The sequence below is a fragment of the Scyliorhinus canicula genome, chromosome 3, assembly GCF_902713615.1.
Source record: "Scyliorhinus canicula chromosome 3, sScyCan1.1, whole genome shotgun sequence".
In the NCBI taxonomy this organism is placed as follows: Eukaryota; Metazoa; Chordata; class Chondrichthyes; order Carcharhiniformes; family Scyliorhinidae; genus Scyliorhinus; species Scyliorhinus canicula.
In genome coordinates, this window is record NC_052148.1 from 270513290 (window position 1) to 270628490 (window position 115201).

At 47.6% G+C, this 115201-nt stretch overlaps 2 protein-coding genes across 7 annotated transcripts; one reads left to right on the forward strand and one right to left on the reverse strand.

Moving 5' to 3' along the window:
* Positions 1-4686: 4686 nt before the first annotated feature.
* Positions 4687-90927, forward strand: LOC119963527 (protein TBATA-like). Of its 5 annotated transcripts, none has more exons than XM_038792796.1 (10): positions 4687-4737; positions 36698-36767; positions 48278-48369; positions 58654-58863; positions 65181-65263; positions 75190-75342; positions 78448-78529; positions 83623-83788; positions 86238-86281; positions 89282-90920. In XM_038792796.1, exons 2-10 carry the CDS (start codon positions 36727-36729, stop codon positions 89464-89466), a joined length of 1056 nt encoding a protein of 351 aa, XP_038648724.1. In that variant the 5' UTR covers positions 4687-4737; positions 36698-36726; the 3' UTR covers positions 89467-90920. The 5 variants fall into 5 exon arrangements, with proteins under 5 accessions (XP_038648724.1, XP_038648725.1, XP_038648722.1 ...); XM_038792797.1 differs by lacking the exon at positions 4687-4737 and adding an exon at positions 30339-30562; XM_038792794.1 differs by lacking the exon at positions 4687-4737 and adding an exon at positions 30711-30837 and having other exon boundaries at positions 89282-90919.
* A 1603-nt stretch (positions 90928-92530) lies between these two features.
* LOC119963528 (tRNA methyltransferase 10 homolog A-like) lies at positions 92531-113585 on the reverse strand. Of its 2 annotated transcripts, XM_038792800.1 has the most exons (8): positions 113472-113585; positions 112201-112427; positions 109194-109356; positions 106721-106792; positions 99267-99341; positions 96369-96518; positions 96041-96146; positions 92531-93876 (listed from the first exon to the last, which is right to left on the reverse strand). In XM_038792800.1, exons 2-8 carry the CDS (start codon positions 112419-112421, stop codon positions 93608-93610), a joined length of 1056 nt encoding a protein of 351 aa, XP_038648728.1. In that variant the 5' UTR covers positions 112422-112427; positions 113472-113585; the 3' UTR covers positions 92531-93607. The 2 variants fall into 2 exon arrangements, with proteins under 2 accessions (XP_038648728.1, XP_038648729.1); XM_038792801.1 differs by lacking the exon at positions 96369-96518.
* Positions 113586-115201: the final 1616 nt, after the last annotated feature.

Here is a 115201-nt window from a genome sequence, read left to right on the forward strand (position 1 = left end):
TCCACTGGCGTTTTTGCCACAATTCCTGAATAACAATGCCAGACTTTTTTGATGGGAGTTTATTGCAACGGCCATTTCATTAAAAAATAATACATGTGGCAGGGCGTGAAAACGTGATAGCCGATGCTTTGTCAAGAATGTGATGATGAGTTCCAGGAAGAAGAACTGATATGGACTATGTTATTTTGCCTGTGTTGTATTCTTTGGGGGGGGGGGGGGGGGGGGGAGTATTTGAATTGATGGTTGCGAAGATGTTCACTGTATGTTTTAAAAAGGTTAACTTAGTTCATAGAATAAACATTGTTTTGCTTTAAAAATTACTTTTAAATTTCTGCTGCACCACACCTGTAGAGTGGGCCGTGTGCTTCCCATACCACAATCTCCCCAATTCCCATACCAGCCTCCCCGGACAGGCGTCAAAAAGTGGCGACTAGGGGCTTTTCACAGTAACTTCATTGAAGCCTACTCGTGACAATAAGCGATTTTCATTTTTTCATCTCGTAAAAGTCGTGGGTCAGATGAACTCCATGATACACTTTGGGGTTCTCTAAACCGTGGCCCATAACAAATTAATGTTGCAGGACGGGGTTGCCTCGGTAGAATGCTCGTTCAGAGGGTCAGTGCAGACTCCATGGTGTTATAAGACTTCTTACTGTACCCACCCCAGACCAACACCGACATTTCCACATCAGTGTAGGAGGAGACAGCTCCCTGTGGTTCACTCTTGTCCCAGCTCCGATGATCCTTGTCAATAATGGCGCCACGTTACACGCAGTGGTCGCCATCTTTGTGAGGGGCAAAGAGCAAAAGGAAATTTCAAAACTGGGACAACAATCAATCACCGTCCGTTCAGAAACAAATAAATATAATTCGTAGCAGTAGGACATGAATCATGTTTTACGCGGTTGTATGGTTTCCCGGGCTTGACATTTTTCCGTCGACAATTGCCGGCCCTATGATGCTAAATATGGTTGCGCGCTGTGCGCATGCGGACCCGCTCCCGCACTGACGCCTGCGCATCGCTCTCCCCGAATCCACACACTGAGCTTCCCCTCCCCCACCCCGGCAACAGGGATTCCCGCTCTACGCATGCGGACCCGCTCCCGCACTGGCGCCTGCGCATCGCTCTCCCCGAATCCACACACTGAGCTTCCCCTCCCCCACCCCGGCAACAGGGATTCCCGCTCTGCGCATGCGGACCCGCTCCCGCACTGACGCCTGCGCATCGCTCTCCCCGAATCCACACACTGAGCTTCCCCTCCCCCACCCCGGCAACAGGGATTCCCGCTCTGCGCATGCGGACCCGCTCCCGCACTGACGCCTGCGCATCGCTCTCCCCGAATCTACACACTGAACTTCCCCTCCCCAACCCCGGCAACAGGGATTCTCGCTCTGCGCATGTGGACCCGCATCAAACTCTGCGCATGCGGACCCGCTCCCGTTCTGCGCATGCGGACCGTTCCCGCAGTCACAATTGCGCATCGCTCCCCCCCAGATCCTCACGCTTGTCTCCCCTACCACCAACCCTGGCCACAGGGATTCCCGCTCTGCGCATGCGGACCCGCTCCCGCTCTGCGCATGCGGCACTTTCTGCCCAGCGCAGCGGTTCCGAATGTGAGGAGCGAGGAATGTGGAGGGTTAATGGTGGAGGGGGAAAGTGGAAGGAGCATTGGGAGATGGAATGGGGAGGGGGAATGGGGAAGGATCATTGGAAGGGGGTAATTGGGATTAGGTAAATGGAAGTTTGAATGGGGAGGTGTAATGGGGAGGGGTATTGGAAAGAGGTAATGAGGTATAATTGGGGAGGGGGTAATGAGGAGGGATAGTTGGGAAGAGGAATGGGGTGAGATAATTGGGAAGGGGAATGGGAGAATGAATTGGGAGAGCGAATGGGGCGGGAATTGAGGAGAGGAATAGGGAATGGTAATTGAGGAATGCAGAGGGGAGATTGGGAAAGGGAATGGGGAAGGTGCAATGGTGGAAAGTAATTGGAAAGAAGAATGGGGAGAGGGAATTGGGCGAAGGAGTGGGGAAAGGGAGAGCTGAAGGGTAACTGGGAGGGGTTATGGGTTATCCCTCATTTTCACAGCGACATGTGTGTCTTGCACTCTAATCAGACTCTCTTTAAAAGCCTCCCACATATCAAATATGGATTTACCTTCAAACGGCTGCTCCCAATCCACATTCCCCAGCTCCTGCCGAATTTTGGGATAGTTGGCCTTCCCCCAATTTAGCACTCTTCCTTTAGGGCCACTCTTGTCTTTGTCCATAAGTATTCTAAAACTTACGGAATTGTGATCACTATTCCCTAAGTAATCCCCGACTGAAACTTCAACCACCTGGCTGGCCTCATTCCCCAACACCAGGTCCAGTATGGCCCCTTCCCGAGTTGGACTGTTTACATACTGCTCTAGAAAACCCTCCTGGATGCGCCCACATTCTCCATCTAGACCTCTGACACTATGTGTATCCCAGTCAATGTTGGGAAAATTAAAATCTCCTTTCGCCACCACCCTGTTGCTCCGACATCTTTCCATAATCTCTTTACATATTTGGACGTCTATCTCACACTCGCTGTTGGGAGGTCTGTAGTACAGCCCCAACATTGTTACCGCACCCTTCCTATTTCTGAGCTCTGCCCATAATGCCTCACTGCCCGAGTCTTCCATAGTGCCCTTCTTCAGCATAGCTGTGATATCCTCTCTGAACAGTAATACAACTCCTCCACCCCTTTTACCTCCCTCTCTATCCCGCCTGAAGCATCGATATTTAGTTGTCAATCATGCCCTTCCCTCAACCAAGTCTCAGTAATAGCAATAAAATCATACTCCCAGGTACTAATGCAAGCCCTAAGTTCATCTGCCTTACCTACTACACTTCTTGCATTAAAACAAATGAACCTCAGACCACCAGTCCCTTTGCGTTCATCATCTGCTCCCTGCCTACTCTTCCCCTTAGTCACACTGACTTCATGATCTAGTTCCATCCAGGCTTTAGTTACTACCTCCTTACTGTCCACTAACGTCCTCATTTGGTTTCCATTCCCCTGCCACGTTAGTTTAAACCCTCCCCAATAGCGTAAGCAAAAGCACCCCCAAGGACATTGGTTCCAGTCCAGCCCATGTGCAGACCATCCAATTTGTAGTAGTCCCACCTCCCCAGTGTTGATGAACATGGAAATGAGGGCCAACCTCTTTTGTCTGCCCAATTTGCACGGCTACACGTTAAACTGGAAGTTGTCGAATAGCCGAGACTGCAGATACACTACAGTGGGAAGGAGATTGAGTCACTGGGTGTATGTGAGCTCGAACAATGGGTGCACGACACAACTCACATGATACCATTTTCTATTATGGACATGAAAAGCGAGTCCATCAGAGTAGCGAATGCATGTGAGGCCCTGGACTTATTTGAGCCGCTGTATGTTCCAGGCAGCGAGTGGCCAGACGATTACTGCAACTCTCAGCAAGATATGCTGCCACAGTTATTCGATGAAAGTTCACTGAGAAATGTCACACTGAATACCATCAAAACGAAGCCTGAGCATAAGGGTCAGAGTACTCGTAAAATAGTCATGAAAACTATAGCAAAACCAAATGACTCATTCTTCAGTCCTCCTGAAGTTGCACAGCACAGAGTGTTGAATAAATGTTCTGCAGCAAGACTCACTGCTGACTTTGAAATTGGTCGTCTCCTGCGTGAACACATAATTCCATGTGCAATGTCATACTTTACAGGTCATCTTTGCAGATGATACTGACTCTGATGATGAATATTGTGATAATAATTATGAAGACCATGAATACGGTGAAGAAAATAAAAGCTCGGAAGGTGAGCCAGATGAGGAGGACTATGAAACGCTAGTCAGGTTGTTTCGTGGGACTGGGAGTGATGGTGAACTAGATGAGGAAGCCTGTGAAGCACTACTCCGGTGGATTGGCAGGAATGACGAGGTGATCACAAGGGACGCCCAGTCTGCATAGGACACCAAAAAATATAATAGCTCGAAGATGGCGTATGCAGAGACTGAAAGCGAGTTAGCAGTAGCAGACACTTCAGATGAAAACGACTCAGCTGTGAACAAATTAATAAGGGAAGATATAATACCCATTCTCAGTGAGTGAGTGACTGAGAGTACCTGTGAGTTGGCGAGTGACTGACTACGAGTGACTTGAGGACATGCATTGATGCGTGGGGCTGCATGTTTGTGGGTGGGTGCATGTTTATTTGTGGGGGAGTGCATGTATTTGTGGGTGAGTGCCTGTCACAGAGTACATGTGTGTGTGTGTATGTGAGAGTTTCTGTGTGACTGAGTGTGTGTGTCAGAGTGCATGCATGCTTGTGTGAGTGAATCTCTGTCTGCGTGATTCCCCTCGTAGCCGATGAGCTGTGCGTGTTGCCACCATGGCGATTAGAGTTTGTCCTGTGTCTGTCTCCGCAAAGCCCATGGCATGATGCCCCCCATGGCTGATGAGTTGGGACTGAGTGATGCCCCCCCGCCTTTCTCTGCGGGGGGGGGGGGGGGGCATCGCGTCCCTCCCACTGAGCTCGAAACAAGCACCCCGGGATTGACCCCGCATCTGTTAACTCAGGCCCCGCCCCTGTTCACACAGGCCCCGCCCCATTGGCGGGCGACCCGCCACCCTCTCAACGGGAGGGACTCACAGCCTGATGACGTCACAAAGTGAGAGTCCCGCACAGACGGAGGCGGGGTTTAGGCGTGCTGCACGTGTTCCTGTAAGTGTGTCAATGTTTACAGGTGTGTTCAGGGAGTGTGCCAATGTTTACAGGTGTGTTCAGGGAGTGTGTCAATGTTTACAGGTGTGTTTAGGGAGTGTGTCAATGTTTACAGGTGTGTTCAGGGAGTGTGTCAATGTTTACAGGTGTGTTCAGGGAGTGTGTCAATGTTTACAGGTGTGTTCAGGGAGTGTGTCAATGTTTACAGGTGTGTTCAGGGAGTGTGCCAATGTTTACAGGTGTGTTCAGGGAGTGTGTCAATGTTTACAGGTGTGTTCAGGGAGTGTGTCAATGTTTACAGGTGTGTTCAGGGAGTGTGTCAATGTTTTCAGTGTGTGTTCAAGGAGTGTGTCAATGTTTACAGCTGTGTTCAGGGAGTGTGTCAATGTTTACAGGTGTGTTCAGGGAGGCTACTAGGCTAGAAGGGCTTGAGGTTCATAAGGAGGAGGTGTTAGCGATTCTGGAAAGTGTGAAAATAGATAAATCCCCTGGGCCGGATGGGATTTATCCTAGGATTCTCTGGGAAGCTAGGGAGGAGATTGCTGAGCCTTTGGCTTTAACCTTTAAGTCATCTTTGTCTACAGGAATAGTGCCAGAGGACTGGAGGATAGCAAATGTTGTCCCCTTGTACAAGGAGGGGAGTAAAGATAACCCCGGTAACTATAGGCCAGTGAGCCTTACTTCTGTTGTGGGAAAAGTCTTGGAAAGGTTTATAAGAGATAGGATGTATAATCGTCTGGAAAGGATTAGAGATAGTCAGCATGATTTTGTGAAGGGTAGGTCGTGCCTCACAAACCTCATTGAGTTCTTCGAGAAGGTGACCAAACAGGTGGATGAGGGTAAAGCAGTTGATGTGGTGTATATGGATTTCAGTAAAGCGTTTGATAAGGTTCCCCATGGTAGGCTATTTCAGAAAATACAGAGGCATGGGATTCAGGGTGATTTAGCAGTTTGGATCAGAAATTGGCTAGCTAATAGAAGACAAAGAGTGGTGGTTGATGGGAAATGCTCTGACTGGTGTCCAGTTACTAGTGGTGTGCCACAAGGATCTGTTTTGGGGCCGTTGCTGTTTGTCATTTTTATAAATGACCTGGAGGAGGACGTAGAAGGATGGGTGAGGAAATTTGCAGATGACACTAAAGTCGGTGGAGTTGTGGACAGTGCAGAAGGATGTTACAAGTTACAGAGGGACATAGATAAGCTGCAGAGCTGGGCTGACAGGTGGCAAATGGAGTTTAATGCAGAAAAGTGTGAGGTGATTCATTTTGGAAGGAATAACAGAAAGGCAGAGTACTGGGCTAATGGTAAGATTTTTGGTAGTGTGGACGAGCAGAGAGATCTCAGTGTCCATGTCCATAGATCCCTGAAAGTTGCCACCCAGGTTGAGAGGGTTGTTAAGAAGGCGTACGGTGTGTTAGCTTTTATTGGTAGAGGAATTGAGTTTCGGAGCCATGAGGTCATGTTGCAGTTGTACAAAACTCTGGTGCGGCCGCATTTGGAGTATTGTGTGCAGTTCTGGTCGCCGCATTATAGGAAGGATGTGGAAGCATTGGAAAGGGTACAGAGGAGATTTACAAGAATGTTGCCTGGTATGGAGGGAAGATCATATGAGGAAAGGCTGAAGGACTTGAGGCTGTTTTCGTTAGAGAGAAGGTTAAGAGGGGACTTAATTGAGGCATACAAGATGATCAGAGGATTAGATAGGGTGGACATCGAGAGCCTTTTTCCTCAGATGGTGATGTCCAGCACGAGGGGACATAGCTTTAAATTGAGGGGAGATAGATACAGGACAGATGTCAGAGGTAGGTTCTTTACTCAGAGAGTAGTAAGGGCGTGGAATGCCCTGCCTGCAACAGTAGTGGACTCGCCAACACTAAACGCATTCAAATGGTCATTGGATAGGCATATGGACGATAAGGGAATAGTGGAGGGACTTTAGAGGGGTTTCACAGGACGGCGCAACATCGAGGGCCAAAGGGCCTGTACTGCGCTGTAATGTTCTATGTTCTATGTGTGTCAATGTTTTCAGTGTGTGTTCAGGGAGTGTGTCAATGTTTACAGCTGTGTTCAGGGAGTGTGTCAATGTTTACAAGTGTGTTCAGGGAGTGTGTCAATGTTTACATTGGAGTTCAGGGAGTCAGTTTTCAGGGCTTTCAGGGAGTGTGCCAGTGTTTACCTGGAGGCTCAGGAGTCTGCCAGTGTTTCCCTGGGGGCTCAGGGAGTGTGTCAATGTTTACCTGGGACTTCAGGGAGTGCAGCAGTGTTTACCTGGGGGCTCAGGGAGTGTGTCAGTGTTTACCTGGGACTTCAGGGAGTGTGTCAGTATTTACCTGGGACTTCAGGGAGTGTTGCAGTGTTTACCTGGGGGCGCAGGGAATGTGCCACTGTTTACCTGGGGGTTCAGGGACTGTACCAATGTTTACAGGGGGTTCAGGGAGTGTGTCAGTGTTTACCCAAGGGGTTCAGGGAGTGTGTCAGTGTTTATGCAGAGGTTCAGGAAGTCAGTGTTTGCAGTTGGGGGCGGTTCAGGGAGTTTCAGTATTTACAGGGGGCTCAAGGAGTGTGTCAGTGTTTACAGGGGCAGTTCAGGGAGTGTGTCATTGTAATTTGGAAGTTTGTCCATGAACAAACATAACTGAATGGTCACGTTTATCCAGCTTTGATGAACCTGCACTCAATTTTAGTTAGGTCGCTGCCAAGTTATGAAACATGGCAAAGTGTGAGAAAACATCCAGTATTTTTGCTAAGACAGCGCACGCAAACACTAAGTTAATTTTGAGTCACCAATTAATCTCAAGTAATATCCACTGTTTGATTAACAAGTTATCCACAAAGTAACAGGCAACAATTTGAACAAACCGGGAGGTCCCAGCTAAGAATTAGAAGCCAATGATGCAAGTGAGGGGTTAAACCAGAGATGAGAACTCCCTTAAAAATAGAACCTCGTGGTCAAGGTTCTTTTTTCCTCAATTCTTGAATCTTCTTATTTTGTGCTTTGTGATATCGTTTGTGCTTATGCTTTGGTCATGTGCTGGACTTTTTTCTAAGTTTTCTTCAGTCCTGCAGTGTGGAGTGTGTCAGTGTTTACAGGAGGGTTCAGGTCATGTGTCAGAGTTTACAGCGGGTTCAGGGAGTATATAAGTGTTTACGGGGGCATTCAATGAGTCCAAGTGTTTACGGGGTATTCAAGGAGTGTGCCAATGTTTACGGGGGCTCAGCGAATGTGTCAGTGTTTATAATTTAGAAGTTTAATGCACAAACCTAATTTAATAGTCAAGTTTATCCAACTTTGAAATACCTGTGTTCATTACTGAAGGTGGTTTTATTTAAAAGTTTAATAGTTCTGTTTTTATGCTAAAAGAACCTTATTTAGCATTTACCCAAGTTTAATCAATATTAAATAGCCTAAAACTATCACAGGATTGCCATTAAATGAAAGACGTGGCACAGTAATAATAATAATAATAATCTTTATTAGTATTACAAGTCGGCTTGAAGTCACTGAAAATCCCATAGTCGCCATCCAATTTGTCTTTCGAGACTTGCGGGAGGAAACAGTGACCCAAGCCAGGAATCGAACCTGGGTTCTTGGCGTTGTGGAGCAACAGTGCTGACAACTTGGTCCGATTCAGCCCTGACAGTATGTCATCCCAGTCTGGTTAGATGTCATGAAGGTCACCGGATCAATCGACCCATACCCTCCCAGTAAGCAGTGACACACTCCCGGAACTCCCAGTAACCACTGACACACTCCATGAACCCCCCTGCAAACACTGATGTACACCCTGAACCCACCCTGTAAACCTGACGCACTTGCTGAACCCACCCTGTAAACACTGACACTCGGGGGTTCAGGCAAACACTGACAACACGGACAGCAAGCTACGCAAACATTGACAAGCGAAGCAAACATTAACAACCGAAGCAAACATTAACAAGCGAAGCAAAATTTGACAGACATTAACATAAGAACTAGGAGCAGGAGTAGGCCATCTGGCCCCTCGAGCCTGCTCTGCCATTCAATTAGATCATGGCTGATCTTTTGTGGACTCAGCTCCACTTTCCGGCCCGAACACCATAACCCTTAATCCCTTTATTCTTCAAAAAACTATCTATCTTTACCTTAAAAACATGTAATGAAGGAGCCTCAACTGCTTCACTGGGCAAGGAATTCCATAGATTCACAACCCTTTGGGTGAAGAAGTTCCTCCTAAACTCAGTCCTAAATCTACTTCCCCTTATTTTGAGGCTATGTCCCCTAGTTCTGCTGTCACCCGCCAGTGGAAACAACCTGCCCGCATCTATCCTATCTATTCATAACTTTAAATGTTTCAATAAGATCCCCCCTCATCCTTCTAAATTCCAACGAGTACAGTCCCAGTCTACTCAACCTCTCCTCATAATCCAACCCCTTCAGCTCTGGGATTAACCTAGTGAATCTCCTCTGCACACCCTCCAGCGCCAGTACGTCCTTTCTCAAGTAAGGAGACCAAAAGTGAACACAATACTCCAGGTGTGGCCGCACTAACACCTTATATAATTGCAACATAACCTCCCTAGTCTTAAACTCCATCCCTCTAGCAATGAAGGACAAAATTCCATTTGCCTTCTTAATCACCTGTTGCACTTGTAAACCAACCTTCTGTGACTCATGCACTACCACACCCAAGTCTCTCTGAACAGCGACATGCTTTAATATTTTATCGTTTAAATAATAATCCCGTTTGCTGTTATTCCTACCAAAATGGATAACCTCACATTTGTCAACATTGTATTCCATCTGCCAGACCCTAGCCCATTCACTTAACCTATCCAAATCCCTCTGCAGACTTCCAGTATCCTCTGCACTTTTCGCTTTACCACTCATCTTAGTGTCATCTGCAAACTTGGACACATTGCCCACCCCATACAAACACTCACACCCCATACAAACACTCACACCCCATACAAACACACACTCCATGCAAACACTGACAACATGCCTTGAACCACCTGTCAATGTTTACAGGGTGTGTTCAGGGATGTATCCAGTGTTTACACGGTGGGTTAAGGGAGTACACCAGTATTTACAGGGGGGTTCAGGGAGGGTGTCAGTGGTTACTGGGAGGGTTGATGGTTCACCTGTGGGCCGATTGGCATGGCGACCTCCATGCGCTGCTTTAGCTTCAACTTGGAAGTGGGATTCCGTCAAGTCAGGGCTGAAAGAACTTGGACCAATTCCTCCCCAGCCCCGGCGTAGTCCCCCATAGCGATCAGCTGGGTCTGATGCCCCCAGGGTCGATCATCTGGGTCTAGGTTATCCCAGGCATCTGGTCTAGGTTATCCCAGGCATCTGGGTCTACGTCCCAGGGTCGATCAGCTGTCTCTCCATCCTCTTAGCCGGCCTCCACACTTTGACGTTTGCGGAGGGGGCATTAGGCGGGTCCATCGCACTTTGACCCGAGGCAGGCTCCGCCCGTTGACCTTTCACCCGGCATTGACAAGCCGGCTGGTCTCCCAGGCCTGCCCCGAGGACGCCAAAGCCCCATTGGCTGATGCCGGATTGGCCCCGCCTTCTGCAGAAGCGATGACCTGCCGCTGCCTATAACCTGTCGGAGCTGATGACGACACAAACGCACAGCCTGATGACGGCACAAGTCCTGTGACGACACAATCCAGCCCAGCACCACACAGACCACACCCCTTATTAGGGCACAGGGCCCACCCCCTATGACGACACTATCAGCCTCCCAGGGGCCCCGCCCACCCCCTGTGACAACAGCCCCCCAGCTGAAAGAATCCGTCCCAAACTGCACAGAATTTACACACAACAAATAATTTACAGTGCAGAAGGAGGCCATTCGGCCCATCATGTCTGCACCAGCCCTTGGGAGAGCACCCGATTTCAGCCCACGCCTCCACCCTAACCCCGTAACCCCGCCTGACCTTTTGGACACTAAGGGCAATTTAGCATGGCCAATCCACCGAACCTGCACGTCTTTGGACTGTGGGAGGAAACCGGAGCACCCGGAGGAAACCCACGCAGACACGGGGAGAACGTGCAGACTCCGCACAGACAGTGACCCAGCCGGGAATGGAACCTGGGATCCTGGAGCTGTGAAACAACTGTGCTAACCACTGTGCTACCATGCTGCCCTAATTGCATAGATTAATGGTAGCTCCGAATATTGGTAAATCGGTTCACACAAGCTGAGATTTTAGGAAAATATGCCCCTGCACATTTCAAAAATAATTAAAAATATCTGGCATGTGAGGAAATCAATGCAATTTACCTGTCTTCTGTGTGTTACCATAAGACATAGGAGCCGAATTAGGATACTCGGCCCATCAAGTCTTTTCTGCCATTCAATCATGGCTTATATTTTTCACATCCCTGTTCTCTTGGGGCTGGTTTAGCTCACAAGGCTAAATCGCTGGCTTTTAAAGCAGACCAACCAGGCCAGCAGCACGGTTCGATTCCCGTACCAGCCTCCCCGGACAGGTGCCGGAATGTGGCGACTAGGGGCTTTTCACAGTAACTTCATTGAAGCCTACTCGTGACAATAAGCAATTTTCATTTTCATTTCTTGCCTTCTCCCATAACCCCTGATCCTCCTATTAATCAAGAACCTATCTATCTCTATCTTGCAAGGTAGCATAATAGTTAGCATTGTGGCTTCACAGTTCCAGGGTCCCAAGTTCTATTCCTGGCTGGGTCACTCTTTGCGGAATCGAATGTTCTTCCCGTGTCCGCGTGATTTCCTCCCGGTGCTCCGGTTCCCACTCACTAGTCCCAAAAGAAGTGCTGTTACGTAATTTGGACATTCTGAATTCTCCCTCGGTGTATCCGAACAGGCGCTGGAATCAGCCCCTAGTTTTTTCACAGTAACTTCATTGCTATGTAATAATAATCTTTATTGTCACAAGTAGGCTTACATTAACACTGCAATGTAAGCCTACTTTTGACAAAGATGATTATTAAAGACGCTCAGTAATTTGGCCTCCACAGCCTTCTGCGGCAAAGGGTTCCACAGATTCACCACCCTCTGGCTGAAGAAATTCCTCCTCATCTCTTTTAAAGGATCGTCCCTTTAGTTTGGGATTGTGTCCTCTGGTTCTAGTTGTTCCTACAGCCACTGTATCCAGGCCTCGCAGTATCCTGTAATTTTCAATAAGATCCCCCCTCATCCTTCAACGACTGCAGACCCAGAGTCCTCAACCGTTCCTCATACGACAAGGCATCATTCTTGTAAACCTCCTCTGGACCCTTTCCGAGGCCAGTTCATCCTTCCTTAGACGTGGGGCCCAAAACTGCTCACAATACTCCAAATGGGGTCTGACCAGAGCCTCATACAGCCTGAGAAGGACATCCCTGGTCTTCAGGTTTGTCAAGTAATTCCAAATAAAAAGAAACATGCAAATTTTGGCTGATGCACCAAAATTAATTATTTTGTTTCCACAGCAACTAAAATGGATAAATATGACTTATGTTTCAAATAGACATGTTTGATTCTAAAAAGCTGTTCAGAATTGTGATGTTAATTTTTGTTTGATTTCACATCAAATTCACAAGTTTTTAAAAAAAAAATAATTTTTATTGAAAATTTTTACAAAATATAAACAGCTCAACTCTATTAACAAAACAACAGCGGTAACACCCCAAGAGCAATTCCCACCCAACTTCAAAAGCAACTACAAACAAGAGAAAAAAAACCCAAAAGAACACCCAACGACAAAAGAGAAAGCGATAACACCCGCCACATCCCACAAACCCTCCCCCCGATCCAAACCTTCCCCCCCCCCGGTTGCTGCTGCTGCCGGCCTATTTCCCTACCGTTCTGCCAGGAAGTCCAGGAAAGGCTGCCACCGCCTAAAGAACCCTTGTACTGATCCCCTCAGGGCAAATTTCACCTTCTCCAATTTAATGAACCCCGCCATATCATTGATCCAGGCCTCCACGCTTGGGGGCCTCGCATCCTTCCACTGAAGAAGAATCCTCCGCCGGGCTACTAGGGACGCAAACTAGGAACACCGGCCTCTTTCGCCTCCTGCACTCCCGGCTCCACTGCAACCCCAAAATTTGCGAGTCCCCAGCCTGGCTTGACCCTGGATCCCACCACCCTCGACACCGTCCTTGCTACCCCCTTCCAAAACTCCCCCAGCGCTGGGCACGCACAAAACGTATGGGCGTGGTTCACTGGGCTCCCCGAGCATCTAGCACACCTGTCCTCGCCCCCGAAAAACCTACTCATCCTCGTCCCAGTCATGTGGGCCCTATGCAGCACCCTGAACTGTATGAGGCTAAGCCTCGCACAGGAAGAGGAGGAATTCACTCTCTCCAGGGCATCTGCCCACGTCCTCTCCTCAATCTCCTCGCCCAGCTCCTCTTCCCATTTACCCTTCAGTTCCTCCACCGAGGCCTCGTCTACCTCCTGCATCACCCGGTATATGTCCGATCCCGCACCCCTCGTGGGGGCAGCAAGGGGAACCCCTCCACCTGCTGCCTGGCAAACGCCCTCACCTGCATGTACCTAAACATGTTCCCCGGGGGAGCCCAAACTTCCCCTCTAACTCCCCCAAGCTCGCGAACCTCCCCTCCACAAACAGGTCCCTCAGCCTTCTAACCCCTGCCCTGTGCCAGCCCAGGAATCTGCTATCAATGCTCCCTCCATCGAGCCCCCCACTTCTCCCCTATGCCGTCTCCATTGCCCCCAAATTTTGAGGGTAGCCGCCACCACCGGGCTCGTGGTATACCTCGTTGGAGGGAGCGGCAACGGCGCCGTTACCAGCGCCTCCAGGCTCGTGCCCACACATGACGCCGCCTCCATCCTCTTCCATGCTGCCCCTTCCTCGTCCATTACCCACTTATGCACCATTGCTGCGTTGGCAGACCAATAGTACCCACAGAGGTTGGGCAACGCGAGCACCCCGCATCCCTGCCTCATTCCAGGAACACTCTTCTCACCCTCGGAGTCCCATGCGCCCACACAAATCCCGTGATACTCCTGTTGACCCTCCTAAAAAAGGCCTTCGGGATAAGGATGGGGAGGCACTGGAACAGGAACAAAAACCTCGGGCGCACCGTCATCTTGACGGACTGCACCCTCCCCGCCAGTGACAACGGTAACATATCCCACCTCTTAAACTCCTCCTCCATCTGCTCCACCAACCTTGTGAGGTTGAGCTTGTGCAGGGCCCCCCAGCTCCCAGCCACCTGGACCCCTAGGTATCTAAAGCTCTTCCCTGCCTGCTTCAATGGGAGCCTACCAATCCCCTCCTCTTGATCCCCCGGATGCACCACAAACAACTCACTCTTGCCCAGGTTCAACTTATACCCCGAGAAACCCCCGAATTCACTAAGAATCCTCATCACCTCCGGCATCCCCCCCACTGGGTCCGCCACATACAGCAACAGGTCGTCCGCATACAGCGACACTCGATGCTCCTCCCCACCCCGCACCAGGCCCCTCCAGTTCCCTGACTCCCTCAATGCCATGGCCAGGGGCTCAATCGCCAACGTGAAGAGCAAGGGGGACAGGGGGCACCCCTGCATCGTCCCCCGGTACAGCCAAAAGTACTCCGACCTCCTCCTATTTGTGGCTACACTCGCCATCGGGGCCTCGTAGAGCAGCCTCACCCACCGGATAAACCCCTCCCCAAACCCAAACCTCTCCAACACCTCCCACAAATACTCCCAATCAACCCTATCAAAGGCCTTCTCCGCATCCATTGCCACCACTATCTCCTCTTCCATGGCCGGCATCATAATGACATTGAGGAGCCTTCGCACGTTCGTATTCAACTGCCTTCCCTTCACAAACCCCGTCTGGTCCTCGTGAATGACTCCGGGAACGCAATCCTCTATTCTAGTGGCCAGGACCTTTGCCAGGAGCTTAGCGTCGGCGTTCAGCAGCGAAATCGGCCGATATGCCCCGCACTGCAGAGGGTCCTTGTCCCGCTTCAGGATCAAGGAAATCAGCGCCTGTGACATTGTTGGGGGCAAAGCCCCCCCCCCATTGCCTCGTTAAAGGTCCGGACCAACAGGGGGCCCAACAGGTCCAAATACCTTTTATAAAATTCCGCCGGAAACCCATCCGGCCTCGGCGCCTCCCCCGACTGCATGCTCCCTATCTCTTTGACCACCTCCTCCAGCTCAATCGGCGCCCCCAGTCCCTCCACCTGCTCCTCCTCCACCCTCGGGAATCGCAGCTTGTCCAAGAAGCGCCCCATTCCACCCCCTCCACCGGGGGCTCCGACCGGTACAGTTCCCCATAGAAGTCTCTGAAGACCCCATTAACATCTACTCCCCTCTGCACCACCTTTCCAGCCTTATCTGTCACTCCCCCAATCTCCCTGGCCGCGTCCCGCTTTCAGAGCTGGTGTGCCAGCATCCTGCTCACCTTCTCCCCGTATTCATACACCGCCCCCTGTGCTTTTCTCCACTGAGCTTCCGCCTTTCTGGTAGTCAATAGGTCGAACCTGGCCTGAAGGCTACGCCTCTCCCCCAGTAATCCCTCCTCTGGAGCCTCCGCATATCTCCTATCCACCCTCACCATCTCCCCTATCAGTCTCTCCCTCTCCCTCTGCTCCCCCCTCTCCCTATGGGTACGAATGGAGATCAATTCCCCCCTCATCACCGCCTTCAATGCCTCCCAGACCGTCCCCACTCGGACCTCCCCGTTGTCATTGGCCTCAAGGTACCTCTCGATACACCCCCGAACCCTCTCGGCCACCTCCTCGTCTGCCAGCAGCCCCACCAAATTCACAAGTTTTAAGGAGTGCAGTATAATGACTCCCACAAGTCCAGAAAGACATGCTTGTTAGGTGCATTGGACATTCTGAATTCTCCCTCAGTTTACCTCAACAGGCGCCGGAGTGTGGCAACTAGAGGATATTCACAGGAGCTTTATTGCTGTGTTAATGTAAGCCTTCTTATGACACGAACAAAGATCATTATTTCTACTTGGGACATGATAACAGACATTATGTTGATGTTGGTACACATTCCAAAATTAATTCTCCGGGAAGATGCAAAAATTGGAGGAATCAATATTTGTATGGACTGGAGAAAGTTATAGTGATGGGGAGCTTTGTAAAAGCTGGAGGCGGTTACAGTTATCGTGGGGCGATTGTGGCTGGAGAAGGTAACAGAAATGGGGAGGGCAGCAGGGGCTGCAGGAAGTTAGAGAGATAGAGGGCTGTTGTGGCTGGAGAAGGTTACAAATATGGGAAGGGTGTATGGGCTGGAGCAGATTACAGAGGTAAGTCGGGTTGTAGGGACCGGGGACAGTTGCTGGGATCGGGAAGGTGGTAGTAGCTGATCTGTGTTGTGGGGACACTGAGGGACAAGGATATAGAGCCATTTGATAATGAATTTTAAAATTGAGATATAGACTGGGATCTAATGTTCGTCAGTGAACACATGGGAGATGAGGCAATGGGATCAGCTGCAAGGTAGGATATGAGGCAGCCGAGTTTTGGATGAGTTGGAGTTTTTGAAGTGTTGAAAATAAGAGGGCAGTCAGGCAATTGGGAGAATAATCAAGTTTGAAGATAAAGGCAGGGCCAAGAGTGTCAGCGGCAGATGTGCCAGATATTGTTCACCCAGCCGCCAACATTAACATGCTCAGAGACTACATTCTCAATACATGACGCAGGATAATCTCCTCAATCCCCAGAGTGCGTCCCTGGTAACTATTCACAATATAGTTTGTCATGGGAATGCCACTTTAAGAACTGTTTGGCTTCAATGATGTCAGAGTGTGGGTGGAGCTGAGCTCTGGCTCTGCTTTTTAGTTTCGCTTTGAGGTAAAGCTTGGGTGTGTCTGTGTTTCTTGGTTTCATTTTAGAATTGGAGCTGAAGCCTGTCAAAGAAGGTGTGATTTTGATCTCTGCCATCTAAAGTCTATCAAAAAGAAAGAGAAAGGGAGATACAGATCAGGGAAAAAGATAAAGAGAGAAAGTTTGAACTTCAGAAAATGGCCATGAAATATGACAGTCAGTTAAAATTGGCGGACGTTAATTGAAAGGTACAGTTGGAGGATAGTGATGAAGATAGTGAGAAGGAGCATCTTAGTCGAAGGCTTTGTGGGGATCTATTTAAATATGTCCATGCAGTGCCAAGGTTTGATGTGAAGGAGGTAGAAGCCTTTTTCATTTTATTTGAGAAGGTAGCTAAAAAAAATGAAATGGCCACAGGACATGTGGTATTGTTGATTAAAACAAAGCTGGTGGGTTGGGCTAGTGAAGTGTTTGAATCACTATTGGAGGAGGTATCTGGGACATATGAGGAGGTGAAAAAATCCATCTTCGGTGCATATGAACTTGTGCCTGAAGCCTACAGACAAAGGTTTAGAAATTTCAGGAAAGAATTTGGTCAAACATACATGGCACATGCACAGTGGCGCTGGCACTCAACGCATGGCCCCGACGCAACATGGTGCAGCGCTACAGGGGCCAGCGCAGCAGAAACGAGGCCCCCAGGCAGAGAGGCCGGCCCACCGATTGGTGGGCCCCGATCGCGGACCAGGATACATCGGAGGCCCCTCCCCAGGGTTGGACATCCCCCCCCCCTCCACAGGCCGCCCCTGTCCCTTCCATCCCTAGGTCCCGCCGGCTGAGAGCAGGTGTGGATGGCGCCGGTGGGACTCTGTGTTTTTACAACGGCCACTTGGCCCATCCCGGGCCGGCAAACGGCTGGCCGGTCACGTAGAGCGGCCCCCGACCAGTGCTGCGCCACCACGGCCCAGCCCTGGGCTGATAGATTCCCGCCCATGGAGTTTGAAAGGATCAAACAGAGTAATTTTGGTGGATAAGGGCTTTGAAAATAGACCAAACGTATGAAGCTCTCAGAGAAAATATACATTTGGAGGAGCTCAAAAATTCAATTCCTGATGTAGTGAGAACTCATGTGGAAGAGCAGAGGGTTTAAACTGCGAGGTTAGCAGCAGAAATGGGGGCAGCACGGTAGCATTGTGGATAGCACAATCGCTTCACAGCTCCAGGGTCCCAGGTTCGATTCCCCGCTGGGTCACTGTCTGTGTGGAGTCTGCACATCCTCCCCGTGTCTGCGTGGGTTTCCTCCGGGTGCTCCGATTTCCTCCCACAGTCGAAAGATGTGCAGGTTAGGTGGATTGGCCATGATAAATTGCCCTTAGTGTCCAAAATTGCCCTTAGTGTTGGGTGGGGTTACTGGGTTATGGGGATAGGGTGGAGGTGTTAACCTTGGGTAGGGTGCTCTTTCCAGGAGCCGGTGCAGACTCGATGGGCCGAATGGCCTCCTTCTGCACTGTAAATTCTATGTAAATCGATGTAAAATGGCAGATGATTATGAATTAGTTCATAAATCAAAGCTTGGTTTCCGACATCAGTTTCAGCCTGTGAGGGATAGAAACTGGGGACATGAGAAATACTCAAGTGGTAGAGGCAAAGGTGATCTAATGGGAGATAATATGGAGAGTGTACCTCAGATTAAAGAAGGTATCTAGGAGGGTGAAAGAGACATGAAACGTTTAAAATGTTTTCACTGTAATAAACTAGGCCATGTAAAGTCACAGTGTTGGTGGTGGTAGAAAAGCACTGGGAAGGCTGATATGGTAAAGCAGGATAAGATAGTCGGGTTTGTTAAAGTGGTAAATGAAAGCCCAAGTGAAGCAAAGGAGGTGCAAAAGGTTGCACAGCCTGATCAAGAGTTGATAAGAAGGTGCCAGATCTCTTTAAAGAATTTACTTGTGTGGGTAAAGTTTACTCATGCACATCAGGAGGAGCAGGTAAAGCAGTCACAATTTTAAGAGATACAGGAGCTAGTCAATCTTTAGTGGTAAGAGATGAGGAGTTATGCAGTTTGGGAAAAATATTGGCAGATAAGGTGATAATATGTGGAATTCAGGGTGAGAGGAGCAGTGTTCCATTATATAAGGTAAGGTTGGAAAGTCCAGTGAGGAGTGGTGAAGTGGTAGTAGGAGTAATAGAGAAACTATCTTGTCCAGGAATACAGTTTATCTTGGGTAATGATACAGCTGGATTGCAGTTGGGAGTGATGCCAACTGTGGTTGATAAGCCAGTGGAAAATCAGGCAACTGAAGTGTTGAAGGACAGGTATCCTGAGATTTTTCCAGATTGTGTAGTAACCCGGTCGCAAAGTCACAGGTTAAGACAAGAGGAGAAATCAAAGAGTGAAGATGAAGTTGAAGTGCAATTATCAGAACCGATTTTTGATCAGATATTTGAAAATGAACAAGAACAGGTGGAGGATGAGGCGGATAGTTTTAGTTCAGGAAAATTGGCGGAGTTACAACAGAAAGATGTCGAAATAAACTGGATGTATCAGAAAACATACATGGACGAGGAATCTGAGTGTATACCAGAGTGTTATTACCGTCAAATTATGAGAAAATGGAGACCTTTACATATGCAGAAGGATGAAAAGTGGGCAGAAGTTCATCAAGTAGTATTGCCAGTCGGGTATAGAAAGGAGGTGTTGCGGGTTGCACATGAGGTACCAGTGGGAGGTCATTTGGGAGTAAGGAAAACTCAAGCTAAAATACAAAAACATTTTTTTTTTTTTTTTTTAAATAAATTTAGAGTATCCAATTATTTTTATTTTCCAATTAAGGGGCAATTTAGTATGGCCAATCCGCCTAACCTGCACATCTTTGGGTTGTGGGGGCGAAACCCACGCAGGCACGGGGAGAATGTGCAAACTCCACACGGACAGTGACCCAGAGCCGGGATTCGAACCCGGGTCCTCAGCGCCGTAGGCAGCAATGCTAACCACTGTGCCACCGTGCTGCCCAAAAAACATTTTTATTGGCTTGGACTACACAAAGATGTAGTTAAATTTTGTTGATCATGTCATACATGTCAAGCGATAGGGAACCTCAAGCAGTGATAAACCAGCGCCCTTAATACCCAGTCCAGCATTTGGGGAACCTTTTACAAGGGTCTTAATTGATGGCATATGACTGCTCCTTAAACAAAAAGTGGGAATCAGTATCTTTTGACTATAATGGATGTGTCTACTACGTTTCCAGAGGCCATTCCAGTACGCAATATTACAGCTAAAAAGATTGTGGTGGAGTTACTTAAATTCTTTACTAGATAGGACTACCCACAGAAATATAATCGGATCAGGGATCAAATTTTACCTCAAGGTTAATCAAAGAACATAGAACATAGAACATAGAACGATACAGCGCAGTACAGGCCCTTCGGCCCTCGATGTTGCACCGACATGGAAAAAAAAAAAAAAACTAAAGGCCATCTAACCTACACTATGCCCTTATCATCCATATGCTTATCCAATAAATTTTAAATGCCCTCAATGTTGGCGAGTTCACTACTGTTGCAGGTAGGGCATTCCACGGCCTCACCACTCTTTGCGTAAAAAACCCACCTCTGACCTCTGTCCTATATCTATTACCCCTCAATTTAAGGCTATGTCCTCTCGTGCTAGCCACCTCCATCCGCGGGAGAAGGCTCTCGCTGTCCACCCTATCTAACCCTCTGATCATTTTGTATGCCTCTATTAAGTCACCTCTTAACCTTCTTCTCTCTAACGAAAACAACCTCAAGTCCATCAGCCTTTCCTCATAAGATTTTCCCTCCATACCAGGCAACATCCTGGTAAATCTCCTCTGCACCCGTTCCAAAGCTTCCACGTCCTTCCTATAATGAGGCGACCAGAACTGTACGCAATACTCCAAATGCGGCCGTACCAGAGTTTGGTACAGCTGCATCATGACCTCATGGCTCCGGAACTCAATCCCTCTACCAATAAAGGCCAACACACCATAGGCCTTCTTCACAACCCTATCAACCTGGGTGGCAACTTTCAGGGATCTATGTACATGGACACCGAGATCCCTCTGCTCATCCACACTACCAAGAATTTTACCATTAGCCAAATATTCCGCATTCCTGTTATTCTTTCCAAAGTGAATCACCTCACACTTCTCCACATTAAACTCCATTTGCCACCTCTCAGCCCAGCTCTGCAGCTTATCTATGTCCCTCTGTAACCTGCAACATCCTTCCGCACTGTCTACAACTCCACCGACTTTAGTGTCGTCTGCAAATTTACTCACCCATCCTTCTGCGCCCTCCTCTAGGTCATTTATAAAAATGACAAACAGCAACGGCCCCAGAACAGATCCTTGTGGTACGCCACTCGTAACTGAACTCCATTCTGAACATTTCCCATCAACTACCACTCTCTGTCTTCTTTCAACTAGCCAATTTCTGATCCACATCTCTAAATCACCCTCAATCCCCAGCCTCCGTATTTTCTGCAATAGCCGACCGTGGGGAACCTTATCAAACGCTTTACTGAAATCCATATACACCACATCAACTGCTCTAACCCTCGTCTACCTGTTCAGTCACCTTCTCAAAGAACTCGATAAGGTTTGTGAGGCATGACCTACCCTTCACAAAACCATGCTGACTATCCCTAATCATATTATTCCTATCTAGATGATTATAAATCGTATCTTTTATAATCCTCTCCAAGACTTTACCCACCACAGACGTTAGGCTCACCGGCCTATAGTTACCGGGGTTATCTCTACTCCCCTTCTTGAACAAAGGGACCACATTTGCTATCCTCCAGTCCTCTGGCACTATTCCTGTAGCCAATGATGAGCTAAAAATCAAAGCCAAAGGCTCAGCAATCTCTTCCCTGGCTTCCCAGAGAATCCTAGGATAAATCCCATCCGGCCCCGGGGACTTATCTATTTTCACCTTGTCCAGAATTGCCAACACTTCTTCCCTACGCACCTCAATGCCATCTATTCTAATAGCCTGGGTCTCAGCATTCTCCTCCACAATATTATCTTTTTCTTGAGTGAATACTGACGAAAAGTATTCATTTAGTATCTCGCTTATCTCCTCAGCCTCCACGCACAACTTCCCACCACTGTCCTTGACTGGCCCTACTCTTACCCTAGTCATTCTTTTATTCCTGACATACCTATAGAAAGCTTTTGGGTTTTCCTTGATCCTACCTGCCAAAGACTTCTCATGTCCCCTCCTTGCTCGTCTCAGCTCTCTCTTTAGATCCTTCCTCGCTTCCTTGTAACTATCAAGCGCCCCAACTGAAACTTCACGCCTCATCTTCACATAGGCCTCCTTCTTCCTCTTAACAAGAGATTCCACTTCTTTGGTAAACCACGGTTCCCTCGCTCGACCCCTTCCTCCCTGCCTGACTGGTACGTACTTATCAAGAACATGCAATAGCTGTTCCTTGAACAAGCTCCACATATCCAGTGTGCCCAACCCTTGCAGCCTACTTCTCCAACCAACACATCCTAAGTCATGTCTAATGGCATCATAATTGCCCTTCCCCCAGCTATAACTCTTGCTCTGCGGGGTATACTTATCCCTTTCCATCACTAACGTAAAGGTCACCGAATTGTGGTCACTGTCTCCAAAGTGTTCACCTACCTCCAGATCTAACACCTGGCCTGGTTCATTACCCAAAACCAAATCCAAAGTGGCCTCACCTCTTGTTGGCCTGTCAACATATTGTGTCAGAAAACCCTCCTGCACACATTGTACAAAGAACGACCCATCCAATGTACTCGAACTATATATTTTCCAGTCAATATTAGGAAAGTTAAAGTCTCCCATAACAACTACCCTGTTACTTTCGCTCTTTTCCAGAATCATCTTCGCCATCCTTTCCTCTACATCTCTAGAACTATTAGGTGGCCTATAGAAAACTCCCAACAGGGTGACCTCTCCTTTCCTGTTTCTAACCTCAGCCCATACTACCTCGGAAGAAGAGTCCCCATCTTGCATCCTTTCTACCACCGTAATACTGTCCTTGACTAGCAGCGCCACACCTCCCCCTCTTTTGCCCCCTTCTCTGACCTTACTAAAGCACCTAAACCCCGGAACCTGCAACAACCATTCCTGTCCCTGCTCTATCCATGTCTCTGAAATGGCCACAACGTCGAAGTCCCAGGTACCAACCCATGCTGCCAGTTCCCCTACCTTATTTCGTATACTCCTGGCATTGAAATAGACACACTTCAAACCACAGACCTGAACACTGCCGCCCTCCTGCGAAGTCAAAACTGTGCTCCTGACCTCTCTACTCTCAATCTCTCGCACCCCAAAACTACAATCCAGGTTCCCATGCCCCTGCTGAATTAGTTTAAACCCCCCCAAAGAGTACTAACTAATCTCCCCCCCAGGATATTGGTGCCCCTCAGGTTCAGATGTAGACCATCCTGTCTATAGAGGTCCCACCTTCCCCAGAAAGAGCCCCAGTTATCCAGAAATCTGAATCCCTCCCGCCTGCACCATCCCTGTAGCCACGTGTTTAATTGCTCTCTCTCCCTATTCCTCATCTCACTATCACGTGGCACGGGCAACAACCCAGAGATAACAACTCTGTTTGTTCTCGCTCTGAGCTTCCATCCTAGCTCCCTAAAGGCCTGCCTGACATCCTTGTCCCCTTTCCTACCTATGTCGTTAGTGCCAATGTGGACTACGACTTGGGGCTGCTCCCCCTCCCCCTTAAGGACCCGGAAAACACGATCCGAGACATCACGTACCCTTGCACCTGGGAGGCAACATACCAAACGTGAGTCTCTCTCGCTCCCACAAAATCTCCTATCTGTGCCCCTGACTATTGAGTCCCCAATTACTAATGTTCTACTCCTTTCCCCCCTTCCCTTCTGAGCAACAGGGACAGACTCCGTGCCAGAGGCCCGTACCCCATGGCTTACCCCTGGTAAGTCGTCCCCCCCACAAGTATCCAAAACGGTATACTTGTTACTCAGGGGAACGACCGCAGGGGGTCCCTGCACTGACTGCTTCTTCCCAGTCCCTCTTACAGTTACCCATCTATCTCCAGTCTTTGGTGTAACTACTTCCCTGAAGCTCCTATCTATGACCCCCTCTGCCTCCCGAATGATCCGAAGTTCATCCAGCTCAAGCTCCAGGTCCCTAACACGGTTTTTGAGGAGCTGGAGTTGGGTGCACTTCCCACAGATGAAATCAGCAGGGACACTGACGGCGTCCCTCACCTCAAACATTCTGCAGGAGGAGCATTGTACTGCCTTCCCTGACATCCCCTCTAGATTAAAAAAAAAACAAGAAAAAGAAAAAGAAAGGAAGAGCTTACCTGATATTACCTCAAACCCTGATCCCGCTGAAAGGTAAGCAAATTTAAAGGCACTCACTCACCTTCACGACAGGCCCCTGCTCCAGCTTCCCAACCACCGTTGGGTGGGGGGGTTGGTTAGAGGAGGAGGTAGGGTGGGAAACACTCACAAAGTGTTTCGGGTTTAACTGTCACTTGCCAACAGCCCCTCCACAAACCACCTTCAACTTAGGCTGACCGCACTGCACGTATGCAAATTTCCCCAGAACAGCTGATCAGTAGCTCTGCTCTGCTGCCCTCTGCTGGTTGCTTGCCTTTACTCAAACTCCTTGGGTCTTCTTCGCAGGTTCACCTTCAACTTAGGCTGACCGCACTGCACGTATGCAAATTTCCCCAGAACAGCTGATCAGTAGCTCTGCTCTGCTGCCCTCTGCTGGTTATGGATAGCTGAGGAATAAATCAATTTAAATCAACTGCTTACCATCCAGAATCGCAGGGAGCATTAGAAAGGTGGCATCAGATATTCAATACAATGTTGAGGGCTTATTGTCAAGATTATCCAGAGGATTGGGATAAAGGAATTCCATTTGTACAGTTTGCAATGGGGGAAAATGTTGGGGCAAATACATTTGGAGGGGGTGGGGGGGATGGGGGGGGGGGGGCAGCATGGTAGCACAGTGGCCAGCACTGTTGCTTCACAGCACCAAGGTCCCAGGTTTGATTCCTGGCTCTTCTGATCTAAGATCCTCACCCTGTGGCGTATTGATCCCATCCTTTATTAACAGTCACCCTAGGCAGGAATTGAACCCAGGTCCCTGGATTGGATTTGAGCGTTGATACAGAAGTTTGAGAACACGCACGAACAGACTTAAAAACAGCTTCTTCCCCACCGTCACCAGACTCCTAAATGACCCTCTTATGGACTACCCTCATTAACACTACACCCTGTATGCTTCATCCGATGCCGGTGCTTATGTAATTACATTGTATATCTTGTGAAAAATGAAAATTGCTTATTGTCACGAGTAGGCTTCAAATGAAGTTACTGTGAAAAGCCCCTAGTCGCCACATTCCGGTGCCTGTTCGGGGAGGGTGTTACGGGAATCGAACCATGCTGCTGGCCTGTTTGGTCTGCTTTCAAAGCCAGCGATTTAGCCCAGTGAGCTATTATGCATTTTCTTTTATTCCCTTTTCTTCCCATGTACTGAATGATCTGTTGAGTTGCTCGCAGAAAAATACTTTTCACTGTACCTCGGTACACGTGACAATAAACAGATCCAATCCAATCCAATAATCTGTTAAGACTGAAAGTCAATTGAAAATGCTGAAACTGAGATTGGTTGACTTTTGATAGCTATGGGGATTAGAGATTAGAACATGGAACAGTACAGCACAGTACAGGCCCTTCAGCCCACGATGTTGTGCCGACCATTTATCCTACTCTAAGATCAACCTAACCTACACCCCTTCAATTTACTGCTGTCCATGTGCCTGTCTAAGAGTCGCTTAAATGTCCCTAATGACTTTGACTCCACCACCTCTGCTGGCAGTGCATTCCACACACCCACCACTCTCTGTAAAGAACTCACCTCTGAATTCGCCCCTACACCTACCTCCAATCATGTCCCCTCGTGACAGCCATTTCTGCACTGGGGAAAAGTCGCTGGCTATCCACTCTATCCATGCCTCTCATCATCTTGTACACCTCTATCTTCAAATGAACTTACTGCAAAAAGCCCCTAGTCGCCACATTCCAGCGCCTGTTCGGGGAGGCTGGTACGGGAATTGAACCGTGTTGCTGGCCTGCTTTGGTCTGCTTTAAAAGCCAGCTATTTAGCCCTGTGCTAGACTAGCCCTGATGGGACTGTTGCTAAATTTGCAGATGATGCAAAGATCTGTAGAGGGACAGGTAGTATTGAGGAAGCAAGGGGGCTGCGGAAGGACTTGGACAAGCTAGGAGAATGGGCAATGAAGTGGCCAATGAAATACAATGTGGAAAAGTGTGAGTTTATGCACTTTGGAAGGAGGAATCTAGGCATAGACTATTTTCTAAATGGGGAAATGCTTCGGAAAGCAGAAGCACAAAGGGACTTGGGAGTCCTTGTTCACGATTCTCCTAAAGTCCTTGTTCACGATTCTCTTAAGGTTAATGTGCAGGGTCAGTCGGCAGTTAAGAAGGCAAACGCAATGTTAGCATTCATGTCAAGAGGGCTAGAATACAAGACCAGGGATGTACTTCTGAGGCTGTATAAGGCTCTGGTCAGACTGGTCAGAGTATTCTGAGCAATTTTGGGCCCTGTATCTAAGGAAGGATGTGCAGGCCTTGGAAAGGGTCCAGAGGAGGTTCACAAGAATGATCCCTGGAATGAAGAACTTGTCGTGTGAGGAACTTTTGAGGATTCTGGGTCTGTACTCGTTGGAGTTTAGAAGGATGAGAGGAGATCGTATTGCGAGGCCTGGATAGAGTGGACGTGGAGAGGATGTTTCCACTTGTAGGAAAAACTAGAACCAGAGGACACCATTTCAGACTAAAGGTACAATCCGTTAAAACAGATTTGAGGAGGAATTTCTTCAGCCAGAGGGTGGTGAATCTGTGGACCTCTTTGCCACAGAAGGCTGTGGAGGCCAATTCACTGAGTGTCTTTAAGACAGAGATAGATAGGTACTGGAGTGTGGCGTCCAGGGGCTTTTCACAGTAACTTTATTGCAGTGTTAATGTAAGCCTACTTGTGACACCAATAAAGATTATTATAAATATTTCACTTGTCTGTGAGTGATGGTAGCATAGTGGTTAGCATGGTTGCTTCACAGCACTAGGGTCCCAGGTTCAATTCCCGGCTTGGGTCATTCTCTGTGCCGAGTCTGCACATTCTCCCCGTGTTTGCGTGGGTTTCCGGTTTCCTCCCAAAGATGTGCAGGTTAGGTGGATTGACGAAGCTAAATTGACCCTAGTGTCCCAAAAAAAGGTTAGGTGGGGTTACGGGGATAGGGTGGAGGTGTGGGCTTAGGTAGGGTGGTCTTTCCAAGGGCCGGTACAGACTCGATGGGCCAAATGGACTCCTTCTGCACTGTAAATTCTATGGTTATTTAAAATGAAACTAGGACATCCTGGATCATGCATAAGCAACGCCAGCCTGCCTGTATCATTCACCATTAATGCCATTGCAATTACTGGACAAATTCATACTCACCATGGTCGTGACGTTACCAATACACTCAAAAGAGTAATCCACTCCACCGTCAGTTAGTCCAACTAAAACCTCCTGAATGGGCTTGTCATAATCCTTGGGGTTGACACATTCGGTTGCGCCAAACTCTTTGGCCCGTGCGAATATATCGTTATTGATGTCGACCCCAATGATCCGGGTGGCACCAGCAACATGACATCCCATAATGGCCGCCAGACCCACTCCGCCCAGTCCAAACACGGCACAGGTAGAACCTGGTGTAACCTAGAGTCAAACAAAGAAAGCCAGCTGGTTAAACAGACTCGGGAATTCAGCCCCATTTCGTCCCCCTGCCCAAAAAGACCTCTCTGAAACGGAGGTTGTGTTCTCCCCCCCCCCCCCCCCCCCCCCCCCCCCCCCAACCATCACTCCGAACAGGGCAAGGACAATAATCAACAAGAGTTGAAATCCCAAAGCAGGTGACATCGAGGCGCTGAACTTCCCAACACGACCCAGCGAGCTGTGAGCTTTGCTATAGGTGCAATGCTTGATGAACACTCATTCTTCACCCGGATCCTTCCTCTTGTGAGCTGTGCGACTTTGGAACTCGAAGGTGGCGAGGCGGAGTCATTACATATTTTTAAGGTGGAGGTAGACACTATTTTCAGGCAAGGTTATCAAAGGGAGTAGACGGGAATGTAGAACTTGAAACACAAACAGACCAGGGGCTGATTTAGCACAGTGGGCTAAACAGCTGGCTTGTAATGCAGGACAAGGCCAGCAGCACGGGTTCAATTCCCGTAACAGCCTCCCCGAACAGGTGCCGGAATGTGGCGACTAGGGGCTTTTCACAGTAACTTCATTTGAAGCCTACTTGTGACAATAAGAGATTTTCATCTCATTTTTCATCAGTCATGATTTTATCAAATGTCGGAGCAGGCTCGAGGGGCCGAATGGCCTACCTCTGCTCCTATTCCATACGTTCGTATGGATTTAACCAATCGGGACTTTACTCCACTTTTACTCAATACCAGATCCCCAATTACATAGTCCCCATCACTTAAATCATCCAAGTTTATAATTCAGGCACACAGCGCTAACCTAAATTCCATCAGTCAGTCAATTGTTGAGTTAGTTATTGTCATTGCAAAGTCACAGTTTTCAGTGTCTCAAGTCCACTGGTAATTTTGGGCAGAGGCAGCTATGTGGTTCACACCTGGTTAAGGCATGCCTCTAAGTAAATGACGTGACAATGCCCCAAGCAATGAAAGAAAGACTTGCACTTTTATAGCGCCTTTTTAGGATGTCTCAAAGTGCTTTCAGCCAATACCTGTAACACAGGAAAGACAGCAGCCAATTCACACACAGAAGTCCCCACAAATAGCAATAGAACATAGAACATAGAACAGTACAGCACAGAACAGGCCCTTCGGCCCTCAATGTTGTGCCGAGCCATGGTCACCCTACTCAAACCCACGTATCCACCCTATACCCGTAACCAACAACCCCCCCCATTAACCTTACTTTTTTAGGACACTACGGGCAATTTAGCATGGCCAATCCACCTAACCCGCACATCTTTGGAATGTGATTGAGAAAGGCCAGACGGGCAGCACGGTGGTGCAGTGGTTAGCACTCCTGTCTCACGGTGCCGAGGTCCCAGGTTCGATCTCGGCTCTGGGTCACTGTCCATGTGGAGTTTGCACATTCACCCCGTGTTTGTGTGGGTTTTGCCTCTACAACACAAAGATGTGCAGGATAGCCACGCTAAATAGCCTCTTAAGTGGGAAAAATTAATTGGGTACACTAAATTTATTAAAAAGAAAAAAATAATAATTGCCAGATAATCTGTTCATGTTTTAGGTGAAGTAATGTTGGAACAAAGAACAAAGAGAACAAAGAAAATTACAGCACAGGAACAGGCCCTTCGGCCCTCCCAGCCTGTGCCGATCCAGATCCTTTATCTAAACCTGTCTCCTATTTTCCAAGGTCTACTTCCCTCTGTTCCCGCCCATTCATATACCTGTCTAGATGCTTCTTAAATGATGCTATCGTGCCCGCCTCTACCACCTCTGCTGGTAAAGCGTTCCAGGCACCCACCACCCTCTGCGTAAAAAACTTTCCACGCACATCTCCCTTAAACTTTCCCCCTCTCACTTTGAAATCGTGACCCCTTGTAACTGAAACCCCCACTCTTGGGAAAAGCTTGTTGCTATCCACCCTGTCCATACCTCTCATAATTTTGTAGACGGGAAGGAGGGTTAATAATGGCAATGACACTGGGGGACACTCTCCCACTCTTCAAAACTAGTGCCGCCCAAGAGTGGAAATAAGGCCTCAGTTTAATGTCTCGTCTGAAGAAAGGGCATTTTAAACAGTGCAGCATTCTCTCGGTATCTGCGCTGGGGAATGTCTGCCTTGTCTTTACGTCTCTGGAGCGGGACTTGAATAGCGGGCCTGCTGACTCCAGAGGTGAAAGCACTGCCCACTTCAGCAAAAACAAAAATCTAATCTTGGACTGTTATGCAAAGCCTCGTGGTAAATAGGCAATGAATGAAATGAAATGAAATGAAAATCGCTTATTGTCACAAGTAGGTGACAGCAAAGTTGCGTTCGGCTGGAGAATACCCGTTTCCGACCAAATCGGGGCTGGCGCCGCTTTTGCGATGCGCCGCCCCCTCCAAATCGGTGGAATCTGGGAGTCCACCACGCGTCGTATCAACGGCCTCAGGACGTTAGCTGAGGCCCAACCCCGATGCTCCGCCCCCGAGTCCCCGAAGGCGTGAGCCTCTCATGGTCACATCCGTCAGGAACTCGCCATGGCAGCTGCCGACTCAGTGCAGCGCCGTCACAGAGAGGGGAGGGCCGTTCCGCGGGCAGGGGGGACTTTGTCAGGGGCTGGGGGCACAGTTGGGGGGGGGGTGGTCCGGGGCTCGCAAGCCGGCGAAAGGGGGGGGGGGGGGGCACTATTTCACAGGCCGGGTCTGCAGGCGGCGGCCGCCGTATGCATGTGCGGCCAAGGACCCGGCAATTCACCGGGTCGTATAGGCAGCTAGGAGCGGGTGTTGCCGCCATGCTTGCCCCCAGCTAGACGGATCATCAATGGTCGTTTTGTGCCGAATTTTCGGCTGTACGCCACCGTTCCCATGTCGGCGTGGGGACACAGCCTGACAATCGGAGAATCCAGCCCTATACATTTTAGTGAGATACATTCCCTCTCATTTTTCTAAATTCCAGTGAGAACAGAGGCCACCCAATCTCCCCCCCCCCCATGGGAGAATCCTGTCACCCCAGGAACCCCCCTCGCAGGAAACGCTTGCCCCTTCTGAAATGTACCTGTTTAAATGAACAATATTTTTTTCCCAAGCTGAAAGAGGAGTGTTTATTGCAGCCAAGTGTTACTTTAGCCTGCTGCCCGTGTCATTGTGAGGTTGGTAACACGTCGAGAACAACAGTGATTTTCATTAATGCCCCCTCCCCCACGCGGTGGATGATTTAACCCTCTGGATTCTGAATTAAGTTCACCTTGAACCCTTGCGTTTTGTGTTGTGTCCTCCATGTGTGTTTGGTAGGGATTTGCCCTGTTCTTGTCAGTCTGTTCGTGTCTGTCTCGTGTTCTGACCAGGTTTCGGAGCGGGTGGGGAGAGGGAGGAAGGGGGGCAAGAGAAAGGGGGGAGGGGGGCAAGAGAGAGGGGGGGGGGGGGGGGGGAGGAATACAAAAAAAAAAGTTTGTGTGTTTCCAAGAAGTTCAACATCAGAGTTTAAACTCCGCTCGCACAGCCCTGAAATTGCAAGTGAGGAGGAGGGACAAGGTCAGACAGCAGGCAGAAGAACAAAGTTAAGGTAAGGAAAGTAAAAAGATTGGGGAAATGAGTGCAAGTGTAGAGATGAGAGTAACACTGCCACAGATCAACAGCAGCAATAAAGTGACTGCAGCTTCTAAACCAGACTCCAAATTCTTAGCTGTAAGAAAATAGGTATTACTGGATTGATGTGTTGTCTACACACTCAGTGGTGTGTTGATGTGTGTGTGTGTGTGTGTGTGTGGGGGGGGTTCTAAAGTTAGGTTAGGAAATAGTACTGTGCCCTCCCCATACCGACCTTTTGCAATTATTACAGCTCAGTCAACGCGGTGGGATTCCTGTGTTTGTAGTTAGGCAGATCTCCCCCCTCTCCTCTCCCCCCCCCCCCCCCTCCTCCTGCTCCCCCCCCCCACCCACCCACCCCCTCCTCCTGCTCCCCCCCACCCACCCACCCCCCCCCTCCTCCTCCTGCTCCCCCCCACCCACCCCCTCCTCCTGCTCCCCCCCACCCACCCCCTCCTCCTGCTCCCCCCACCCACCCCCTCCTCCTGCTCCCCCCCCTCTCCTGCCCCCCCCCCCTCCTCCTGCCCCCCACCTCCTCCTGCACAAAGGATAATTTTCAATTTCGTAACAATCGCTCTTTCTTGATCCGTTTTGTGCGTTGGAGAGGATGCCCCCCCCCCCCCCCCCCCCCCGCTGGGAGCCCTCTCCACTCAATCTGCTCATCACCGACTGGCCAGAATGGCGAGACATCCCCTTTTGTCCAAACGTCTCATAGCTATTCCCTACAGGTTGGTTTCTTGTCATTTCCACCCCCCCCCCCCCCCCCGCCAACAATTTAAATCCTGTTTTAAAAAGGCTTCAAATGTTCCTTCCATCACTCCCCCCCCCCCCCCTCCCCATCATGTGCAGCACAGTGGACATTGATCCATCTCATTTTATCTATAATCTCCAATACTGCTGTATCCCAGTGTGTGCGTGGGGGGGGGGGGGGGGGCGGGACTGGGCTGGGTGAGTGCGTTTGGGGTGGGGTGGGGAGTGGATATTCAGGATGGCCAATAGATAGGGATCAGCAAATCTAACCACAGTTTCAATTACATCATAAACCATGACACCAAAGGCTAGAGCAGCACAGGACCATCAGCAAGATCCAAGAGGTTGAATTGAACATCACATTGACACATCCTTCACATTGACACTACGAATACGTTGAGCAATTTGCCCCCCTAGGTAATGGAATGTTGCCATCCCACACTCCCCAATGGCGCTGGGCTGGGAGCTTCAAATCACAGTGTACGGACCCAGCTGTAAATAGCTCAGAGAGTACCTCTGTTAAAAATAGAAGCAATCTGGGAAGGGAAGAGATGGAAATTGCTCTGTATTTCTGCTCAGTAACCTCGTGAAAGTTGTGGGTTGGCCCTCAAGTTCCCTGTGTGCATCAGGAAATTGCTGTATTTACACCATAAACACAAATGAATCTTGTCACCTGTGGAGGAAGAGTTAGGAATCCAAAGGGGGGGTGGAACGGTGGCGCAGTGGGTTAGCCCTGCTGCCTAACGGCGCCGAGGCCCCGGGTTCGATCCCGGCCCCGGGTCACTGTCCATGTGGAGTTTGCACATTCTCCCCGTGTTTGCGTGGGTCTCACCCCCACAACTCAAAGATATGCAGGGTAGGTAGTTTGGCCACGCTTAATTGGAAAAACAAGAATTGGCTACTCCAAATTTAAAAAAAAATAACAAAACAGAAATCCGAAGAGAAAGGTCACGGCATCAGAGCAGCACAGTGATCAGGGTAAAGACAAGCAGAGTGCGACAGGCATGGACAGAGAGATGAACAAAATATGTTCCCTGCCAAATAAGGAAATGTAAGGAATAAAAGTTTTTTTAAAAATTGAAAGTTCTTTATCTGAATAGAGGAAGCAACTGCAATAAGATAGATGACTAGTGGCACAAATGGAGGCAACGGTTTAGATTTAATCGCCATTACTAAAACATGGTAACCTATAACCTATCCCCCTTACTTACCGAGAGTCGATCTAGCTGCCTGAAGATATTCCAAAACTCTGCCTCAATCGGCTTTTCAGGAGTAGAGTTCCAAAGACTCGCGTCTCTCTGAGAGAAATTCTCTTTGCCTCACCTTCGTTTTAAATGGGCGATGCTTTAAAAATGTTTTTAGAATACACAATTCACAGCCAATCCACCTACTGTGCACATCTTTGGGTTGTGGGGGTGAGACCCACGCAGACGCGGGGAGAATGTGCAAACTCCACATGGTCAGTGAAAGGGGCTGGGATCAAACCTGGGACCTCGGCACCGTGAGGCTACAGATGCCTTGTTTTTAAACAGTGACTGCCTAGATTTAGATTCTAAATTCTAGTTCTAGATTCTAGAAAGACCCATCCCTGGCTTACCAAGGTGTTTAAGGTTAATATTAGATTAAAAGAAGAGACTTACAATGTTGCAAAAAAAAAAAACAAACAGTAGCAAGTCTGAGGATTGGGAATGTTTTTGAAATCAGCAAAGGGCCACCAAAATGCTGATAAAAGGAAAAAAATAGAAAATGAGAGGAAATATGAAACCATACTGTAAGAGTTTTTATGTGTATATAAAAAGGAAGAGAGTAGCTAAAGTAAATGTTGGTCCCTCAGAAGCAGAGACGGGAGAAATAATCATGCGGAATAAGAGAATGGCGGAGGCATTGAACAAAGATTTTTGTCTGTTTCACGGTAGAAAACACAACTTTCACACAAGAAATAGATGGTCACCTAGCGACTAAAAAGAGTGGGGAAATAAAGGGAATGTCAGCAGACAGAAAATATGGATGAAACCTAAGGGGCTAAAAGTTGACAAATCGCTGGGACCTGATGACCTATAACCTTTGCTGGTGTTTCTGCTCCACACGAACCTCATCTCACCCTATCGGTGGTTCCTTCTCATTTCTTCCTCATTCATGCGTTTATCCAGCTGCCCCTTAAATGAGACTGCGGGGGCGAATTCCACATACCACTCTCGGGTGACGACGTTTCTCCTCGATTCCCGTTTGGATTTATTAGTGACCGACTTATATTTATGGCCCTCTGGGTTTTTTCTCTAAATTTAGAGTACCCAATTCATTTTTTCCAATTAAGGGGCAATTTAGTGTGGCCAATCCGCCTACCCTGCACATCTTTGGGTTGTGGGGGCGAACTCCACACGAACACGGGGAGAATGTGCAAACTCCACACGGAGAATGACCCAGAGCCAGGATCGAACCTGGGACCTCGATGCCGTGAGGCAGCAGTGCTAACAACTGTGCTACCGTGCTGCCTATGATGACCTATAACCTAGGGTTTTAAAGCTGCAGAGATAGTGGGTGTACTGGCTATGATTTTCCAAAATTCCTTAGATTTGGGTGGAAGGGAGTGGAATGTCGGTGAGGATTGTTTGGTGAGGAGGGGGTGGTGTGGTGGGGAGCCCCCAATATGTCCGTGATGGGGCCTGGGGGCCACTAGACAGCAGTGTTGATTGGGGAGCCCTTTAAAGATGGCCCACCCCGATCTCTTTGGAGCCAGTTTCCGGCTCTATGTACCCCACCCCTGCCAGAGTGATGGCGTAACCACCCCCACTCATTTTGTTTCATCTAAGAGGCTGAATATTTGGAGAGAAAACTGGTCTGTGCAACTGGAGAGTTACACGCCAGTCTTCAGTCTAAATTCTGGAATCATTTCGCCCACAGTTTGCAGATGGATATAGATGTATTGAGTGAGTGGGCAAAAATCTGGCAGATACAGGGCAGCAAGGTGGCGCAGTGGTTAGCACTGCTGCCTCACAGCGGCAGGGATCCGGGTTCAATTCCGACCTTGTCTGTGTGGAGTTTGCGCGTTCGCCTTGTGTCTGCGTGGGATTCCTCCGGGTGCTCCGGTTTCCTCCCACAGTCCAAAGATGTGCAGGTTAGGTGGATTGGCCATGATAAAGTACCCATCCCGTGTCCAAATATATGCGGGTTAGGTGGGGTTACACGGATAGGGCAGGAGAGTGGGCCTAGGTAGGGTGCTTCTTCGGAGGGTCGGTGCAGGCTCAATGGGCCAAATGGCCTCCTTCCGCACTGTCGGGATTATATAGATGCTATGGATATGGAAGTACAACTGAAAATGTAGAATAGTAAACTCCTCTGCTCTGAGGAGGGTCAATAGTTCTTCGGCTTCCACTGGCTGCAACTGGTTCACCTCCTCAAACTTCCTAAACTGGCTACTTTTATACAATTTGTGCTGATACAAGAGTAACTTTTCCGACAGATTTATCTCTAACCTTGACCTTATCTCCGCAAACATAGTAGGAATGCGCTCAAGAACCAGGAATGGCCTTTCGGCCTCTGAAGTCTTTTCCACAATTCAGTTATTTTAGCTGTACCGAGCTGCTTCGGTTCCATAAACCCTTAATACCCTTACCGAACAAAGAACGAGCGATTTCGGTTTTAAAATGATCAATTAACCACAACCCCCCCCCCCCCAACACTCCGCCACAGCTCAACAAATGTTTTGGGGTAGAGAGTTCCACATTGCCACTGCCCTTTGGGTGACAAAGTGTTTCCTGACATCACCCCGAGTGGCCCCTGTTGTAATTTTAATGGTTATTCTCCTTTGTTCTGGGCTCCCCATTAACCAGGGGAAATAATTTATCTCTATCGACCCAGTCAACTCCTTGAATTCACCGTAACCACCTCAATGAGATTGCCCCTTCATGTCCTACACGCAAAGGCTAGACTGTACAACTCATCCTCATAATTTCACCTTTTCATTTCATCTTAGTTTGCCTTTAACAGTCTGAAGCAACAAGAATAATAGGTGTCAGTGGCGTTCGTGAGGTCCCACTAATCAGCCTGGAAGGGGGTGCAGGGCAGATACCCTGGCATTCGCCTTGTTCATTGCTCGGAGCTGCTGAGCTGGAGACAGGTAACTCCACCTAGTGCCTCGGCGTGGGCTGGGTGACTTGATGGAATTTCTCCACCTCTGGAAGGTCAAGTTTACAGTGAGGGGGTTGGCCAAAGGCCTTTCATTTTGCTCTTTAAGGAATTGGTCACTGTTAGCAGTTAGTCGGGGGCTGGGGGGGAGGGGCGCACGGATTGTTCAGTTGGGTTTTATTTCTGTATTGGGGCATTTCTGTTACTCCTGTTGTTTGTAATACTTTGATGTTGGTGTTATATTGTTTTGGTTGTTTGTTTTTGATATAAAATATCAAAAGTTTGATAAAAATATTATTTAAAAAGGTGTCCATTACCACAAAACTATTAACGTCCAGGAGAGGGATTCTCCGAGCCTCGGCACCAAAATCGCGATCGGCGCCGGGGCGGAGAATTGACGTCGAAGCCGAAATCCGGCGGGACGCTGGTCTCGCGATTCTCCGGTCGCTGGAGAATGCTGCTGTCGTTCTGTGAAGCCAAAGTCAACATCTGAACTAAAGTCAAAGAATGTTCGACCACACGAGGGCTATGATGACAAACAGCATTCCAATGCTCGTGCTAAGTGTTACACAGATATTGACCCCACGGTTTGAAGATTTGGACAGCACGGTAGCTCAGTGGTTAGCACTTTCGCTTCACAGCACCAGGGACCCGGGTTCGATTCCCGGCTTCGGCCACTGTCCATGCGGAGTTTGCATGTTCTCCCTGTGTCTGCCTGGGTTTCCTCCGGGTGCTCCGGTTTCCTCCCGAAAGATGTGCTTGTTAGGTGAATTGGACATTCTGAATTCTCCCTCTGTGTACCTGAACATGTGCCGGTATGTGGCGACTAGGGGATTCGCACAGTAACTTCATTGCAGTGTGTTAAACCTACTTGTGACAATAAAGATTATTATTATATTGTTTGACTGCGTGCACCCAATAGGCTGTAAATTCATCATATCTTAACTTTTACTCTTTTGCAGTGGTGTGAAACATATGTAAGGCTGTAACGATGCTAGCAACAGATTCCCAAGGGGGGAGCACCGGATATTTGTAAGTTCAAGTTTTTCATGCAGCTAGTTTTTGTAGAATTAAATAGTATTGAGTGCCCAGAAACAGACTGATATTCATGTTGCACATGAGCCTCCTCCAACATCTGTATCACCCTACATATCCTTCCAATCCTTTCTCCCTCATCAGTTCACCCACTTTCCCTATTAAGAGCTTTGGTGCTATTTGCCGCAGCAATACCTGTGGTGGTGGGTTTCACATTGGATTGGATTGGATTTGTTTATTGTCACGTGTACCGAGGTACAGTGAAAAGTATTTTTCTGCAAGCAGCTCAACAGATCATTCAGTCCATGGGAAGAAAAGGGAATTGAACAGAATTCAAGAAAATCCATGAGAATACATAATAGGGCAACACAAGATATACAATGTAACTACATAAGCATTGGCATCGGATGAAGCAGACAGGGTGTAGTGTTAATGAGGACAGTCCATAAAAGGGTCATTTAGGAGTCTGGTGACAGTGGGGAAGAAGCTGTTTTTGAGTCTGTTCGTCCGTGTTCTCAGACTTCTGAATCTCCTGCCCGATGGAAGAAGTTGGAAAAGTGAGTAAGCCGGGTGGGAGGGATCCTTGATTACATTGTCACCACGTTCTGGGCCTCTCTCCCGATTGGAGTTATTTCCATTTCTGGCCCCTATTCCTGGTCTGATCCACAGATGGGAACATCTTCTCGATGTCTACCCAGTTGAACTACTGCATCATCGAGTCCTCTACCAGGCCACCTCTCAGATTTCTTAATTCTGAGAGAAAAGAGATCAAACCATTGGTGCTGAGGAATTCGTATTCTAGTAAGAAGAATAAAATATTTGGAATTAGGCCACGATACAGGTCTGAACAAGTTCCCATAGGACAAATATATGTTTTGCGGCATTAAAAATCAATAGGGCAGCACGGTAGCATGGTGGTTAGCATAAATGCTTCACAGCTCCAGGGTCCCAGGTTTGATTCCCGGCTGGGTCACTGTCTGTGCGGAGTCTGCGTGTGTGCGTGGGTTTCCTCCGGGTGCTCCGGTTTCCTCCCACAGTCCAAAGATGTGCGGGTTAGGTGGATTGGCCATGCTAAATAGCCCGTAGTGTCCTAAAAAGTAAGGTTAAGGGGGGGGGGGGGGTTGTTGGGTTACGGGTATAGGGTGGATACGTGGGTTTGAGTAGGGTGATCATTGCTCGGCACAACATTGAGGGCCGAAGGGCCTGTTCTGTGCTGTACTGTTATATGTTCTATGTTCTAAAATTAAATTTCCAATCGGATCCCTTTTGGAAGTGTTTTCTAGATTGGAACTTCGGGAGTGGGTGGAATAATAATCACACAAAAAGATGGGAAAGGGTGGAATATTAGAGAGCCATCTTCCCAGTAAGCCTGGTCCTTTCAACAATTCTATACAACCTGCATTATTTTCTATGCTTAAGACGGAGGGGAATAACCACTTTCCAACACTTTCAATTTCCCCGCCTCGACCACCCTCCCAGGCAGTGCATCCCAGACCACCACCACTCTCTCGGTAAAGAAGCTTTTCCAAAGATAATAAAGCAGCACTCGAGGATTTCACCATACACAAATGGTCATTTTGTAGTTCAAAACTTGAGCATTGCTGAACAAAAGAGACAGGCTGTCAAAGCTTTTCATCTTGTACTCACCAGGACAGATTCGAAAGAATACCAATAGTAAAGTGAACAACAATTTCACAGAATCACAGAATAATACAGTATTGAAGAGGCCTTTTGGCCCATCGAGTCTACAGCGACGCATGAAAGACATCTGACCTGCCCACCTAATCCCATTTGCGAGCACTTGGCCCATAGCCTTGAATGTTATGGCGTGCCAAGTAAACATCCAGGTACTTTTTAAAGGATGTGAGGCATCCCGCCTTTACCACCCTCCCAGGCAGTGCGTTCCAGAGCGTCACCAACCTCTGGGTAAAGAAGCTTTTCCTCAAATCTCCCCTAAACCTCCCACTCTTACCTTGAAATTGTGTCTCCTTGAAACTGACCCTTCAATAATATTTATTGTCACAAATAGGCTCACATTAATGCTGCAATGAAGTTACTGTGAAAAGCCCCTAGTCACCACATTTGACGCCTGTTCGGGTACACAGGGAGAATTCAGAATATCCAATTCACCTAACAGCACATGTTTCAGGACTTGTGGGAGGAAACCAGAGCACTCGGAGGAAACCCACACAAACACGGGGAGAATGTGCAGACTCCGCACAGACAGTGACCCAAGTCGGAAATCGAACCTGGGACCCTGGCGCTGTGAAACAACAGTGCTAACCACTGTGCCACCCTGCTGCCCCATGTCGCAACTAATGGGAACAGCTGCTCCTTATCCACCCTATCCATGCCGCCCCTCATAATCTTGGCCACCTCAATCAGGTCGCCCCTCAGTCTTCCCTGCTCCAGCGAAAACAACCCAAACCTATCCAACCTCTCTTCAAAATGTAAACGTTCCATCCCAGGCAACATCCTGGTGAATCACCTCTGCACCCCCTGCAGTGCATTCACATCCTTCCTATAATGTGGTGACCAGAATTGCACACAGTACTCCAGCTGTGACCTCACCAAAGTTCTGTACAACTCTAACATGACCTCCCTGCTTTTGTAATATTTTCCCCAATTGATCAAAGCGAGTGTCCCATATGCCATTTTCACCACCCTATTAACCTGCCCTTCTGCCTTCAGAGATCTATGTATAAAAATGCCAAGGTCCCTTTGTTCCTCAGAACTTCCCAGTGTCAGACCTTTCACAGTATATTTCCTTGTTAAATTACTCCTTCCAAAGTGTATCACCTCACACTTTTCAGGGTTAAATCCCATCTGCCACCTTTCTGCCCAATTTTTTTAAATAAATAAATTTAGAGTACCCAATTCATTTTTTCCAATTAAAAGGCAATTTAGCGTGGCCAATCCACCTACCCTACACATCTTTTGGGTTGTGGGGGCGAAACTCACGCAAACACGGTGAGAATGTGCAAACTCCACACGGACAGTGACCCAGAGCCGGGATCGAACCTGGGACCTCGGCGCCGTGAGGCAGCAGTGCTAACCACTTGCGCCACCGTGCTGCCCTCCTTTCTGCCCATTTGACCATCCCGTCTATATATTCCTGTAACCCAAGACACTCAACCTTACTGTTAACCACCCGGCCAATCTTTGGGTCATCCTCAAGTTTACTGATCCTACTCCCCACACAGCCATCCCTGTCATTTATATAAATGACAAAAAATAGGGGACCCAGCACAGATCCCTGCGGTACGCCACTGGTCACTGGCTTCCAGTCACTAAAGCAGCCGTCTATCATCACCCTCTGTCCTCTGTCTCCCACAGCTAAGCCAATTTTGAATCCACCTTATAGAACATAGAACAGTACAGCACAGAACAGGCCCTTCGGCCCTCGATGTTGTGCCGAGCAATGATCACCCTACTCTAACCCACGTATCCACCCTATACCTGTAACCCAACAACCCCCCCTTAACCTTACTTTTAGGACACTACGGGCAATTTAGCATGGCCAATCCACCTAACCCGCACATCTTTGGACTGTGGGAGGAAACCGGAGCACCCGGAGGAAACCCATGCACACACGGGGAGGACGTGCAGACTCCGCACAGTTATCAAGTTACCCTGTATCCCATGTGCATTTGCCGTCTTCATAAATCTCCCATTTGGGACGTTGTCAAAGGTTTTGCTGAAATCCATGTAAACTACTTCAACTGCACTACCCTCATCTATAAACCTGGTCACATGCTCAAAAAAATCAATCAAATTTGTTAGGCATGACCTCCCTCTGACAAATCCATGCTGATTATTCCTGATCAGACCTTCCTGTATGACCTCCCTCCAGCGCCGGCCCTAGGGTTGCTGGCGCCCCGGGCAAGTTGAACTTCGGCGCCCTGTCGGGGGTGGGGGGGGGGGGGGGGGGGGGGGCTGGAGTGACCTGGTACATGATCGGGACCCACCGATCGGCGGGCCGGTCTCTCTGTCGGCAGGCCTCCTTTCTTCCACCGGCGAGCCTGGATCCATCCGCCATGTTTGTGCGGGGCGGCCTGGGGGAGGGCGGCCACCGCGCATGCGTTGGTTGGCACCGGCCCAACTGCGCATGCGCGGGACCCGAGCCTTTTACGCGGCGCCGGGTCTCTGATGCCGGTCACGCACTCCTTGATGGCGCCCCCTAGCACATGGCGCCCCGAGCGACTGCCCAAGTTGCCGGTACCTTGAGCCGGCCCTGCCTCCCTCTGACAAAGCCATGCTGACTATTCCTGATCAAACCTTCCTGTATGACCTCCCTCTGACAAATCCATGCTGATTATTCCTGATCAGACCTTGCCTCTCCAAGTGGAGATAGATTCTCTCCTTCAGAAATACCAATTCTAAAGGGAACAGCAATTTATACTGCAGGGGAAGAGAGTCCTAATCAGTTGGCAAGTGGACTCTGACTGGTAGGAGTGATTGGCAACACTTGCTGGATGAGCCTCAGTGTGGTAAGAATTACACCAATCAAAACCAATTTAAGATTGTCAGTTGGGCTCGCATTGTGGTTCGCCTATGCATCCCAAAAGCTACATATAGTCACACACAGGGCCCTGGCCTTTGCAGACAGAAGGAGCAGCTTCCCTCTATTGCGCCTTTTCCAACTAAAGCTTGTGGGACATCTGTTTCCTGGTGCATTGTCCATAACAATGCCTTGACCAATCAGAGTCAACCTGTCTGGTTTGAATTTGAGCAAAAGCTTGGCAATTAATAGTTCCTTGGTGCATTCTCCAAGGCAATGCCGCCATCAATCAGCGTCCACTTGCCAACCAATCAGGATTCTCTTCTTGTGCAGTATAAATTGTTGTCCCCTTTACAATTGGTATTACAAGGAACAAAACAGTACAGGCCCTCCAGGCCTGTACTGGTCACGATACCACCTTTGCCGAGCAGAACGGTGGTGTAGTGGGTTAGCCCTGCAGCCTCATGGCGCCGAGGTCCCAGGTTCGATCCCGGCCCTGGGTCACTGTCCGTGTGGAGTTTGCACATTCTCCCCGTGTTTGCGTGGGTTTCACCCCCACAACCCAAATATGTGCAGAGTAGGTGGATTGGCCAGGCTAAATTGCCCCTTAATTGGAAAAACTGAATTGGGTACTCTAAATTTATGGGAAAAAAATGATACCACCCTTGCCAAAACCCTCAGCACTTCCTACTGCCGTATCTCTCTATATCCATTCTATCCATGTATTCTTGAAAACTGTCCTGGTGAGTCCAAGATGAAAAGCTTCAGCAGCATGTTTCTTTTTTCAGCAATTTCAATGTATCTTCTGGGGTAAGACTCTTCCCTCTGAGTCCAAAAGGTAATGGGTTCAAATCCCACTTTGGAAATTGAGCAAGCAATGCAGGCTGACACTCCCAGTGGAGTGCTGATGGAGAACTGTCGGGTCTGTCATCTTTCAAATGCTACTTTACCAGGCCATTATTTCATTGGTGTTTGCTTGCTGTGTACAAATTGGCTCCCTATATTAAAATACTGACTACAACTCATGGATGGTAAAGTACTTTGGGGCTGCCTGAGGTTGTGAAAGATGTTTGATGAATGCAAATTCTCTCATTTCTTTATTTAACTGTGGCTGGTTAGATAGAACAGGTGGTATTTCCATAGTTCCTGCTGAATTGGAGCCATGCGGTAGATGTACAGTTTGTCCACTTACAGTGCAGAGCCCCTCCCTGGGGGGGGGGGGGGGGGGGGGGGGGGGGGCACACTTTGGGAATGTGCCATGATTTTCCATCCATTAAAATAAACAAATTATATATCATGGACCATTGAACATAATGTCTTGACTGACGCTCCCAAAGGACAATACCGAGAATTTGCAAGTGGAAAGTTAACCCTAACTTAGCGTTTTGTTAACCCAACATGTCCAGCATAATACATCGCATCCAAACACCATAATTTCAGCCCAATCGTGTGAAGGGACAGAAACCATGACAACAGGTGCTGTGTCCAAGTTCCCAATCCCCATTCCATCAAGTGTGTAAATCTTGGGCAGCACGGTGGCGCAGTGGTTAGCACTGCTGCCTCACGGTGCCGAGGTCCCAGGTTCAATCCCGGTGCTGAGTCACAATCCATGCGGAGTTTGCATGTTCTCCCCGTGTCTGCGTGGGTTCCGCCCCCACAACCCAAAGATGTGCAGGCTAGGTGGATTGGCCACGCTAAACTGCCCCTTAATTGGAAAAAATGAATTGGGTACTCTAAATTTTTTTTTTTGGAAGTGTGTAAATCCTGGTGTTGAGATACATGATCCATGGCTGAAAACATTACGCCGAGGTCTCTCTGCTTCTAACCGATTTTGTGTTAGTTCAGAATTATGCAACATAATAGTGTCCAAGGAAGGCATCAGTTGAATACCTCGAATCTGACCGTTGCCCTATTTCTGGCCATCATTTGAATTCTGCCCCAAATCCACTTCCAGTTTGCTGGTTTAGATTAAATTGAATGAATCACGTAAAGCGGGCGAAATTCTCCGACCCTGCTCGCCCAGGGCCGCCGGAAATCCCGGCCCTGCCAATTCCCAGGTGGCGGAGAATTTCTGCCATGGCGGGGGCGGGATTTTCGGCAGCCCCGGGCGATTCTCCGACCCTGCGAGGGAAACACCACCCGCTGATCGGCGAGCCCCCTGCGGCGATTCTCTGGCCCGCGATGGGCTGAAGTCCCGCCGCTGGGAGTCCTCTCCCGCCGCCGTGGTTTGAACCACCTCTGGTGGCGGCAGGATCGGCAGTGCGAGCGGGCCCCAGTGGTCCTGGGGGGGCGCGGGGCGATCGGACCCCGGGGGGTGCCCCCACGGGTGGCCAGGCCCGCGATCGGAGCCCACCGATCGGCCGGCGGGCCAGTGCCGTGGGGGCACTCTTTTTCTTCCGCCGCTGCCACGGCCTCCACCATGGCGGAGGCGGAAGAGAATCCCCCAGCGCGCATGCGCCGGTGGTGACATCAGTGGCAGCTGACGCACCGGCACATGCGCGAATTGGAGAAGGCCTTTCGGCCAGCCCCGACGCCGGGCGGCGGGCGTCAAAGGCCGCTGGAGCCGATTTGGGCGCCAGTTGGTGTGGTGCCAACCGCTCCGGCACGGGCCTAGCCCCTCAATGTGAGGGCTTGGCCCCTAAAGGTGCCAACCCGCCGGGTTGGGGAAAATCCCGCAGAACTATGTGAAGTCTCTCTTGAACTTCGACATAAATCAGGCATTAATTTAAGTTACCTCCTCAAAGAATTCCAGTGAATAGCTGAGGCTCAACATGTTGCTTTGGAAATTGGAAAACCCCTCAGGCGTTTTACAGTCTTTAGCTGTCGCACATTTCATTATTACTGGTGTTAAACAAGCTTCTTAAATCATTCCATTTTTGACCATTATATTCACATTAGGGGCGACACGGTGATGCAGCGGTTAGCATTGCTGCTTCACGGCGCTGAGGACCCGAGTTCGATTCCGGCCCTGGGTCACTGTCCGTGTGGAGTTTGCACATTCTCCCTGTGTCTGCGTGGGTTTCACCCCCACAACCCAAAGATTGTGCAGGGTAGGTGGATTGGCCGTGCTAAATCATAGAATTTACAGTGCAGAAGGAGGCCATTCGGCCCATCGAGTCTGCACCGGCTCTTGGAAAGAGCACCCTACCCAAGGTCAACACCTCCACCCTATCCCCATAACCCAGTAACCCCACCCAACACTAAGGGCAATTTTGGACACTAAGGGCAATTTATCATGGCCAATCCACCTAACCTGCACATCTTTGGACTGTGGGAGGAAACCGGAGCACCCGGAGGAAACCCACAAACACACGGGGAGGATGTGCAGACTCCACACAGACAGTGACCCAAGCTGGAATCGAACCTGGGACCCTGGAGCTGTGAAGCAATTGTGCTACCCGCTTAATTGGATACTCTAAATTGGGATGATTGTTTTTTTTTATAAATGTTTTTTATTGAGTTTTCATATTTTATATATGACAAATTACAAATTATTAGAGAGAAAAAAAAAGAAAACACAAAAATTTAACATGAATATTTACAGGTAAGCATCTTCATAACAATAATTGTGGCCGCCCCCTTTAGCCAGCATACATATTTTACATTCCCCAATATGGCCGAGGCACATGTTTATAGGCATTTATTTATAGTTTGGTTTTGGGCCTTAGCTAGCCATCAAACCCCCATAACGAGCCCGTAAACCCCCCCCCCCCCCCCCCTCCCCCCCTCCCCCCGGCTACCCTCCCCCGATTCCCGTCCATTTTCCCCTGATTCCTGGCCACCCGACTATTCTTCCTCTTGTACGTTGGCCACAAACAGGTCCCGGAACAGTTGCATGAATGGCTCCCACGTTCTGTGGAAGCCGTCGTCTGACCCTCGGATGGCGAATTTGATTTTCTCCATTTGGAGAGATTCCGAAAGGTCGGACAGCCAGTCTGCAGCTCTGGGCGGTGCTGCTGACCGCCAGCCAAACAGGATTCTACGGCGGGCGATCAGGGAGGCAAAGGCAAGGGCGTCCGCCCTCCTCCCCAGGAATAGATCTGGCTGGTCTGAAACCCCGAAGACCGCCACTATCGGGCATGGCTCCACCCTCACCCCCACCACTTTGGACATAGCCTCGAAGAAGGCTGTCCAGTACTCCACAAGTCTGGGGCAAGACCAGAACATGTGGGCGTGGTTGGCCGGGCCTCTTTGGCACCGCTCACATCTGTCCTCCACCTCCGGGAAGAACCTACTCATACGGTTTCTCGTTAAGTGGGCTCTATGTACCACTTTTAGTTGCGTCAGGCTGAGCCTTGCGCACGTGGAGGTGGAGTTGACCCTATGCAGTGCAATTGGGATGATTGTTGAAGGTGCTTTATAAATGCAAGTTGTTGGTGTTGAGAGAACGCATCTTGAAATTTCCCAATGATGCAGAAGTGAAAGTTTGACAAATTGTTCAGAGTTGAGGCCCTCTATCTAGAACTGTTAACTCCCGCTGCACATGCTTCCTGAACCTCTGACTTCAGGGTGACATTACTTTTAAAATTACGGAATTTTTAATGAATCTGTGATTGGAATTGGCATGGGTTGCAGATGGGTCTGGTGCCCGGGCGCAGTGTGTCTGGTGCCTCTGGCGCTGCTGGAGTTGAGGGAGATGTATATTGCCCAATCATGGCACGAACATCGACAGTAGCACAGTGGTTAGCACTGTTGCATCACAGCTCCAGGGTCCAAGGTTCGATTCCCGGCTTGGGTCACTGTCTGTGCGGAGTCTGCACGTTCTCCCCTTGTCAGCGTGAGTTTCCTTCGGGTGCTCCGGTTTCCTCCCACAAGTCCCAAAAGACGTGTTGTTAGGTGAATTGGACATTCTGAATTCTCCCTCTGTGTACCCAAACAGGTGCCAGAGTGTGACGACTAGGGGCTTTTCAGAGTAACTTCATTTGCAGTGTTAATGTAAGCCTACTTGTGACAACAAAGATTATTATTATCCTGAGCTCTCGTGGTAATTACGAGCAACGCCATAGTGGGAAGGTGTGTGCCCTTTTACGATCTTTTCATGACCTGATCCTCTTTCTCCCTTCTTCTCTGGTGGGGCTTCTAGAGGTATCGAGTTATGTCTAATGATTGTATTGACCTAGTTGTACTGCTGTTCATCTGACCCCTCTGTATTCGTGTTTGTCGAACCATTACATTTTCACGTGGTGTTGCATAATTCCTGTGGTTGGGTTATTTGTAAAACCGCAATGAATATAAATTTTTTAAGTTATAGAATTTCATCATCCACAGTGGCGAAATTCTCTGAGAGACTATTGTTCTCCCGCCGGATTGCACCTGGAATTACAATCAGGAAGTGGTTCTCAATCCGTCACCGGGCATACTTATGCATGGCGTGCATTGCGAGAGATTCCTGCCGGAATCCTGCTATCGGGTCGCCAGTTTGGGCGGCCGGCCCGATAGCGAGGTCCCGTGGCTGACACCCCCTCACCCCCCACCTCATAGCGCAGTTCAGCCCCCCCTCTGGGATTTTCCTGGTCCCTCCTTTTCTACCCCAGTACAGGGTGACCCACCCTGCAACCTTCTCCCCCACAGAGGTCCCACTAAATAAAGAGATCTCCAGAGATCCTGAGAACATTCACTCATGACCAGGTAAGAAGGGGTGAACTGCCCTCCCCCTTCCTCCCTTAGTCACGAATAAAAGGCTCCAGTTTCTTTTTCATGAGGACATCCTTTTCTGAATCAGAATGTATTTAATTATTTAAACTGTGAACAATAAGGAGCAACTCAGAAAGGGTTTGCTTAAGTCAAAGAGCAAATTGATCAGCTGCCAAATTTGGTTCTCAGGCAGTCATTTAGGGCAGACACGCAGGTACCAGAAAAAGAGTTAGCGTCCAATGTTTTTTTAAGTAAAAGAATAGTCAGAGACTTTTTCCCAGGGTAGAGGGGGTCAATTACTAGGGGGCATAGGTTTAAGGTGCGAGGGGCAAGGTTTAGAGGAGATGTACGAGGCAAGTTTTTTACACAGAGGGTAGTGGGTGCCTGGAACTCGCTGCCGGAGGAGGTGGTGGAAGCAGGGACGATAGTGACGTTTAAGGGGCATCTTGACAAATACATGAATTGGATGGGAATGGAGGGATACGGACCCAGGAAGTGTAGAAGATTTTAGTTTAGACGGGCAGCATGGTGGGTGCAGGCTTGGAGGGCCGAAGGGCCTGTTCCTGTGCTGTACTTTCCTTTGTTCTTTGTTCTTTGAAAAAAAAAGAGACCCCTTATGGACCACCCCACCACAGAATCCGCCTAAATAGGGAGACCCCCACAGAACTCCCAGAAAAAGGAGACCCCTGGCTGGAAACTAGAGAGCAGTCCTGACAGGGGCAGTGAAAAAAGTCACTGCTTTAACACTCACCTGGGCAATCCACCTGCTGGCTCAGACACAGGAAGCAGCACCTATCAATCCCTGGAAAGAGAAAACCAATCAGCTGGGTTTGAACCCCCTCAGATCTTTGATCTGCAAGCTATTCATTCATTCATTTCTTTTTGATAGTGTTTTAACAAGGCTGTGAGTGACAGCTTCCACACACCCCAGCTGTCGGCATTGTTCCATTCATCCCCCTTCATGGTTCCTGGACCACTTCAAATGGAATTAAGTGCTTTCCAACCACCTCCCTTCATGGTTGAGTGATTTTGATGTGGTCAGCTAGAAATTGAATCCTTGCGATGGCACGGAGCACAAACCTCGATCCTGACGCCAGCGTGGAGGGGGGGGGGGGGGGGGGGGGGGGGGGGGCGGCGAGGGGCTGGAGCATCGGAAACAGATCGGTGCCCGGCGGGATTCGCTGCCTGACCAGTAACTCCGCTACTGGTGGAGCAAGGCAGAGAATTTCGTCCAGTATAATCCTTGAAAGGTGATCTGTAATATAGATTATTTTTCCATTAGTTCTGAAAATGCATCTAGAAATGACTAATTGGTGGCACAAGACAGACCAGGGCAAACACCTTTAACTTTCCTCTGCAATTCTATGTCTAGATCTGGAAATGGCAACACCTGCAAGATTCCTGCTGACCAGTTCTTCTACAGCCGGAACAACCCTCATCCGAAAAGGGTGTACCACATTCAAGGTAACCTTGCACCTAGACACCAGATTTCATAGAAGTGTTCAAAATTGTCACATGTTTTCAAGGGAGTACATAGGGGGAAACTTATTTCTATTGACGAGTGGAGGGTTGGTAACCAATGGACAGAGATTTAAGGTAATCGACAAAAGAATCAGAATGGAGATGGCGGTAATTTCACCAAGTGTGATCTAGAACTCACTGCCTAAAGGGCGGAGGAAGCAAATTCAATCTTAACTTTCAAAAGGGGAACTGGATAAAGACTTAGAATCATAGGATAGAATCATAGGATCTTTCCAGTGCAGAAGGAGACCATTCGGCCCGTAGCGTCTGATGTGTTATCTGTGATGGTCTAACATCGACTGCAACTGGGTGCAGTAAAACGAGAAACAGGCTTCCGACACAGGAGATGGTCCAACACTGTTTTATTGAACCTGCTGATTGCTGTACATAATCTGCTGTGGGTTGACACTCTATTAACCTAACTGATAACCTCCTACTGGCTTGACCAGCCTAGCTCTCTATCACATGGTGATGATGTTCATTGGCCTGTGAACTGCGACTATCTCCCTAGCCGTGTCCTGTGAGAGAGGGAGAGCCTTAATGCTCTGTGGGCTTTATAGTGGTGGTGTCCTGTCTGGTGATTGGTTGTTCTGTGTCGTGTGTGTTCATTGGTTATCCTGTGTGTCAATCACTGCCTGTCTGCATCTCATGATATACATGAGTGGATATTATGACAGCGTCTGCACCGAAAGAGCATCCAGCCTAGGCCAACTCCCTCGCCCTATCCTTGTAACCCTGTCACCCCATTTAACCGTTCAACAGCAAAGGGTAATTTATCATGGTCAATCCAACTAACCTGCACATCTTTGAACTGTGGGAGGAAAGCGGAGCACCCGGAGGAAGCCCACGCAGACACGGGGAGAATATATAAATTCCGCATAGTCACCCAAGGTTGGAATTGAACCCAGGTCCCTGCTGCAGTGAGGCAGCAGTGCTAACCACTGTGCCACCCCACTTAGCCTGGAATATTTTCTCCCCTTTATTAGGAGAGAGCAGGACGAGTGGGGCTTGCTTTTTTAAAAATCAAAAAGCCAACACAGGAACCATAAGTCAAAGGCCTCTCTCCTCCTGTGCTGTCTGATTCTACACGTTGGATTATTTTAATTCTTAGAGAAGGTTGAGAGGAGATTTGAGGTGTTCAAAATCAGGAGTTGTTTGGTGTGGGAGAACCTGTTCCCAAAGGCCAGCAGAAAGGTGAGTACCAGAGAACTCAGATTTAAAATGAATGGCAGAGGACCAGAAGCGACATAAGACCATAAGACATAGGAGCAGAATTAGGCCACTCGGCCCATCGAGTGTGCTCCACCATTTAATCACAGCTGATATTTTTCTCATCCCCCATTCTCCTGTCTTCTCCCCATAACCCCTGATCCCCTTATTAATTAAGAACCTATCTTTCTCTGTCTTAAAGACACTCAGTGATTTGGCCTCCATAGCCTTCTGCGGCAAAGAGTTCCACAGATTCACCACCCTCTGGCTGAAGAAATTCCTCCTCATCTCTGTTCTAAAGGATCGTCCCTTTAGTCTGAGATGGTGTCCTCTGGTTTTTCCTACAAGTGGAAACATCCTCTCCACGTCCACTCTATCCAGGCCTCGCAGTATCCTATAAGTTTCAATAAGATACCCCCTAATCCTTCTAAACTCCAACGAGTACAGACCCAGAGTCCTCAACCGTTCCTCATACGACAAGCTCTTCATTCCAAGGATCATTCTTGTGAACTCCTCTGGACCCTTTCCAAGGCCCAGCACATCCTTCCTTAGATACGGGGCCCAAAACTGCTCACAATACTCCAAATGGGGTCTGACCAGAGCCTTATACAGCCTCAAAAGTACATCCCTGCTCTTGTATAGTTGTCCTGCATGAGGAGAATTTTCTTTACTGAGTGGTTAGAACCTGGAATCCACAGCTTTAAGAGAGTGGTGGAGGCAGATTCAATTGTGGATTTCTAAAGGTAATTAGCTCATTATCGGATTAAAAACCGTTTGCAGGTCCGTGGGGAAAAGGTGGGGGAGTGGGGCATTTCCTAAGAACTGATCTAGACACGATGGGTTGAATGGTCTTCTTATATGTTGTAATCATTCTACGAATATATGATGCGCTATGTTCTGAGTGTCAGTTAGAAAGGTCCTCCTCGGGCAGCACGGTGACGCAGTGGGTTAGCATTGCTGCCTCACGGCGCCGAGGTCCCAGATTCAATCCCGGTTCTGGATCACTGTCCATGTGGAGTTTGCACATTCTCCCCGTGTTTGCGTGGGTTTCGCCCCCACAACCCAACGATGTTCAGGGTAGGTGAATTGGACATGCTAAATTGCCCCTCAATTGGAAAAAATGAATTGGATTCTCTAAATTAAAAAAAAAGAAAGGTCCTACTCTCAGTGTTTATAGAATCCCTAAGGTGCAGAAGGAGGCCATTCGGCCTATCGATTCAGCACTGACCCTTGGAAAGGCCCTCTACCCACTGGAAAGGCCCCGGCCACCCTTCTCTATCCCCATAACCTAACCTTCACATCCCTGGATCCCGAAGGGGCAATTTAGCACAGCCAATCCACCTGGCCCCCACATCATTGGTCGGTGGGAGGAAACAGGAGCAGCCGAAGGAAATCCACGCAGACACGGGGAGAAAATACAGACTCCAGACAGATAGTTCCCCCCGAGGCTGGAATTGAACCTGGGCACCTAGCACTGTGAGGCAGCAGCGCTAACGACTGTGCCACCGTGACACCCTAAATTAGTTATCTCTTCCCATTCCATGAGAAATTATTTATTTATAATGTCAGGACTGTCGATCATCAATTATAACTAATTTTGTAACCTGTGACTTTAATAAGTCAGGTTCGGTCAAGTTTAAGAGAGAGTGTTAACGAGCCAAGACTACAGTGTTTCTTGCACTCTGTCTTTAGTAGAACTGAATGTAACATGGAAGACGTCACTTGACTATTCAAGCCATGCAGGACCTTTGGTATATGATTAGATTTTAATCAAAACACCCTTCCTTTCTTAAGGAATCAAGGACAAATTTGCATCCACTATCATGTTTAACTGTCTGTTACCCAAGTTGCCCAATATACAACGACTGTTCTCACACATGACAAAACTTCCTTATTCTAGTCAGTCTCTGCACTTGAATTGCATACATAGCCGTTAAAGCATGCAGGTCTCTTCATGGTGCGCTTGCGTGTTGCTATTGGCTGATGTCCACCTTCCAGAGAGCATTATTCCCATTGCACTTGCTGTCGCCGCGGTAACTTGCTGTGTTCCAATTTCCGTAGCTGGGAACCAGTGGACCGCTCAGACTAATGGCTGTTCCGTACTCTGTGTAACTGGTGAGATCCAATCTTCCTGATCGGCCGCCTGCGCTGAAGGAACACCTTCTCTTGTTGTCCATAGACGCTACCGTTGCGTTGGTATCTTTGGTCGTTCCCATCCACGGTGTACAATCCAGATGACAACTGCTTTACGCGTGTGCCAAGTTTCCATGCGAGAGGACACCTGTTGAGAACATAGAACATAGAACAGTACAGCACAGAACAGGCCCTTCGGCCCTCGATGTTGTGCCAAGCCATGATCACCCTACTCAAACTCACGTATCCACCCTATACCCGTAACCCAACAACCCCCCCCCTTAACCTTACTTTTTAGGACACTACGGGCAATTTAGCATGGCCAATCCACCTAACCCGCACATCTTTGGACTGTGGGAGGAAACCGGAGCACCCGGAGGAAACCCACGCACACAGGGGGAGGACGTGCAGACTCCGCACAGACAGTGACCCAGCCGGGAATCGAACCTGGGACCCTGGAGCTGTGAAGCATTTATGCTAACCACCATGCTACCATGCTGCCCTTTCTTTTTAGAGAACTTTGAAGGCTTGTACTTTGAATGGGCTCACCAATGCTCAGCCCTGGCAATGGTTTGGCAGTTTTGTCAAAATGAAATTTGTCTTTCTGCCGTTTGACCTTCATTTTTACTCACGTCTGTTACTAATTCCAACCTCAGTCACCACTTTGCTATTGGAAGAGTCATTTGGGTGCAACATGACAGAATTTTTGGACTGGACTGATTTCCATCCCTTCATTCGGTGTATTTTCTCACTTAACTATTGCCTTGTTTATACATCTGTGCTGGATTTGCTTGATTTCTGAAGGTTCCATTGGCAAATCTCACTGCTGCTTCAGCCTTTCCACTAAAATGGGAATAGTGTGGGGATGCCGTGAATTTCCTGATCCTTTATGAATTAGTTGAATTCTTCATTTGTGAACTGCGGGCCATTGTTGCTCACCACAATGTCTGGAATGTGTGCTTTCAGGCATTCTACAATCTCACCAGTAGTCATTAAGGTCAGCTGGCCCAACTCCCAGCAGTCAGAATAGTAGCCAACCGTGATTAGATAATCAGTCCCTGCCAAAATGATTAATTCTACTCCTGGCTTCATCCATGGTCTTTCTGGGATGTCCTGCCGCCCTCTAGCTTGCTACCTGTTTCAGCGGTCAATGGCTTAGTATGCTGCAGTATGTTGTAAATCTCTTTTGGCATATTTGGAGATGTCAATCCAAGCTTTAATCTTGCTTCAGCTAAGATGAGTGGTTTTGCTTCCCATCTATCTATGATCTGGAGCTCCAGATCTTCGTTCTTGCTATTGCATTGGACTCTCATATGAATTTGTCTTCTCAGTGTGAGTCTTGTGCCATCAGATAGCCTCAGCCTTACTTTTGAGGGCTTCACTTTTGGATCACCATGTTGAGCCACTTTGCAGAGGTCTTTGAAGGTCATGATGCTACATGACACACATAGTGTCTATCAGGCACTTCATATTCATTTGATGCTCCCCTGTATTCATCATTGTAACAGTCACAAACCATTTATTACCTGTAGACCTTCAGAGCTAGCCTGTTCAATTGTGTATTGTGATTGATCAGAATCTTTGGCTAACATCTCTCCAGTGGTCATTGTTTTGCTACTTTCCAGCCAAACACTTGTATGCCAAATGGTTTGGCTTCTTGCAGTTAAAACATTGCTTTCCCCAAGCTGGACAAGCCTTTATCCACCCCTTTGTCTGTCATTGTTCTGCTCTTTTGGCCTGGAATGCCTATCACCACAATGCAGAGTCTGGTCTATTCCGCCATGAATATGCTCGAGCTGATGATTCACAACTTTTGCCCTTCTGCATATGTCGATTGCTTTCATGAGAGTAACCTTCTCCTCTCTCAGTAGACTTGCTCTCACTGCAGGATTCTCTTAATGCCCAAGACAATCTTATCATTAATGAAATCATCTTTTCGTTACCCAAACCGCAGCATTGTGCAATCTGTGTGCTCCATAGGATAGAATCATAGAATTTACAGTGTAGAAGGAGGCCGTTCGGACCATGAAGTCTACACCGGCCCTTGGAAAGAGAACCCTACTTAAGCCCAGACCTCCACCCTATCCCCATAACCCAGTTACAGCACCGAGCCTTTTAAAAAAATTTAGAGTACCCAATTCATTTTTTCCAATTAAGGGGCAATTTAGTGTGGCCAATCCACCTACCCTGTACATCTTTGGGTTGTGGGAGCGAAACCCACGCAGACACGGGGAGAATCTGAAAACTCCACACGGACTGTGTCCCAGAGCCGGGATCGAACCTGGGACCGCTCCGCAAGGCAGCAGTGCTAACCACTGTGCTGCCCCTAACCCCACCTGACCTAAGGGGAAATTTGGCATAGCCTATCCACCTAATCTTTGGACTGTGGGAGGGAACCGGAACACCTGGAGGAAATCCACGCAGACACAGGGAGAAAGTTGAAACTCCACGCAGTCACCCGAGGCCGGAGATGAACCTGGGACCCTGGAGCTGTGAGGCAGCAGTGCTAACCACTGTGCTACCATGCCACCCGTGCAGTCTCACACGAATCAATACTCTTTTCACCTTCACCTAATGTTGAACACATCCCGTTCATAAGTTACGTTCACTTCAGGTTCGACGCGTGCTTTCAAAGCTGTCAGAATTTCAGCAGTCTGCATATTCTGTTCTTCAGAGAGAATTAGATGGAATGCAATGTGGAACAGTCTCTCCCCAATAGTGTTAAATGTGTTGCTTCTTGATTTTGCTCTGGCTTGTTAATTAAATCTGTCACAATTTCGTAGCTTTGCCTTTGCAAGTGGAAAACCTGCCATTTCTGCCACATATGGGGAGGGATTCTCTGTCGGCCGACACCGGAATCGGAAAGCACGATTGGTCTGAGAATTTGGTGCCACCGGAAATCGAGGTTATCCTCGATGGGGCGCCATGCTCTGGTGCCTCGACAGTGGCGTAAAAGGATTCAACACTGCGCATGCAGCAAACGATGTTGGCATATCATGTACGGGCCGTCCCATTATTCTCCGGGGCCTCTGCGAGGCTCCACCTCCTCTGGGGGGATTTAGTGATGGTGAGGTTCGCTTATGGTTTTAAAAATCGGGAAAAAGGCATCGTAGCTGCTGAGGGAGAGGGAGGAGGTAGATCATGTCTCAGAAGCACGAACGTGGACTGCTGTTCCCACTGATGCCATGGCTGGTTGGGGCGGGGGCGGGGGGGGGGGGGGGGGGGCATCTGCCAGGGCCTGGGGGGGAGGGGGGGGAGTAATGGGGGAGTGACCAGGGGATGGGCCGTGGCAACAGGTTAGCCCCCAAGATCGGGGTGTCCAGGAACGGTCTGCCATTGCCACAGCCACCTTGCTACGCACCCCACTGACCACCCACCGTGGCCTGCGCTTGCGTAGAGTGACACCAGCCATATAGGTGCACTCACCCAACCCCCCCAAACCTCCCTCCCCCCTCACCTCCACCCCATCACCCCACCGATGCCCCCCCCCCCCCCCCCCCTCTCAACCACAGCCGAGATAGATAGGTTCTTGATTAATAAGGGGATCAGGGGTTATGGGGAGGAGGCAGGAGAATGGGGATGAGAAAAATATCATCCATGATTGAATGGTGGAGCAGACTCGATGGGCCGAGTGGCCTAATTCTGCTTCTATGTCTTATGGTCTCATTACCTGAATCCCCCACAATCAACATCCGGGGGGTTACCATTGATCAGAAACTGAACTGGACCCAGCCACATTAATACTGTGGCTACCAGGGCAGGTCAAAGGCTAGGAATCCTACTGCGAGTAATTCACCGTCTGACCCCCCAAAGCCTGTCCACCATCTGCAAAGCACAAGTCAGGAGTGTAATGGAACACTCTCCACTTGCCTGGATGAATGTAGCTAAAACAACACTCAAGAAGCTCCAGGACAAAGTAGTCCTATTGATTACTCCCCCTTCCACAAACATTCAAACCTCCACCACTAACAAACAGTGGCAGCCATGTGTACCATCTACAAGATGTACTGCAGTTGGGCGGCATGGTGGCACAGTGGTTAGCACTGCTGCCTATGGCGCTGAGGGCCTGGGTTCGATCCCGGCCCCAGATCATTGTCTGTGCGGAGTTAGCATATTCTCCCGTGTCTGTGTTGGTTTCACCACCACAACCCAAAGATGAAAAGCATCAGGATAGATAAGTCCCCAGGGCCAGATGGGATATACCCAAGGTTGCAACGGGAAGCTAGGGAGGAGATTGCTGCACCGTTGGTGATGATCTTTGCGTCCTCACTCTCCACTGGAGTAATACCGGATCATTGGAGGGAGGAGAATGTTGTTCCACTGTTCAAGAAAGGGAATAGGGAAATCCCTGGGAATTACAGACCAGTCAGTCTTACGTCTGTGATGAGCAAAATACTGGAAAGGATTCTGAGAGCTGGGATTTTTATTTAAACATTGTAAAAAAAAATTTAGAGTACCGAATTTATTTTTTCCAATAAAGGGGCAATTTAGCGTAACCAATTCACCTACCCTGCACATCTTTGGGTTGTGGGGGCGAAACCCACCCAAACACGGGGAGAATGTGCAAACTCCACACGGACAGTGACCCAGGGTTGGGATTGAACCTGGGACCTCGGTGCTGCGAGGGAGCAGTGCTAACCACTGCACCACCATGCTGCCCTGAGAGAGATGGGATTTATGATTATTTAGAAAAACACAGTTTGATTAAAGATAGTCAGCATGGCTTTGTGAGGGGCAGGTCATGCCTCACAAGCCTCATTGAATTCTTTGAGGATGTGACGAGACACATTGATGAAGGTTGGGAAGTGGATGTAGTATATATGGATTTCATAAGGCATTTGATAAGGTTCTTCATGGTAGGCTCATTCAGCAAGTCAGGGGCCATGGGATGCAGAATTGGCTGGCCGAAAGAAGACAGCGAGTGGTAGCGAATGGTGGATGGAAAGTATTCCGCCTGGAGGTCGGTGTCCCACTGGGATCTGTTCTGGGACCTCTGCTCTTTGTGGTTTTTATAAATCACTTGGATGAGGAAATGGAAGGGTGGGTTAGTAAGTTTGCCGATGACACAAAGGTTGGTGGAGTTGTAGATAGTGTCGCGGGCTGTTGCAGGTTACAACAGGACATTGACAGGATGCAGAGCTGGGCTGAGAAGTGGCAGATGGAGTTCAACCTAGATTAATGTGAAGTGATTCATTTTGGAAGGTCGAATTTGAATGCTGAATACAGGATTAAAGGCAGGATTCTTGGAAGTGTGGAGGAAGAAAAGGATCTTGGGGTCGATGTACATAGATCCCTCAAAGTTGCCACCCAGGTTGATAGGGTTGTTGAGAAGGCGGATGGTGGGTTGGCTTTCATTAACAGGGGGATTGAGTTTAAGAGCCGCGAGGTTTTGCTGCAGCTTTATAAATCCCTGGTTAGGCCACACTTGGAATATTGTGTCCAGTTCTGGTTGCCTCATTATAGGAAGGATGTGGATGCTTTGGAGAGGGTACAGAGGAGATTTACCAGGATGCTGCCTGGACTGGAGGGCATGTCTTAGGAAGAAACGTTGAGGAAGCTAGGGCTTTTCTCACTGGAGCGAAGAAGGCAGAGAGGTGACCTGATAGAGGTGTACAAGGTGATGAGAGGCATGGATAGAGTGGATAGCCAGAGACTTTTCCCCGGGGCGGAAATGGCTGTCACAAGGGGACATAATTTTAAGGTGATTGGAGGAAGGTATAGGGGAGATGTCAGAGGTAGGTTCTTTACACAGAGAGTGGTGGGTGCGTGGAATGCGCTGCCAGCAGAGTGCTGGGGTCAGTCATTAGGGACATTTAAGCAACTCTTGGACAGGCATATGGACAGGAGTAAATTGAAGGGGTTTTGGCGAGGTTGATCAGAGATTAGGATAAATGGTCGGCACAACATTGTGGGCCGTAGGGCCTGTACTGTAACCTTATTGGAATTTTTACAGAGAAAATCTATGAGAACTGTTGCCGAAAAGCGGTGCTTACCCGGAGTTTAACTGAGCAAGACATTCTTTGGGAAATGTTTGTAGAACCACTGTTAACTTTGTCAATGTAATCTGTGTGTTTAAGTTTTCTTTTCTTAAATACGTATTTAAATTTTAAAAATTTAAATCTTTGAAAGTGGTTTAAAATATTTGCTCCTGCCCTCGCAGATATCACCTGATAATAAAAAACAAATTACAAATTGTTGTGATAGCATGTCCAACTTTCCCGTTTGGATTTGGGCCACCCAACAATTATATTGTAACAGTCCGATGGTCTGTTCTGTCTACTGGTCTTCCATAGAGGTTTATAAAATCACAATACTGCACCATTATGAATGGCAGGATGGGCTGAATGGACCAACTCTATGTCATGATATGCAGACAGGCACAGGCACAGGCAAGCAGCTAATGAACACAGAGAACAGGACATGACCAATGAGCAGGCAGGACTTTCGGGTGGTATCTCACTATAAAAGGCACGAGGCACTCACACTCCACCTCTTTCCACTGATGAACATCTACAGAGTGAGTCAGGGTGAATGTACAGTATCACACCTCCAGCACGTGGCTAAGAGCTGGTCTGGTTCAGTCAGACAGAGAAACCACACTTATGTTAGCAGAGAGTCAAACTCATAGAGGACTGGTTCAATAAATCAGATTGTACTAACTTCAAGGTCTGAAGTATCTTTTGGTTAAAGCTGCATCCAGTTGCAGCCTGTGTTATCCCAGAGTACATGACACAACATGGTACCAGGAGTGGGGGGGTCCCAGAATACATAACACAACACTCTAGTCTCTCTTTGCGTTACAGTAGGTTCCTCAGCCAGACTATTACAACCACTTAAGATGCAAGTCCGAGATCTACTCAAGTGGCTCCACTGACTGTGTTGCAGGTCTGAACAATCAACTTGTCTGTAAGGTGGATGATTTTGGTGTCTGTCACAAAGAACCGGCTAAACCAACATCAAAACAAGAGTTCATCAAACCTCCACGGCCAGTCACTGCGAATATTCCCATAACCACCCCTTATCCAGCACATATCATCACGGGAATACCACAACCCCCTTGTAAAGAAGATTCTCAAACTGACATTGGCTTGTTATGTGAGTATTAATGGATATATAGACATGAGTATTTTTCCCGTTTGATTTAATGAATGGAAAGAATGTTTGGAGATGAACACTGTCTTCAATGTATGGAATGTAGGCAGTAGAAAGGCTCCTCCAGTTGACTAATTCAAGGACTCAGAGCGCCAGAGTCCAGGGTGACCATCTATCATTACTTGTCCCAACTTATGTCCATGGAATCTTAACATTTTAACACCTGGGGGGGGGGGGGGGGGGGGGGGGGGGGGGGGGGGGAAAGCCTTAGAAAAAGGGACATCGCCTTAAAATCAAAGAGAGACCGTTCAGGAGAGAAGTTTGCAAAAGTCTCTTCAGGTTTAGGGTAGTGTGGTACAGGAATTCTCAGCCACAGAAAAGCAGGAGCTCATTTAATAATGTAAAATCTGAAACTGATTTTGAAACTTGGTCCAGAACCAAGCTGAGAGAATGGAGGTAGGGTATCATTCATTCAGCCATGACCTCTGTAGTGATAATAACCTTTATTATTGTCACAAGTAGGCTTACATTGACACTGCAATGAAGTTACTGTGAAATGCCCTTAGTCGCCACATTCCGGCACCTGTTCGGCGAGAATTCAGAATGTCCAAATTACCTAATAGGATATCTTTCAGGACTTGTGCAGGAAACCGGAGCATCCGGAGGAAACCCACGCAGACACGGGGAGAATGTGCAGACTCCACACAGACAGTGACCCAAGCCGGGAATCGAACCTGAACTATGGCGCTGTGAAGCAACAGTGCTAATCACTGTGCTGCCATGAATGCCAGAACAGCCTCAAGGGGCTGAACGGCCTTCTGATGTTGCTACAAAGAACAAAGAACGAAAAAAATTACAGCATAGGAACAGGCCCTTCGGCCCTCCAAGCCCGTGCCGACCATGCTGCCCGTCTGAACTAAAACCCCCAACCATTCTTGGGTCCGTATCCCTCAATTCCCATCCTATTCATGTATTTGTCAAGGTGCCCCTTAAAAGTCACTATCGTCCCTGCTTCCACCACCTCCTCCGGCAGCGAGTTCCAGGCACCCACTACCCTCTGTGTAAAAAACCTGCCTCGTACATCTCCTCTAAACCTTGCCCCTCGCTCCTTAAACCTATGCCCCCTAGTAATTGACCCCTGTACCCTGGGAAAAAGCTTCTTACTATCCACTCTGTCTATGTCCCTCATAATCCTGTCGGCTCCTTTCAGGTCGCCCCTCAACCTCTGTCGTTCCAGTGAGAACAAACCGAGTTTATTCAACCTCTCCTCATAGCTAATGCCCTCCATACCAGGCAACATTTTGGTAAATCTCTTCTGCACCCTCTCCAAAGCCTCCACATCCTTCTGGTAGTGTGGCGACCAGAATTGAACACCATATTCCAAGTGCGGCGTAACTAAGCTTCTATAAAGCTGCAACATGACTTGCCAATTTTTAAACTCAATGTCCTGGCCAATGAAAGCAACCATGCCATATGCCTTCTTGACTACCTTCTCCACCTGTGTTGCCCCTTTCAGTGACCTGTGGAGCTGTACACCCAGATCCCTCTGCCTGTCAATACTCTTAAGGGTTCTGCCATTTACTGTTATTTCCCATCCGTATTAGATCTTCCAAAATGCATGACCTCACATTTGTCCAGATTAAACTCTATCTGCCATATCTCCGCCCAAGTCTCCAACTGATCTATATCCTGCTGTATCCTCTGACGGTCCTCATCGCTATCCGCAATTCCACCAACCTTTGTGTCGTCCGTAAACTTACTGATCAAACCAGTTACATTTTTCTCCAAATCATTTATATACTACGAACAGCAAAGGCCCCAGCACTGATCCCTGAGGGACGCCACTAGTCAGAGCCCTCATTTCAGAAACTCACCCTTCCTCTGCTACCCTCTGTCTTCTATGACCGAGCCAGTTCTGTAGCCACCTTGCCAGCTCACCTCTGATCCATGCAACTTCTCCTTCTGTACCAGTCTGCCATGAGCGATCTTGTCAAAGGCCTTACTGAAGTCCATGTAGACAACATCCTCTGCCCTCACCTCATCAATCATCTTCGTCACTTCCTCGAAAAATTCGATCGTTAGTGAGACACAACCTTCCCTTCACAAAACCATGACGCCTCTCACTAATATGTCCACTTATTTCCGAGTGGGAGAAAATCTTGTCTCGAAGAATCCTCTTCAATAATTTCTCTACCACTGACATCAGGCTGACCGGCCTGTACTTACCTGGATTTTCCTTGCTACCCTTCTTTGTTTTTCTTTTAAAAAAAAAATAAATTTAGACTACCCAATTCATTTTTTCCAATTAAGGGGCAATTTAGCGTGGCCAATCCACCTAGCCTGCACATCTTTGGGTTGGGGGGCGAAACCCATACAAACACGGGGAGAATGTGCAAACCCCACATGTACAGCGACCCAGAGCCGGGATCGAACCTGGGACCTTGGCGCCGTGAGGCAGCAGCACTAACCACTGTGCCACCCTGCTGCCCCTTGCTACCCTTCTTAAACAAAGGAACAGCATTGGCTATTCTCCAAACCTCTGGGACCTCCCATGTAGCCAGTGAGGATACAGAGATTTCTCTCAAGGCCCCAGCAATTTTCTCCCTTGCCTCTCAGTATTCTGGGGTCTATCCCATCAGGCCCTGGGGACTTGTCGACCGTAATGTTTTTCAAGACCCCCAATACCTCCTCCTTTTTGATCTCAACAAACTAACTACACTCCCTTCCCAAGACTCATCATCCACCAAGTCCTGTTCTTTAGTGAATACTGACACAAAGTACTCATTTAGTACCTCGACCATTTCCTCTGGCTCCAGGCATAGAAAAAAGCCTTGGAATTTTCCTTAATTCTGCTGGCCAATGACTTTTCGTGACCCCCTTTAGTCCTCCAGACTCCTTGCTTAAGTTTCTTTCTACTTTACTTGTATTCCACACTTGCTTTGTGTGTTCCCAGCCTCCTAGCCTTGACTAATGCTTCCTTTATCTTTTTGGCTAGGCTCACAATATCTCTCATCATCCAAGGTTCCCGAAACTTACCATACTTATCCTTCACCCTTACAGGAACGTGCTGGTCCTGAATTTCTATCAACTTTCACTTGAAAGCCTCCCACATGCCATATGTCGATTTGCCCTCAAACATCTTCAGATCAACATCAACATTCTTCAGTTCCTGCTTAATATTGTTGTAATTAGCCTTCCCCCAATTTAGCATCTTCACCTGAGGACTGCAATTATCTTTATCCATCAGTTCCTTAAAGCGTACTGAATTGTGGTCACTGTTCTCCAACTGCTCCCTGACAGAAACGTCAACCACCTGGCCTAGCTCATTCCCCAATACCAGGTCCAGTACGGCCCCTTCTCTCGTTAGACTATCTGTGTACTGTTTCAAGAAGTCCTTCTGGATGCTCCTTACAAACTCTGCCCCAATTAGAAGCCATTTGGCAACTGTACCTGTACAGCTTCTCTGAAAAAGTTTTTTTTCCTAACTTAATCCCATTCCCCTAAATGCACCTACTTTAGTTCTAATAAATACCAGAAATCAAGCAGTAGCTTAAGGGTGTAGTTTAACCGTCCACCTGCTGAGCTATCAATGGCAGATTGATTCCACTTGGTTGAGGACCTGACTCAGCTCCAACAAGAGTTTGTATTTACCATTAACCTGAGTATTGTAATGGTCCAAAAGGCCAATTCTTCCTCCATTGCATTCTCTCTTAAAATGGAAAGGCTGAGAGGTGGCCTGATGAAGAGCTTTAAAATGCTGAAGGGGTTTGATTGGAATTAGGCATAGAAGATGTGAGGCTAGAATAAAAAAACTAGAAGCTCTAAATCCAAGATAGTCACAAATCAATCCAATAGGAATTTAAGGGAAACCTGTATACCCAGGGAATGATGAGTGTTGTGAAACTCGCTCCAATAGGAAGTAGTCGAGATGAATAGCAGAGATACATTAAGGGAAAGCTGGATAGGTACATGGAGAGGAAAATAATAGAAGAATATGCTGGTGAAGTGGGAAGTTTCTCTGGAGCATAAACGCCACCATGGCCCTGATGGGCCGAATGGTCTGTTCCCAAGCCGTTAAATTCCAAGTAAGTCAATGTGAACACTAACTTCCACTCCTTGCAAAGGTGAATGACTTAGAATCTTGGGTGGGTGGGTGGGTTAGGGGAGGGGGGGGGGGGGGGGGGGGGAGACATGGCATAAAGCACCAGACAAGAAGGGATTGAGAAGCCAGCTGTTCAGCTGATGACAAAGGCTTTGAAGTGATGAAGTCAGGGGAAAATAAGAACTCAACCAAGTGTCTTTGGAAAAGAACTCCAGAGGGTCAGGATAGTCACTGAAAGAACTGTTTCTGATTGGATAACTGTGGACGAGATTCATTTCGAACATCACTGTTTTAAAACATCCGAGAATTTGAATGTGGAGATATTACTTTGATAAAGTTTTGTCTTTGATTTTAAATATTCTTGGGATTTAGATGTCACTGGCAAGGCCAGGGTTTTTTTTTTCCTCATCTCTTAATTGTCCTTCAGAAGGTGGTGGTGTTGAGCTGCCTTCTCGAGCTAGCTGCAGACGCTGAGGTGTAGGTGCACCCAGAGTGCTGTTCGGGAGGGAGTTCCACGATTCTGACCCAGCGAGAGTGAAAGAACGGCCGGTATATTTCCAGGTCAGGATGGTGAGTGGCTTGGAGGGGAACCTGGTTCTGATCCCATGAATCTGCTGCCCATGTAGGTGGTAGAGGTGCTGGTTTGGAAGATGCTGTTGAAGGAGCCTTGGCAAGTTGCTGCAGTGCATCTTGTGGATGGTACACTTACGGCTGACACTAGTAGCAGACCTGGTGTTGTAAGACGTCTTACTGGTAGCAGAGGGAATGAACAATTAAGGTGGCGAATTGGCTGCCGATCAAATGGACTACATTGTTCTGGATGGTGTTAAGTTTTTGAGTTATTCTTGGAGCTGCACTCATCCAGTCAAGTGGAGAATATTCCACCACTCCTGACTTGTGCCTTGGAGATGAAAGAGAAATGTTGGGGAGTTTTGAGATGAGTCATGCGTCAAAGAATTCCCAGCTCCTAACCTGCTCCTATAGCCATAGTATTTATGTGGCTAGTCCAGTCCCGTTTCTAGCCAAAGGTAAGCCCCCAAGATGTTTATAGTGAGGGATTCAGCCATGGTAATAGCTTTGAATGTCATGGGGAGATTGTTAAATTTGCTTTTGTTGGAGATGGGGTCATTGCCTGGCACTTGGGTGATATTTGCCCCTCGTCAGCCCAAGCCTGGATGCTGCCCAGATCTTGCTACATATGGATATAGTTCAGTATCTGAGCGGTTGCAAAGGATACTGAACGCTGTGCAATCATCAGGAAACATCTCCACTTTTAAGCTTAAGATGGAGAGAAAGTCATTGGTGAAGCAAATGAAAATAGCGACCTCGGACACTCTCCTGAGGAACCTGCAATCATGTCTTGGAGTTGAGGGCGATTGACCTCCAACAAACACAACTATCTACCATTGTTGGTTGGTTGGTTGAAGGTTGATCTCCAACCAATGGAGATGTTTCCCATTGACTTCAGTTTTATTAATCTTTGATGCTGCACTGGGTCAAATGATGCTTTGATGTAAAGGGCTGCCACTCTCACCTCACTCCTGAAATTTAGCTCTTTAGTCGAAGTTTGGTCCAAGGCTGTAATGGGTTCCAGAGCTGAGTGGCCCTGGTGGACTCCAATCTGGACGTCGGTGAGCAGGTTGATTGGGCTGCTTGATAGGGCTGTTCCTGACTCCACCTGTCATTTATTGACGATTGTCTGTAGGCAGGTAGGGTTGTCAATGCTTTGCTGGGATTAAATCTGCTCTTTGTGGGGTGGGATGTAACAGCACAGCCTTATTCCCCTTGTTGCTTTGAGTTGGAATACTGCTTGCGAATCCCTGCTTGAAACTCTGAACAGAAGGAGCGTTTTTAATTTCGTCAAGTTAATTTTTTAATCACTGAGAAATTGTGAACTAAATTTTAACGTGATATAATCTAATTGTAAAATGGAGCTTACAGGCAAAGATTCATAACAGAGAGGGGACGCAATTCAGGTGCTTTTGGATCAGAAACTGCAAAATAAAAATCAGAAAATAAAACAATGAATAATCAAATTGCTGCAAAGCTGAAATGCAAATTGTTCGGTTTAACCCGAGTTTTGTTTCAGCGTGTGAAATATTCTAGCTGACGAAAATGTCCATCCCTCGGCTGAAATAATTTAAGTGCACATTGGTGCAAACTAATCCCTTCCTTGAACACCAGTGGAGACTGTGACTGCCTTTGCTGTTTCATGCAGATTCCCAGGCTTGGCGAGAAGAATTGAGAGACTTTACGGCAAAGGTGGAATTCACTCCGGAACTAACAACAGACACAAAAGAGGTGATTGGGTACCCGACATCATTCTGTAGAATGTGATCCTGGTTAAAATTGAGGGGTGGAATCTTCCCCCTCTCGTGGGGGGGTTGGGGGGGGGGGGGGAGAGCTATGGGGTTGGGGTGGGGATGGGGGGGAGGGGGTTGAGTCCAATATGTTCCCGCCTCCAGGAGACTTTCCCAGAGGTGGGATCCCTGTGGCAGCCATGGTATGTAACTGGTTGAGGCATTTGAAAGGAGGGTTAGGACATCATCGCGCGGAGCAATGTCATTTTATGGGTGACGCATAAGCAGTATCAGGTTCACCAGCGCCTCGGAGGTCATAGGACCATCGGAGCTTGCTGTCCACTCCGCTATCATAACAACACCAAGCGTAAAAGGCACAGTCATCTCAAAGCATTCTCGTGGAGTTTTCCCCCCGGCAACACCGATGACCCTTGGGAGTCTTTCAACCGTGACTCCCCTTAGAGGCACCCTGCAGCTCCCACACTGCGTTAGTAGCACCCACCTCTCCCAGAGGGGAGGCTGACCACCCACTCCAGCGGGTACCTACACCATGTCCTGGCCACCGTCCTTTAATGAACAGCAAACACAAAGACGGCCTTAAGTGCCCGCCTCCTGTACGATTGTGACAGAGGCTTCACTTCCTTTGTTTTTAAGTTTAGAATATACAATTATATTTTTCCAATTAAGGGGCAATTTAGCCTGCACATCTTTTGGGGTTGTTGGGGGGAGGCAAACACGGGGAGAATGTGCAAACTCCACACGGACAGTGACCCAGAGCCGTGATCGAACCTGGGACCTCGGCGCCGTGAGGCAACTGTGCTAACCACTACACCACCATGCTGCCCAAGAGGCTACACTTCCAAAGTGAGGTCGGAACACAAACATTTTTGAAGGTGGAGAAGATTCTGTCCTGAAGCCTCTATACATCCACACAAAATAACATATCAGTCTTTACAATATTGTAGCAAGAAGGGAAAATGCTGGACAATCTCAGTAAGCCTGACAGCAAAGTGCCATCCAGTCACGAAGTGTTAGCTACGTTCTCTCCACAGACTTGTCATAGAATCATAGAATTTACAGGGCAGAAGGAGGCCATTCGGCCCATCGAGTCTGCACAGGCACTCGGAAAGAGCACCCTATGACTCCACACTATCCCCGTAACCCAGCAACCCCACCCAATCGTTTTTTTGTTGGACACCAGGTGCAATTTATCATGGCCTATCCACCTAACCTGCACATCTTTGGACTGTGGGAGGAAACCGGAGCACCCGGAGGAAACCCACGCACACACGGGGAGAAAGTGCAGACTCCGCACAGACAGTGAGCCAAGCCGGGAATCGAACTTGGGACCCTGGCGCTGTGAAGCAAGTCCTTTTTCTTTTCAAATTTAGAGTACCCAATTATTTTTTCCAATTAAGGGGCAATTTAGCGTGGCCAATCCACCTATCCTGCACATCTTTTGGGTTGTAGGGGTGAAACCCACGCAGACATGGGGAGAATGTGCAAACTCCTCACGGACAGTGACCCAGAGCCGGGATTCGAACCTGGGACCTCGGCACCGTGAGGCAGCAATGCTAACCACTGCACCACCGTGCTGCCAAGTTGAAATGATTCATGAGAACTTCTGGAAATCTAAAGCAGGTTGATCTGAATTAAAAAAATTCCTACCTTCTGTGATAAGAACACATGTTGAAGACCAGAGGGTGAAGACCGCCAGACAAGCAGCAATTATGGCTGACGACTATGAGCTGATCCATAATTTTATGCCTATGTTCCATCACTCCCATAATTTTAAAAAGGACAGGACATGGGAGAGTGAAAGGAAGGCAGCTAGCCAAGGTAAGGAATGGATAGTTGGGAATGCTCCAATATTCCCTCCTCAGGTAAGTGAGGAAGGTACTAAGGGTGAAGGTGACACTCAAAGGCTTGGGTGTCACCATTGTAATAAAGTGGGGCACATTCGGTCAGCATGTTGGAATTTGTGAGGAGAGCTCATGGGACATGTTGGAGTTCCAAAGTAGGATTCTGAAAAGGGAACAAAATGCTACAGGGCAGACTCTAGCTCTAGATAGAACTAGGAAATCTGAGGTAAACACTGCTGTGGGAGCAGGTGTGATGAATGACGTAGGTGAGATATATGCAGGGTTTCTGCCTCGGAGAAAATCATTCCATTTACATCAACTGATGTAGTTAAACCCATAACGGTTTTAAGGGACACAGGCGATACATAAACTCTTTCACTGGAGAAATATTTGATTTTCTTGCCAGAGAGTTCAATGAAAGCTAAGGTATTGGTGAATGGGATAAGTGGCGGTTATATCCTGGTTCCATTGTATAAAGTACAATTGGAGTGTGATTTAGTGTCAGGTCCAGTCGTTGTCGGAGTTGTTAAGAAGTTACCAGTGGGTGGAGTAGACTTACCTATGGGGAATTATTCAGCAGGAGTGAAGGTTGTAGCTTCACCCATGATTACAGGCAGTCCGATGGAAGATAAGGAGACGGAACAGCTACAGGAACAATATCCCAACACTTTTCCAAACAACCTTTATTACCGGAGATTAAAATCACACCACAATCAGATGGTAGAGTAGCCAAGACGATTCTTGAGAATAAGGACAGCAATGACTGTGAAAATAACACCAAGCAAACGGTTGATTAAACCCACATTCTTTTAAAGGTCCACGGTGCCTCTTCAAGGTAAAGGAAGCAAATAGCAAAGGAGATGAAATAAGTAGTGATCAGTTCCTCTTGACAATGAAGAGGAAGGCAGATGAAGAACCATACACCACATCTGTTAACAAAAAACAGAAAGTTCATGGAACCAATAATAATAGTGTGTTATCCTCTGATTCTGAAAGTAAAGAGGAACAGTTGAAATCTGGGAATCACAAATTGTATAAGTGCGCCTTACTAAATAGCGATTTAAAATTTTTTTTTAACTACCCAATTATTTTTCCCCCAATTAAGGGGCAATTTAGCGTGGCCAATCCACCTACTCTGCACATCTTTGGGTTGTGGGGGTGAGTCCCACGCAGACACAGGGAGAATGTGCAAACTCCACACGGACGGTGATTCGGGTCCGGGATTGAGCCCGGGTCCTCAGCGCCGTGAGGCAGCAGTGCTTACCGCCGTGCCGCCCGGCTACTGTATAGAGTTAAGGGCTGTGATTACAAAGTCTCCGATGAATAGGTAAAAGCTGTAAAACAAAGAATGGTGCATATACAGCCAATCAACTTTGCCAAGATTGAACCCTCATCATTCCCTGTCACTGAAAGTAACCATGTGAAGGAAAAGAGAGAATTTGAAGCTGGAGGGGTTGAAAAGTGTTTATTGACTAAAAATGAACCAAATGTTTCCCTCAGCATTGACAATATTGCTTGTATTGGCTACAGAAGATCCTCGAGATATGGATAAACATTCATTGGGCAATCAGAAAAGACTGGCCGCATTACATGAGAGACGGAAAGAGACAGAAATGCAGAAGTAACACATTCAGGAGGTCATCACAATTTGGGCAGCAGGGTAGCACAAGTGGATAGCACTGTGGCTTCACAGCACCAGGGTCCCAGGTTCGATTCCCGGCTTGGGTCACTGTCTGTGCGGAGTCTGCACATCCTCCCCGTGTCTGCGTGGGTTTCCTCTGGGAGCTCCGGTTCCGTCCCACAGTCCAAAGATGTGCAGGTTAGGTGGATTGGCCATGATAAATTGCCCTTAGTGTCCAAAAAGGTTAGGAGGGCTTACGGGGATAGGGTGGAAGTGAGGGCTTAAGTGGGTCGACGCAGACTCGATGCGCCAAATGGCCTCCTTCTGCACTGTATGTTCTATGTTCTAAACTGTGAAAGGGAAGCATGTTGTCTTTGATTTTGAAGGGAAGAGTGAAGACAAGGCTCCAGTTTGAAGATATTAAAGGGAGTTCAAAAACCAATGATGCAAACCTACCAGCAGAAGAAGAACAGAGAGAAGATCTAATTAAGACACTGAATAAATATAGACAGATTCACAGGGAAACACCAGCGTGCAGTATGTTAACTGATCATGATGTAGACACAGGAAACTCTCAACCAATAAAACAACAGCCGTCTGAATTAAAATCAGGGAGATTGGCTCAGTTAGAGTCTGAAATACAATGCATATTGGATATGTTGCCGCAGCAAGAGAAATGCTGTGGTCCACAGAATACCAAGTAGAGTTTGGGAGATTGAGGGTCATGTTAGTGGGAGAACCAGTGCTGGATTTTACAAGACCATTTAAAATGGCCACAGATGCCAGTAACCTGGGGGTGGGAGCAATGCTACTGCAAGACGTCGATGCAGGAACAGAGAGGCCAGTGGGACAGTTTCCACAAAAATTAAGTTCATGTCAAAGAAAGTATACAATTGTTGAAAAGGAAGCCTCGGGGGGCACGGTGGCACAGTGGTTAGCACTGCTGCCTCACAGTGCCGAGACCCGGGTTTGATCCCGGCCCCGGGTCACTGTCCCTGTGCACATTCTCCTTGTGTCTGCGTGGGTTTCACCCTCACAACCCAAAGATGGGCAGGCTAGCTGGATTGGCCACACTAAATTGCATGGTGGCGCAGTGGGTTAGCCCTGCTGCCTCACGGCGCCGAGGTTCCAGGTTCGATCCCGGCTCTGGGTCACTGTCCGTGTGGAGTTTGCACATTATCCCCGTGTTTAGAACAGTACAGCACAGAACAGGCCCTTCGGCCCTCGATGTTGTGCCGAGCAATGATCACCCTACTCAAACCCACGTATCCACCCTATACCCGTAACCCAACAACCCCCATTAACCTTATTTTTTCAGATACTAAGGGCAATTTTAGCCTGGCCAATCCACCTAACCCGCACATCTTTGGACTGTGGGAGGAAACCGGAGCACCCGGAGGAAACCCACGCACACACGGGGAGGACGTGCAGACTCCACACAGACAGTGACCCAGCCGGGAATCGAACCTGGGACCCTGGAGCTGTGAAGCATTTATGCTAACCACCATGCTACCGTGCTGCCCTGCGTGGGTTTCACCTTTGCGTGGGTTTCACCCCCACAACCCAAAGATGTGCAGGGTGGGTGGATTGGCCACGCTAAATTGCCCCTTAATTGGAAAAAATGAATTGGGTACTCTAAAATTTAAAAAAAAGCTTTTTTAAAATAAATTTTTGAATTATATGTCTGACATGAAAATACACAAAGCTTAGTTTATACAGACCATAATCTGCTTTCATTTACAGAAAGGTTTAATGCCCAGAACACAAGATTATTCAGTTTGAGTTTGTTATTACAACAGTTCAAGGTTAAAATTGTGCACATTCCTGGAACTGATAATGTGATAGTGGATGCTTTGTCACGGGTATAAGAGCTGACTAGTTATCAATATAGAGACTGGGAAGGGAACCTATTTAACGGAGATGGATGAGTGGACATATGTTTATGATTTCTGTCTTGCATACCTCATAATGAAACGTCCGTGCCACGATGTTTCATTCCTTTAGGGGGGGAGGGGGGTAAGGGCCCTTCCTGTCGATTCCCGTATTTCCCCCTTTATTTATTTTTGCTGTTTTCATTTTGATCCATGGTTGCTTAATGGAATTATACTCAAACAGGGGAAGTGGGGAATGTAAAAGTTACAGAAGGGAACTCTGAACTAGCTTTCGCACAGCAACACTCAGACTTTCTGACACCCGGGAAATGGGATGAGACTTGGTTCGATTGGTTGGTTGGTGGCCAATCAATTGGCCGTGTTCTGCCCGGCAAAAGTGGTGATTAGAGCCTGCCTGAGTGGGATGACTTCCAGCGACCTAAGGATAGCAGAGTTGGAGACCTGGACACTCAGTAAAAAGGACCTGCTCTCTATCTCCCCCTTGTGTTTTCTCCAGTAAAGCCACTGTATTTCTGAAACTGCAAAGACCTGAATGAATCTGTTTTTGAAAAGTGAATTTAGAGTATTCAATTCATTTAGTTCCCAATTAAGGGGCAATTTAGTGTGGCCAATCCACCTAACCTGCACATCTTTGGGTTGTGGGGGTGAGACTCACGTAGACACGGGGAGAATGTGCAAACTCCACACGGACGGTGACCCAGGGCCGGGATTGGACCCGGGTCCTCGGCGCTGTGAGGCAGCAGTGCTAACCCCTGCACCACCGTGCCACCCAACTTGAACGAATCTGCAATAAAAACCACCCCAGACTGGAAACAGAAATCTCAAACTGAGAGCCTGAAGGAAGGTGTTCTAGAAACAGCCATCTGAAACAAGGACTTATCTTTTTACTTTCTACTTACTATTTTACTGCCCCCCTTCTTCTTTCTGTGTTTGTCTGTCTTGCGTGTGTGTTTAGAGGATGGGACGGGTTGAAGTTGGGGGTGGGTCAGGAATTAGATGTAGCCAACCTGTTGTGTTATGTAGTTTGGAATAACACAAGCTGCCACTTGATGCAGTTTTAAGTCAAAGATGCTCCAGACTTTGAAGTGTGTTCAATGTGTTTTATTGAACTATTAGCACAGTTCTCAATGAGTTCGACTCTCTGCTAATCTAAATGTAGTAACTCAGTCTAACTGAACCAGCCTTGCTCTAAGTCACGTGCGGGGTGTGATGCTGAGGATACACCCTGTCTCGCTCTGTAGATGTTGGTCTGTGGAAAGAGGCGGGGTGTGGGTGTCTCATTCCTTTTACAGTGAGATACCACCCCTGAGTGTCCTGACTGCTCATTGGTCGTGTCCTATTCTAAGTGTTCATTAGCTGCATGTTTGCATACCATGACAGTCAACCTGTTGTATTTGCTGCATATCTAATTATAATTACTGTTATTAATAAACTTAATTGGCCTAGATTCTCCATCATCGGTTGCGGCAAGAGAATCAGAAAATCGGGGTTGGCCCAGGAATGGCGGCGAGCGCTGATCCAATTTGGGTAGCTTTTTGTCATGACCCCCCTGGCGGTCTCACCCATTGTGTTTAACTTAACAAACCTGTAGTTATTGGGCAGCCAAGGGCAAAGACTTTGAGTATTTTTCTAACAATCATGATTAATTTTAATGGTGTAGTGACGCCGGGTGAAATGGGGCTGGAATTGACCGCGCGCTCGTCCAGGGAGTCCTGACAATAGATTCTGCATCCCATCGACCATTTGGAAAAACATATAGGGAGGAGGAATTTCTCGCTATGGTGTCAGGCTGGGATGGCTGCCAGGAATGTCCTGAACTCTCTGATCAAGCAGGGTAATTCTGTATGCGTGAAACAGGAGAAAAGTCATCAGATTAAGTTATTTTCAAACAAAAATCTTTGAACACTCTTACTTGTTTAGTTTAAAAAGAATGGCGATGAGACAAAGGGCCGCATGTTGGCACTGCGGCCTCATGGCACCGAGGTCCCAGATTCCATCCCAGTTCTGGGTCACTGTCCGTGTGGAGTTTGCACATTCTCCCCGCGTTTGCGTGGGTCTCACCCCCACAACCAAAAGATGTGCCGGTTAGGTGGATTGGCCATGCTAAATTGCCCCTTAATTGGAAAAAAAATGAATTGGGTACTCTAAATTTATAAAAAATATAAGCAACAACAAAAAAAGAGACAAAGGGGGCTGTTTGACTGAAGTTAAGAATTGTTAGTCAGACGCGATGATCCCCCTAGCTCTGAATGGAGGTGGGGTGGCAAGGTGGATGTGTCAGGTGACCAACAGTGGGGCGGGGCAGTGGGAGACCGGAGATCATGTGATGAAACCTCCAGGAATACGCCCAACCAGAGTTGGCAACCATGTTCCGTTCCCACCTAGTGTGAGGAATGGAAATTATTCTACCTTCCCAAAATGTGCATTAGAAAAAAACGGGCAAATTGTGATTTGATATTTTACACGCCAGTTTCCAATTGCACGTTTAATTCATGTCGTTGAATTGTATGAAAATCAAGGCAATCCTAAGAAAATGGAATTGTCACTGGCGGCTCTTCCTAGTTTAGTGAATATATTCAGTGCCAAGAGGTGAAAAGAAAAATCAATGGAAACGACATCACAAAATGTACACTTTATAGGTATTCCAATAGACCACACCAGGTGTGACTTACGGCTGTAATGAGCCAAAATGAAAGCAGGGCCTACAGGGTTAAATTAGGAGCTTTAGGTTGCATTAACTTGGGTTCGACATCCATGAGTTTAAGTTAAGTGGTGATCTGACTGAGGTTTTTATGGTGCTAAGTGACGTGGTTAAGGCAGAGAAAGTATTTCCTCAGTTAGGAAATTAACAGACACATCTTGAAAATTGTAGTTCGATAGTTTAGTGAAATCAGGAAACACATTGTCACACAAAGCGAGGTGAAAAATTGGAATTCTGTCCCCCAAACATGCCACAGGACCAAATTACACATCTTTCCCTCTGAAAACGGTGTCAAGAAAACACATTTTCATTCTCTGTGGTGAGTTAATTGCACTTCTTGAGATATTAAGGGGCGTAGGATGGGTAGATGAAGAGAAACTATTCCCCTGATCGGGAATCTAGAACTAGGGAATGTAAGTCTAAATATTTGATCAGACATCTCAGGAGCGAAATTAGGAACCACATATGCATTTTACTGGAGGGGGGGGAGATAGCCTGAACCCCCCCCCCCCCCCCCCCCCCCCCCCCCGGAAAGGAAAATCGGCAGGAAGCCAATTGCAGGGCAGCATGGTGCCACAGTGGGTTAACACTGCTGCCTCACGGCGCCGAGGACCCAGGTTCGATTCCAGCCCCGGGTCACTGTCCGTGTGGAGTTTGCACATTCTCCCTGTGTCTACGTGGGTCTCACCCCCCCCCCCCCCCCCCCAACCCAAAGATGTACAGGCTAGGTGGATTGGCCACGCTAAATTGACCCTTAATTGGAAAAAAATAACTGGGTACTGTAAATTTAAGAAAAAAGAAGCTGACTTTTATAATAATCTTTTTAAGTGACACAAGTAGGCTTACATCAACACTGCAATGAGGTTACTGTGAATATTCCCGAGTCACCACATTCCGGTGCCTGTTCGGGTGCACAGAGGGAGAATTCCAAATGTCCAATTCACCTAACAAGCACGTCTTTCGGGACTTGTGGGAGGAAACCGGAGCACCCGGAGTAAACCCACACAGACACGGGGAGAACGTGCAGACTCCGCACAGACAGTGACCCAACCCCCACCCCCCTCCCGCCAAAAACACATCAGCGGGAGGGGCCACGTACAATTCACCTTAAGGGTGGTCGGAGTGTGGAACTCTCGTCCATCATAAGCACAGTTATTGCAAAATCAATTGTTAATTTTAAATCAGAGATTGAAAATTTAATAAGGACACAGACACCGAGCAAAATTAGAAACCGAGTTTATTTACACAAACTATATGTACATTACCCTACCTGGTTCCAACTGAGGCCAGTGCCTTACTGGCCGACCTTATATACATGGGTTCATTGAGATACCCTGCCCCTAGTGGGCGAGCTCGTACTCTGCAAGGAGCACCAGGAAGACCAGCATTCCCGCCCCAAAGGTTCCCTGTGGGATATTACAGAAACAGTGCTGTTCATCAAATTTACAAAGGGATGTGGGTGAGGTGGAAGGGGTGGTATATGGAGTTAGGTCATAGATCAGCCCGTGATCTCATTGAATGAAGAAACTGGGCTCAAGGGGCTGAATGGCCTCCTTTGTTCCTGTGATGCTGACATGTATCAATGGTGGGTACGTTGGCTTGAGGTCGGAATCAGCCGTGAACTCATTGAATGGCCAGAAATCAGAAGGGGTGGATTGCCCTGTTACCGTTCCTAAGCACAGCACAAAAGAGGAGATTGATAAAAAGAATGTAGTACATTGATCAACGTTTATTTTGTTCTGGGATCAAGTAGCAGGAGATTTGACATTTCTGTCTTGCTGGGTGATGAATGATTGTTCACAATGTTATGGAAGAAGGAAAGATCGAACAGTTTTAATTTTTATTAACTAGGAGGAGACTGCAAAGTGGGGAACTCCAAACGCTGGTGAGAGGGGAAACCTCTGCCCTTCTCCAACAAGACCTCTGTCCCGGTCTTCTAGTCGACCAAGTTCCCGTGCTGGATGTGCGAGACCGAGCCTGACAGTGGCTGAACGAGAAGTTGTCGTGAGTAGTCACAGAATTTGTTGCATGGTTTATTTGTCAAGGCCAATTCCTCCCAAACCTGTAACAAGGGAGAGGTTGCAGACAGGAGCCCCACCAGTCCCCGTGTCCCTCTCCAAGGCACACACCATCCGGACTTGGAAATTTCCATTGCCACTGGGTCAAAATCCTGGAACTACCTCTATACCAGCACTGTGGATGTACCTACATCACATGGACTACAGAGGTTCAACCTTCCCAAAAGCAATGATGGGGTCAGCAATAAATGTCAACTTTGCAGCCATAATCTGTGTATCGTCAATGGGGTTATTTGGCCTTGGCAATTGTAGATCAGTGGGTCGCTCTATAATTTCTGGGTCACAATGTCATGGATTCAAGTCCAGCTTTCCTGGAACTTCAGCTCATTATCGTGGTTGAGTTCCGGGGTAGTACTGAGGGAGCACTGCGCTGTGAAAGGTGGTTGAGTTTTGGGCCCAGTACTGAGGGAGCACTGCGCTGTGAAAGGTGGTTGAGTTTTGGGCCCAGTACTGAGGGAGCACTGCGCTATGAAAGGTGGTTGAGTTCTGGGCCCAGTACTGAGGGAGCACTGCGCTATGAAAGGTGGTTGAGTTCTGGGCCCAGTACTGAGGGAGCACTGCGCTGTGAAAGGTGGTTGAGTTCCGGGGTAGTACTGAGGGAGCACTGCGCTATGAAAGGTGGTTGAGTTCCGGGGTAGTACTGAGGGAGCACTGCGCTGTGAAAGGTGGTTGAGTTCTGGGCCCAGTACTGAGGGAGCACTGCGCTGTGAAAAGTGGTTGAGTTTTGGGCCCAGTACTGAGGGAGCACTGCGCTATGAAAGGTGGTTGAGTTCTGGGCCCAGTACTGAGGGAGCACTGCACTGTGAAAGGTGGTTGAGTTTTGGGCCCAGTACTTAGGGAGCACTGCACTGTGAAAGGTGGTTGAGTTCTGGGCCCAGTACTGAGGGAGCACTGCGCTATGAAAGGTGGTTGAGTTCTGGGCCCAGTACTGAGGGAGCACTGCACTGTGAAAGGTGGTTGAGTTCTGGGCCCAGTACTGAGGGAGCGCTGCGCTATGAAAGGTGCTTGAGTTCTGGGCCCAGTACTGAGGGAGCACTGCGCTATGAAAGGTGGTTGAGTTCCGGGGTAGTACTGAGGGAGCACTGCACTGTGAAAGGTGGTTGAGTTTTGGGCCCAGTACTGAGGGAGCACTGCGCTATGAAAGGTGGTTGAGTTCCGGGGTAGTACTGAGGGAGCACTGCACTGTGACAGGTGGTTGAGTTCTGGGCCCAGTACTGAGGGAGCACTGCGCTGTGAAAAGTGGTTGAGTTTTGGGCCCAGTACTGAGGGAGCACTGCGCTATGAAAGGTGGTTGAGTTCTGGGCCCAGTACTGAGGGAGCACTGCACTGTGAAAGGTGGTTGAGTTTTGGGCCCAGTACTTAGGGAGCACTGCACTGTGAAAGGTGGTTGAGTTCTGGGCCCAGTACTGAGGGAGCACTGCGCTATGAAAGGTGGTTGAGTTCTGGGCCCAGTACTGAGGGAGCACTGCACTGTGAAAGGTGGTTGAGTTCTGGGCCCAGTACTGAGGGAGCGCTGCGCTATGAAAGGTGCTTGAGTTCTGGGCCCAGTACTGAGGGAGCACTGCGCTATGAAAGGTGGTTGAGTTCCGGGGTAGTACTGAGGGAGCACTGCACTGTGAAAGGTGGTTGAGTTTTGGGCCCAGTACTGAGGGAGCACTGCGCTATGAAAGGTGGTTGAGTTCCGGGGTAGTACTGAGGGAGCACTGCACTGTGACAGGTGACATCTATCAGCTGAGACTCTCAGGTGGATGTCAGAAGCGCTATATAAATGCCATCTGTTGTTATGATAACAGAGCACCACAATTTGTTTCAGTCTGCACCTTCAGTGCAATATCTGAAACAGGAACATTATCTTCCTCAACCTGCATCAGCCCTAAATTGACACAAGTACTGTAACACCAGGGCCTGAATGAAATGCTCCCCTCCCCTCCACCCCACTCCCCAGCTGGACTTGAGGCGGAGGGAACGGGGAGGAGCCTGAAATGACTTGGTCTCCTTCCGGAATCTCGCCGCCACGACCCGGTGGGATTTTACTGGTGGGACAAGCAGTGCCTCGAACTGAAAGCTTGCCCTTGTCCGTGATTGGGAAGTCTACAACTAGGGAACATCTTCAAGTGGCCATTTAAGCGACTTTTCTGTCCCAGCCTCAATTTTCAGATGGGCGGCGGCTGGATAACTCAGCATGGGGAATAGAAAAGTTTAACATTCTCGGTCTCGGGCGGGAATGTGGCGCTTCCGTTAGAAGCCCCCATCTGACTGGGTTCACCCTTCACTGCACCCTTTTACGCCGAGGGTGGTGGGTGCCTGGAACGCGTCGCCGGCCGAGGTGGTAGAGGCGGGCACGGTAGCATCATTTAAAATGTATCTAGACAGATACTTGAATGGGTAGGGAGCAGAGGGATACAGATCCTTAGAAAACAGGCGACAGTTTTAGATAGAGGATCTGGATTGGTGCAGGCTTGGAGGGCTGAAGGGCCTGTTGCTCTGCTGTAATTTTTATTTGTTCTTTGTTCCCTCATACTTCTCCGTCCACCTCTGTCCTATCCTCTGATTAACCACTCCTCCCCCTCCACCCGGGGCATCCACTGCTGCCCCTTCCCCTCCCCGGTGCCCCTTCCCCTTCTCGGTGCCCCTGCTGATTACTTTCACACCAGCTCCCTGTACTGAGTCCCAGGCATGACTCTGCAATGCCTCTTCTGGCATTGATTGACCGGTGGCTTTCTGAGGCAGGATTCCCTTCCAAGTGCGGATGGAAAAAGCGCCTTCTACCAATCAGCGCTCATTTGAGCGTAAAATGACAGCGGGCGTGTCCCTGCTGAAGCTTCAGATGGTGTGGGTTGAGATCCTTTCTACTGAACCCTACTATCATTGTCCCTAGTTGCCAAGAAGCCCCCTAGCCAGCACCAAATTGATGTTGGGTTTGTGGATGAGGACTGTACGAGTGTAAAGTGTGCACCCATTTCTCATCATTATTGAAGCAACAATTCACTGTCTTTAATTAAATCTGTGCGATATGCTGCCCTCAATTTAGGTCCTGGAGTTACTATCTCAGATCTTGCAGACCGATTCACTCCAAGCTGTACAGCAGTGGTTACTCATAACAGGAGCAAAAGGTGAGTGACGCAGCTCAGATCATAACATAACGTAAACTCCTCAACCCATTACATTTTCGTGGGACTTTTCCATTTGAAAATTGCCACGTTTCCTCTCAATCTGCTTCGAAGATCCTTAAATTCAGCTGTCCAGGTGAGTTCAGAGCTCAGTTCACCCTCCAGCTGAATGAAGAGGTGAGCCGAATTTCAGGATGGAATGTACCCGCGACATGTTACAGCTTCACGGTTGAGATATCAGCCGCGATTCAGTGGCCTCGTCACGCCCGACTTGGTGAACACTGTGCGAGATCCAGATTTGAAAAAATAAATATACTTTTATTCCGAAGGAGGCTTCTCAAAATAACACAATAAAACTGCATTAACTGACAAATGCATACAGAAACTGTACGAAACAACACATTTAAATTAATATCAGCCTCACTGGACCCTACCCCTTACCTCAATAATTCACAACAAAGAAAAATCCCAACCAGAACCCGTATAAACGCCACTCCCCTCGCTCCCCCCGCCATCCCCCTGCAACCCCCCTCGCTCCCCCCCTCGCTCCCCCCCCCCCCCCCCCCCCCCCCCCCGCCACCCTCACAACTGACGATGCCCAATTCCATGGAAAAGGAAATTATTGGCTGCCATCTTGATCCACCCACGGATCCTCCAATGGTGTACTCGACCTTTTCAAGATATGGAGATGCCGGCGTTGGACTGGGGTGGGCACAGTAAGAAGTCTTACAACATCAGGTTAAAGTCCAACAGGTTTGTTTGTAGTCACTAGCTTTCGGAGCGCAGTTCCTTCAACAGGCGACTCACCCTCAGCCACCATCACTGGGATTGAGGTAAATGTCATTGGATGAAAAGGAAGCGAGGCAGTAACCAATTCAGATCCCTAACCCACCCCCACCCACCCCCCCCAGCCCCTTTTCAATATTGGCAGCCCAATATGGAACACATTAGGTACGGCTAAGCCCCCTGATTGTCTTTCTCTCTGCAGGAACATCCTACGAATTATTGGGGTCCTTCCCACCCAAATTATGGAGATAATCAATTTATCAATTTTAACAAAGGATGATTTGTGAAGAAAGATAGGGAGACATTGGAAAAGAAACAGAAAGCTCGAAAGGACGTTCATTTAACCGTCTGAACCCTGCCCGCCAAGGATGGGGGAAGTTATCCTACCTCTGCAAATCTGCTCTGCCGAGCAAAATTCACCAGCCGGGCAAAATTAAGCTTATGAAGGAAGGCCCAGTTGTGGCCACCCAGATTCCCAGATAATGGAAGCTAGATCTGACAAGGCGAAAAGGCAGCATCCCTGGGTCGGCTCCCCTCCCTGGGGCGTTCACTGGAAAATAAAGACACATTCCCAAAATGTAATAATCTTATTAAGCTAATAATTGTAATAATAAGGCACCTGGGGGTTATGATTTATTTGGGGGATCTTCTGATCTGCTGCTGTAACTTTGGTGAAATATGGGTGATTATTCTGAGGAATGGTCTGCAGGGGGCAGCACGGTGGCGCAGTGGGTTAGCCCTGCTGCCCCAGGTTCAATCCTGGTTCTGGGTCACTATCTGGATTGGATTGGATTGGATTTGTTTATTGTCACGTGTACCGAGGTACAGTGAAAAGTATTTTTCTGCAAGCAGCTCAACAGATCATTCAGTACATGGGAAGAAAAGGGAATTAAACAAAATTCAAGAAAATACAAGAAAATACATAATAGGGCAACACAAGGTACACAATGTAACTACATAAGCATTGGCATCGGGTGAAGCATACAGGGTGTAGTGTTAATTAGGTCAGTCCATAAGAGGGTCATTTAGGAGTCTGGTGACAGTGGGGAAGAAGCTGTTTTTGAGTCTGTTCGTGCGTGTTCTCAGACTTTTGTATCTCCTGCCCGATGGAAGAAGTTGGAAGAATGGGTAAGCCAGGTGGGAGGGATCCTTGATTATGCTGCCCGCTTTCCCCAGGCAGCGGGAGGTGTAGATGGAGTCCATGGATGGGAGGCAGGTTCGTGTGATGGACTGGACGGTATTCACGACTCTCTGAAGTTCCTTGCGGTCCTGGGCCGAGCAGTTGCCATACCAGGCTGTGATGCAGCCCGATAGGATGCTTTCTATGGTGCATCTGTAAAAGTTGGTAAGGGTTAACGTGGAGATGCCGAATTTCCTTAGTTTCCTGAGGAAGTATGGGTGGTGTTGTGCTTTCTTGGTGATAGCGTCGACGTGAGTGGACCAGGACAGATTTTTGGAGATGTGCACCCCTAGGAATTTGAAACTGCTAACCATCTCCACCTCGGCCCCGTTGATGCTGACAGGGGTGTGTACAGTACTTTGCTTCCTGAAGTCGATGACCAGCTCTTTAGTTTTGCTGGCATTGAGGAAGAGATTGTTGTCGTTACACCACTCCACTAGGTTCTCTATCTCCCTCCTGTATTCTGACTCGTCGTTATTCGAGATCCGGCCCACTATGGTCGTATCGTCAGCAAACTTGTAGATGGAGTTGGAACCAAGTTTTGCCACGCAGTCGTGTGTGTACAGGGAGTAGAGTAGGGGGCTAAGTACGCAGCCTTGTGGGGCACCGGTATTGAGGACTATTGTGGAGGAGGTGTTGGTGTTCATTCTTACTGACTGTGGTCTGTTGGTCAGAAAATCGAGGATCCAGTTGCAGAGTGGAGAGCCAAGTCCTAGGTTTTGGAGCTTCGATATGAGCTTGGCTGGGATTATGGTGTTGAAGGCGGAGCTGTAGTCAATAAATAGGAGTCTGATGTAGGAGTCCTTGTTTTCGAGATGCTCTAGGGATGAGTGTAAGGCCAGGGAAATGGCGTCTGATGTGGACCGGTTGCGACGGTATGCGAATTGAAGTGGGTCAAGGCGTTCCGGGAGTATGGAGGTGATGCGCTTCATGATCAGCCTCTCGAAGCACTTTATTACAACTGACGTCAGGGCCACCGGGCGGTAGTCATTGAGGCACTTTGCCTGGTTCTTCTTTGGTACTGATATGATGGTGGTCTTCTTGAAGCAGGTGGGGACCTCGGAGTGGAGTAGGGATAGGTTAAAGATGTCTGTGAATACCTCTGCCAGCTGGTATTCGCAGGCTCTGAGTGCACGACCAGGGATCCCGTCCGGGCCCATCGCCTTCCGTGGGTTCACTTTCAGGAAGGCCGATCTGACTTCGGAAGCTGTGATGGTGGATATGGGTGAATTATGGGCTGCTGGGGCACTCAACAGCGGATTGTTGGTTACCTGCTCGAACCGAGCATAGAATGCATGAAGTTCATCGGGGAGGGGTGCGCTGCTGCCAGAGATACTGCTCGGCTTCGCTTTGTAGCCCGTTATGTTGTTTAGTCCTTGCCACAACCGCCGAGAGTCTGTCTGTGACTCTCTAGCTGTCTGTGTGGAGTTTGCACATTCTGCATGGGTTTCGCCCCCACAACCCATAGATCTGTAGGGTAGGTGGATTGGCCACGCTAAATTGCCCCTTAATTGGAAAAAAATAATTGGGCACTTTTAAATTAAAACAAAAAAGAAATGGTCTGCAGGAATTCTGGGCACTGCTTTTTAAAATTAAACAATTGTTGTCAGACGGACCTCAGTGACCAGAGGCTCGATCGTTTGTCTTAACTCAACACCGTGTCTCCTGGCTCTTTTCCTTTGAGAATTAACCCATCTTCTCCCTAATTTTCTCTCCTTCCAGCCGTGTGATGGCCTTCTCTCCACTGGCCTAGATGGGTGCAGCTTGATACTCATGGAGCTTGATACCACCCAGGATAAAGCAGTCCTTCGGCCTACTGTTCGCGGCTGTGCCTTCACCTTCCTGCACCCTAAACACAGGAACTCCGTCCCCAAACCTTTCCATCTCTCTTCCCCCTCCTTCACATGCGACTGAAAAAGCTACCTCCTTCACCAAGCGTCTGATCACCTGTCCTATTATTTCCTGTTTTGGCTTGTTGCAAACGTTTTGTCTGATTACACTCCCAGACAGCACTCATGTGTTATTTTTTTTTTTTTTTTTTTTATAAATTTAGATTACCCAATTATTTTTTCCAATTAAGGGGCAATTTAGCATGGCCAATCCACCTACTCTGCACATTTTTGGGTTGTGGGGGTGAAACCCACGCAGACACGGGGAGAATGTACAAACTCCACACGGACAGTGACCCAGAGCCGGGATCGAACCTGGGACCTCAGCGCCGTGAGGTGGTTGTGCTAACCACTAGGCCACCGTGCTGCCCCTGCACTCATGTGTTATAATCGTTCCTCAGTGGTGGTCGCGCCTTGGGCACGCAGCTCCGAAATTTCCTCCTTAAATCGCTCCTACTCTCTTTCTTTATGGTAGCACAGTGGTTAGCACTGCTGCTTCACAGCTCCAGGGTCCCAGGTTCGATTCCTAGCTTGGGTCACTGTCTGTGTGGAGTCTGCACGTTCTCCCCGTGTCTGTGTGGGTCTCCTCCGGGTGCTCCGGTTTCCTCCCACAGGTCCTGAAGGACGTGCTGTTAGGTGAATTGGACATTCTGAATTCTCCCTCTGTGTACCCGAACAGGCGCCGGAATGTGGCGACTAGGGGATGTTCACAGTAACTTCATTGCAGTGCCAATGTAAGCCTACTTGTGACAATAATAAATATTATTATCATTGTGCTCCTTAAAATATATCTGTCTAATCAAGCCTTTGGCCCCCTCTACTCATATCACCTATATAACTTCGGGGGGGGGGTTGGGCAGGACCAGAAATTTCTGCCCGAAGCCAGCGGAGCTATTGCTGGTCTGTCAAATTATCTGGCCCGCCCACGACCACTCCTGCGGTGGGCAGGACAAGAAAATTTAGGACAGGCAGACGGGAGGATTAAGGCCTCGGTGTCTAACTTGACCTAAAACGCCCCTGTGGAATACCTTGGGGGTGTCTGAATACATTAAAGGCGCTACATTAACGTACATTGTTGTAATCTTCCAGACATGGTTGCAGGAATACAGTTGCTGCCGCCGGTTTTATTTCCCCGCTCCGCAGTACTTGAGGCCGACCTGTTTAAAAGTCCATTTGAAAAGGTGGAGGGTGGCTTTCTGCTGGTTGTGCTTGTCCTCACCCTGTGTTTCGTCCTGGTTTAGAAAAAGACATGGTGTTGGACTTGCTTCGTATGGCTGTGGCCAATATGAGGTTCGGCAGTCCAACCTGCGCAGCGACGAAAGAAAGGTTAACTTCGCGTCAACTAACCGAAGGTGCAGACACGGCGATGTTCCGAGCAAAGTCTGCCTGTGAGAGGCGTCGAGCCAGGTTTGTCACCCACCCCCCCCCTATATTTGGTATCTTATTTTCGCCCAAGAAATGTTTTCGGTATTTTTCTACTTCTGTTTTTGTCGATTTTTCAACATTTTAAAAATTCGTACTTGGGATGTGGGGGTCACTGGGCTGGGTCAGCACTTGTTGCCCATCCCTAATTGCCCTTGAGCCGAGTGGCTCGTTCGGGCATTTCAGTGGGGGGGCAGTTAAAAGTCAACCTCATCGCTGTGTGGGTCTGGAGTCACATGTAGGCCAGACCGGGTAAGGACGGCAGATTTCCTGAAGGACATTTATGAACCAGATGGGTTTTTACGACAATGGTCAGGGCAGCACGGTGGCTCACTGGCTGGCACTGCTGCCCCACGGCACTGGGGACCTGGGTTCGATCCCGGCTCTGGGTCACTGTCCGTGTGGGGTTTGCACATCCTCCCCATGTCTGCATGGGTCTCACTCCCAAGGATGTGCAGGGTAGGTGAATTGGCCACGCTAAACTGCCCCTTATTTGGAAAAAAAGAATTGGGCCCTCTAAATTTATTTTTAAAACAATAGTTTCATGGTCATCATTAGTTTTAATTGCAGATTTCTATTGCATTCAAATTTCACCTTATCCCGTGGGGTTCCTGGATTACTAGTCCAGTGACAATATCATGTGCCACTGCCTCCCCATTGATTGAACAGGGTTTCTGTTGGTCACTATGGTCAGGGTGTTAGTCTCGGCTCATACTTACCCCCCATGTCACAAGGTTGTGGGTTCACGCCCCGCCTCAGATATTTGAGCACAGAATCCAGGCTGACACTCAATAGCACAGTATCGAGGGAGTGCTTCACTGTCTGAGGTGCCGTTTAACAGATGAGACATTAAACCAAGTCTTTGCCTGTCTTCTCAGGTAGATGTAAAGGATCACATGGCACTATTTTGAAGATGTTCTGAATAGTCTAGCCCAATATTTATACCCCAATTAATATTGCAAAAAAGACCCAGGTTGTCTTGTCTTTATTTTACCCTGTTTGTTGGGCCTTGTAAATACCATCAAGGAGCAGGAGTAGGCCATTCAGCCCCTCCAACCTGTCCTGCCACCATAGCTGATCGTCAGTAACCTCAAATCTGCACTCTGCCTCCTTCCAATAACTTATCACCCCCTTGCTTACCAAGGATTTATTCACTTTTGCTTTAAAAATATTTAAAATCTCCGTTTCCTCCACCTTTTGAGGAAGTGAGTTCCAGAGACTCACAACCTCTCCCCATTTCCATTTGAAAGGAACAAAGCCCTTTTTTAAAACAGTGACCTCCCCTAGTTCTAGATTCTCGGACATGAGGAAACATCCTCTCCACATCCCCTCAGGATCGTTCTTAAATGCTTCAATCAAGTCACTTCTAACCCTTCTAAACTCCAGTGTGTGACATTATCAAAATGTTCAGTATACAAAGAGTTAATGGCATGTTACAATTAACCACAAGATGGAGCTAGATGCATTACTATATAAAGCACTGACTCTCCGGCTTCTGGGGCAGAGAGTGAAGGCTGGAGTAGAGTGCATAGGAGAGATCTAGAGAGGATAGAGTACAGTGTTTGGAGGTGATGTCGAAGGAGCCTTAGTGAGTTACTGAAAGCTAGTGCAAGATGCTTCATTTAAAAATTTTTTTAGAGTACCCAATTCATTTTTTCCAATTAAGGGGCAATTTAGCGTGGCCAATCCACCTACCCTGCACATCTTTGGGTTGTGGGGGCGAAACCCACGCAAACACGGGGAGAATGTGCAAACTCCACACGGACAGTGATCCAGAGCCGGGATCGAACCTGGGACCTCGGTGCCGTGAGGCAGCAGAGCTAACCCACTGCGCCACCGTGCTGTCCGCAAGATGCTTCATAGATACAAAATAGTGAACCCCAAATTACTCTGATCCCAATATCAATGTAGCCAACCACTTCCTATTTATTGCTATGTTTGGAAAGCTTTGACTGAGCTCATTCTTAAATCATCTTCCATGTTTGAAATTGTTCCCAATTGTTAACAGTCTGGGTTCCTTATGGTCAATCAGGGAAAGAGACAATCTTGAAATTCAAAAGCACTCCTGCACTTACTTTTGCAAATTACCTTCAATCTGGTGTCCTGTCCCGTGCCCCCCCCCCCCCCCCCCCCCCCCCGGGGGTGTGGCACCGTTAGTGATTGTCCTATTAGAAGAGTTTTATTGGAGGTGCACAGACTACCTTGCATTTTCATTAAACTTAAAACATGTTAGAAAAAAAAAAATATATAGTCTAACCATGCTTAAAATTGGAACAAAAGTAGTAAATCCAACCGTACAAACATATACCTCTGAACTGGCCCGTTGTTTGTTCCAAGTTGTATATAGATTATGAGAAGGATGGATACTGATTATAGGTTTGTAATGATTAGAGTTTAATGATTAGAGCTGAAATTTGTCATTTTTGTTTCACAGGTCACAATGTCAAAAACTGGACTCGATCTCAGAGAAAGAACCAGGTATAGGTTACGAAACCAACAGTCGAACAATATTTTCTTTTGCTTTATTAATTGGACTAAATATGGGGTTACTTAAGGTCAGCTATAATAGTAAGAAGTCTTACAACACCAGGTTAAAGTCCAACATGTTTGTTTCAAACACTAGCTTTCGGAGCACTGCTCCTTCCTCAGGATCAGACCCCTCTGATCTGTAAGACATTTACCTGAGGAAGGAGCAGTGCTCCGAAAGCTGTTTGAAACAAACATGTTGGACTTTAACCTGGTGTTGTAAGACTTCTTACAGTGCTCATCCCAGTCCAACGCTGGCATCTCCACATCATAGCTATAATAGTGCAAGATAAGTCAGTAAATCAACTTTAGTTAATAAAGGATAAAAAGGGGCAGCATGGTGGAGCAGTGGTTAGCACTGCTGCCTCACAGCGCCGAGGTCCCAGGTTCGATCCCGGCTCTGGATCACTGTCCGTGTGGAGTTTGCACATTCTCCCCGTGTTTGCGTGGGTTTCGCCTCCACAGCCCAAAGATGTGCAGGGTAGGTGGATTGGACATGCTAAATTGGCCCTTAATTGGAAAAAATGGATTGGGTACTCTAAATTTAAAAAAAAATAAAGGATAAAAAGATCTAAACGTTGGCTGATAGGGTTAGAAGGATTAGCGAGCAGGCAAGCCCGTGGGGAAAGAGCAAAAGGCGTGGCAACAATTGAATAACCCTTTCAAAGCTCTAGCATAGAGACAATGAGTGAAAAGGACCCCTCTGATCTGTAAGACGTTCTAATTCTAAATATTTTCCCATGTTATCTAGGACTGCAAAAGTGGTATTAGTAAACCCTTTTCAGGAACAGTTTTTATGTAGATCTGTGATTTATATTGGAGTTATTAAAAAGGAGTCACTGGGATTCCAGCCACTCTCCATCTAATTGACCTCCACCTTCTGAGGCAATCCCTTGGGAGTGTGGATGATTTGCTTCCACTCCTGTTTGATGTGTTTTGAAATGGCTGATATGTCCAAAGTGTGATTTGCAGACTTTGCCACGAGCAGGTCAGGTGGTGTTTACAGGATTAGCTTTGTGTGTTCCCTTTCACTAAATGGGCCTTACACTAAACATGCAAAAAACTACGGTCCTCCTCAAACAAGCTCCTCCAGTGAAACACCTCCCCACCAATTAAGGTCAATGCCGAGATCCTGGAAAACATAGACCATTTTCCATATTTCGGAATGGAAGCAGATATACACAACATTCATCATCGACTCCAGTACCAGCTTAGCATTCAGCCAACGAAAGGAAAGAGTATTTGAGGACTAGGATCTGAAAGGTCATGGTTTACCAGGAAGCAGTGATTCCAACGGTCTGATAGGCTGTGGAGGCTTGGACAATCCACAGTAGGCACCTCCAAGCACTTGTTAGGATCCCGGACGGGAACTTATCAATTTTCGATTTACAAAACTGTGAGGAAATGTTACTGTCCACCACCTTCCCACCCCATCCCCAATCCGGCCCCCAAAACACAATCGGGGGGAGGTGGCCAGTGACTGCTTGCCATTTTGAACAAAAAATAATCAATGGGCAACTGAGCTTCTTAGAAAGCCAATTGGCCTGAATAAAGCCGCTTGCCCACGCCACAGGGCAGTTGGTGTGGGCAAGCCGGTGAGAGTGGGGAGTCAACCTTTTCAGGGAGGTCCATCTTTTGGGGGGCTACCTTGTATTTATCTGGGGAACCCCCCCCCCCCCCCCCAAGATGTCTCCCTGCTTGACCTCCCAAACTGGTTCCTCCAACCCCCCCCCCCAGGTGCCTAATCTCTTCCCTCCCTAAAAGACAGGAGTTACCTTAGTCCAAGAGCCATTACACTTCTTCCCCAGGTCTGCTAGCAGTCCCAGAAGCATTCACTTCTGCGTTTTGTCAATGCTGGGACAGCTAGACTTGGTTCCTGGCTATCAGATTGCTGGCAGCTCTCAGCAGTGGGTCTTCATAGAATCGCTACAGTGCAGGAGGAGGTCCATCGAGTCTGCACTGACCCTCTGAAAGGGCATCCTGCCTAGATCCACCCCCCCCCCCCCCCCCCCCCACTCACCCTATACCTGGACACTAAGGGGAAATTATACATGGCCAATCCACCTAACCTGTACATCTTTAGACTTCCTCCCACTGGGGGGGGGGGGGGGGGGGGGGGCATGTGATGTCTCACTCGCTGCTCTTTAAAGGTGCCAGCAACGTGCTACTACTACACAGGAGTATATTCAGCCCATAGAGTCCTTGTTATGTAGTTCATGAAGAACTATCCAGCCGACTCCCATCTTCATCTGCAGCCCTGCAGGGCCCAGCTCTTCAAGGAGACCTCCAAGTATCTTTTAAATGTGGTGAGACTTTCTGCCTCTATCACCTTTTCAGGCAGCGAGTTCCAGATCCCCACTACATTTGGCCCAACACGTCCAATCCAGCTTCATGTGACTCCTCCCACTCGTCCTCGTCTCACTCGATTTGCATATTCCTCTATTCATTTATTCTGCATGTCCTGATCAGCTTCCCCCTAAATACATCCAATGCTATTCATCTCACCTACTCCACGATAGCCAGTTCCACATTCTATAATCACTCTCTTTATTGAATTTATTCATAGCCATCTTATATTTACCACTCCAAGTGTTGGACTCCTCAACAAGTGGGAACAGTTTTCCTCTCGCCTTCCCTATCAGACCCTTGCATACACCTCAGTTCTCGCTCTTCTATTAAAAATAACCCGGGCGTGACCGGCTATGCTTAATAGGGATATCACCCAGTTTGTGATCAGAAAACACTAGAGATATTGCAGCAACCTTCTCCAAAAGATTACATTTAATAGAAGCCAATTAAGGCTGTGTGTTTCGCCTATATCAGACTTGCCAGGGGTTCAATGCTTTTAGATCGCGCTGTACTGTATGTATGATTTATGTTCTAGAAATCTAGGGTTGCGTTAAGAATATTATCTTGTATTCATCACATTTGTTCCAACTTCTAATAATTCAGATAGAGATAGAGACCTCAAAATGCTGGAAGAGACGAGGCCATTTTCCTCTGCTCGCAACAGTCCACAATGTAAAAGTCACAAAAAGCCAAAAACTCTTGGATCCTCAAGAATATTCAATGTGCTGTCTTCACCCATACTGGATGGGAAGTTGTGCCACAGTATGACTGATTTATCCAAAACTTAAAACAGAGGCAAACCCCCTTGAAAGAGTTTGCAACGGATGAACGTGCAGAGATATCAGTAAATTTTTTTGGAGGTAAATGAAGCATTGATGTGTCAGATTATATTGTACACCTTCGCTGGGCTGGATCACCAATTTGTCCAAGTATATATTCTACCACTGAGAGAAAAAGCAGTCATTTTAAAGGAGAACTTCCGAGGAACAAGACTGAAACTTTACAGTGTAAATGTAGTTATAATCCCTACTTGTACTATGACCTACAATGGAAATGTAGTTCCGATCCCTACCTACTTGTACGATGACTATATCCTAAAAATGTAATTTAAATCACATTGCATTCACTACAGTCCAAAAAATTAAAGAAGTTTTCAGAGAATGCTCTAATTTTAGGCTCAGCAAGCCCATCATTCTTAATTCCATTTAGAAAGATGCTTAGCAATGGATTAAAGATTCTAATCAGTAATTATCACTCTACAATTTTGGATGCGCCTACAGCCTCCATCGAAAAAAAAACTTATTATCCCTCATGATACCACCTGCTTCAATGGAATTTCCCATTCCATTTTGGCTCTCCCCTTTTTATTTCCCAATTTGTGACCACCTGCTTTTGAACACTTCACTATAGTGAACTATTTATCTTGATCAGGCTTCATAATCTTGAGAGCTGTTATTAGGTCACCTTAAATGGTTTTCCATTTCCGAAAGGGGGAAATTCAATCCAAGCTGACCAGGGTATCAATGTTTGTTACTCACGTTTCTGAAGTAATTTGTTCTTGGGGCGAGAGCATGACAAAGAAAGGATCATTCATTTTCAGAAACGTAATTCACAGAATATGGATGTTGTTGGTTAGGCCAGCATTTATTGACCATTAGGAAAGTGGTGGTGAGGCACCTTCTCAACAACTGTGCAGGTTCCTAGGCCGTTTCAGAGGGCAAGTCAAGAGTTTGTGTGGGAGTGGAGTTATATACAGGTCAGACTGTGTAAGGGTGGCCAATTTCCTTCCCTAAACAATGTCAATGAACCAGATGGGTTTTTAATGGTCACCATTGCTAACACTAGCATTTTATTTATTTTTTCAAATTGCAGATCAATTTGGTTAATTTAATTTAAATTACCCAGCTGATTACTCCAGATTTGTTAACATCATTATTTTATATATTAAAAAAGGGCCTGCATTCCTGAAAATCAGCTTTAATTGCCAATATTTCAGAAAATGAAAGGTCCAGATTGGTAAAACGGTCAATTCCATTGAAAATTATTGAATACACAAAAAAAGATTGCATCAAAGTTTAGTGTCAGCAACCCTTTCATATATTGCATAGAGCAAGGATCACATTCTGATAGAAGTAGCATGCCAAGTCTTCTTTTATCCACTTTCCCATTTTAATGTTTAGATGGTCTCTATATATTACATAACCGAGAAAGTTAAGTGTGATCCTTGCACTTGCTTTTCCTGAATTTTCCAATGTCCGGAACATTTTTAGATACACTGCTCCACCCCCCCCCCCCCCCCCCCCCCCCGCCCCAGTCTGTCAGGTCTGCGGCTCCGGTTGCTCAAGACTTGACGATCATCTCATGTGCCAACGCTGGCACAGAGGAAGAGGTTAGTTAAAGAAAAATTTCAGCAAATGAGCTTTTTGTGACTTATTGCCCTACAATCTGGGAAGTCTGATGCAGAATCTTATATTTGAGCCATTAATTGAGTAATGTTAGCAAATGGGGAAATATCTACTTCGGAATGTATTTGATCAGTGAGAAGTCACTGTTCCAATATTGAAGCAGGTGGATGTAAAAATTCCCATATCACTACGGTATCACTGGTGCTTCGACCAAAATTCTACATCTCTCAGTCAACAGTATCAGAACCGATTACCTGGTCATTATTATATTGCTGTTTGTGGGAGCTTGCTCTGTGCAAACTGACACTGCATTTCCTGCATTAACAGCAGTGACTATACGTCAAGCCCTTCACTGGCTGAAAAACACTTTCTGCGGTACATTCTGCAGTTGTGAAAAGTCTTACGTTAATGCTAATATTTCTTTACAGATATTTACTTTGTATGACGGTTAATCTTTCTCCCGTGTTCTTCCTTGTTATGGACGGCTCAACTAACTGAATATGTTGTAATTGCTGTACTGACCATAGTAATGCACTTTTGCTCATGTGTTACTCAGATCATGTTCCTGATTGCGCCGTGAAATAAATATTTTCTGCTTTTGAACATGAGGCAGTTGATACTGTTCTGGCAACAGGGGACTGACACTGGTTTTTCAGATTAATATTTGCACAGTGATTTATCCTGGACTCTCATTATAGTGTGGTACCTGCTGGTTTTATGTTGAAAGTTACAAATAAAAAGTTATGATTAAACATCTTTAACTGTTGTAATATTTGTTTGCTTCAGTCACTGTTGACCAACCACTCTAAGCCTCTTGCAAGTTTGTCATTACTGACGCTTGCGTCAATTCACCCACGAGAAGACACGCTAGGAAACTGCAGTTTCGGAATCCAGTCTTGACTTTTCCATGGTTTTTTATTTGACTCAAAAAGTGACAAGTGGGCTTTACCCGCAGCCACTGGATGGGGCGGCACGGTAGCACAGCTGCTTCACAGCTCCAGGGTCCCAGGTTCGATTCCCGGCTTGGGTCACTGTCTGTGAAGAGTCTGCACATCCTTCCCGTGACTGTGTGGGTTTCATCCGGGTGCTCCGGTTTCCTCCCACAGTTCAAAGATGTGGTTAGGTGGACTGGCCATGCTAAATTTGCCCTTATTGCCCAAAAAGGTTAGATGGGGTTACTGAGATAGGGTGGAGGTATGGGCATGGTAGGGTTCTTTCCAAGGGCTGTTGCAGACTCGACAGACCGAATGGCCTCTTTCTGCACTGTAAATTCTATGATTCACTTCACACAAAGGGTAGTGGAAATCTGGAACCTTCTCCCACCAAAAGCTGTGCAGAGTCAGGGAGGTCTATTGTAAAATGTCAAAACTGAGATTTCTTTGTTCGGGCAAGTGTATTACGGATTACACAACCAAGGTAAACAAAGATACAGATCATAGAGCAAAGATACAATCTGTCATGAATGAATTTAATAGTGGGACAGCCTCCTCCTATTGAAAGCCCTCAGGAACCACAAACTGCTGGGCAAGTAATGGTGAGAATCAGTTTTACTGCGTTACTTCACAGCTTCTGAATTGACAGGAACCAAGTGGAAGAAATAATTCAAGGTAAGCCAGCACCCGACATTAAGAATGACCATAATTATTGCTGAAATGCAATTTTTGAAACAGCCAGGGAAAGTTTGGCTGGTCATTGGTTCTAGGGCACATCAGTGTTTCATACAGACATTGAAATAGCATAACCGTACTGTAATTGGATGAGCGTGGATATGCTCCCATGAAAATTGGAGTATGTTTATATGAAAATAACATGTTAGCATTTTGCAGTAACTGCAGACATCTAGAATAATAGAAATACTGCGAGAGACTAGTGCGTTTTGAATCGGCTGCATTTGTGTGCATATACATTATGTACAAAGGCCACATTCACAGAGAACACTTCAATCTGGGGGAATAAAAAGTGACAATATTTTCAATCTATTCCGTCACTTTAGAAAGAAATTAGGCATTTCTCTGAGCACAATCCAGTCAGCATCCATTAGGGTTAACCTAAAGAAACTATAATACATAGACTGGCAATGGCTACCGGCATTGCAATTTAAATTCCAAAAGCTTTAACACAATTCAAAAGCTCTTGTTGAGTTATTAACATATGATCAATCTTGCTTAAAATATATTGTTCAAAAAACATTTTTACAAACTCATAGCACCTTGAGTGCGACGTGCGGATACAAGAAACAAATCATAGAATCCTTACAGTGCAGAAGGAGGCCATTCAGCCCATCGAGTCCACACCGGCCCTTGGAAAGAGCACTCTATTTAGGCCAACCCCTCCACCCTATCCCCAGAACCCAGCTAACATTTTTTTGACACAATGGGGCACTTTAGCATTCCAATCCAACCAATTTGCACATCTTTAGAATGTGGGAGGAAACCCACGCAGACGCGGGGAGGTGTCATGAGAGAAACTCAAAAGTCCCGCTTTTGGATCATTTCCCCTGTAAAGTTTAGCCAAACGGAGAGTGCTACATTTCACCATCCATTTCTTCACTGGTCTTTGTGCCTTGCTCTTCACATTTTAATTTACTGGGTTGTTTATTTTCTTGTGCAAGAGCTCCTGGTGTTGCTCTCCCATTTTGTACAGATTCACAAGTGTCTGAGTCAGCTCCAGGCTGGTTTTCTGCTGTGCTGACAGGCAGGCAGGCAGGAACTGCTCCTTTGCGTTGTGGCAGCACGGTGAAAAAAGCTTCTTGCCAGTCCTTCTTCTCCAAATAGGCCAGGATTATCTCAAATACTGCGGGAACAAAAGCAATCCTGGTTCAGATACCAGACGGCAGGATGAGCACAGCATTATATTTGTGGTTGCTGACACTCAGTGGAATGGGTTAAAAATGCAGCAAGAAACAGCAATAATGAGTTTTGTTCAGGTTCAAAAGTATATAATCCGTGAATGTGACTCTTTTGTGATCTCACTGAGCCACGTGGCTCTTCAGAGCCAGAAGAACAATCTGTTCCCATGACTACCTTGCTTGAGTGCATGGGCCAAAACTGATTCTCCCTTTACTCTGGTACTTGCACCCCCACTTTGGCAATTTGGGTGGTCCTTTGAAAGGGAAATCCGATTCGTCCCACTGCTCTGACTCTTTCTTCATTATAACAGCAATTTCCTTTCCTTTATGCATTTATCCAATTTCCCTTTGAAGGTTATTATTGACTGTACTCAGGGCAGCACGGTGGTGCAGTGGGTTAGCCCTGCTGCCTCACGGCGCCGAGGTCCCAGGTTCGATCCCGGCTCTGGGTCACTGTCTGTGTGGAGTTTGCACATTCTCCCCGTGTTTGCGTGGGTTTCGCCCCCACAACCCAAAGATGTGCAGGGTAGGTGGATTGGCCACGCTAAATTGCCCCTTTATTGGAAAAAATGAATTGGGTACTCTAAATTTAAAAAAAATTATTGACTGTACTCCCAACGCCCTTTCAGACAGTGTAATCCTGTGCATCTACTGTGTAAAGAAAATCCTCATCCCTCCTCTGTGTCCACTGTGGTTTTGCGGTAGCACAGTGGTTAGCACTGTTGCTTCACAGCACCAGGTCTCGGGTTCGATTCACCTTTTGGGTCACTGTCTGTGCAGACTCCGCACATTCTCCCCGTGTCTGTGTGGGTTTCCTCCGGTTCCCTCCCACAAGTCCCAAAAGACGTGGTGTTAGATAATTTGGACATTCTGAATTCTCCCTCTGTGTGCCCGAACAGGCGCCGGAATGTGGCGACTAGGGGATTTTCACAGTAACTTCATTGCTAATGTAAGCTTACTTGTGACAATAAAGATTATTTATTTTTGATTATTAACCTTGCTGCCAGTGGAGACAATGTCCGGTTATTTACCCAATTAAAATCCTTCATGCTTTGAAAACCTCGATTCAATCTCCCTGCAACTTTCTCTGTTGCAAGAATGACCCCAGTTATTTTGTTTCTCCACTAAACTGAAGTTCCTCAGCCTGGTATTATTCTGGTAAATTTCCTCTGCACTCTCTCCAAGATCTTGACATCCATCCTAAAGTGTGGTGTCCACTTTATTAAACACAATACTCCAGCTGAGGCCTAACCAATGGTTCATCAAGATCTGGCATAATCTCCTTGCTTTTGTGCTCTATGCTTCTATTTACACTTTCAGCAGAAAATTTGTCCTAATATTTTCACCAGATTATACTTCTGTTTGTTCAAAAAAATGTTAAATGATGTGCAACATACTGTGTTGAATGCCAGACGTCTGCACAAACGCTTTTCAAAACACTGAAATTTCGCACCCATCTCATTTGTTGCAAATTATACCTGATTTAGAAAGGCTAATTAATTTGTAGCATGTCATTTAAATAAATTACTCCAGAAAAGCGCAGCAACCACAGCCCAGTCAGTTTAACTTTGGTGGTGGGGAAGCTTTTAGAAACGATAATGTGGGACAAAATTAACACTTGGGCAAATATAGGTTAATTAAGGAAAGCCAGCACGGATTTGTTAAAGGGAGAGAGAGTGGATAAGGAGAAGCCAGAAGGTTGAGAAGTGGAGGGCACAGACCAGGAGGGCACAGACAAAGCAATTGGCAAAGGAGCAATGGAGACATGTGGAAACGCTTTTCCCCCACACAGCGAGTAGTTAAGATCTGTCATGCTCTACCTGAGAGTGTGGTGGAGGTAGATTCAATTGCAGCTTTCAAAATGGAACTGGATCATTGTGAAATGGAAACATTTGCAGGGCTATGGGGAAAAGGAGAGGGAGTGGCACTAGGTGAATTGCTCCTTCACAGGGCCAGCACAGACTTGCCAGGCCAAATGGCCTCCTTCTGTGCTGTAACCTATGATTCTATTCTATGATTATTTGTACAAAACATAGGAGCTGTATATTAAAAACTGTAGTGAAACTATACGTCCCAATCACAGAGGAAATCTGTGGCTATGATACTTACCGTGATTTACAGTCAACACTTTGCGACTATCCATTTTCACGTAGTTCCCAAGAGGAAGCTGGGCGTGGGCGATTCCGAACTCCAGTGCTTTATTGTGCGTTAAGCCCTGAAATGGCAGCCATGGAAATGCCAAGGTAAGTAATACTGAATCCATTTTTCTCAAAGCATCTAATTCTCAATTGCGTGGGACTGCAGCGTTCTGAGCGTGCTTCATCAACAACAACTTGAGTTTATACTGTGCCATTAAAGGATTGCACACGTCTGCAGGCTCTGGGTTACCTCCCATCATAGAATGCTAGCTTTGAAGCAGGGAAGATGCACAGTGTACCTTGTGGTGATTGTGGTCCACCAGGCCACCTATGATATAAGCTTTTGTTGCATCCAGATCATTCAGCACATTGGGAGAATCAGAACTCAGATAAACCAGGTCTTCCTTCTTCATTGCTTCACTGAAGTGCTCGGAGGTAACAGTGATTCCCTAATAAAGTCAAATTGTAACAAAACACGTCGTTGCCATCAGCAATTCAACAATAACCATTTGCATTAATATAACACCTCTAACACAGTGAAATGTCCAAAGGCACCACCCCACAGCAGTGTTACTAAAACAGCCACAGGAGGGAATATTAGGACTGATGAGGTACATTTTAAGGAGTGTTTTAAAAGGAGAGAAAGGTAGAGAGGCATGAGGTTAAGGGTGGGATTTCAGAGTGGATGGCCTAGGCAGCTGGAGGCATGGCTTCTGTTAATACAGTGATTAAAATCAGGGATGTGCAGGAGGCCATAATTAGAAAAGTGCAGAGATCTCAGAGGATTGGGGCAGCAGTGGTTAGTTGCCTCACAGCGCCAGGGACCCAGATTGAATTCCGGCCTTGGGCAACTGTGCGGAGTTTGCACTTTCTCCCACTATCTGCGTGGGCTTCCTCTGGGTGCTCCCCAGTCTATCTGTAGGTTAGGTGGATTGGCCATCATAAATTGGGCATAAACTGGGCAGCACGGTAGCATTGTGGATAGCACAATTGCTTCACAGCTCCAGGGTCCCAGGTTTGATTCTGGCTTGGGTCACTGTCTGTGCGGAGTCTGCACATCCTCCCCGTGTGTGCGTGGGTTTCCTCCGGGTGCTCCAGTTTCCTCCCACAGTCCAAAGGTTAGGTGGATTGGCAATGATAAATTGCCCTTAGAGTCCAAATTTGCCCTTAGTGTTGGGTGGGGTTACTGGGTTATGGGGATTGGGTGGAGATGTTGACCTTGGGTAGGGTGCTCTTTCCAAGAGCCGGTGCAGACTCGATGGGCCGAATGGCCTCCTTCTGCACTGTAAATTCTATGATAATCTATGATAATCTATGAATTGGCCCTAAGTGTCCAAAGATGTGTAGGTTAGGTGGAATTATGGGGCTATGGGGATAGGGCGGGTGAATGGGCCTAGGTAAGATGCTAGTTCAGATGGTAGGTGCAGACTCGAAGGGCCGAACAGCCTCCTTTTGCACTGTGGGGATTCTATGATTGCAGAGTTGGAGGAGGCCATACAGACAGTGAGGGATGAAGAGGAGACCACACAGACCGTGAGGGGTGAGGCCATGAAGGGTTTTGAAAACAAGGATAAGAATTTTAAAATGGTGGTGCAGCCATACCGCAAGGTTAATGAGACAGGAAGTGACAGGTGAACGGGACTTGGTGCAAGTTAGAATGTGGACAGCAGAGTTTTGAAGAAGCTCAAGTTAATGATGGTGGAAAATTGGAGGCAAACAGGGGAGCAATGGAATAGCAAAATCAAGAGGTATGCAACTCAACTGATGAATTAAAGTGAATTCTGACCTCTTCTAAAACAAAGGAACTACATGCATTAGTGTTTAACTCATTCCTCAGCCGTTTATATTTCAAGCGCAGATTCTGGAGAGAATCATTTCCTTTATGACAGTTAACCCCAATTGTTCTCAAGTACATTTGCAGCACGGTGGCGCAGTGGGTTAGCCCTGCTGCCTCACGGCACCGAGGTCCCAGGTTCAATTCTGATCCACTGTCCGAGTTTGCACATTCTCCCCGTGTTTGCGTGGGTTTCGCCCCCATAACCCAAAGATGTGCAAGGTAGGTGGATTGAACACGCTAAATTGCCCCTTAATTGGATAAAAATGAATGGGGTGCTCTAAATTTATATTTTAAAAAAAGCACATTGCCAGTTTGTTCAGAGCAGGACTGATAGAAACCTGGGAGCAAGTCTTCTCACCCGCAAGGAAGGTCACAAAGTGGACATGGAGAAAGCAAAGTGAACATGGGAGGTGAAACCTTAGGAAGGATGTGTTCAACTGTTTGAAAAAAAAAAAGGAGTTGAAACAAATCACGTTCTTTCTGCAGTAAATCGCGACAGCCGCATACACTGCTCTTCCCTTTCCTCATGAATCATACATTATTCCCCAACCAGAAGGCTAGGCTGCAAACCACTTCTGGAGTTCTAGCACTATCTCTGAAGCAGCTCTCCCTTTGTTTCCCTGTCTTCCTTTCAGTGATCTATAGCTGAATCTCCCTGCTAACATCAATCAAGATAAAAAATCTGTTTGGTGAAGAAACGTGTTCAGGATGATTCCTGTGCTCTGGCACCTCTGCAATGCAGAACATTGGGTCTGAATACACTTGCCCTAGTGGAACAGAATGTGCAGCACAAACCTAACAGTTTAATCAATCAAAAGACACTGAAAGCACTGCATGCTCGAGCTGTGTGTGATGAACAAAGAAACGTACAGCACGGATCAGGCCCTTTGGCCCTCCAAGCCTGCACTGACCATGCTGCCCGTCTAACCTAAAAGCATCTACACACCCAGGTCCGTATCCCTCTATCCCCATCCTATTCATGTATTTGTCATGATGCCCCTTAAACGTCACTATCTTACCTGTTCCACCGCCTCCTCCGGCAGAGAGTCCCAGGCACCCACTACCCGCTGTGTAAAAAGACTTCCCTCACACATCTCCTCTTAAACCTGTATTCCCTAGTAATTGACTCTTCCACCCTGGGAAAAAGCTTATGACTATCCACTCTGTCCATGCCACTCATAAAATGCAGACTTCTAGCATGCATGAGGCAAGGGTTTCTCTGAGTATCAAGAGGGTGTTAGGTCTCAACACAGAGCCTTATGGAAACAACAGCTCATGACCGTCTGGTCAATTGCTGACATGTTAAAACCTTAAGTCAGCAATTCCTGTTCATCAACACTCGGGTGAAATTTCTTCATACCTTCCAGTTGACCCATCCTTTGTCATTTTCATCCATATTCTTCTTCAACTGTCCACTATGGCTCGTCAAATACATCTAATGAGAAATGAGAACTGGAATTAAAACCTACTCAAAGTGCATTGTCAGGATTAAAATAAAATTCACAGTTTCCATAATACTGTATCAAATCTCGGGAACACCTTAATGAGGGTGGCACAGTGGTTAGCACTGCTGCATCAGTGGAGGGACCTGGGTTCGATTCCAGCCTCGGGTGACTGTCTGTGTGGAGGAGTTTGTACTTTCTCCCCTTGTCTGCATGGGTTTCCTCCGGGTGCTCCGGTTTCTTCCCACGTGCAGGTTTGGTGGATTGGCCATGATCAATATGCGGGGTTACCGGGATGGGGCGGGGTATTGGGCCTAGGTAGGGTGCTCTTTCAGAGGGTTGGTGCAGACTCAATGGGCCTAATGGCCTCTTTTCGCACTGTAGGGATTCTGTGGATCCTTCAGGCATATGAATTACATTGCTTGCTCTTACTGAGGTCAAATATAGTCACTTTTGCACAGAGCAAGACCCTATAAAGAACGCAAGGATGGCAGTGCCAAGGTGCCAGCTGGGCAGTGCCAAAGTGCCAGTGTTCCAGGAGGAGTGCCAGGGGCCACCCTGCACTATCCCTGAACATCCAGACATCCCATGATAGCCCTGGTGATCCTCCCGGGTGCCATTCCATCTGGTCCACCTTTGTGTAGATCCTGCAAGGCGTGAAAGCTGCTGGGAAACCAGTGGGGGGTCTCTCCTGGCATCCACCGGCTGCACCACGCCCGAGCGAGTGTGCAACGCAACCGGTGGATCATGCCCACTAATGTCTGTGTGACCATCTCCAACCGTATACTGGTGGCTTCTATCCTTAAGCATCCTGGGACAGCGTGCTGCAACAACTTCAACATCGAAATAATTCCTATCATTTAAGCCCTCCCTGTGTGTGTGTGTCTTGTGTGTATTTGGGTAGAGGGTGGGATGGTAAATGGAGGGAATCGTAGATTAGCTGTCCTTATTCTGTCATGATTATTGCACATTTCAACTTTGTTCCTGTTATAAATAAAGAGTTATTGCGTTCAACTTCCAAATCTGATGGCTGTAGCTTATTGAGCAGTGAAAGGGGCCAAAGATTTTGGGAATCTTGCACAAATTATTTGTTAATTGACTTGTGTTGGGACTCCAGGTTCTATGGGGCTGGAATTGACCATGCACTAGCCCAGGGTGTCGTAACAGAAATTTAAAAAGGGACACCAGGTTGGTAGTTTGGAAGCTGCTAAGCATTTTCTTCTGGTGGAAGACTTAACTCTGGTTTATTCAGAGGGGCTTTGCAAAGACTTGCTAGTTGAATTGCAGGGGATTTAAACAGGGATGCACCAGCTGGAGCTAAGAGGGCAGAGGTAATTTAAAAAAAAAATTTAGAGTACCCAATTATTTTTTTCCAATTAAGGGGCAATTTAGCATGATGAACCCACCTAACCTGCACCTCTTTGGGTTGTGGGGTTGAAACCCACGCAGGCACGGGGAGAATGTGCAAATTCTACACAGACAGGGACCCGGGGCTGGGATCGAACCTGGGATCTCGGCGCCACAGGCAGCAGTGCTAAACCACTGCATCACCGTGCTGCCCCAAGAAGGCGGAGGTAATTGATTTGTTTGCTAAACATCTAAACTTGATGGCGATGTTCAGGAGCCCATGAGGTGGTGTAGCATTGGGGACACCTTCTGGTGGGGAAATTGAGCGGGAGAGAATTCAATTGAAGTTAGAGACTTAACAGGAATTCAAACAAATAGAAATGGAAATGCAGAAAAAGCTAAAAGAACTTGTGATAGAATTTCATAGAATTTACAGTGCAGAAGGAGGCCATTCAGCCCATCGAGTCTGCACCAGCTCCTGGAAAGAGTACCCCATACAAGCCCACACCTCCACCCCATCTCCACAACCTAGCAACCCCAAGGGCAATTTTAGACACTATGGGCAATTTAGCATGGCCAATCCACCTAACCTCCACATCTTTGGACTGTGGGAGGAAACCGAAGCACCCAAAGGAAACCCACGCACACATGGGAAGAATGTGCAGACTCCGCACAGACAGTGACCCAAGCCGGGAATTGAACCTGGGACCCTGGCGCTGTGAAGCAATTGTGCTAACCACTATGCTACCGTGCTGCCCCTGTGATTGAAATGAAGAGAGAGAAAAGCGACCAACATTGTGAGGGTAGCAAAAGAGCATAGACAGAGTCGTGGAGAAATCCGAGGGGCACTATGTAAGGATCCTCCTGTTAAAACAATGTTTTCCCTGTTTATTTGCTTGTCTTTTGGTTTTTATCATTTTTGTACCCGGACAATTAATGTACCCATGCCTTTAAAATGGACTTCACCTTTAATTCAAGTGGCTGGTAAACTGAAGACTGACCTGTGACCTCCTGGCTAGGCTGGCTACAGGAGTTATTTATATTTCAAAAAAGCAGATTCCAGGGAGATCAGTGCTAACACACCTTGATGGACTTGGCTGTTGGCCATTGGACTACTTTGAATTGCCGGGCCTTATCAATGGTCCCTGCCGATTGGTCGGAGTTTTCTCTGGAATGTTCCTTCTTCTGTGTGACGTGTTTTCTCTTCTACATTTGTTTTGGTCAGAAGCTGGAGGGTCACGGCCCTGATCTCTCTCTCACTTCATGGATTATTTCTGAAGATGCAAAGTAAAGGCCTTTCTCTCTCCTCAGCCTCACTGAACTGCAAAGGAATCCAAAGACAAGCCACCAGCTGAAGGCAGGGCCTGCTGTTTAAAAACCTTTTTAAAAAATCTCATGTGGGGAACTCTTGTTCTTACCTCAGCAAAGCTGTTGGTCATTGTGATGGAGTTGGAAATAAGAAAGAATTGAACAGGCCTGAGGCTATTTGAAATGAAAATGAAAATGGCTTATTGTCGCAAGTAGGCTTCAAATGAAGTTACTGTGGAAAGCCCCTAGTCGCCACATTCCGGCGCCTGTTCGGGGAGGCTGGTACGGGAATTGAACCGTGCTGCTGGTCTGCCTGGGTTTGCTTTCAAAGCCAGCGATTTAGCCCTGTGCTAAACAGCCCCTGAGTGGAAGCCCAAGTTGGTTAAAGGTAAAAGGGGGATGGGAACCGATGCAGGAAGTGGGAACGTAGTAAAACAGGGACAGAAGCAAAAGGAAGGGGGTAAGTGCAAGGCAGAGAAGACATAGTCAAAAATCAACACGGGTACAAGGTACAGTGACTGAGGGGAGCTCAGTGAATAGGCCCAGTAATACTAAAAGGAATAAAACTGGAGATGATAAGATTCAAAACAGAGGTAAAAAAACCAACACAAGTGTACTTTACCTGAATGCTCGTAGTATTCGGAATAAAGTAAATGAGTTGATGGCGCAAATCATCGTGAATGACTATGATTTAGTGGCCATTACTGAAACATGGTTAAAGGATGGTCACGACTGGGAGTTAAATATCTGAGGGTATCAAACTATTTGGAAGGACAGAGTGGATGGTAAGGGAGGTGGTGTAGCTCTGTTATTTAAGGATGACATCCGGGCAATAGTAAGGGATGACATCGGTGCTATGGAGGATAAGGTTGAATCCATTTGGGTGGAAATCAGGAACAGTAAGGCGAAAAAGTCACTGATAGGAGTAGTCTATCGGCCACCAAATAGTAACGTCATGGTGGGGCAGGCAATAAACAAAGAAATAACTGATGCATGTAGAAATGGTACAGCAGTTATCATGGGGGATTTTAATCTACATGTCAATTGGTTTAACCAGGTCGGTCAAGGTAGCCTTGAGGAGGAGTTTATAGAATGTATCCGCGATAGTTTCCTAGAACAGTATGTAATGGAAGCTACGAGGGAACAAGCGGTCCTAGATCTTGTCCTGTGTAATGAGACAGGATTGATTCATGATCTCATAGTTAGGGATCCTCTCGGAAGGAGCGATCACAATATGGTGGAATTTAAAATACAGATGGAGGGTGAGAAGGTAAAATCAAATACTAGTGTTTTGTGTTTAAACAAAGGAGATTGCAATGGGATGAGAGAAGAACTAGCTATGGTAGACTGGGAGCAAAGACTTAATGGTGGAACAGTTGAGAACCTTCCAAGCAATTTTTCACAGTGCTCAGCAAAGGTTTATACCAACAAAAAGGAAGGACGGTAGAAAGAGGGAAAATTGACCATGGATATCTAAGGAAATAAGGGAGAGTATCAAATTGAAGGAAAAAGCATACAAAGTGGCAAAGATTGGTGGGAGACGAGAGGACTGGGAAATCTTTAGGGGACAACAGAAAGCTACTAAAAAAGCTATAAAGAAGAGTAAGATAGAGTATGAGAGTAAACTTGCTCAGAATATAAAAACAGACAGTAAAAGTTTTTACAAATATATAAAACAAAAAAGAGTGGCTAAGGTAAATATTGGTCCTTTACAGGATGAGAAGGGAGTTTTAATAATGGGAGATGAGGAAATGGCTGAGGAACTGAACAGATTTTTTGGGTCGGTCTTCACAGTGGAAGACACAAATAACATGCCAGTGACTGATAGAAATGAGGCTATGACAGGTGAGGACCTTGAGAGGATTGTTATCACTAAGGAGGTAGTGATGGGCAAGCTAATGGGGCTAAAGGTAGACAAGTCTCCTGGCCCTGATGGAATGCACCCCAGAGTGCTAAAAGAGATGGCTAGGGAAATTGCAGATGCACTAGTGATGATTTACCAAAATTCACTAGACTCTGGGGTGGTCCTGGTGGATTGGAAATTAGCAAACGTGACACCACTGTTTAAAAAACGAGGTAGGCAGAGAGCAGGAAATTATAGGCCAGTGAGCTTAACTTCGGTAGTAGGGAAGATGCTGGAATCTATCATCAAGGAAGAAATAGCGAGGCATCTGGATAGAAATTGTCCCATTGGGCAGACGCAGCATGGGTTCATAAAGGGCAGGTCGTGCCTAACTAATTTAGTTGAATTTTTTGAGGACATTACCAGTGCAGTAGATAACGGGGAGCCAATGGATGTGGTATATCTGGATTTCCAGAAAGCCTTTGACAAGGTGCCACACAAAAGGTTGCTGCATAAGATAAAGATGCATGGCATTAAGGGTAAAGTAGTCGCATGGATAGAGGATTGGTTAATTAATAGAAAGCAAAGAGTGGGGATTAATGGAAGTTTCTCTGGTTGGCAATCAGTAGCTAGTGGTGTCCCTCAGGGATCTGTGTTGGGCCCACAATTGTTCACAATTTACATAGATGATTTGGAGTTGGGGACCAAGGGCAATGTGTCCAAGTTTGCAGATGACACTAAGATGAGTGGTAAAGCGAAAAGTGCAGAGGATACTGGAAGTCTGCAGAGGGATTTGGATAGGTTAAGTGAATGGGCTAGGGTCTGGCAGATGGAATACAATGTTGACAAATGTGAGGTTATCCATTTTGGGAGGAATAACAGCAAACGGGATTATTATTTAAACAATAAAATATTAAAGCATGCTGCTGTGTAGAGAGACCTGGGTGTGCTAGTGCATGAGTCACAGAAAGTTGGTTTACAGGTGCAACAGGTGATTAAGAAGGCAAATGGAATTTTGTCTTTCATTGCTAGAGGGATGGAGTTTAAGACTAGGGAGGTTATGCTGCAATTATATAAAGTGTTAGTGAGGCCACACCTGGAGTATTGTGTTCAGTTTTGGTCTCCTTACTTGAGAAAGGACGTACTGGCACTGGAGGGTGTGCAGAGGAGATTCACTAGGTTAATCCCAGAGCTGAAGGGGTTGTATTACGAGGAGAGGTTGAGTAGACTGGGACTGTACTCGTTGGAATTTAGAAGGATGAGGGGGATCTTATAGAAACATATAAAATTATGAAGGGAATAGATAGGATAGATGCGGGCAGGTTGTTTCCACTGGCGGGTGAAAGCAGAACTAGGGGCATAGCCTAAAAATAAGGGGAAGTAGATTTGGGACTGAGTTTAGGAGGAACTTCTTCACCCAAAGGGTTGCGAATCTATGGAATTCCTTGCCCAGTGAAGCAGTTGAGGCTCCTTCATTAAATGTTTTTAAGGTAAAGATAGATAGTTTTTTGAAGAATAAAGGGACTAAGGGTTATGGTGTTCGGGCCAGAAAGTGGAGCTGAGTCCACAAAAGATCAGCCATGATCTCATTGAATGGTGGAGCAGGCTCGAGGGGCTCCTAGTTCTTATGTTCTTAAAGTGCCACTCCAGAGGAAAACCGATTGTCTGTGAGACCATCTCTAACCATACACTGGTAGCTTTGATCCTTAAGCATCCTGGGAGGACAGCATATTGCAACAACTTCAACATCGGAAACACTCATCTTTCATTTCATTTTAGTTTCTATTATTTTACCCTTCCGTCTGTGTGTCTCTGTCTTGTGTGTTTGGCTAGAGGGTGGGATGGTAAAAAGCGAGGAGTTGTAGATTAGCTGGCCGTTATTCTGTTATAATTGTTGGATTGGATTTGATTTATTGTCACGTGTACCGAGGTACAGTGAAAAGTATTGATCTGCATACAGTTCAGACAGATCATTTCGCACATGAAAACCAACATAGGGCAAACGTAAATACACAATGTAAATACATAGACACAGACATCGGGTGAAGCATACGGAGTGTAGTACTACTCAGTAGAGAGGATGTGTGAAGAGATCAGATCAGTCCACAAGAGGGTCGTTTAGGAGTCCGGTAACAGCGGGGAAGAAGCTGTTTCTGAATCTGACAGTGCGTGCTCTCAGACTTTTGAATCTCTTGCATATTTAAACTTTACTCCTGTTATAAATAAACAGTTATTGTGTTCAATTTACAAACTGGTGGTTATTGAGCAGTCAAAGGGGCCAAAGATTTCGGGACTTGTACACAAATCATTGGTTAATTCACTGATATTGTGACTCCGGGTTCTGCAGGGCTGGAATTGACTGTGCACGGGCCCAGGGTGTTGTAACATGGGTAATATTGTTTTAATATCCCAATCCCTAATTATTGAAGGGGTGACAAGTACTGGAAACAAATGGATGCAGAGTAATATATATTTTGTTCTTTAAAATTTTAATCAACATACTTTAATTCATCACTTTATTCAGAATTTAACCAAGTCATGTCTAAGATTGACAAATGGTTCTTCAGTTTTATTCCTCCAATTCAGATTGTAGCTACTCCTACCAGGAGATTTGCTGTGCTTATTTTACTACAAGTGACCATTTTACTTATTGTAATGAGTGGAAACCCAACTTTGAAAGCCAGCCTTTCATTTATAGTTATTAGTGGTTTATGTTCATACAGGGGGGTGGGGGGGGGAGTCAGCCATGTATCAGCAGCTTCAGAATTGAAGAACTTAACCTGAGCAGTTCCTGGTATATCAGTTTGGAATGATCATGTTTAAGAGAATGGCATCGTTTTGATTTCCAAGATGAAAAATAGCACCAAGACTCACCTGTACAGGATGTGCTGCTTTTCGATTTTCTGCGTAACATCTTTGAATCTGTTTATGCAACTTTTTGACATCCTAGATTTTTAAAAAAAAAAGCAACTTAGCCCATCGCTCATGCACACAATTTAGCTTTGTGGGTTGAACTGCACCGGCCTCAGCAGTGAAATAAAAATGCTGACAAGCTCTTTTCGCTCATTTCTTTCTTCCCTCGATTAAGAAACAATCCAGCTAACGCACGCACTAATGCAGGATTACTGGGGAATGCAAGAAACCCAGTGTAAATCTGTATCCAGCGACCACAATCTGCACAATATCGGACTTTTGGATAATCATACCATCATTAGTTAAAAACAGTGAATATGCCGAGGTCCCAGGTTCGATCCCGGCTCTGGGTCACTGTCTGTGTGGAGTTTGCACATTCTCCCCATGTTTGCGTGGGTTTCGCCCCCACAACCGAAAGATGTACAGGGTGGGAGGATTGACCACACTTATTGCCCCTTAATTGGAAAAAAAGAATTGGGACTCTAAAATTTATTTTAAAAAAGTGAATATTTAATGTATACCTACATTCATACAGACATAAGCTACATCCATACCATACAAATACACCACATTACACTCTGTCATTAAAACACTTACTGCAGCTCAAATAAATGCAAGTTAAATTTACATTACGTTATTTAGTTAGCTTATGTCTTGGGAACAAAAGTACATGGACCCCATGAACAGATTTTTCCCAGCAATAGTTATTCTAAAGCGGTGGCCCGACGGGAGTCTTTCAAACTGATGATATAAAGAGTGATAGGGATCACCGATGATGACCAGAGCTTCCTTCTTCACTGTGTTGTTGAATAAATTATCGAACGGTGTCTGCTGTCTGCCAATGATTTCACCTGCAGTGTTGACCATTCTGGCCAGCTTACTTTTCTATTTCATATTCAGGTTACCAGACCAGACTGACATGTTGAATGTGAAAATACTCTCTACCAGACCTTTGTATACCTTCTCCAAAATGTCTTGACTCACTCTGAACTCTTTCAGTTTTCTATTAAAACAGATGCTGACTAGCTGTTTTAAAAATACAGCTGAAACTTAGCTTCTCGTCCATGTACATTCCCAGGTACTTGAAACACTCTACAACCTCTACGCGGTTGATCATTAAGATACAGAGGTTCACACATATTGGATCGGATTTGTTTATTGTCAAGTGTACCAAGGTACAGTGAAAAGTATTTTTCTGCAAGCAGCTCAACGGATCATTAAATACATGAAAAGAAAAGGAAATAAAAGTACATAACAGGGCAACACAGGGTACACAATGTAACTACATAACACCGGCATTGGATGAAGCATACAGGGGTGTAGTGTTAATCAGGTCAGTCCATAAGAGGGTTGTTTAGGAGTCTGGTAACAGTGGGGAAGAAGCTGTTTGAGTCTGATCGTGCATGTTCTCAGACTTTTGTATCTCCTGCCCGATAGAAGAAGTTGGAAGAGTGAGTAAGCCGGGTGGGAGGGGTCTTTGATTATGCTGCCCGCTTTCCCTAGGCAGCGGGAGGTGTAGATGGAGTTAATGGACGGGAGACGGGTTTGTGTGATGGACTGGGCGGTGTTCACGACTCTCTGAAGTTTCATGTGGTCTAGGGCTGAGCAGTTGCCGTACCAAACTGTGATGCGGCCAGATAGGATGCTTTTTATGGTGCGGTATAAAATAGTTACTAATAAATAAAATAGGGAATTCAGGAGAAACTTCTTTATACAGTAAATGGTTAGAATGCAGAAATTGTTACCACAAAGGAGTAGTTGAAAAGAATAATATAAACTGTGCGGAGTCTGCACATTCTCCCTGTCTCTGTTTTTTAAAAATAAATTTAGTGTACCCAGTTCATTCTTTCTGATTAAGCAGCAATTTAGCATGGCGAATCCACCTACCCTGCACATCTTCGGATTGTGGGGGCAAAATCCATGCAAACACGAGGAAAATGTGCAAACTCCACATGGACAGTGACCCAGAGCCAGGATCGAACTTGGGACCTCGGCGCCGTGAGGCAACAGGGCTAACCCACTGCACCACCGTGCTGCCCCATGTGTCTCTGTGGGTTTCCTCCGGGTGCTCCGGTTTCCTCCCACAAGTCCCGAAAGACGTGCTTGTTAGGTGAATTGGACATTCTGAATTCTCCCTCAGTGTACCCGAACTGGCGCCGGAATGTGGTGACCAGGGGATTGCCACAGCAACTTCATTACAGTGTTAATGTAAGCTGACTTGTGACAATAATAGAGATAAAGATTATTATAAATGCAGTTACAAGGAAGCTAGATGGGGACATATGGAAGAAAGGGAAAGAATATGTTAATAGGGTGGGAGTAGGCTCATTTGGAGCACAAATAAGAGGACAGATCACAGACCACTGCCGAATGGCCGATGTCTGTGCTATACATTCCATATAAAAACAGCACAACATTCATCACTCTTCCTCACCTTCATCACCATGAGGCCATCAAAGCTGCAATCCAGTGCTACACGAAGGCTACTTGGAGTGACATCTCTCTTAAAGCGTTTCCTGCAAGATTCTTCACACCCTTCCTCGCTCCGAGTTTGACGTTCTAATTTTCTTTTAAGCTTCTTCTCTCTTCGCTTTTGCCTGGCCCCAGGAGAAGAGAAAGGTTAGGGGGGAGTGGCTAGTTTAGACTTTGAATGAGTTAACAAGTGAAAGCTAAGAAGGTGCTATTCAATGTACACAACAGCTGTTCTGATGAAGGGTCATAAACCGGAAACGCTAACTCTGTTTCTCTCCACAGACACTGCCCGAGCTGCTGAGTATTTGTAGTATATTTTGTTTTTTATTCAGATTTCCAGGATCTGGAGGATTTTTCTTTTGAAATATCACTAATAAACCTTTATTTTTTTATTATAAATTTAAAGTACCCAATTCATTTTTTTTCCAATTAAGGGGTAATTTTTTTACATAGAATTTACAGTGCAGAAGGAGGCCATTCGGCCCATCGAGTCTGCATCGGCTCCTGGAAAGAGCACCCTACCCAAATATTAACACCTCCACCCTATCCCCATAACCCAGTAACCCCACCCAACACTAAGGGCAATTTTAGACACTAAGGGCAATTTATCATGGCCAATCCACCTAACCTGCACATCTTTGGACTGTGGGAGGAAACCAGAGCACCCGGAGGAAACCCACGCACACACGGGGAGGATGTGCAGACTCCGCACAGACAGTGACCCAAGCCGGAATCGAACCTGGGACCCTGGAGCTGTGAAGCGATTGTGCTATCCACAAGGCTACCATGCTGCCCCATAGCGAATCCACCAAACCTGCACATCTTTGGCTCGTGGGGACGAAACCCACGCAAACACGGGGAGAACGTGCAAACTCCACACGGACAGTGACCCAGAGCCGGGATCGAACCTGGGACCTTGGCGCCGTGAGGCAGCAGGGCTAACCACTGTACCACCGTGCTGCCCCCTAATAAACTCTTATTGTCTGTTTTTTTTTTGCCATCTCCCTCTTAATCCTATCTATCCCTCCTCTCATTATTTCGCTTTCTGTGCATGATTTGGTGCCGAATTAACTATTCCAACTTGACTAAGTGGTTCAGATTCTGCTTGGATCAAGGATTCTTTGATCCAACTGGTTAATGCGGTGCATGTCCACTGTACTGTTCTGACTCTCCAATCACCACAGGTTCCAGTACAATAACTCACAGAAAGTCTGTGAGCAAATGCAAGGTCAATGAACAGTGAGGACCATTCCTTTAGCGGTGATTGCAAAATAGTTCAAAATGAATTCTAATTTCCAAAATAGAGATTATTTTCATTGCGTAGGGTTAACAGTTACAACTGTTTGAATAGCTTCCTTATTCAAGGGGACATTTATTTATAATTATTGGGGGTCTATAAAATGTAAACGCCGCCACCGTCTCAGAGGACCGTAGGCTGCTCTTCCCCTTTTGAAAAAGAGCTGGCCGGTGGTGATTTAACCTGAAGGTATTCAGGCATGACCTGATGTGTTTGACATCATGTCTGAAGCGAGGTGTTCTGGTGGCAGACATGGAGGCAGATAGCTATCTGCTTGTCTTTCCAGGGAGCAGGGTGCATGTGTTATGGTTTAGAAAACTCCAAAGTATATCATGGAGTTCACCTGCTCCAACTGTTTGTTACTTTTGGTTATGAGGAGCACAAGGGCCTCCCTTTCAGGTGTTATTCAACAGAGGCCTTAAGCACTTTAAAAAAATAAATTTAGTGTACCCAATTAATTTTTTCCAATTAAGGGGCAATTTAGCATGGCCAATCCACCTACCCTGCACTACTTTGGGTTGGGGGGGGGGCGCGAAACCCACGCAAACAACGGGAGAATGTGTAAACTCCACATGGACGGTGATCCAGAGCCGAGATCGAACCTGGGACCTCGGCGCCGTGAGACTGCAGTGCTAGCCACTGCGCCACCGTGCTGCCCTGGCCTTAAGCACTTTTAATCAAAACAAAGTTTATTCTACAAATTTAGTTAACATTTTTATAAGCACACACAGTATGCATTTTTATCAACTACAACCACAAATACCCACACAGCTACAGTAATCTAATGTATAACCCTTAATAAATTCCCCCTTTAGCTGTTCCAATTTAATAACAAGATCCCATAAACCGGAAAAACCTTTTCAAAGGTGCGGCCAAGCACACAGCACTCAAGACCTGGTATACAAAACAGCAGGTTTGAATTCCTTCCAGAAAACACTTATTTCTTTCCAAGTTATCAGCAGTCTGGAAACAGCTTTGAAAATGCAGAGACTCCACTATACTTTCCTGTCTGAATACAGCAGCCAAAATGTGAAAACGAAAGCAAAAATCTCAGAGCCACACAACAGCCCCAAACCAAAGCAAAGATAAAACTCAAGAGCCACAGCCCAGCTCCACCCACACAATAACATCACTGAAGCCATGAGATAAGACAAAACATTTCTTAAAGGGACACTGCCATTACACATGCATCTTGAGTTTTTAAGGATGCAGATGAAAGCTTTTGCAGGACAAGTGGGCAGAGTTTGTAAAATCCGATCCTCACAACAAGGTTGGCACTGTTGCTTCACAGCACCAAGGTCCCGGGTTTGATTCCCGGCTTGGGTCATGGTACGGAGACTGCACGTTCTCCCTGTGTCTGCGCGGGTTTCCTCCGGGTGTTCCGGTTTCTTCCCACAAGTCCCAAAAGACGTGCTGTTAGGTGAATTGGACATTCTGAATTCTCCCTCTGTGTACCCAAACAGGCGGAAGAATGTGGCAACTAGGGTCTTTTCACAGTAATGTCATCGCAGTGTTAATGTAAGCCTACTTGTGACACTAATAAAGATTATTATTATAAACAGCGGTGAAAGCCCCAGAATTTTGACTTATTCATTCACTGCAAATCAGCGGGCACTGCGGAAATGAAAGGCGGAGGGGGAAAACTCTTGTGCAGTGACTTTCCCCCACTTACTTGCGGAGCTCTTTTTGGTCCTCCCATTGCTTCTCCTTCATTAACCTCTTCATCTGACTCTTCGACACAGGCTCGGTCCTGCCCACCTGCCAAGCATGGTCCTTCGGCTGGTGGTCCCCTCCCATGGGATTGGACTGCTCCAGTCTTTCCGCCCTGCCATCCCTGGCCTTGGCAGCTGCTGCCGCAGACTCTGTCCCACCTCCATCTGCCTCAGATGCCATGGCCACCTTGGGGTTTGAGAGAGAGAGAGAGACAACACAGAATGTCAGCAAAGCCCAGTGAGGGAGAGAGGCAGGCTCTGGCTGGATGGGCAGGAGATCCTATCACAACTTTGTGCAAACAGATGAGAATTTATTGGAGCGATGATTTAAAAAAATGACTCCACACATTTCAGTAAATTTCCAAAAGAGACTTTGTGAAGACCTCCCGGGGAAAGAGCTGCCCCCCCCCCCCCCAGGACAGAGAGGACCCCCCCTCCCCCAGGACAGAGAGGACCCACCCCCCTCCCCCAGAACAGAGAGGACCCCCCCTCCCCCAGGACAGAGAGGACCCCCCCTCCCCCAGGACAGAGAGGACCCCCCCCCCTCCCCCAGGACAGAGAGGACCCCCCCCCCCTCCCCCAGGACAGAGAGGACCCCCCCCCCCCTCCCCCAGGACAGAGAGGACCCCCCTCCCCCAGGACAGAGAGGACTCCCCCTCCCCCAGGACAGAGAGGGCCCCACTCCCCCAGGACAGAGAGGACCCCCCCTCCCCCAGGACAGAGAGGACCCCCCCCCCTCCCCCAGGACAGAGAGGACCCCACCCCCTCCCCCAGGACAGAGAGGACCCCACCCCCTCCCCCAGGACAGAGAGGACCCCACCCCCTCCCCCAGGACAGAGAGGACCCCACCCCCTCCCCCAGGACAGAGAGGACCCCACCCCCTCCCCCAGGACAGAGAGGACCCCACCCCCTCCCCCAGGACAGAGAGGACCCCACCCCCTCCCCCAGGACAGAGAGGACCCCACCCCCTCCCCCAGGACAGAGAGGACCCCACCCCCTCCCCCAGGACAGAGAGGACCCCACCCCCTCCCCCAGGACAGAGAGGACCCCCTCCCCCAGGACAGAGAGGACCCCCCTCTCCCCACCCCACCACCCCACCACCCCGGACAGAGAGGTGTTCTCTCCTCCCCCCTCCGGATGCCTCGGCCCTGAATGAAGGCCCGCACTGCCCGGGGGTGGCGCAGCCCGCCGCTTGTCTCCATAGCAACAGCCCCCCTGCCCGCCGCCTCACCGCTGCAGCTGGGGTGGGAGAGGCGTCGCCCGGGCCTCAGGACGTCATCAACCTGCGACAGTAACCCGGGGGGCGGGGCTAATGTAGAGGGTAATGAGGGTGTGTGAAGAGGAGAGGAGGGGCTGTGAGGAGGGGGAGGGGCTAAGGAGGGGGCGGGATGAGAGAAGGGGAGGGGCTGTGAGGAGAGGGAGGAGCTTTGAGGATGGGATGGGGCTGTGAGGAGGGAGGAGTGGCTGCGAGAAGGGGGAGGGTGTAATGAGGGGGAGGGGCTGCAAGAAGGGGGAGGGGCTGAAAGGAGGGGGGATGGGCTGCGAGGAGGGGGTGCGAGGATAGAGGGAGAAGATGAGGGGTTGCGAGGAGAAGGGGAGGGGAGGATGAAGTGAGGGGGAGGGGGTGATAAGGGGTGTGGTGGTAGAAGGGGAAAAGGGGTCATGACGGAGATGAGAGGGTGGAAAGAGGGGGAAAGGGGATGATGAGGAGGGAAGAAGGAAAGGCTGATGAGGAGGAGGGGGTAATGAGGTGGGATGGTCAGCATGGTGGGGCAATGGTTAGCATTGCTGTCTCGAGGCGCCGAGGTCCCAAGTTGATCCCGGCCCTGGGTCACTCTCTGTGTGGAGATTGCATGTTCTCTCCATGTTTGCGTGGTTTATAATAATAATAATCTTTATTACAATGCTCCCAAAGCAACTGTCCGAACTAACAACACCAGCTCTGAATACTTCCAGGCACAGAGAGGAACAAGACGGGCTGCCCCTTGTCCCCACTCTTGTTCGCGCTAGTGATCGAACCCCTGGTAATAGCCCTATGGGACGCAAAAACGCTGGAAGGGAATCTGGAGAGGAGACTCTATGCAGATGACCTGCTTCTCTATGTCTCAAAGCCACAGGAGGGATTGAAGGCAACCGCAAATACTGAAAGAGTTTGGAACCTTCTCGGGCTACAATCTTAACCTGGGCAAAAGCGAGACATTCCCTGTGAACCCAAAAGGGGGAGGGGCAGAGCTGGAGGAGAACCCGTTTCAAACGGCCCAGAACAGATTCCGTTACCTGGGGATCCAAATAGCCAGAGAGTGGACACAGATCCAAAACTGGAACCTGACCAGCCTGGTGGAGGAAGTAAGAAGAGACCTTCAATGGTGGGGCTCACTCCCACTCTCCCTGGCGGGAAGAATGCAGACGGTCAAGATGAACGTACTGCCAAGGTTCCTCTTCCTGTTTTGATCCATCCCGATCTTCATCCCCAAGGACTTTTTCCAAAACGTAGACAGTCTAATCATGGCGTTTGTGCGTGGGGGTGGGGGGGGGGGGGGGGGGGGGGTAAGAACCCGAGAATTCCCAAACTGACACTGCAGAGAGGAAAAGTCAAAGGGGGCTTGGCTTTACCGAACCTACCATACTACCACTGGGCAGCAACGGCAGAAAGAGTGAGGGGAAGGGTACAAGAACCTGACACAGATTGGGTACACATGGAGGAGGCATCTGTAAAGGAACAACCCTCTGGGTCCTGGCTACAGCAGCACTCCCATCCTCCTCAACAAGATACACAACAAGCCCAGTGGTAGCGGCCACGCTGAGAATGTGGATCCAGTTGAGACAGCACTTCGGGATAACCAAAATATCTCCCATGGCCCCCATCTGCGGCAATCACAGATTCCCCCCAGCCATGCTAGATACCACTTTCAAAAGATGGAGATGGGAGGGGGTCACATTGACTTCTACGTAGGGCGCAGA

Excerpts from the sequence above, each read along its gene's own strand:
- LOC119963527 (XM_038792796.1), top strand. The coding sequence starts at position 36,727 with ATGCTAGCAACAGATTCCCAAGGGGGGAGCACCGGATATTT. Across the intron at positions 48,370-58,653 it reads AAGGGTGTACCACATTCAAG|GTCTGAACAATCAACTTGTC; the intron begins GTAACCTTGCAC and ends ACTGTGTTGCAG. Across the intron at positions 86,282-89,281 it reads GATCTCAGAGAAAGAACCAG|ATAGAGATAGAGACCTCAAA; the intron begins GTATAGGTTACG and ends CTAATAATTCAG.
- LOC119963528 (XM_038792800.1), bottom strand. The coding sequence starts at position 112,421 with ATGGCATCTGAGGCAGATGGAGGTGGGACAGAGTCTGCGGCAGCAGCT. Across the intron at positions 96,519-99,266 it reads AAGGATGGGTCAACTGGAAG|GGAATCACTGTTACCTCCGA; the intron begins GTATGAAGAAAT and ends TGACTTTATTAG. Across the intron at positions 93,877-96,040 it reads AGTGTTGACTGTAAATCACG|TATTTGAGATAATCCTGGCC; the intron begins GTAAGTATCATA and ends TTGTTCCCGCAG.